We start from the raw sequence: 144,179 nt of genomic DNA, 5'->3' as shown, positions 1-144,179 counted from the left end.
TTTGTGTGTGTGTGTGTGTGTGTGTGTGTGTGTGTGTGTGTGTGTGTTTGTGTGTGTGTGTGTGTGGTGCCACAATTGTGTCATCTAGGACCCGCTCTCCACTGTGCAATTCAAAGTGAAACGCATCAGCCAACCCCGAGGTTGCCATCTTCAGTTGAAAAGTGGGTGACGTGTTGGCAGAGTGTTGCAGTGTTAGATAGGGATGTTAGTTCACACAACTGCATTAACCAGGATGATTGGTTTATTCAGATAACAGAGATAACAGCTTGTAGTATATAGAAGATGTTCTGCAGCAGCAGGAACTCACAGTATACATGTGAAGCAGTACATCGGTAACACAGTGTCTCAGTACACAAAGGATGTGGCTGTATACACACAGAGTGCGGCTGCGGGGTAGACAAGGTCACACACACAGGAGAGCAGAAGCTGCACATCACTGCAGTTGTCTCTCCCAGGAAGAACTCTCTCAGACTGTGCACTAAGCACCTCCTCCTGCACTGAGCTGACACTAGGAGGGAAAACACTAGAGCAGGGATGCTGCCTCTAGTGCTGGGAACGGAGATACACAGCAGTGTGATCCACTGTCTAACAGCATGGTAGCATCTAGTTTCCCTTCGTGGAAAGGACCTTTCCCATAAGCCCCTGGGTCCATGTCACAAACTATTTGTAATAGTAACCTGTGGCGAGTGAAGCGGAGCGAGACACAGAGCACGAAGCGTGGCGAGCGGACAATGGTGCATAGAAAAAGGAGATTTATGGTAAGAACTTACCTTTGTTAAATCTCTTTCTGCGAGGTACACTGGGTTCCACAGGGATAACATCAGGGTGTATAGCTGGATCTTGATCCGAGGCACCAACAGGCTAAAAGCTTTGACTGTGCCCAAGATGCACAGCGCCGCCACCTCTATAACCCCGCCTCCGTACACAGGAGCTCAGTTTTGTTAACCAGTCCAGTGCAGTAGCAGGTAAAAGAGACGACAACCGTTAGTAGCCACAGACACCACATTCTCACAACAGGAGAAGGTATCAGCGGCTAATGCCATACAAACCCAAAGAAGCTAAGTGTGTCAGGGTGGGCGCCCTGTAGAACCCAGTGTACCTCGCAGAAAGAGATTTAACATAGGTAAGTTCTTACCATAAATCTCCTTTTCTGCAGCGGGGTTCCACAGGGATAACATCGGGGATGTCCTAAAGCAGTTCCTCATGGGAGGGGACGCACTGTAGCGGGCACAAGAACCCGTGCATCCAAAGGAGGTATCCTGGGAGGCGTAAGTATCGAAGGCATAGACCTTATGAACGTGTTCACTGAGGACCATGTAGCCGCCTTGCACAATTGTTCAATGGGCGCACCACGGCGGCCTGCCGAAGAAGGTCCAACAGACCGAGTAGAATGGGCTTTGATGGTAGCAGGAGCTGGAAGGCCAGCCTGTACATAAGCATGTGCAATCACAATTCTAATCTATCTGGCTAAGGTCTGCTTGTTAGCAGGCCAGCCACGTTTGTGAAAACCAAACAGGACAAAGAGAGAATCAGATCTCCAAAAAGTAGCTGTCCTCTTCACATAAATATGGAGAGCCCGTACCACATCAAAAGACCGATCTTTGGAGGATAAACCTGGAGAGGTAAAGGCCGGAATCAGAATCTCTTGGTTAAGGTGGAAAGATGACACCACCTTGGGGAGATAACTAGGCCGAGGTCTAAGAACTGCACGGTCACGGCAAAAAATCAGAAAGGGTGACTGACAGAACAAGGCACCCAAGTCTGAAACCCGTCTAGCAGAGGCAATAGCCAGCAGAAACAAGACCTAAGAGTAAGCCATTTAAGGTCTACAGACTCAAGAGGCTCAAACGGAGACTCATGTAAGGCATCCAGAACAACCAACAAATCCCAAGTAGCCTCAGGCGGGACATAGGGAGGTTGAATTGGTAAAACACCCTGAGTGAAGGTATGAACATCAGGCAGAGTCACAATTTTTCTCTGAAACCAAATCGACAAGGCAAAAATATGAACCTTGAGGGAGGCCAGACAAAGGCCTAAGTCCAGGCCCTGTTGCAGAAAAGCCAAGAATTTGGAGGTACTGAACTTATATGCATCATAATTGTTAGTTGCACACCAAGCAAAATAAGAATTCCAGACCCTATGATATATCCGAGCAGAAGCCGGCTTATGGGCCTTCATCATAGTTTGAATGACCGCCTCAGAAAAACCTTTGGCCCTTAGTACGGAAGCTTCAAGAGCCACACCATCAAAGCCAGCCAGGCCAAATCCTGGTAGACACAAGGGCCCTGAACGAGGAGGTCCGAGCACTGCAGAAGAGGACGCTCTATCGATAGACCCTGCAGGTCTGAGAATCAATGCCAACTGGGCCACGCCGGAGCGATTAGAAGTATTCCTCCTTCTTGCTTGAACTTCCTTATCACCCTGGGCAGAAGTGACACCGGAGGGAACACGTACGGCAGCCGAAAGTTCCATGGAATTACCAGTGTGTCCACGAACGCTGCTTGAGGATCCCTTGTCCTTGCTCCGAAGACTGGAACCTTGTGGTTGTGTCGAGACGCCATTAGGTCTACATCTGGTAGACCCCACTGTTCCACGAGGAGTTGAAAGACCTCCGGATGAAGGCTCCACTCTCTGGCATGTACGTCCTGACGACTGAGGAAGTCCGCTTCCCAGTTTAGGACCCCTGGAATGCACAGTGCCGATATGGCTGGCAGATGGCTTTCTGCCCAACGCAGAATCTTTGACACTTCCATCAGTGCTTTGCGGCTTTGGGTGCCAACTTGATGATTTATGTACGCCACCGCGATGGCATTGTCTGACTGTACCTGAACAGGCCTGTTCTGTACCAAAGGCAGGGCTAGTGTCAACGCATTGAACACTGCCCACAATTCCAGAATGTTTATTGGGAGGAGAGATTCCTCCCTGGTCCACAGACCCTGAAGGGAGTGTGGCCCCAACACCATGCCCCAACCCCACAGACTAGCATCTGTCATCAGAAGGACCCAGTTGGAGATCCAGAATGGACAACCCCTGTTCAGTTGATGGTCCAGCAAGTCAGTGACAAATGAACCTCCGGAGTCAAGAATATAATTTGAGACCTGATCCGGTGAGGCACGTCGTCCCACTCGGAGAGAATTAACCTCTGCAGAGGGCGGGAATGAAATTGAGTGTACTCCACCATGTCGAAAGCCGACACCATGAGACCTAGTACTTGCATCGCAGAGTGAATTGACAAACGTGTGCGAGAGAGGAAGCATCTTATCTTGTCCTGAAGCTTCAAGATCTTCTCCGGAGACAAAAACAACTGCTGGTTGTGGGTGTCCAATAGTGCTCCCAGGTGCACCATGCTCTGAGCAGGAACCAGGGAAGACTTCTTCCAGTTGATGAGCCACCCGTGGGCTTGCAGGAATTGGACTGTCAGTTCCAGGTGATGAAGGGGAACCTCTGGGGAGTTCGCCAGGATCAACAAGTCGTCGAGATACGGTAGGATCCTGATACCCTGACGGCGGAGTAGGGCCGTCATGACCGCCATGACCTTTGAGAAAACTCAAGGAGCCGAGGTCAGACCAAAAGGCAAGGCCTGGAATGGAATATGTAGGTTGACAATAGCAAACCGCAGGTATTGCTGATGCGACACTGCAATAGGTATATGCAGGTAAGCATCCTGTATATCCAGGGATACCATGTAGTCCTTGGGCTCCAGGGCCAGAACAATAGAGCAAAGAGTTTCCATACGGAATTTGGAAACTTTCACAAATTTGTTCAGAGACTTGAGAATGGGCCAAGAAGATCCATTCGGTTTCGGGACTAGGAACAGTGTTGAATAGTACCTCCTGCCTTTCTGAGCCAGAGGCACCAGCACTACCACTCCCGTATCCAGGAGGGATTGTACCACCAAATGGAGAGTTTTTGCTTTTACCGGATCCGAAGGGATGTTTGCTGAGCAAAACTGGCGAGGGGAACGCTTCTTGAAAGAGATGGCGTATCTGTGAGTAACGACTTCCCTTATCCAGGCATCCGAAGTGGTCTGTAACCATACCTGAGCAAACCGTAGAAGTCGGCCTCCCACCCAGGAATCTCCCAGAGGGAGGCCCGCCCCGTCATGCAGCAGGCTTGTCTGTTTTGGCAGCAGGCTGACGGGCAGCCAAGGCACGTTTAGTTTTGGGCTTAGCAGATTTGGAAGTGCGAGCCTGTTTCGGGTACGCCTGACCCTTTGCTTTACCTGGAGGTCGAAAGGAACGAAAGGAAGTACTCTTAGCCTTGGGGCTGAAGGAGTAGTACTAGGCAGACATGCAGTCTTAGCAGACGCTAAGTCAGCGACAATCTTGTTGAGATCTTCCCTAAAAAGAATGTTTCCTTTAAAAGGGATTACCTCCAAGATCTTATTCGAGTCCAGATCTACCGACCAGGAACTCAACCAGAGGATCCGGCGAGCCAGAATAGACGTGGTAGATGCCTTGGCTGCTAGGATACCTAATCCAATGCCGCCTTTTGAATATAATGAGAGGCTGTAACAATGTACGAAAGACACTGTTTTGCATTATCAGGAAAATTTAACGGTAGCTCTGCTTTAACTTCCTGAACCCAGGCCTCTAAAGCTTTAGCAGCCCAAGAGGCCGCAATAGTGGGCCTATGCACAGCCCCAGCCAGAGTGTAAATGGACTTCAAACAATCCTCGACACGCTCATCCGTCGGTTCCTTCAGAGAGGTAACGGTAGTGACAGGCAGAGCAGATGATACCAACAGACGTGCGACCTGTGAGTCCACCGGTGGCGGCATTTCCCAATTTATGCTTAATTCTGCAGCGAGGGGAAAGCGAGCTAGCATCTTCTTAGACAGAGAGAATTTCATTCCTGGATATTCCCAGGATTCCTGACGTATGTCAACTAAATGGTCAGAATTGTTAGGTTCCTGGTGCTCAGAACAAGGGAGATGTTGCGTAGTGAGTCCTGAGCCCCAGAACGTGACGCTGAAATAAGGTGTGGTGTGGAAATGGGAAGGAAATAGCCCCTAGCACCCTACCTCCGTTGTCTTACCCGTGTTATCAATTCACGCCTGAACGACCATGGTTTCTTGGGCCCATGGCAGCCGCGTTTGAAGGGCGGATTAGGTCTGCCCAACTCCGATGCCCCCTCAGGTCTTAAAGAGAGACAAGGCGTGAACTGAGACAGGGTAATAACAAGGGGACCTCTAACTGAAACAACCACGCTAGGGGCTATAAACTACCTAAAAACTAAACGTATGTGCGGCACGCCGCCAAAGTAAAAGAACAACAAAGGAAATGCTGTCCACACGCCGACACAATACTTTTGTGTACCAACGGTCACAGCATAAGCAGAACCCTCTGCAAAACACCAGGAACTAAATATAACAAAAGAATACTGCGGCCTAAGCCAACGGATGCGGCAAAGCCGCTACTCACGGAACCGGTACAAATGCTGGAAAACAGGCAGGAACCCCCAATGTAGCCGACACAGACTCTCAGAACCGGAGGACTGGCAGAATCCCAATACGACAGACCGGTGGACACCAAGAAGCTAGATACTCGACCAGGCAAAGACTAAGCCACAGGACTTCTGGACAGGAATGCTTCACGGCAGGACACGGAATCAGACACAGGAACTGACACAGGAAGCAGCTAGAAAGACACTGCTAGACAGGAGCTCAGGAACTGGCAGGGACTTGCTCAGAACTCAAGAACTCTGGAACCCTAGAAATATCACCAGCGTCTGTGAATTGCACTGAGCCAGAATATAACAGAGAGTCTTAATTAATTATGTCGTGCAGCTGACCTGCTGCACAACTGAGAGGTGCAATCAACAGACAGGTGAGGCTGAACACATGGGAACAAGCTGCAATTACACAGACTCACCACCGGTAGCAAACAAGAGTATTCTAAAACCAGAGCAACGGGAAATCCTGGCCTGCAAGACAACAATAAACATAAAATAGGAATGAACCACTACCTGTGGTTCATAACAGTACCCTCTCTTTAAGGGTGAGCTCCGAACACCCCATGACACCCACGGGAAACAAACAGAAGTATAACATAAAATACATAACCAAAATGCAAAACAGGAATGAGCCACAGCCGTGGCTCATAACATTACCCCCCCTTCCTTGAGGAGGGGTCAAAGGACCTCAAAATTCAGACTTTCCCAAAACAAGGGATACAAAAAAAACCCTGACACACTGGTCTAACAGAAACAAACTGTGGCAACAGCTTGTAACGGTGCCCCCCCTTGACGGTGGCCACTGGACACAAGACAAGGGGGGGGGGGGATTTTTTTTTTTTACAAGGCAAGAGTCAATAATCATTTCTTTTTCTTCTTATTATTATTTTTACAAAGTTCTTGAGGTCTGACCAAGGTAATTCCCCAAACATTGTCTGAACTGATGGTACCACCCAGCAAGGCTGCGTTCAAATCAGAGATAGGTTTCTTAACCTTGGGAGCTGAACTTTCAGGCAAAGTACTACTATAAGAAGAAGACAGAAAAGCACATCCTGCAGTCAAAACAATGGGCTGAGACTCTTGTGCCGAGTTTACAGTATACGGTGAACTCTCAGCAGATAAGACGGGTGACCTAGAGGAACCTGAACCAATTTCTTTGGAACCATATCTTTTAATAACTGCATCACTGAATGCTGGGGGATCCTGAAGAATGGGATCTTCAGCTTTCATTAGGCTGGTCACCCACTCAAAAGGCTCTCCTCTACAGGAATATATCAGATAGAGCACAAGGTTCTCTGGAGTGATGCCCAGAAATGGTCTAGACAACAAAATGGTGTAATAGTGTTTGTAAAGCGCCAGAAATTGGACTAAGTCCCCATCAAAGATTATAGATGTTGAGATATCAACAGAGTCAGGATCTGCTTCCTTCCCATCTGACTGACTAAAGTGCTTAGCTAGGACCTGGTCACTATTGCCTTACTCGAGGCTGACACTTTCTGAACCCCACCTGGGGCAGTGACTTTCTGAACCCCACCTGGGGCAGTGACCCTCGGAACCCCACCTGGGGCAGTGGCCCTCGGAACCTCACCTGGGGCAGTGGCCCTCGGAACCCCACCTGGGGTAGTGACTTTCTGAACCCCACCCGGGGCAGTGACTTTCTGAACCCCACCCAGGGCAGTGACTTTCTGAACCCCACCCGGGGCAGTGGCCTCCGGGAACCCCGCTGGGGCAGTGGCCTCCGGGAACCCCGCTGGGGCCAGAACCTCGGATTCTTTTACTGGGACCGGGCCGTCGGCCTCCCTCACTGGGACCGAGCCGTCGGCCTCCCTCACTGGGACCGAGCCGTCGGCCTCCCTCACTGGGACCGAGCCGTCGGCCTCCCTCTCTGAGTCGATAATTATCGAAACTTCTCCCGGGACTATGACTTCCGGGACTTTTGCTGAAGCTATAACCTTCAGAACCTCCACTAACGCTATGCCTCTTGAGTCCTTTCCTGGGGAAGCGACTTCTAGACCCTTCTTTGGGGCTTTGTCTCTCGAGACCCCACTTGGGGATATTACTTCAAAGATCCCTTCTGGGGTTTTGCTTCTCGAGTTCCCTTCTAGGATTATGGTTTTAGACACCTTCTCTGGAGTTGTACTTTTCAAGTCTCTACCTGGGGTAACAGCTTCTGAGACCCCTTCTGGTATTGACACCTGAGCTAAAATATTCGATGTCCCTCTATAACCTAGAGCATCGGGTACCGCTCCAGGACTCTGGGCTCCGGGTACCGCTCCAGGACTCTGGGCTCCGGGTACCGCTCCAGGACTCTGGGCACCGGGTACCGCTCCAGATCTCCGAGCACCGGGTACCGCTCCAAAACTCTGGGCATCGGGTACCGCTCCAGAAAATAAGAATTTACTTACCGATAATTCTATTTCTCATAGTCCGTAGTGGATGCTGGGGACTCCGTAAGGACCATGGGGAATAGCGGCTCCGCAGGAGACTGGGCACATCTAAAGAAAGCTTTAGGACTATCTGGTGTGCACTGGCTCCTCCCCCTATGACCCTCCTCCAAGCCTCAGTTAGGATACTGTGCCCGGACGAGCGTACACAATAAGGAAGCATTTTGAATCCCGGGTAAGACTCATACCAGCCACACCAATCACACCGTACAACTTGTGATCAGAATCCAGTTAACAGCATGATAACAGAGGAGCCTCTAGAAAAGATGGCTCACTACAGCAATAACCCAATTTTTTGGTAACAATAACTATGTACCAGTATTGCAGACAATCCGCACTTGGGATGGGCGCCCAGCATCCACTACGGACTATGAGAAATAGAATTATCGGTAAGTAAATTCTTATTTTCTCTAACGTCCTAAGTGGATGCTGGGGACTCCGTAAGGACCATGGGGATTATACCAAAGCTCCCAAACGGGCGGGAGAGTGCGGATGACTCTGCAGCACCAAATGAGAGAACTCCAGGTCCTCCTCAGCCAGGATATCAATTTTGTAGAATTTTACAAACGTATTTGCTCCTGACCAAGTAGCTGCTCGGCAAAGTTGTAAAGCCAAGACCCCTCGGGCAGCCGCCCAAGATGAGCCCACCTTCCTTGTGGAGTGGGCATTTACAGATTTTTGGCTGTGGCAGGCCTGCCACAGAATGTGCAAGCTGAATTGTACTACAAATCCAACGAGCAATAGTCTGCTTAGAAGCAGGAGCACCCAGCTTGTTGGGTGCATACAGGATAAACAGCGAGTCAGATTTCCTGACTCCAGCCGTCCTGGAAACATATATTTTCAGGGCCCTGACAACGTCTAGCAACTTGGAGTCCTCCAAGTCCCTAGTAGCCGCAGGCACCACAAATAGGTTGGTTCAGGTGAACGCTGAAACCACCTTAGGGAGAAAACTGAGGACGAGTCCTCAATTCCGCCCTGTCCGAATGGAAAATCAGATAAGGGCTTTTTCAGAATAAAGCCGCCAATTCTGACACGCGCCTGGCCCAGGCCAGGGCCAACAGCATGACCACTTTCCATGTGAGATATTTTAACTCCACAGATTTAAGTGGTTCAAACCAATGTGACTTTTGGAACCCAAAACTACATTGAGATCCCAAAGTGCCACTGGAGGCACAAAAGGAGGCTGTATATGCAGTACCCCTTTTACAAACGTCTGAACTTCAGGGACTTAAGCTAGTTCTTTTTGGAAGAAAATTGACAGGGCCGAAATTTGAACCTTAATGGACCCCAATTTCAGGCCCATAGACACTCCTGTTTGCAGGAAATGTAGGAATCGACCCAGTTGAATTTCCTCCGTCGGGCCTTACTGGCCTCGCACCACGCAACATATTTTCGCCAATTGCGGTGATAATGTTTTTGCGGTTACATCCTTCCTGGCTTTGATCAGGATAGGGATGACTTCATCCGGAATGCCTTTTCTCCTTCAGGATCCGTCAAACGCAGCCGCGGTAAGTCTTGGAACAGACAGGGTCCTTGCTGGAGCAGGTCCCTTCTTAGAGGTAGAGGCCACGGATCCTCCGTGAGCGTCTCTTGAAGTTCCGGTTACCAAGTCCTTCTTGGCCAATCCGGAGCCACGAATATAGTGCTTACTCCTCTCCATCTTATCAATCTCAGTACCTTGGGTATGAGAGGCAGAGGAGGGAACACATACCCTGACTGGTACACCCACGGTGTTACCAGAGCGTCTACAGCTATTGCCTGAGGGTCCCTGGACCTGGCGCAATACCTGTCGAGTTTTTCCCAACGGTTTATAATCATGTGGAAGACTTCTGGATGAAGTCCCCACTCTCCCGGGTGGAGGTCGTGCTGAGGAAGTCTGCTTCCCAGTTGTCCACTCCCGGAATGAATACTGCCGACAGTGCTATCACATGATTTTCCGCCCAGCGAAGAATCCTTGCAGCTTCTGCCATTGCCCTCCTGCTTCTTGTGCCACCCTGTCTGTTTACGTGGGTGACTGCCGTGATGTTGTCCGACTGGATCAACACCGGCTGACCTTGAAGCAGAGGTCTTGCTAAGCTTAGAGCATTGTAAATGTCCCTTAGCTTCAGGATATTTATGTGAAGTGATGTCTCCAGGCTTGACCATAAGCCCTGGATATTCCTTCCCTGTGTGACTGCTCCCCAGCCTCGCAGGCTGGCATCCGTGGTCACCAGGACCCAGTCCTGAATGCCGAATCTGCGGCCCTCTAGAAAATGAGCACTCTGCAACCACCACAGGAGGGACACCCTTGTCCTTGGTGACAGGGTTATCCGCTGATGCATCTGAAGATGCGACCCGGACCATTTGTCCAGCAGGTCCCACTGGAAAGTTCTTGCGTGGAATCTGTCGAATGGGATTGCTTCGTAGGAAGCCACCATTTTACCCAGAACCCTTGTGCATTGATGCACTGAGACTTGGCTCGGTTTTAGGAGGTTCCTGACTAGCTCGGATAACTCCCTGGCTTTCTCCTCCGGGAGAAACACCTTTTTCTGGACTGTGTCCAGGATCATCCCTAGGAACAGAAGACAAGTCGTCGGAACCAGCTGCGATTTTGGAATATTGAGAATCCAATCGTGCTGCCGCAACACTACCTGAGATAGTGCTACACCGACCTCCAACTGTTCCCTGGATCTTACCCTTATCAGAGAATTGTCCAAGTAAGGGATAACTAAAATTCCCTTCCTTCGAAAGAATATCATCATTTCGGCCATTACCTTGGTAAAGACCCGGGGTGCCGTGGACCATCCATACGGCAGCGTCTGAACTGATAGTGACAGTTCTGTACCATAAACCTGAGGTACCCTTGGTGAGAAGGGTAAATTTTGACATGAAGGTAAGCATCCTTGATGTCCCGAGACATCATGTAGTCCCCTTCTTCCAGGTTCGCAATCACTGCTCTGAGTGACTCAATCTTGAATTTGAACCTCTGTATGTAAGTGTTCAAAGATTTTAGATTTAGAATCGGTCTCACCGAGCCGTCCGGCTTCGGTACCACAACAGTGTGGAATAATACCCCGTTCCCTGTTGCAGGAGGGGTATCTTGATTATCACCTGCTGGGAATACAGCTTGTGAATGGCTTCCAAAACTGTCTCCCTGTCAGAAGGAGACATCGGTAAAGCCGACTTTAGGAAACGGCGAGGGGGAGACGTCTCGAATTCTAATTTGTACCCCTGAGATATCACCTGAAGGATCCAGGGGTCTACTTGCGAGTGAGCCCACTGCGCGCTGAAATTGATTGAGACGGGCCCCCCACCGTGCCTGATTCTGCTTGTAAAGCCCCAGCGTATACTGAGGGCTTGGCAGAGGCGGGAGAGGGTTTCTGTTCCTGGGAACTGGCTGATTTCTGCAGCCTTTTTCCTCTCCCTCTGTCACGGGGCAGAAATGAGGAACCTTTTGCCCGCTTGTCCACGAAAAGACTGCGCCTGATAATACGGCGTCTTCTCAAGTTGAGAGGCGACCTGGGGTACAAACGTGGATTTCCCAGCTGTTGCCGTGGCCACCAGGTCTGAAAGACCGACCCCAAATAACTCCTCCCCTTAATAAGGCAATACTTCCAAATGCCGTTTGGAATACGCATCACCTGACCACTGACGTGTCCATAACCCTCTACTGGTAGAAATGGACAACGCACTTAGACTTGATGCCAGTCGGCAAATATTCCGCTGTGCATCACGCATATATAGAAATGCATCTTTTAAATGCTCTATAGGCAAAAATATACTGTCCCTATCTAGGGTATCAATATTTTCAGTCAGGGAATCCGACCACGCCAACCCAGCACTGCACATCCAGGCTGAGGCGATTGCTGGTCGCAGTATAACACCAGTATGTGTGTAAATACATTTTAGGATACCCTCCTGCTTTCTATCAGCAGGATCCTTAAGGGCGGCCATCTCAGGAGAGGGTAGAGCCCTTACAAGCGTGTGAGCGCTTTATCCACCCTAGGGGGTGTTTCCCAACGCACCCTAACCTCTGGCGGGAAAGGATATAATGCCAATAACATTTCAGAAATTATCAGTTGTTATCGGGGGAAAACCACGCATCATCACACATCTCATTTAATTTCTCAGATTCAGGAAAACTACAGGTAGTTTTTCCTCACCGAACATAATACCCCTTTTTGGTGGTACTCGTATTATCAGAAATGTGTAAAACATTTTTCATTGCCTCAACCATGTAACGTGTGGCCCTACTGGAAGTCACATTTGTCTCTTCACCGTCGACACTGGAGTCAGTATCCGTGTCGGCGTCTATATCTGCCATCTGAGGTAACGGGCGCTTTAGAGCCCCTGACGGCCTATGAGACGTCTGGACAGGCACAAGCTGAGTAGCCGGCTGTCTCATGTCAACCACTGTCTCTTATACAGAGCTGACACTGTCACGTAATTTCTTCCAACAGTTCATCCACTCAGGTGTCGACCCCCTAGGGCAGGCCTGGCCAACCTGTGGCTCTCCAGATGTAGTGAAACTACACATCCCAGCATGCCCTGCCACAGTTTTAGCATTCCCTAATAGCAAAACTGTGGCAAGGCATGATGGGACTTGTAGTTTTACAACAGCTGGAGAGCCACAGGTTGGCCAGGCCTGCCCTAGGGGGTGACATCACTATTACAGGCAATCTGCTCCGTCTCCACATCTGTAGTGTAGTGACTGCAGGGGAGAGCCAGGGAGCTTCCCTCCAACAGAGCTGTGAAGGAAAATGGCGCCAGTGTGCGGAGGAGATAGGCTCCGCCCCCTTATCGGCGGCCTTATCTCCTGTTTTTCTATGTATTCTGGCAGGGGTTAAATGCATCCATATAGCCCAGGAGCTATATGTGATGCATTTTTTTTGCCATCCAAGGTGTTTTTATTGCGTCTCAGGGCGCCCCCCCCAGCGCCCTGCACCCTCAGTGACCGGAGTGTGTGCTGAGAGCAATGGCGCACAGCTGCAGTGCTGTGCGCTACCTTGTTGAAGACAGGACGTCTTCTGCCGCCGATTTTCCGGACCTCTTCTGCCTTCTGGCTCTGTAAGGGGGCCGGCGGCGCGGCTCTGGGACCCATCCATGGCTGGGCCTGTGATCGTCCCTCTGGAGCTAATGTCCAGTAGCCAAGAAGCCCAATCCACTCTGCACGCAGGTGAGTTGGCTTCTTCTCCCCTTAGTCCCTCGATGCAGTGAGCCTGTTGCCAGCAGGTCTCACTGAAAATAAAAAACCTAAACTAAAACTTTCACTAAGAAGCTCAGGAGAGCCCATAGTGTGCACCCTTCTCGTTCGGGCACAGAGATCTAACTGAGGCTTGGAGGAGGGTCATAGGGGGAGGAGCCAGTGCACACCAGATAGTCCTAAAGCTTTCTTTAGATGTGCCCAGTCTCCTGCGGAGCCGCTATTCCCCATGGTCCTTACGGAGTCCCCAGCATCCACTTAGGACGTTAGAGAAATCTGGGCTCCGGGTACCGCTCCAGAACTCTGGGCATCGGGTACCGCTCCAGAACTCTGGGCATCGGGTACCGCTCCAGAACTCTGGGCATCGGGTACCGCTCCAGAACTCTGGGCATCGGGTACCGCTCCAGAACTCTGGGCATCGGGTACCGCTCCAGAACTCTGGGCATCGGGCACCGCTCCAGGACCCTGGGCATCGGGCACCGCTCCAGGACCCTGGGCATCGGGCACCACTCCAGGACCCTGGGCATCGGGCACCACTCCAGGACCCTGGGCATCGGGCACCACTCCAGGACCCTGGGCATCGGGCACCACTCCAGGGGCTTGCAACTCTGCTTCAACAGGAAAATCAAGAGAGGAGAGAAACATTCTCCTTTGGTTCCTGAATCTATAATGGGGCTCCCTAGCCCAAGGACCCCAATTATAAGACAGAGTGCTTTTTAGTGTGGGTTGTGTGACAAGTACCTTCGCCACAGTAGAGACAGGAGTAGGTCTTGTATCCTGACTAAACTTGGCCAGAGGGCAGGACTTGTTGCCACACTTTGGCTTGCGCAACTCACAGGTCTGCAAATAGTGGCCTGAACCCCCACAATATAGGCATAAATCTAAGTTTCTGCTACGCAGACGCTCCTCTTCTGAGAGCCTGGGCCGCAGAAAACTTTCAAACTTTTTCTCTCTAATTGAACCAGAGGATTCTCTTGTCACCATATTGTGAGCAAGAGTCTCTTTAGAGGTAGATGAACTCTCCATAACTTCTGGCAAGATAAGCAAAATCTTAGTCAGAAGGTTTTGCAGTTGCTTTAAGAATTGTTGCAAAACTTCCAGTCGCTCAGGTCTCAAAGCACTGAAAGCAGAGTTCAGGGCTGAGAGAGACGCCTGCAGGGTTTGCATAGTTGGCATAGGAGGATTTTAAATTAGACAAGACAAGACTAGATCTTTAAGCTCCGGACTGGATTCTGCACTCAGAATTCAGTCCTGTCTAGAATTCAAACACCGGACTGGATTCTGCACACTGAGTTCTAGACACTGGACTGGGCCAAAAAAAGAAAAAGTTTTATTTCTTTTTTGTGGTAGGGCTGGTGATAATGTTAGGTTCCTGGTGCTCAGAACAAGGGAGATGTTGCGTAGTGAGTCCTGAGCACCAGAACGTGACGCTGAAATAAGGTGTGGTGTGGAAATGGGAAGGAAATAGCCCCTAGCACCCTACCTCCGTTGTCTTACCCGTGTTATCAATTCACGCCTGAACGACCATGGTTTCTTGGGCCCATGGAAGCCGCGTTTGAAGGGCGGATTAGGTCTGCCCAACTCCGATGCCCCCTCAGGTCTTAAAGAGAGACAAGGCGTGAACTGAGACAGGGTAATAACAAGGGGACCTTTAACTGAAACAACCACGCTAGGGGCTATAAACTACCTAAAAACTAAACGTATGTGCGGCACGCCGCCAAAGGAAAAGAACAACAAAGGAAATGCTGTCCACACGCCGACACAATACTTTTGTGTACCAACGGTGACAGCATAAGCAGAACCCTCTGCAAAACACCAGGAACTAAATATAACAAAAGAACACTGCGGCCTAAGCCGACGGACGCGGCAAAGCCGCTACTCACGGAACCGGTACAAATGCTGGCAAACAGACAGGAACCCCCAATGTAGCCGACACAGACTCTCAGAACCGGAGGACTGGCAGAATCCCAATACGACAGACCGGTGGACACCAAGAAGCAAGATACTCGACCAGGCAAAGACTAAGCCACAGGACTTCTGGACAGGAATGCTTCACGGCAGGACACAGAATCAGACACAGGAACTGACACAGGAATCGACACAGGAACCGACACAGGAAGCAGCTAGAAAGACACTGCTAGACAGGAGCTCAGGAACTGGCAGGGACTTGCTCAGAACTCAAGAACTCTGGAACCCTGGAAATATCACCAGCGTCTGTGAATTGCACTGAGCTAGAATATAACAGAGAGTCTTAATTAATTATGTCGTGCAGCTGACCTGCTGCACAACTGAGAGGTGCAATCAACAGACAGGTGAGGCTGAACACATGGGAACAAGCTGCAATTACACAGACTCACCACCGGTAGCAAACAAGAGTATTCTAAAACCAGAGCAACGGGAAATCCTGGCCTGCAAGACAACAATAAACATAAAATAGGAATGAACCACTACCTGTGGTTCATAACAGTACCCTCTCTTTAAGGGTGAGCTCCGAACACCCCATGACACCCACGGGAAACATAAACAGAAGTGTAACATAAAATACATAACCAAAATGCAAAACAGGAATGAGCCACAGCCGTGGCTCATAACAAGAATGTGGTAAAACTAACTTAGTAACCTTCTGACGCTTGAACTTATCTGGTTTCTTAGAGGGAGCCGGAGGTTCTTCGTTGTCATCAATTTGAAGAATCAGCCTTATAATCTCTAAGAGGTCAGGAACATCCACTTGGGTCAGGGATTCCCCATCAGAAGCATCTGCATCAGTGTTTGAGGGATCAGTATATGCGCCATCTTCATCAGAAGAAGTGTCTGTAACATGTGTGGATTGTGAGGACATAATGGCCCGCTTAGATGACCCCTTGGTCTTAGGCGGGCGAGGGTTAGGTTTATGCTTGGCCAAATACTGATTTAATTGCTGTAACTGAGAGGACAGCGTATATGCCCATAGTGGATTAACAGCAGGGACAACATGTGGCTGTAAGGGCACAGGAGGTCCCATAGGGGGCGCAAGTCTAGTTACCAGCATAGTCAGTAAATTAGAAAATGTAGCCCACAGCGGTTCAGTAGTTGCCCCCGTTGTAGTAGACTGATTGAGGGGTACAAAGCCCCCAGCATCTGAACCCTCAGCTGCAATATTTTCCTCAGAGACATCCATGGCATGAACACTGCAGAACGCAGGGTCAGCCACAGAACCCTCACCCTGATGAGCTGACATTATAAGAAAGCTTTACCTTAGGGTGGGACAGTACAATATAAGCAGACAAAGTACCTAACAAAAATCCCCCCGGATAGTGTGACTACAGGCAGAGCACACACAGAGGATTTAAGAGGTATATGGTGACTGTAATACACAGAGAAAATACCAAAAGAGTATATCCTGTGATAACCACTATATTATATGAAAACCCTGACGCACAGAGCCCCCCTCAGGGTACAGAATATAGGGATAGAAGTAGATGTGAGATACACGGAATGGAAATCACACAGCAGCTAATGGCACACACACAGTCACATATACAATGCAGAAATGATCACAAATAACAATAAAACTACACTGGACTAGCAATACTGTAGTACCTGCACTACACGAATAAAGCTAATCAGGCATATAGATATAACAATGCACAGTAAAGACTGGATGTATATCACAGGGTACTTGTACTAAATATCCCTGACAAAGTGCACTTGTTCTTAACTAACACTGTCTAAAGACATGTAGAATACTTACGGTAAGTGTCCTGTAAATGCACAGCACTGATGATGCAGGCGGCTTTACAGGGGAGGCATCACCCAGCAGTCCCAGATCAGCGCAGCTGTGTGTAATGGCGCCCAAACGCTGACAGGGAGTGAGGGAGAGAGAGAGATGCAGCTCCAGGGCGGAAACATTAGCAGTAAATGGCACCCTGGAGCTGCCCTATAGAAACGGATTATTACTAAAATCCGACCTGTGCCCTTGTCCTGGTGGTCTAGTGGGGTCCCTGCACGGCCACAGTGTCCACGCCAGCGCACGCGGTCTGCCTCAAAGAGGCCGCGCTGGATCGCGGTTTGCAGCCGATTCCACCTGGGGAACCCTCTTACCTCCTCCTTGCAGCGGCCATGCGATCCCGGAGAGCAGTGGTGGTGTGTGTGTGCCCTAAGTAAGAACCGGAGCCCTCCGCTGTAGTTACGCGGCAACCAGGGTGCGGCTCTGAAGTCTTCTTTCTTCAATTGAAAGCTCTTTTTAGGGATGCCCAGCGTAGCTCTCCCTGTTGTCAGCCTGCACTGCAGGCACCAACTTAAAAAAACTGAGCTCCTGTGCACGGAGACGGGGTTATAGAGGAGGCGGCGCTGTGCATCTTGGGAACAGTCAAAGCTTTTAGCCTGTTGGTGCCTCGGATCAAGATCCAACTCTACACCACAATGTTATCCCTGTGGAACCCCAGTGTACCCCGCTGCAGAAAAAATAAATAACCTCAAATGAACGGAGAACGGAGAAAACATTTAGGTGCTGTAAGGGCGGAAGTTCTCTCCTGCCCTTTCGTTATGTCACTTCCCGGTCCTGATTACGAAGTGAACATAGACACAACCCTAACAGCATGTGGGGAATACGACAACTTTGTTGGAAGGCTGGGAGAGTCCCCCTCTCCTGGATGATCTGGGAGGGTAGGCAAATAAAAGTGCAGCGTGCGATCGGGTCGGAATGACCCCCTATATTCTCTACCACATGTACACAGACACACGCTAGAGACAATTTTTTGTCAGCAGCCAATTAACCTGTATATTTTTGGAGTGTAGGAGGAAACTGGAGCACCCGGAGGAAACCCACGCAAATATGGTGAGTATATACAAACTCCACACAGATAGGGCCATAGTGGGAATCAAACCCATGACCTCAGTGCTGTGAGGCAGTACCGCTAACCATTACACCATCAGCACTGCCCAGTTTGAGGTTACCAAAAGGTAAAAAAGGAAGACTAAATGGGCCAAGTGGTTATTATCTACAATCAAATTCTATTTTTCTATGTTTCTATGGGAATTAAACCTAAGACCTCAGTGCTGTGAGGCAATAACGCCAACCATTACACCATACACTCCACTTAATAGTCGTCACTACAAACAGGGAAATGAGCAAACACACTATTGCCTAAAGCAGACACTAGAGCAGAGATTTTCAACGTTTTACAACTCGCGGCACACTGAACAAGATTTATATATTGCCAAGGCACGCTGAAATATAATGGTGCTGCATGGTGCAGTTGCGTGTCCTAGGATGTCATGATGCAGCTTCTCCATAGGTAACGCCTGAGCCACATCTGAGAAAGCCAGAAGAGCCCAACACTGCCCGGGCCCAAAATTAGAACTGGCTCTGCAACCACTAAACCCACCAGTATTGATCGTTCCAGGGCCTCAGTAGCGGCAAAACACTGACGGGCCTGGCTGTGCGTCTATGGCGGCACACCTGGAGACTGCTCAGGGCACACTAGTGTGCCACGGCACAGTGGCTGAAAAACACTGCACTAGAGGGTACAATTTGCCAGAGGTGTCTAGTAATGGATATTTCATAGCTTGGCCATACTCTGCTTTTGTCTTTTCCATAGTTAAATAATCTCAGATTTTGAATGCGATCTAATTGCAAATAAGTATCATTTAAACATGGTGCCAGATCAAAAGAAAAATCGCAGCTGTAGGTATTTTAAAATGATGGCTTATTCCATTTTAAAACGGCGTTAAATCATGAACTCTGATCCTTAAATGACAAAATCTACTTATAAGATTAATGGAGCGCTTCCGTCTCCTAGGGAAATGGATTTCGAAGCGATTATTTCAGGAGACTTTTCATATTTTCTTTACCAGAGATTTAAATATAATAACCATTAACATTTTCATTGCAGAATAATTCACATTCATCAGCAGACTGCTCGTCTATGGCTCAGAATTTAACCCAGAAGCCATCCAGTTTTAAGGGTGTGGATCAATAGGTCTACAGTAAACAGATAGTCAATAAGTTGACACCATATGGTCGACATGCAAAACCTTGTGTCAGCCTTTTTGTGCCGACCATTTTAATGTCGATTTTTTAAACCTGTAGATCTTTTAGTAACATTTAAAAATACATAAGTAAGACAGCAACAGGTTTAGGTAAATCTGTAATTATGGGGGATCTATCTATCTATCTATCTCCTATATAATAGCCCAGATCTGTGACTCTGTGCCTGTTTGTCTAACGCTGGGCGTGGCTAGGAGCTCTCATTGGGTTAGTGGCAGGTCTATCACACCCAGTCCACAGCTGATTGGGTGAGAAACGCCCTCCCACACAGGTTACATCCAATGGGAGGCTCTGCCCTTTGGCTGCTGTGTGCTCCCAGACAGGGCCGGTTCTACACCTTGTGGCGCCCAGCGGCAAAACAGTTAGTGGGCGCAAAAAAAATAGGGGCGTGGCTTTATAAGGGAGGGGCGTGGCCACAGTTATGCTCCCAGTAGCTGTGCCCCCAGATTTGCCCCAAGTAGTTGTGCCCCCCAGTTGATTTGCCCCCAGTAGATATGCCCCCTGTAGCTGTGCCCCCAGTAGATATGCCCCCTGTAGCTATGCACCCTGTAGATATGCCCCCTGTAGATATGCACCCTGTAGATATGCACCCTGTAGCTGTGCCCCCAGTAGATATGCCCCCTGCAGCTATGCACCCTGCAGCTATGCCCCCTGTAGCTGTGCCCCCAGTAGATATGCCCCCTGCAGCTATGCACCCTGTAGATATGCCCCCTGTAGCTGTGCCCCCTGTAGATTTGCCCTAGTAGTTGTGTCCCCTATAGCTATGCCCCCAGTAGTTGTGCCCCGTTGCTGTGCCCCCAGTAGTTGTGCCCCCTGTTGCTTTGCCCTAGTAGTTGTGCCCCCTGTCGCTGTGCCCCTGTTGCTTTGCCCCCAGTAGTTGTGCCCCCTGTTGCTTTGCCCCCAGTAGTTGTGCCCCGTTTCTTTGCCCCCAGTAATTGTGCCCCCTCTTTCTTTGCCCCCTGTTGCTTTTCCCCCTGTCGCCGCTTACAAACACACACAAAAATAAAAATAAAATACTTACCACTGCCCCGCTCCTGCTTCCTGACCGCTCCTGCTGCTGCTCCGTCTGGCCGATGGCTCCTCTCTATGGGAGAGACGTCATGACGTCTCTCCCATAGCAGCGCCGCACAGACACTAGAGGTCAATACTGACCTCTAGTGTCTGTCCCTGGAGCCGGCTGCAGCGGACGCCCACACAGTCCACGGCGTCTGCTGCAGCCGTGGAGCGGAGTGCGGGTAGGCGGTGGTGCCTGCGGCCGCATCCCCAGGCTGCAGTTCCCCGGGCGAAGGCACTGCTTGCCCGCACCAATAACCGCTCCTGTTCCCAAAGCAGGATTAACAATGGGGCTGATGGAGCTGCAGCTCCAGGTCCACACCCCAAAATAGGCCCACTGCATCTGCAGCAACATACCCTCCAACAATTTACACATAAAAATCGCTACAAATTCGAAAAGGGGGCGTGGCCACGGGTAAAATGCGTGGCCATGCCCCTTTTCCTATACTTTCAATGAAAGTTTGGAGAGCCAAAAATCGGTACAGACCATAAAAAAAAGGTCCTGTACCTGCCAAAAAGGTACAGCTGGAGGGTATGCCACTGCATCTGCAGCAAGTCTCTGTGTAATACCCTGGAACTGCAAGGGCCTGCAAGCACAAATTAACTGTGGCACTACGGGTGCCAGCATGACTGTGTAATAAAAGTAAAAGGTTCGTTAGAGCTGCATACAACTGAGCCAGCAGCCTACAGCTTGCAGCACAGAAGGGGTTAACAGCCCAACTCACAGTAAGACAGATCAGTCTGCAAAAAGCAAAGGCATGAATCACCTATTTGCAGCACAGGGTGGGAAATCTCAGGGCGGGAAATCCCAGATGGAATGTCTCCCTGGGAGTAAAAGGTTATAAAAGGCTGTCATGCAGCAGCCAGCAGCATGGTCTTTGCAGCCTGGTGTCTGCAGCCCAGAAGCAGGAAGTGTTAGCAGGAGAAGCACGTGTTAGCTAGCAGAAGCGTGGTGGATTAGCCAGAAAGATGTAGCCTTAGTGAGGACTCCTCACATAAACATGTGGGGAGAGCAGCCAGACCCAGCCAAACGCAGCAAGGCACCTGACAGAGGTAGACACCGCAGTGTGAGAGCAGCAGTACTCAGAATCCAGTGAAAGGGTGATGCCAGGAGAAGTGTGTGCTACAGGTGTGAGTCTCGAGAGAGGATGTATCTGGGTGAGTGGTCGGAAGCCTCGCGGCATGATTAGAAGCCCCCCATGGACAAGAGTTCTCGCTATGACAGAGAGAGAGACGGTAACCTGGTATGTGTAGCACTACTGGTCACAGAATGCCCTGGTCCGTAATGCTGTTCGCCATATTCATGCCGCTGCGATTAAGTGATACGCTGGAGGAGGTGCCCTGATGTATAATTGAATGTAACCATTAAGCTTTGTGCTGGAGGAGTGTTAAGAAGTTATCCCTGCTATATCCCTGCTTTGATGTTAAATAAAACCGTTATTCTGTTTATGAGATGGCCTGGCGCCCAATTCTTTATGCGCTGCACCGACACTTGTAGTCCACTCCCACAATGCAACTGTAATTAAACACCTGATTATTCAGGGGACCCTCTGGTATCTGTGCCTGAACCCATGACTAGCCGGTGCAGAGTAAGTGTGATGCACTATATACAGTGACTGCAGTTTTTTCCATACCTAGTACCAGTGGGGTTTTACATCTGCGCTGTAGATATTGGAAAAAAATTCCTTTTATTGTAGCGGCCTGTGTCCTGCTGCCAGTCCGCCTGCCCCCTCCAGCATCAACAATCCCCACCCCCTAGCAGCGGCGCAGGTGGAACAAAAGCTGCTGCGGCCACCGGCATAGATGTGTATGAAAGCGGCGCAACGGAAGGCTTTCAGAGCCCTCCCTGCACCACATACTCTGAGCCCCAGAGCCTGCTCTGCGTGTGATGTCACAGAAGTGCCTCCCCACCACAGCCACGCCCGGATCTCCAGAGGACCTGACTCCGCAACACAGCACCTGGGCTGCCAGCCTGGAAGCCCCGAGATGGCTAATGTAACGCATAGAGTGGGTGATATCACGGAGGGCAATGTCTGGGCGCTGATTCAATGTAAAAGGTGACTGTGCAGTGCAGTGCAGTGCAGTGGGTGTGCAGTGACACTGACACTGCACAGCACTCCCACCTTTTACATTGATTCAGCGAGTCAGTCAGTTCTGCCAGCCAGTCACTATTGTTAGCGCTGGTGTCCCACCGTGCCGCATTACAGGGAAGTACACGCACTAAATAAACTACAGCTCCCAGCATCTCTTAGCGCCGAAGCATTCCGGCGCTAAGGGCTGCTGGGAGCTGTAGTTTATTGAGTGCATCTTCTTCCCTGTAATGCAGTGCGTTGGGACACCGGCGCTAACAATAGTGACTGGCTGCTGTGCGAGTCTCCGGGAGAGCCACTGCCAAAGGGAGGACAGCAGCTTAGCTGCTTCCAGGAGCAGAAGCAGGAGAAGCATTACCCGCCCCTCCTCCACTCACAGTACCTCCGGGCCCCATCTGCGGCACCCCCACACCTGCACTCCAGCACCCGCCGTGCTCCGGACCCCCTCCCCCACTCGCAGCACCCCCGCACCTACCCCTCCCCCACCCACTGCACCCGCCCCTCCCCAACCCGCGGCATCCCCACAACCGCTCCTCCCCCACCCGCGGTGGCTTCGGACCCCCACCCGCAGCACCCATTCCTTCTTAGTGGGTGCCTACGTCGCAAATGCAAGCTACTGTCCAAATGTCAAGTTCCTAGTCCTTATGGTTCAGGAGATTTTGTGATGAGTCACTGGTATTTGCCTTTTATATATACAGTATAGAGAAATAAATACATATAGAAATAATTAAATAAATAAATATATATATATATATATATATATATATATATATGATGCATATACAGATGGTTCTACGGTTATCTTGACTAGTTTTCTGCGCCTAGTCACAACATGACTTATTAGCATAAACCCTTCATCTATTGTTCTCAACTGCAATACAATACAGAGAACAATACAGCAGGGGATTAAGGGAGTCATTCCGAGTTGATCGCTAGATGAAAATGTTCACTGCGCAGCGATGATGCCAAAAAATGGCACTTCTGCGCATGCGGCGCAATGCGCACGCGCAACGTACTTTCACAACGGCCGATGTAGTTTCAAACAAGGTCTAGCGAAGCTTTTCAGTCGCACTGCTGGCCGCAGAGTGATTGACATGAAGTGGGCGTTTCTGGGTGTCAACTCACCGTTTTCAGGGAGTGTTCGAAAAAAACGCAGGCGTGCCAGGAAAAACGCAGGTGTGCCAGGAAAAACGCAGGCGTGACTGGGCGAACGCAGGGCGTGTTTGTGACGTCAAAACAGGACCTGAACAGTCTGAAATCATCGCAAGCGCTGAGTAGGTCTGAAGCTACTCTGAAACTGCACAAAATTATTTTGTAGCCGCTGTGCGATCCTTTCGTTCGCACTTCTGCTAAGCTAAAATACACTCCCACTGGGAGGCGGCATAGCGTTTGCACGGCTGCTAAAAACAGCTAGCGAGCGATCAACTCGGAATGGCCCCCTAAGTCATTACAGCAGGGGATTTAGGGGGTCATTCCGAGTTGTTCGCTCGTTGCCAATTTTCGCTATACTGCGATTAGTCGCTTACTGCGCATGCGCAAGGTTCGCAGAGCACATGCGCTTAGTTATTTTACACAAAACAAAAAACTGCAACAAACGAGCGCCTAATCATCAAAATAAAAAGTGAAAACCAATACGTGTTTCATAGAATTAAATAATCACAATTTTATGTTCCTGATAGTCTGCGCTTGCCGGAATACTATGTGTAGTATTGTGGTGATAGCATAGAAAAAGAACAAACGGCTGCGCTGAATATCAGGAACGAAACATAATGTACAGAGAGCCAACGTAAAAAATAACAATGTTTATTAATAAAACATATAAAAAGATTATTTATCAAATAACCGGTGAATAATATATATAAATATATATAAGAACAATCACTAGACGTGAACTAGTGGTATATTGTAATAACTCAGCTTATTGGGGTGAAAAGTTCCGTGATTCACTTGTTAAATAGTTGATAAATACCAGGTGTGTTGGTAGGATCCTAATGAATTAAAAGTCCCTCAGTTGAAATTGATATTCAATACCTTTCCAAAATGGGCTGGTAAGAGCCGAGCGTCCTCGGCTTCAATGTCCTGCAATGCCCATATACGCTGTGCAGCGGAAAGGAATGGACCGTCTCTCTCACAACCCGGTCGTGGCGGCGTGTGCGCTGAAGCCGCTGATGTCGGATGCTGTAGACGGAGGGTGCAGCGGGGACCAAGGAACACCTGGAAGATTTCACCTGAGCTGAGTGTGGATAGGGGCGGGTCCTGACGCGTTTCGTCACGTTCACGTGACTTTCTCAAAGGTAGATACCTGCCTCCTAGGTCATCCGGTATTTAAAGGCTGAGTTGATTAGTGTGGACAGGTGAATGTCATCAGCAATGTTAAAAGCAATAAAAATGCATAAAACGAAGGCTCTCATGTACTAACACATAACATTATATATAGTTGGCAGAAATGACTAGAGAAAGATACATTTATAATAGACTTATTGGTGTCAGAGAAAGGTGTAAATTTAATGTGGTTATACTTTATATTGTAGTAAATAGTAAGCCATTGCAGATCATGGTTTCAGTTCAGGTGTCATGACAGGTGTATTGATTCACCACAAATTAGATCACCTAATAGCTTCACCTATAATGAGTAGCAGACATTTATCACAAGGTTCACTGGACAAATGTTATTATCCGTGTATATACTAGTGGTGCCGTTTTAGGTTAAGAGAAGTTTAATCAAAGGGAAAAAAAGTATATCTATTTATATAAATCACCTCTGCATAAAAAATAGGACCAAGAGGGAAAACTTTTTAAATGTTAGTATAGACATGATTCGAACTCTAGGATTCAAAACTAATGCTGGTCTGTCCTCTAACCTGATGCACCACTGAGTCTGATGATTAAATAGAGGACAGACTGAGAGATAAACACAGTAATTAGCTTGTTTCAATATATTGTAACAAGGGTAAGAGTAGTCTAACAAATGGATATCTCATATAGAAGGACATATTCCTAATTCTATAGATGAATCTGATTAGTGATTAGAACATCCTTTGTATGCAACATCGTTATTAGATATAGTAAAAATATCTTCTTTGTTATGTTATGATAAAACTAAAAAATAAAAGATAAATATAAACAAAAGAAAAAGGAAAAAATATATAAACAAAAAATAGGAAAAAAAGAAGAACAGTCCTACATATGATGATGATAATGTATTGCAGATGGACTTCCTTCATCAACCTCTAGATATTTCAGGGAATCATCACCAGACAGATGATACCAAAGTGTGTATTCATAATACAGATGTTTTATTTCATGTAAATATGCACTATAGGGTTGGGAAAGGGGGGAGGGGGGGGGGGGGAGATAGTTTCTATACTTGGAATTATTGGACAATCTGCACAGATGTTACTCAGATGTAATATAAGGAGAGTCGGAATAGAAATGAATTTTCATGAAAGATCAAATTCTATACTTTCATTGAGCCCTTCCGGTGTAAGTGTTCTTAATTTATGTATCCAATAATTTTCCCTAAGACATAGTTTTCTATATATAACTCCCCCCCGTATTGTGGGTTTGATGATCTCTATACCCACTAGTTGGATGTCATCCGGATCTTTATGATGCTTTTCTAAAAAATGTCTGGAGACACTATGGAATATTAGGCCCTTTTGGATGTTACGTCTATGCTCAAGAAACCTCGTCCTGAGTTTACGAGTTGTTCTACCTACATACATTAAATTACATTTACAAACCAATATATAAATCACAAAGGAACTATTGCAATTGATATGAGAACATATCTCAAATTCAGATGAATCTGAGGCACCAAAGCTTTTTGTATTATTCTGAATATATGAACATGTCTGCTACTCATTATAGGTGAAGCTATTAGGTGATCTAATTTGTGGTGAATCAATACACCTGTCATGACACCTGAACTGAAACCATGATCTGCAATGGCTTACTATTTACTACAATATAAAGTATAACCACATTAAATTTACACCTTTCTCTGACACCAATAAGTCTATTATAAATGTATCTTTCTCTAGTCATTTCTGCCAACTATATATAATGTTATGTGTTAGTACATGAGAGCCTTCGTTTTATGCATTTTTATTGCTTTTAACATTGCTGATGACATTCACCTGTCCACACTAATCAACTCAGCCTTTAAATACCGGATGACCTAGGAGGCAGGTATCTACCTTTGAGAAAGTCACGTGAACGTGACGAAACGCGTCAGGACCCGCCCCTATCCACACTCAGCTCAGGTGAAATCTTCCAGGTGTTCCTTGGTCCCCGCTGCACCCTCCGTCTACAGCATCCGACATCAGTGGCTTCAGCGCACACGCCGCCACGACCGGGTTGTGAGAGAGACGGTCCATTCCTTTCCGCTGCACAGCGTATATGGGCATTGCAGGACATTGAAGCCGAGGACGCTCGGCTCTTACCAGCCCATTTTGGAAAGGTATTGAATATCAATTTCAACTGAGGGACTTTTAATTCATTAGGATCCTACCAACACACCTGGTATTTATCAACTATTTAACAAGTGAATCACGGAACTTTTCACCCCAATAAGCTGAGTTATTACAATATACCACTAGTTCACGTCTAGTGATTGTTCTTATATATATTTATATATATTATTCACTGGTTATTTGATAAATAATCTTTTTATATGTTTTATTAATAAACATTGTTATTTTTTACGTTGGCTCTCTGTACATTATGTTTCGTTCCTGATATTCAGCGCAGCCGTTTGTTCTTTTTTTATTTTACACAAAAGTTAGGTATTTTACTCACGGCATAACAAAGCTTTTTCATCGCTGTGCTGATCGTAGTGTGATTGACAGGAAGTGGGTGTTTCTGGGCGGAAACTGGCCGTTTTATGGGAGGGTGCGGAAAAACGCAGGCGTTCGAGTTGCAAAACGCAGGAGTGGCTGGAGAAACGGGGGAGTGGTTGGGCAAACGCTGGGTGTGTTTGTGACGTCAAACCAGGAACGAAAAAAGGACTGAGCTGGTCGCAATGGCTGAGTAAGTCTGGAGCTACTCAGAAACTGCTAAGAAATTTCTATTCGCAATTCTGCTAATCTTTCGTTCGCACTTCTGCTAAGCTAAGATACACTCCCAGATGGCGGCGGCTTAGCGTGTGCAATGCTACTAAAAGCAGCTAGCGAGCGAACAACTCGGAATCACCCCCTAAGTCCGACTGGCCAGTCTCAGTTAATCCTATTAAAGGTCAAGATAAATGTGGACCTATCTGTATATTGTGGCGATGCGGAGTAATTAGCTGCGGTGGAGGGGTGTATTGGTGCAGTGTCTAGGTGCTTAATCAGGGTCCACATACAACTTCTCCGGTGAATAAGGATGCAATGTTTAGGTTTAACTTTTCACTACACATTGCATTCTTATTTCAGGTTTTTTTTCATATTTTTAACAGAATACACTAATACTTACCTGTTCCCTGATGCGATGCAGTATTCGGTTGATCTACGATCCCGGCTTCTACAGTCTTCTCTCTTCATATCACGGCTGGGATTTTTCTGCGCATATGCAGTGTGTTTCCTGCTTCCTGGTGTCTTCTGTGCATGCGCCGGGGAAACGAGCACTGCAGCGCGGCGGCGGGACACAGGGTAAAACGGGGGAGCGGAGAGTGGGGAGTGAGCCGGGTGCAGGGTGGGGACAAAGGACAGTCAGAAGCGGTGGTAGGGTGCAGACCAGAATGGCAGTGTGGTGGAGGGAGAGAGCCAGCAGCAGGCTGCTAGAGTGGGGTGGGGGCGGTAAGAAGGAGGTGACCTGGCATATAGATATGTCGGGTCACATTACAGAAGCAGCGGACAGTCAGGAGACCCGGCATATGCACAATTGCATATGCCCTGGGCTCGTCCGATTGACCGACAGCAGAGAAGGGGTGGAGGCGGGGAGACAGCAATCTCCGCTGCCCTTCTCCGTTCTGCTGCCCGCCTACGCCATCCTGAAATGGCGATTACAAAGTCATGGGCGAAGTGGAAAGCATAGCTTTCCGTGCCTACATGAATTGCAGTAACCATTCAGTAGAACGGTGTTGCGATTCATCTGCCAGGACTGGTATGCAGTAAGAGGAAACAGCTGCTAGACGGCACTACCTCACTGCTTGGCCCCTCTCTATATGGGCAGCTAGTCTGCACTCTGCAACAAAGTCTCTGGTATAAAGACTCCCAGTCTGGCCTGCTTCTTGGTAGTCCACCTTGTCACATGCTGGTTTAGACTGGCTTCCTGACCCTCAATAGCCTACAAGCTCACTGAGCTCTGGCTGGACTCTCTGCAAAGTGCAGCCCCTTTTCTTCTCTGTGTGGGCAGATCACTGAAGCCACACACAATATCACCTGTTTCTCTTACGTCCTAGAGGATGCTGGGGTCCACATTAGTACCATGGGGGTATAGATGGGTCCATACCCCCATGGTACTAATGTAGACCCCAGCATCCTCTACAGACTACGAGAAAAGGATTTATCGGTAGGTAATTAAAATCCTATTTTCCCTGCACAATCCCTGCTAATACTGCCACAATATATACACATTGCAATGCCATTCCAGCTTTTGGGTCAAGGCCCCTATCCTTTTAAGGCTGTTAGTGTGCCTTGAGGACCACGGTTGGGAAACACTATTCTAAGGGAAGAGGGGGTGGGTCTTTTGATGACCGCAATAACTGAGGGGATACAGCTGTAAAGGTGAGAGTTCTTGTAGTTAATTAGTTTGGGTGCTCCTTGTAGCACATTACAGCTGCAAGTTATCAGTATTCACTGAGCAGGCTCTTGAGAAAGGTGTGTTATGCACACTGAAACGGCTGTCGGGCTGGGGCTCATTGTTATGCTGCATTGAATTTGGACTGCTTGAACTGCCTCTGATAAGTACAGCAAATACAACCTATGAATAACAATGTAGTAACTTGTGCTTAAAATACAGGCCCTCATTCCGAGTTGATCGCTCGCAAGGCGAATGTAGCAGAGTTACACACGCTAAGCCGCCGCCTACTGGGAGTGAATCTTAGCTTCTTAAATGTGCGACCGATGTATGCGCAATATTGCGATTACAAACGAGTTAGCAGTTTTTGAGTAGCTTCAGACTTACTCTGCCTGTGCGATCAGTTCAGTGCTTTTCGGTCCTGGCTGACGTCATAAACACACCCAGCGTTCGCCCAGGCACTCCCACCGTTTCCCCGGCCACTCCTGCGTTTTCTCCGGAAACGGTAGCGTTTCCAGCCACACGCCCCTAAAACGCCGTGCATCCGCCCAGTAACACCCATTTCCTGTCAATCACAATGCGAACGTCGGAGCGATGAAAAAGCCGTGAGTAAACTTACTTTCTTCATAGTAAAGTTACTTGGCGCAGTCGCAGTGCGAACATTGCGCATGCGCACTAAGAGAATTCTCACTGCGATGCGATGAAAATCTCCGAGCGAACAACTCGGAATGAGGGCCCCAGTTTCTAGAGTCCAACCCAAGGGTCACCCACCCTAAAAGCTAGAACTAAAAAGGAACAGGAAGGCCAAACAGCACTGTGCCTAGCTTGAAAGAAGTCTGTGTGAGGTTTCCTCCCACTGGAGAGGAAGGTCCAATCAGCTTCTCATAATTCCACTGTGTGCTATATGGAGAAAAGAAGGAAACAGAAGATAGTGTAATCTTAGTCAGATATGGGCCTCCTAAAAGTATCGCACTCACCTACTAGAGGTGGGATATGAACACTGAAAGATTTCTTTTAACCAAAAAGTTTGTCTTCAGTAGTTCTTAATGTTTTTGTTTTTTTTACATGTATATGCTTTCTTCATTGTGGGTTGGGGATGCACAGCATAATGCGAGATGGGGGAATGGGAGCACAGCACCACAACGCCAAGCCCTTTCTATAAGTTCACAACCTTTCAGATGCAAAGGGACCCATTGGGGGGACCAGACAAAATCTTGCCTAGGGTACCAAATTGTTCAGGACAAAACCTTAGAAGGAAAAGCACATGAGGGAAGAGTAGCCTACTCATGAGCATAGGTGTGCGCAGGGGGGGTGCCTGGTGCGCACAGGCACCCCCTAATATCTGGCACCCCGATCTCACATGCCTGATGCAGCGATCGCCGAGCAGGCTGATTACTGTCCCCTCTGCGCTGCACCCTGTCAGGACTGCATTACTGACCGGACGCCTGGATTAATCAAGGGTGCCACTGACACCGGCTTTCAAATTCCCAGCTCCACCTCCATGTACAAAAACAGTGTTATGTGACATGATTACGTCATGCTGCTCGCACGCCCACCCGTCACAGCCACCACACGCCCACCTCTCTCCTTCTATGCTATGCCAACGCCAGCCACTGATGAGGAGCAGCATGCAGCCAGCGTTCCTCTTAGGAAGACAAATTCAATACTGGCAGACGACCGGCAGCAGCATTGACACGTCACTCGTTTTTCCAGCAGCAGCAGTACTAGTCTGCGACTGTCAGTGAGTGACTGACTTGTAAGTAAGCTGCTGCAGCTTGCAGGGGAAAGAGAGGGGGAGCCAGACCAGGCTGAGGAGGAGCAGTGTAATTGCAGGGAGTGCCATCAGGGGTGTTTGTTTGGTGCACACCACAACATCTGACAATGTATCTGCTTTATTAGGATTGGTACAAAGGTGGAAATTTTATATGTGTTGACCATCAATAGATGGTGCTAGACACGCCCTAAAGGCGGTGCTAGACACTCCCCTCCGACGGTGCACCCCCTAATAAAATGTGCTGCGCACACCAGTGCTCATGAGAGCTTACAGTCTAAAGAGGAGGGGCAGACAGACAGGGGCTTGAAAAGAGGGAGGAGACAGTGAGCAAATTGGGTTCTGAAAGGGAAGGAGGCCAGAGAAGGGCTTGTAAGAGAGGGGAGACAGATTTTAGAGAGGAAGATGAGTAGCTTTGAAGACAGATTGGAGCGGAGAGAGGAAGGAGACAGGTGGCCAGATAAGGGTTACAATACACCAATCTGGAGGTGACCAGTGAGTAGTGAGGGTCTTAGTTGCCTCCAGTATGAGAAAGGGTCTGATCGTGAAGATATCTCTGAGAAAGAAATGGCAGGGCTGTGAAAGGTACTGAATGTATAATTTGAAGGAGGGAGGAACCAAGGATAACTCCAAGACAGCGCACATGCAGGCTAGAGGAGATAGTGGTGCAGTCAACAGTGGAGTAACTTGACATTCTGGTAATCTGTGCCAGAAAGGGTATCTCCCCCCCTCATGATTTAAATTGGGGCATTGGCGAGTACCAAAAAAAGGGTGTGATCTCATGAAGGAAGGGCATAGTATGATGTTGTAATTGCAACCTTGTGACCCCGCCTCCTGCTACACGATACAGCGGTTACCGACATTGTAGAATTGGGGTCAGGGCCATGATGATCAAGCTGCCTGCTTCGCCCACCTCGCTCAAAAAGTGACTGGCACCAGGTGGCCACAAGGTAGGTTTGGGAGACTTGCTCACTTTTCAGGGAGTCCAAGAGCATGGCCGCAACTAGGGGGGCCTAAGGGGGCATGCGCCCCGGGTGCAGAATCTGAGAGGGTGCAGAGATGGGTACTCTGCCTCCCCTCCTTCCTCTCAGCTCTAAGGGCTACCTTCTGCCGGGTCCAAGAACCCTAGCTGCAGGTTCCCGCTCTAGAATGCTAATGAATAAGGCAGGGGCAGTGACCATGGACTCTCCAGCTGCCCCCTTTCATTTCCCAAGTGCTGGTCCATGGCCACTCACACACTGCTGTGCCTGTGTAAGTGATGTCTGCCCCCAGGCCTGTTCTCCAGCACCTCCCCCTTCCCACACGCAGCTCCACCTAAGGGGCTACCTGCTGCTGGTCCCAAAACCTTTGCTGCAGGTCCCCGCTCCCCAGTACCACCAATGTGGACTCCTGGGAACCAAACCCCCCCCCCCCCAGCAACAAGAACAGGTATGAATGAGGCGGGGGTGGCCGTTAACACACTCCAGTGCCTGTGTAAATTATGTCTGCCCCCAGCCCTGTTCCTCAGGGCCTCCCCCTACCTGCACGGCAGTTCCACCAGAGGAGGACAGGGCGAGAGGAAGCAACAGCAGCTGATAATTAGTCTGGCCACTGAGGTGAGGTCTCTATACGTCAGTACAGCTGCTGCCTCCCAAAGTGTGGTCCTAGGTCCCAACTTGCATGCAGGGCTTTGTAGTACTACAGCAGTTGGCCAGTTGGAATCCAGGGTAGCAGCCTGAGTTTAAGGTGCATGGCCAGCGTCCTGAGGAGGTGTGGACAGCCACCACAGAGGGATTGAGGCAGCCATTAGAGGGGACATGCAAAGAACCTTTATAGTGTACTTACTGTTCTACCCGGGAGTTTCTGATTGTGACGGTTGTAAATATAAATGAGTGCTAAAAATTTGGTAACTCTATAGAGATGGAAATTTGAGACGTCTTAATGTAAGTAAATATTATTCCATGGCTCTTGCCATTACCCGAGGAGCACCCGTAGCAGATACGGTAAAAAGTGACAGGACCTTTTTTATAGTTTATTAAATTAAAATCCAAATTTTTATGTGATTGACCGTTTTGGCGTTATCGTTCACGCAATGCAAGCCACTCATCGGTAATGACGTCATTTATGTCAACCACCTTTTCATCCCCTTAGGGGACGTTTATTAAAATTCTAATTATGTTGTTTTCCTGTTTCCCACCTGAAGAATACCTATGTTACATATCATCTCCCTAACATATCGGGAAGTGAGAGAATGAGTGATGAGTCAGTCAGTGAGTGAGGGCTTTCCCATTTATGTACAGTATATAGATGGGACAAAGGTATGTCAGGACGGGATGTAGTTGCTTTTTACTGGTGGTGGGGATCCGGCAGTCAGGATACCGATGATCGAATCTGGACCGCTTACAATGCTGGCACCGGAATAACGACAAACAGGGGCTATTCCCACTCATGGGTGTCCACAACGTCCCTAGAGTGGAAATAAAACCTGTGGCGAGCATTCTGGCGGCGCCCCCCCCCCCCCCCCCCCCCTTCCCCGATAGGGCATCCAGGAGTATATAGCAGAGGGACAGCTGGAGATATGAGAAGAGAGGAGGAAAGGGCAGGGGAGGAGGGGTAAATCTGAGTGTCATCAGCATAGAGATGATATTGGAGGTGACCGGATGAGCTAAATGACCCTATGTTTTTTTGTGGGAACTACCCTAGGATGCCTTTGATGAATTTGGGGTGAGGGAAGCGTTGTCTGTATTGACTTATGTATTTTTAATGTCCAGTGATTATCCCATTTTATTCCAAACCTCATTCATTTCGATGAGGTTCCTACATCTGTCACACCCTGGATAATCCATTAAAATGAACGGGCTATTGGAATAGGTGGAAAACGTCCAGCGAATATAAGTCATAAGCATACCGCATGTAGGACCCTTTTCAGAGATGGACGTAGATCGCAGCATACGCGGCAAGATCTGCTTCCATCTCCTCACATGCTGGGGGCAGCCCAGCACAGGGCAAGGTCGGCCAACCTGTGTGATGCCACCTCACAATGTAATTGCGGATGCATCAAACTAAGGTTGACCCTTGGCAGCGCTGTCAGGAGATGTGCCACCATTTTTTTAATCAGATCGCCTGCGTGTGACATCTCACAGCCAGCCTGTAAATGCTCCTGCCACGCCCCCGTTCAGCTCGCCATGCCCCCGCAATACCACTTTGCCGCCCTGCGAATGCTCGTCACTGTCAATCCCAGAAGGATGTGTACGATCGGGCAGGCGTGATGCGGCCACTGCGTGTGCGCAGGTTTAACGATGTAAGCAAACTGCGCTGCGGACCGCATTAGCGGCCAAGTCTGCGTAAGGCCCGTAATCCACATATCAAAAGGATTTGTAAATGCATAATGTGTATCATACTTTTCACATGTCATTTGTAATGTGAGTGAATGAGCCTAAATAAGCAGCTTTTACATTATAAACTTATGTTTTACTTTTTTTCCATTAAAATTTGGACGAGTCTATGATGCTCACAATATTAGTGACACAGTTATACTCTGGAGAAGAAGAGTTTGGGTGAATTCCGCAGTGTGATACATCCTGAAAGTGTCTCTTTCATCAGCTGACTTCCACACTGCTGGCTGCAGGAGATTAGCATGGGCGAGACTCTCGCTTACTACTTTTCTCCGTTAGTTATCTCTTGTTAATATTTCAGCAGAACACTTTCTCCCGTAACAGATGAGCACTTCCAGAGAAGGCACCCAGACAGCTCCACATTTATTGGAAGCAAAACTTCAGTGTGGAAGTGAATATATTTCACAAGGTAAGTACTGTAATAAAGTCATGTAGGAATTTACTGCCTAGATATAGAGTGATGAATTGAATAGGATTTAGGTATAATGTATGGTTGGAAGTAGGTATGTAGTGACTGGTTGGAGGTAGATACTGCATATAGTGTATGGTTTGGAGGTAGGTATATAGTGTGTGGTAGATGTATAGTGAATAGTTTGGAGGTAGGTGTATATAGTGAATCTTGGAAGTAGGTATATAGTGAATAGTTTGGAGGTAGGTGTAGTGAATAGTGTTGAGGTAGGTACAGCATATAATGTATGGTTTGGAGGTAGGCGTATATAGTGAATGATTTGGAGGTAGGTATACAGTGTGTGGTTTGGAGGTAGATGTGTATAGTGAATAGTTTGGAGGTATGTGTATATAGTGAATAGTTGGAGGTATATATAGTGAATAATTTGAAGGTATATAGTGAATAGTTTGGAGGTAGGTATATAGTAAAAGGTTGGAGGTAGGTACATAGTAAAAGGTTGGAGGTAGGTACATAGTAAAAGGTTGGAGGTAGGTACATAGTGAGTGGTTGGAGGTAGGTATATAGTGAATGGGTAAAGGTAGGTATATAGTGAATGGTTGGAGGTACTGTAGGTATATAGTGAATGTTGGAGATAGGTATATAGTGAATGGTTGGAGGTAGGTATATAGTGAATGGTTGGAGGTAGGTGTATAGTGAATGGTTGGAGGTAGGTGTATAGTGAATGGGTAGAGGTAGGTGTATAGTGAATGATTTGGAGAAATTAATGGTTTTCTAGATTGTTAGGTGAACTGGTAAGGTGTAGGTAGATACCCATTGGCTCTCCAGCAACTGAAGAACTATAAGTCAGGGCCATTACTAGGTGTGTGCAGAAGGTGCATTGCCCACAGCGCACTTGCCCTGTGGGTGCATCTTCTACATACATCCCGAGTGGCCGCATATTCCTCCCTCTGACGGACGGCCTCCCGCTACCCTGTGCCCGGCGCCGCAGCCCCAAGCTCTGACCAACTGGAGCCTCTGACGCTGATCACTATGTATAGTCAGCGGCAGCGCAGGACAGTAAATCCCTGTGTGCTGCTGTGCTCCCGCGACTTGCCTCTTCTGTGTCTGTGAAGTCTACAGAGGAGTCAGTTCTGTACAGGAGCCGGCAACAGCGCAGGAAGAACGTAAACATCACGTAAGAGCTTACAAAGACACTACATTACACTATATTACACTACACTACAGGTAAAACTCAGAAAATTAGAATATCGTGCAAAAGTTAATTTATTTCAGTAATTCAAATTAAAAGGTGAAACTAATATATTATATAGACTCATTGCATGCAAAGTGAGATATTTCAAGCCTTTATTTGTTATAATTTTGATGATTGTGGCGTACAGTTTAAGAAAACCCCAAATCCAAAATCTCAGAAAATTAGAATATTACATAAAATCAATAAAACAAAGATTTTAAATACAGAAATGTCGGCCCTCTGAGAAGTATAATCATGCATATGTACTCAGTACTTGGTTTGGGCCCCTTTTGCATGAATTACTGCCTCAATGCGGCGTGACATGGATTCTATCAGCCTGTGGCACTGCTGAGGTGTTATGGAAGACCAGGATGCTTCAATAGCGGCCTTCAGCTCTTCTGCATTGTTCTGTGTCATGTCTCTCATCTTTCTCTTGGCAATGCCCCATAGATTCTCTATGGGGTTCTGGTCAGGCAAGTTTGCTGGCCAATCCAGCACAGTAATCCCACTGTCATTGAACCAGGTTTTGGTACTTTTGGCAGTGTGGGCAGGTGCCAAGTCGTGCTGGAAAATGAAGTCAGCATCTCCATAAAGCTTATCTGCTGAAGAAAGCATGAAGTGCTCTAAAATATCCTGGTAGATGGCTGCGATGACTCTGGACTTAATAAAGCACAGTGGACCAACACCAGCAGATGACATGGCTCCCCAAATCAAGACAGACTGTGGAAACTTCACACTGGACTTCAAGCATCTTGGATTGTGTGCCTCTTCATTCTTCCTCCATAGCCAGTGTGAAGTTTCCACAGTCTGTGTTGATTTGGGGAGCCATGTCATCTGCTGGTGTTGGTCCACTGTGCTTTATTAAGTCCAGAGTCATCGCAGCCATCTACCAGGATATTTTAGAGCACTTCATGCTTTCTTCAGCAGACAAGCTTTATGGAGATGCTGACTTAATTTTCCAGCAGGACTTGGCATCTGCCCACACTGCCAAAAGTACCAAAACCTGGTTCAATGACTGTGGGATTACTGTGCTGGATTGGCCAGCAAACTCGTCTGACCTGAACCCCATAGAGAATCTATGGGGCATTGCCAAGAGAAAGATGAGAGACATGAGACCGAACAATGCAGAAGAGCTGAAGGCCGCTATTGAAGCATCCTGGTTTTCCATAACACCTCAGCAGTGCCACAGGCTGATAGAATCTATGCCACGCCGCATTGAGGCAGTAATAAATGCAAAAGGGACCCAAACTGAGTAATATCTCCTATATAATAGCCCTATTCTGTGACCTTGTGATTCATTTGCTAACGCTGGGCGGAGTTACAGCACTGGGCGGAGTTAGTCAAATGAGTCACAGAGATCTGGCCAAATCTACAGGAGACTAGGAGCAGAAGCAGATAGCATGGGCATTGGGCATGGCACAGGCAGGGGTGCAGACCTCCCAGCTTTCTGCAGGAGCTTTATCCAGGCAGAAGGAGGGAAACACACTCGGCGAAAAGGGGGCGTGGCTTCACGGGAGGGCCCCGTTTTCGTCAGTGAGGGAGCATGCCCAGCGCTCTGTGAGCTGCTGGCATGCTCCCAGGGGCTGATTATGAGTCCGGGGGGCCCAGGGCACTTGTGACAGGGGAGCCCTATCTCATTGCTGTGCCTGCTGTGGGTTGGGGGCGTGGCCTAATCGCGGCCCGCACGGCCACGCCCCCTTATGCAAATTTCAATTTTTATTTTTTTTGATGGGATTTTGGCCCCTCAGCTAGGGCTAAATCCAGAGGAGGTGGTCACTCCCCCCTACACACCCGCACAGGGAGAAGAAAGCAGGGAGGCTGCTGCCTCCCTGCAACACCACAGACCTGCCAATATGCAGCAGCGTGTGCTGACTGTAGCACAAATGCTGCCGCTGTTGCTGGCAGGACAGGGGGGGGCTTCTGGGCTGGAACAGAGCTACTCCAGCCGGGGGGCCCCCTAAAACTGTGGGGCCAACGGTACGTATCCCCTGCCCCCCCCCCCACCTTGATCCGGCTCTGCTGCTGGAACCCCCCCATTAATCCGTACCCCCTGATGCCCCCTCTCCCTCTGTCTCCACTTTTCACCGCTGCTCTGCTAAGCAGAACAGCGAGTACAGGAGCTTTCCAACTGACCCCCCCGTTACCGCGGGACACTGCGACCCACGGGTGGGACAGCGGGACAGACCCCAAAAAATGGGACTGTCCCGCGAAAATCGGGACATTTGGGAGGTATGGGGGTGTGTGAGGGGTATGTCATACAGACAGACGGGCACCGGCTCACTGTGTGCTTGACCCCCCACATCGGCATACTCAGCATGGTCTCTTTGGTGCGGAGGAGCGTCACTTTCTGGCACACTCCACGCTTCTTAGCTGCAGTTTAGTGGGGCACCTGCCGCTGTGCAGGTTCCGTACTGCCTCTGTTATCTCCAGCCCCAGCAACCCCACCGCTAGCTGCAGCACTGCCACCCGCAGTGAGGTGCACCCAGCTCCTTCACACACTTTAGCTGGCGGGTAGCGCTGCAGAAATCCGAGCTGCTTGCAGGCTCTGACCCACTCTTCCCTCCAGCCGCAGCGTCTCCTGGGAGCTAACCAGTCACTCCAAGTCTTCCCTTACCACAGTGCCCGGAAGCCGTGAGGTCCGCGCCACGTGCATGCTATGACCCCCTCCTCCCTCCAGCCGCAGCATCTCCTGTGGGCTCATTTCCAGTCTCACCTTACCACAGTGCCCGGCAGCTGCGCGAGGTCTGCGGTGTGTATTATATGGAGTATTACCTGCATTCCTTTGTTAGTGGTTAAATATTGCACAATGAAAGGGCGTGCGATGGTGAAGGAGGCGCAGCCCCTTGCGACGGCGTGAACAGCACCTGCAGGGCACGATGTACAGAATGTAGCGGGTGCGGAGGGGACTGCGGATGGTGTCTGTAGATGCTGCGGGTGGAGGGGAGGCAGAAGTGGGGGTGGGGCCCGGATGGGGAAGGTTCGGGAGGTGCTGCGCGTGGGGGAGGGGCAGAGGAGTGGGGGATGCAGTAAGTATATATGCATGATCATACTTTTCAGAGGGTCGACATTTCGGTATTTAAAAAAAAATTATTTCGTGACTTTATGTAATATTCTAATTTTCTGAGATTTTGGATTTGGGGGTTTCTTCAGCTGTAAATCACAATCATCAAAATTATAACAAATAAAGGCTTGAAATATCTCCATGTAATGAGTCTATATAATATATTACTTTCACCTTTTAAGTTGAATTACTGAAATAAATTAACTTTTGCACGATATTCTAATTTTCTGAGTTTCACCTGCACACTATGGCCCTCATTCCGAGTTGATCGGTCGCAATGCGAATGTAGCAGAGTTACACACGCTAAGCCGCCGCCTACTGGGAGTGTATCTTAGCTTCTTAAAAGTGCGACCGAAGTAATCGCAATATTGCGATCACAAACCTCGTAGCAGTTTTGGAGTAGCTTCAGACTTACTCTGCCTGTGCGATCAGTTCAGTGCTTGTCGTTCCTGGTTGACGTCACAAACACACCCAGCGTTCGCCCAGGCACTCCCACCGTTTCTCCGGCCACTCCTGCGTTTTTTCCGGAAACGGTAGCGTTTTCAGCCACACGCCCCTGAAACGCCGTGTTTCCGCCCAGTAACACCCATTTCCTGTCAATCACATTACGATCGCCGGAGCGATGAAAAAGCCGTGAGTAAAATTACTTTCTACATAGCAAAGTTACTTGGCGCAGTCGCAGTGCGAACATTGCGCATGCGTACTAAGCGGATTTTCATTGCGATGCGATGAAAAATACCGAGCGAACGACTCGGAATGAGGGCCTATATTACACTACACTATACTACAACACACTACACTACACTATATTACACTACACTACACTACACTATATTACACTACACTACAGTAAACTCAGGGGCGTTTTAAGAGAGGAGGAGGCCCGTGTGCAGCCTTCTGCTTCAGGGGCCCCCTCCTCTCTGAATGATGCACAGGATTTAACACTTACCTCTCCGGAGTCCCCCGGCGGTGCCATCCTTCTCTGCAGCACTCCAGAAAAATGGCCGCTGTGCCATTCTTACGGAGTTTTCAGCAGGCGCAATAGAGTTTGTTCCCCCTAGTGTTTAAACTCTGTTGCACTGCTGAAAAGGGATGGCTTCGACGGGGGACTTCAGTGAGGTAAGTATTAAGCAAATGGGTGCAGTGTGTGCGGGGTGGGCCCCCCTGGACCTGGGGGCCCATGTGCCTCGCACACAATGCACCCATTATAGAAACGCCAATGAGTACACTACACTATACCCTAAGGGAAGGGGGGGGATGTAAGATGCTCTGCCTGCCGTAATGTGTAAAAAGGAGCTCTGCCTGCCGTAATGTGTAAAAGGGGACTCTGCCTGCCGTAATGTGTAAAAGGGGACTCTGCCTGCTGTACTGTGTAAAAGGGGACTCTACCTGCAGTAATGTGTAAAAGGGCACTCTGTCTGCCGTACTGTGTAAAAGGGGACTATGCCTGACGTAATGTGTAAAAGGGGACTCTGCCTTCCATTCTGTGTAAAAAGGGACTCTGCCTGCCATAATGTGCAAAAAGGGGCTCTGCCTGCCGTAATGTGTAAAAGGGAGAATCTACCTGCCATAATGTTTAAAAGGCGACTCTACCTGCCGTAATGTGTAAAAGGGGACTCTACCTACCATAATGTGTAAAATGGGGCTCTGCCTGCCGTAATGTGTGTAAGTGGCGCTACTGTGTGGCATAATTTGAATAATGGAAACTACTGTGCAGCATAATATGAATTGGTATTTTTTGTGGCCACGCTTCTTCCCCGTGAAGCCACACCCCTATATATTTGGCATGTGCCTACGGCATGCATCGGCCCTGTTTTAAATATGATGGGGGGGGGGTGCCAATGCTGTTTCTTGCACAAGCGCTAAAATGTCTAGTTACGGCACTGCTATAAATCTCAGTATTCCCTGTCTGGTAGATGTCCAGGCCTGTGGTAAGGAATACATATTTTCTGCTGCCAGTTTTCATTGGACTAAAAATATGATGTACTAGCTGGAGTACTCGGCGTTGCCCGGGATTTTAAGAATGTCTGTTTACAAAAATAAAGTTAAATATTAAACACACAGTATAAATAACATTGTAGATAGCCGAGTACCCGTGCTTCGCTACGGGATAAGGATGGTAAATTAGAATGATAGTTGTTTGTTAATTTACGTTGATTGGAGATCTAGTATATAGGCATATCTTGCTTCCCTGATGCACTTTGTGTAGTGGCCGGGACCCTTTTTGGTCCCCCAAGGGACCCTGCTCTTCCCACTATACAACTCTCAGTCTGTGGCTTCCTGCTGCCTCCATTCCCCTCCTCACTTCATGTCAGTGCCCCTGTGAAATTATCGATTTTTTCACAGTTTATTATATAGCGCAGCACATTATGTATAGCCTGATATACTCTGTGCTGCTGGGGGACCATGCTACTTCCACTATACAACTCTCAGTCTGTGGCTTCCTGCTGCCTCCATTCCCCTCCTCACATCATGTCACTGGCCCTGTCACATGCAGCCCTGTCCTCACTGACATATCATGCATGTCCTGATATAGTCTGTGCTACTGGCCCACCCCTAGGGGTGATAGTGGTGTGTTACCCTCACAGTGTTTGTTCCCAGAGTGTAAGTCATATGTGTAGCAAGTTTGGTGTAAATTGCTCCAGGCATTAAAGAGTTATGCTGTCTGCTGAAAAACTCTGTGCTGCTGCTTCACCCCTAGGGGTGCTAGGGGGTGTCTTACCACGGGTGGTCTTCAGTATGCCGGCGGTCGGGCTCCCGGCGACCAGCATACCGGTGCCGGGAGCCCGACAGCCGGCATACCGACACTTATTCTCCCTCGTGGGGGTCCACGACCCCCCTGGAGGGAGAACGCGCCACCGTGCCCGTAGCGTGGCGAGCGCAGCGAGCCCGCAAGGGGCTCATTTGCGCTCGCCGGCCTCCCGGCGCCGGTATGCTGGTCGCCGGGAGGCCGGCCACCGGCAGATCGTAGTGAACCCCTTACCACCACAGTGTTTGTTCCCAGCCTGTAAGTTATATGTGTACCAAGTTTGTTGTAAATAGGTCCAGGCATTCTGGAGTTATGCTGTCTTCTGAAATACTCTGTGCTGCTGTCCCTCCCCTAGGGGTGCTAGATGTGTTACCCCTACAGTGTTTGTTCCAAGAGTGTAAGTCATATGTGCAGCAAGTTTGGTGTAAATTGCTCCAGGCATTTCAGAGTTATGCTGTCTGCTGAAAAACTATGTGCTGCTGCCTCACCCCTAGGGGGGCTAGGGGTGTCTTGCCCCCACAGTGTTTTTTCCTAGCCTGTAAGTCATATGTGTACCAAGTTTGTTGTAAATAGGTCCAGGCATTCGGGAGTTATGCTGTCTCCTGAAATACTCTGTGCTGCTGTCCCACCCCTAGGGGTGCTCGGGGTGTCTGACCCCCATGATGTTTGTTCCCAGCTTGTAAGGCATATGTGTACCAAGCTTGTTGTAAATTGGTGCTGGCATTCGGTAGTTATGCTGTCTCCTGAAATAATATGTGCTGCTGTCCCACCCCTGGGGGTGCTAGGGATGTCTAACCCCCACAGTGTTTGTTCCCAGCTTGTAAGTCAGATGTGTACCAAGTTTGGTGTAAATTGCTCCAGGCCTTCCACAGTTATGCTGTCTGCTGACATACTCTGTGCTGCTGTCCCACCCCTGGGGGTGCTAGGGGTGTCTAACCCCCACAGTGTTTGTTTCCAGAGTGTAAGGCATATGTGTACCAAGTTTGTTGTAAATTGCTGCAGGCATTCCAGAGTTATGCTGTCTGCTGACATACTCTGTGCTGCTGTCCCACCCCTGGGGGTGCTAGGGGTGTCTAACCCCCACAGTGTTTGTTTCCAGAGTGTAAGGCATATGTGTACCAAGTTTGTTGTAAATTGCTGCAGGCATTCCAGAGTTATGATGTCTGCTGACATACTCTGTGCTGCTGTCCCACCCCTAGGGGTGCTAGGGGTGACTGACCCCCACAGTGTTTGTTCCCAGATTGTAAGGCATATGTGTACCAATTTCTGAGTACATTGCTCCAGCAATTCCGGAGTTATGCTGTCTCCTGATATACTCTGTGCTGCTGCCCCCCCCCCCTTCCAAGGGTGCTAGGGATTTCTAATTGTTTTAGTTGCATCCGCCATGTTTTAATACACTTGTATATCAAATTTCACGATCTTCGCTTGTAAACTGGGGATGTGTGTAGAAATACAGACAGAAGGACAAATTTTCACTTTTATATAGTAGATGTCACAGTTATCCCATCCCTGGGACTGACCCACGCACTGTGGTCATCACCCTGTAATGTGAATTCTAACAGCAGTGTATCACAAATGGCCCAGGGCACACGTATAGTTTCACTAAAGGCAGAGCCTCTTCTAAGAAACGTAGGTGCCGTTATATAACTACAGCTACGCGCTGATCAAAGACTTACAGCAGCTCCCACACTCCGGGTAAGCGCGCAGATACTAATTTTATGCATTTCTGAAATGATGTCACTGATTCCTTCCTGTTTATTAAAAAAAAGGACCCAACACAAAAAGCGCTGACCAAAGGTAATACGGGTTGAACCCTCCATATCCAAGGTTCCGAAATGCGGAATATCCCAAAATAAGACATTTTTTGAGAGTGACTGAGATACTAAAATCTTTGCTTACTTATAGCTCACTGTGAACAAACTTTGTTTCATTCACAAAATTATGAAACATATTGTATAAAATAACCTTCCGGCTACGTATATTATGGGGGTCATTCCGAGTTGATCGCTCGCTAGCAGTTTTTAGCAGCCGTGCAAACGCATTGTCGCCGCCCACCGGGGAGTGTATTTTCGCTTTGCAGAAGTGCGAACGCCTGTGCAGCAGAGCGCCTGCAAAAACATTTTGTGCAAAACAATAACAGCCCTGTAGTTACTCTTCGTGTGCGTTGATTCTAACGTTGGAGGGTTGGCTTTTGACGTCACACACCCGCCCAGCGTCCGCCCAGCCACGCCTGCGTTTTCCCCGGAACGTTTTTCCAAACACTCCCTGAAAACGGTCAGTTGACACCCAGAAACGACCCCTTCCTGTCAATCTTCTTGCGTTGTGCCGTTCGACTTAAAGCTTCGCTAGAACCTGTGTAAAACCACAAAGGTCTTTGTACCCATACGTCGCACGTGCGCATTGCGGTGCATACGCATGTGCAGAAATGCCGATTTTTAGCCTGATTGCTGCGCTGCGAACAACAGCAGCTAGCGATCAAGTCGGAATGACCCCCTATGTGTATATGAAACATAGATGTATTTTGTGATTAGACTTGAGTCCCATCCTCAGATCTCTCACTATGGTGCAAATATTCCAAACTATTGAAAAGTCCAATATCCTGTATACATGTAAATCCACAAGTATGTTATTCCGTACCAAGCGTTACATTTACTAAAGCTTCTAAAACATACAAATACTGGCGTAGCCATAACAACCAATCACAGTGTGGCATTTCTTTATTGCATTCTATAAAATGTTAGACAGAATCTTTTCGGTTGCTATGGGCAACACACCACTTGTCTGTTTTAGAAACTTTTGTAATTTGACCCCCAAATGCCTGTTGTGATGAATATCTATTCACGTTCGATCTAGTAGGTTTTAGATTTCACCATGAATCAATAGAGGGGGCTTATCAAGAACTACTGTACATGCCTTAGAGGTACTATTAACATGCCTTAGGGGTACTACTCATGTCTTAGGGTTACTATTAACATGTCAGGTATTCTACTCACATGTCTTAGGGGTACAACTCACATGTGTTAGAGGTGGAGTATGTATAGAGGTGGAGTATGTTCGGGATACTGATGTGCCTGGGATTTGAACCAGTTGCCTATGACATTGCAGTCGGACACTCTGTTCATTGAGCTACAGTATCTGCCCTTGCATAGAAAGCTAGAGAATTCCAAGCTGGAGAGTTCTAACTATTTGAAGCTTACCTTGTACTGTAGGGGTGATCAGCATTGCAGCTGCAAATTATACATTTGCGAACTGCCATACTTCACAAAGGGTCAGTGCGCGCCGGAAAAAGGGGTTTGGTCTTGCAAGGAAGGGGCGTGGTCACACAATAGTACCTCCATATTCAAATTATGAAACACAGTAGCACAATCTTATTCATATTACACCGCACGTAGTAGTGCTGCTCATTCACATAATGCCCCCAATAGTACTGCTGCATATACACATAAGGCCAACAGTAGTGCCACGTATACATACTGTATGTTGCCCACAGTAGTAGTGCCACTTATACAAATAATGCTCCCAGTAGTAGTGCCGCTAATACACATAATACCTACAGCTGTAGCACCCCTTATACATAATGCTCACAGTATGCCGTTTATACCAGTGACGTGCGGTGAGGTGAGGCAGAGCCTTTCATGTCATGCTAACATTTGCACCAGAGTTTTGACTATATAAAGTATATGAAAAATACACAGATATGTTAGAAATATCTTCTTTGCATTATTCTTATCATTTTTATAGTCAAAACTCTAAAGTAAAAAGTTTATGGCAGGTGAAGCAGTGCCTCACCTGCCTATCTTTTCCGCACATCTCTGATCAAAACGCAACAAATTTCCAGGAATTTATACTACTGCACCTGTGTATAATGCCCACATGTACCCTTTGGTTCATATATTGCGTGTAAATCTGGCTCCTGAGCCATTTAGCTCACCGCACATCCCTGATTTATACACATAATGCCCCCAGTAGTAGTGCCCCTTATACACATAATGCCCCCAGTAGTAGTGCTGCTTATACATAATGCCCATGGTAATAGTGCCGCTTATACACAGAATGCCCATAGTAGTAGTGCCGCTTATACACAGAATGCCCATAGTAGTAGTGCCGCTTATACACAAAATGCCCATAGTAGTAGTGCCGCTTATACATACTGTATATTGCCCACAGTAGTAGTGCCACTTATACACATAATGCTCCCAGTAGTAGTGCCGCTAATACACATAATACCTACAGCTGTAGCACCCCTTATACATAATGCTCACAGTATGCCGTTTATACCAGTGACGTGCGGTGAGGTGAGGCAGAGCCTTTCATGTCATGCTAACATTTGCACCAGAGTTTTGACTATATAAAGTATATGAAAAATACACAGATATGTTAGAAATATCTTCTTTGCATTATTCTTATCATTTTTATAGTCAAAACTCTGAAGTAAAAAGTTTATGGCAGGTGAAGCAGTGCCTCACCTGCCTATCTTTTCCGCACATCTCTGATCAAAACGCAGCAAATTTCCAGGAATTTATACTACTGCACCTGTGTATAATGCCCACATGTACCCTTTGGTTCATATATTGCGTGTAAATCTGGCTCCTGAGCCATTTAGCTCACCGCACATCCCTGATTTATACACATAATGCCCCCAGTAGTAGTGCCCCTTATACACATAATGCCCCCAGTAGTAGTGCTGCTTATACATAATGCCCATGGTAATAGTGCTGCTTATACACAGAATGCCCATAGTAGTAGTGCCGCTTATACACAGAATGCCCATAGTAGTAGTGCCGCTTATACACAAAATGCCCATAGTAGTAGTGCCGCTTATACATACTGTATATTGCCCACAGTAGTAGTGCCACTTATACAAATAATGCTCCCAGTAGTAGTGCCGCTAATACACATAATACCTACAGCTATAGCACCCCTTATACATAATGCTCACAGTATGCCGTTTAAACTAGTGACGTGCGGAGGGGTGAGGCAGAGCCTTTCATGTCATGCTAACATTTGCACCAGAGTTTTGACTGTATAAAGTATATGAAAAATACAAAGAATATGTTAGAAATATCTTCTTTGCATTATTGTAATCATTTTTATAGACAAAGCTCTGAAGTAAAAAGTCTATGGCAGGTGAAGCAGTGCCTCTTTTCCGCACATCTCTGATTAAAACTCACCAAATTTCCAGGAGTTTATACTACTGCACCTGTGTATAATGCCCACATGTACCCTTTGGTTCATATATTGCGTGTAAATCTGGCTCCTGAGCTATTTAGCTCACCGCACATCCCTGGTTTATACACATAATGCCCCCAGTAGTAGTGCCCCTTATACACATAATGCCCCCAGTAGTAGTGCTGCTTATACATAATGCCCATGATAATAGTGCCGCTTATACACAGAATGCCCATAGTAGTAGTGCCGCTTATACACAGAATGCCCATAGTAGTAGTGCCGCTTATACACAGAATGCCCATAGTAGTAGTGCCGCTTATACACAGAATGCCCATAGTAGTAGTGCCGCTTATAAATACTGTATATTGCCCACAGTAGTAGTGCCACTTAAACAAATAATGCTCCCAGTAGTAGTGCCGCTAATACACATAATACCTACAGCTGTAGCACCCCTTATACATAATGCTCACAGTATGCCGTTTAAACCAGTGACGTGCGGAGGGGTGAGGCAGAGCCTTTCATGTCATGCTAACATTTGCACCAGAGTTTTGACTGTATAAAGTATATGAAAAATACAAAGAATATGTTAGAAATATCTTCTTTGCATTATTGTAATCATTTTTATAGACAAAGCTCTGAAGTAAAAAGTATATGGCAGGTGAAGCAGTGCCTATTTTCCGCACATCTCTGATTAAAACTCACCAAATTTCCAGGAGTTTATACTACTGCACCTGTGTATAATGCCCACATGTACCCTTTGGTTCATATATTGCGTGTAAATCTGGCTCCTGAGCCATTTAGCTCACCGCACATCCCTGGTTTATACACATAATGCCCCCAGTAGTAGTGCCCCTTATACACATAATGCCCCCAGTAGTAGTGCTGCTTATACATAATGCCCATAGTAGTAGTGCCACTTATACACAGAATGCCCATAGCAGTAGTGCTGCTTATACAAATAATTTCCACAGAAGTAGTGCCGCTTATACACATATAGCCCACAGTAGTACCACCGCTTATACACATAATGCCCACAGTAGTAGTGCAGCTTATACATAATGCCCACAGTAGTGCCGCTTATATATTATGCCCCAAATATCATAACTAATGGGCATCATCATGCTGGGTGTGCCAGGGCATGCTGATTAAGGCCCAGATTTATCAAGCCTTGGAGAGTGATAAATTGCACGGTGATAAAGTACCAGTCAATCAGCTCCTAACTGTCATGTTGCAGGCTGTGTTTGAAAAATTACAGCTAGGAGCTGATTGGCTGGTAATTGATCATTGCAATTTATTAATCTCCAAGTCTTGATAAATCTGGGTTTAAGGGTCCAACAACTGTATAGATGTATCAATGCCAAATTGCAAAACTATCAAAATATATCTTAATAAGGTTCCACTGTAATCAGATCCGATTTCTGCAGTATGCAGCAGCTGCTTCTCCACAGTCTCTGCAAACTCACATTCACGCAAACTTAATATTCTTTGCACCAGTTTGTGAGACGTTTACAAACAGAGCTCCAAATAACAATAAATTGTTATCCAGCTCATATGCAGTACTATGGGGGTCATTCCGAGTTGTTCGCTCGCAAGCTGCTTTTAGCAGCTTTGCACACGCTAAGCCGCCGCCTACTGGGAGTGAATCTTAGCTTATCAAACTTGCGAACGAAAGATTCGCAAAATTGCGAAAAGACTTCTCTGTGCAGTTTCTGAGTAACTCGAGACTTACTCGGCATCTGCGATCAGTTCAGTGCTTGTCGCTCCTGGTTTGACGTCACAAACACACCCAGCGTTCACCCAGACACTCCCCCGTTTCTCCAGCCACTCCCACGTTTTTCCCAGAAACGGTAGCGTTTTTTCACACACACCCATAGAACGGCCAGTTTCCGCCCAGAAACACCCACTTCCTGTCAATCACATTACGATCACCAGAACGAGGAAAAAACCTTGTAATGCCGTGAGTAAAATTCCTAACTGCATAGCAAATTTACTTGGCGCAGTCGCACTGCGGACATTGTGCATGCGCACTAAGCGGAAAATCGCTGCGATGCGAAGAAATTTACAGAGCGAACAACTCGGAATGACCCCCTATATTTTTACATATTACTGAGTACTAATATACTGAGAGAAACAAAGTATCTGCTTATAAAGTACATGATCCATCCATCTCTTTTCACAATGAAAACAAACTTTGTCGTTGTCCGTTCTTCTGCTATAATAAGAGCCCATTCTGTTAATCACATGGTGCACATTTCTGGTAATTGTGCTGTAACCTGTGATGAAATATTCAGCGTTACACAACTGCTAGTGTCCTTGGGTAAGAAAGGAAATGCTGATTCATCCTTTATCAGCACTTCACAGTGAGTCAGCACCCCTGGGCCCCTCCAGCACTGGCTGCTGGCAGCTCACAATCCCGGACAAGCGTGTTTCATGTTCCCCTGTTTAAACTTACTGAAATGGACCCATATTGTTCAAACAATAACATTGATGTAGTTATATGGAACTGTGGGGCAGATGTATTAAGCCTAAAGAAGTGATAAAGAGGTGATAAGTGGAAGGTGATAACGCACCAGCCAATCATTAAGGGTTTGAAAAATAACAGGAGCTGATTGGCTGGTGCGTTATCACCTTCCACTTAACACTTCTTTATCACTTCTTCAGGCTTAATACATCTGCTGTATGTCTGTATAATTACACAATATAAGGGGAGATATACCACAATTTTGAGAGAGATAAAGAGGAGAGAGATAAAGTACCAACCAATCAGCTCCCAACTGTTATTTTTCAAACACAGCCTATAATATGGCAGTTAGGAGGCAATTGGTTGGTACTTTATCTCTCTCCACTGTATCTCTCCTCCATATATTTGTATTACAAAATGCTTATTGTGGAAATGAGCTTGGCCTTTCTGAGCGGTCTTTAGGACCCATCAGCGGCATGGCTACTTATTGTGGCATGTGACAGTAAGGTGCCAGATAATAAAATTACTAGTTTAAGCAAAGCTAGATCATCCACGGGCATCCCAGGGCACAGCGTGAAATAAAGGGCCAGATTACCATAACCCATTTGCTTACCTCCCAACATTTCTTAATCCGTGAGCGAGGCAACTGCGCAGAAAAGCCGCGCCCATTTCCGAAAAGGGGACATGTACTATGTGAAAGGGGTGTGGCTTCACTGGAGCCCCACCCCCGTTTTCCAGCACTGAGGGGGCATGCCCAGCACTCTGTGAGCTGCTGGCATGCACTCTCTTCCTCTGTCTCCCGTGAATAGATGCTGTGCGCAAGCGCAAAGCGTCTATTCACTGCCGCTCTGCTGAACCAAGCAGTGAGTGACAGGAGCCTCCCAACTGCCCCCCTCCCCCCCATCCCACCGCGGGTGGGACAGCAGCATACCTCCCAACTGTCCCGCTTTCAGCGGGACAGTCCCGCTATTCGGACCCTGTCCCGCTGTCCCACCCGCGGGCAGCAGTGTCCCGCGGGCGGGGGGGGGCAGTTGGGAGAGCCTTTGATCACCCGCTGCTCTGCAGAGCAGCCGGTGATCCCTGAATACATGCTGTGCGCACGCGCACGGCATGCATTCAGTGCTAGGAGGGCAGCGGGGGCTTCCCAGCTGCTCGGGGAGCACTGACCACGCCCCCAAAAGGCAGGAAAATGCCCCGTTTGTCAAGACCACGCCCACTTGGACGAGGCCACACCCCCTTTTCGGATCGGCGCGCGGCTACGCCGCGCGAGAGTCCCGACTTACTCAAGCCGAAAGTTGGGAGGTATGCAGCAGGACAGTCCCAAAAAATGGGACTGTCCCGTGAAAATCAGGACAGTTGGGAGGTATGCATTTGTATACTGTTTTTTTTGTTTTGTTTTTTGGTAGGAAGGATGTAGTAAGGGGGAGCCCATGTATAAATTGTTCTATACATGAAGGGCATTTATAAAAGGGCTTTTACAAACATAGGGGCATATTTATTAAATAATATTTGCGAGATATTCCCCCATAACGCTGGTTTATGGGGATGCATGCAAATATTAAGTAACGAGAAGAAAGCACAGCAGATATCTCAGATACCAGCCGCTGACCCATATTTCCGACCACAAAAGCAGCCCTCATAGGTATCTATGGGGACTGCTGAATTGTCTGAATAACGAAGCATTCTGGAGCTTGGCCCCGCCCACTAATCTATGCTGATACGCTACTTTTTAATGAAAATTCCCTACCCGACAGCCCACACTGATGCACGCGCAGGCCAAAGTCTGCGCAGTACACGTGCAAACTGCAATCCGGGAAGCAGTATCATAGCATCCGCTACCACTCTCCCATCTCTGTGTCAGGACAGACTCTTACCGGAGCCTGTGTCCCAGCAACAGATTTATACTAAAGTCACTTGAAAAGTTCAATATTCACTTTGTGATTTTAGGCCCTCATTTCGAGTTGATCGCATGTAGCAACTTTTTGCTGCTCATGCGATCAACTTGACGCCGCCTATGGGGGAGTGTATTTCTGCATAGCGGGGCCGCGATAGCTTGTGCAGCCCTGCTATGCTAAAAAAGTTTCCTGCAAAATAAGACAAGGGTCAGACTTACCTACCCTGTGCGGCGAATCCAGCGACGAAGGTCCCGAGATTGACGCCCTCCAAACGCCTGGACACGCCTGCGTTCGGATCTCCACGCCCGGAAAATGGTGAGTACGCCTCCCCGCTGTCGATCTTCTTGCGATCGTGTTAGCGATCACTTTCTTCTTTATTCTGGCTGCTGCCCAATGACACGCGTGCGCAGTGCGGCTGCCGCGCATGCACAGTTCCAACCCGTGCGCACCGCAGCGAAGAACCGCTGCGTGCGAACGGGTCGGAATGACCCCCTTAGTGGGTATCACATCCACACTGCATTTAAAATGTGGGATATGATAAATGAACCCCATAGTCACTCGCACTGTATGGTGCTCAGTAGAGTGCCATAACGACAGGACGTGAATTAAGCATTGATGGCAGAGGATCCGAGCAGGATACTAAAAAATAGCGTTACTTGCGACAAAAAAAACACCTTTTTTTCTAAATATTTGTCATTTTTTTCACATTATTTGCACACCTTTCTATAAAGCAGTAATTATATTCCTCCCTTTGCATTGCATTGTAATGCCTGAGCTCTTTGTACACAAACTGCGCTATTAATGAATGGGCGGCCTGCAGGACTGCAAAGAGGTTTCTTGCGGGCCATTCAATCACGACCACAAGCCATTGTCAGTTCTGTGAGCCACTGCAGACACTGTGCGCCATGTAGTGTAAGTGGGGGCGAGTTTACACCTCCCCAGCAGGCACAGGTACTTTGTTGCCATCCCAAGCTTGGTGCCCCTGTCGGAATGTGATTTGCAAATTTGAACAAATGTGGCTTAATGTTTTCTTTGTACTTTGTAAAATGACACAAATTGAGAAATAGATAGATAGATATGCAATGTGCATGTAACAAGATACATATTTTATGTCGGCAGTTATAATATAGACTGCATGTCGACATGTACTGTATGTCAGAGTATGTTAGCATGTTCAATGTCAACTTGTAATATGTCGACCCTAACCAGGTCCATAACATCAAGGTATATGTCAACATTTTCCATATGTTGACATCTTAGATGTCGACTTTTTAACCATGTCGATATCACTGCATTCAACATTCCGGTGTCGAGATAATGAATGTTGATTTTGTGAATGCAAAGCCATGTAACTAGGGAGGGAAGACAAGACAGGGCTGCTCAGTGCTGAATTATGGCCCTCATTCCGAGTTGTTCGCTCGGTATTTTTCATCGCATCGCAGTGAAAATCCGCTTAGTACGCATGCGCAATGTTCGCACTGCGACTGCGCCAAGTAACTTTACTATGAAGAAAGTATTTTTACTCACGGCTTTTTCTTCGCTCCGGCGATCGTAATGTGATTGACAGGAAATGGGTGTTACTGGGCGGAAACACGGCGTTTCAGGGGCGTGTGGCTGAAAACGCTACCGTTTCCGGAAAAAACGCAGGAGTGGCCGGAGAAACGGTGGGAGTGCCTGGGCGAACGCTGGGTGTGTTTGTGACGTCAACCAGGAACGACAAGCACTGAACTGATCGCACAGGCAGAGTAAGTCTGGAGCTACTCAGAAACTGCTAAGTAGTTAGTAATCGCAATATTGCGAATACATCGGTCGCAATTTTAAGAAGCTAAGATTCAATCCCAGTAGGCGGCGGCTTAGCGTGTGTAACTCTGCTAAATTCGCCTTGCGACCGATCAACTCGGAATGAGGGCCTATATTCCCTGATTTCCCTCATTTACTGGGAGATACAATTTTCCTCTAATCTATATTTCCAGCATTTTGTAACTACAAGTCCTAACTTGCTGACTGTGGCTTGCTGGAACTTATAGTTCCACAGCAGCTTGCTTGTTGCAGCAGCTTTATAGCAGTGCACTATATTGCTGTCACCTGCAGTTGGTTACAAATACTCTATATAACATAAGCACCAATGCTTTATAGAAAATAGAAATGCACTGTTTATGTGACAGACACTTCTTGTGAAATGTGCACTGCGCGCGCAGTCAGTATAACACTGCTGGAGCTGCGTTCGAAACTGAGGAGATTTGTGCCAACCGAGCCCCTGTAGCCGGTGACATCACCCTATGACGTAATTACAGGAGGCCCCCAGACAAGCCAGGAAGCTGGCAGAGTACAAGGAAGAAGAGTCTGGGCTGATATGTATCTGTCTCCCCGGCTGGGGTGAGTCTGCGAGGGGTTTATCCGGGGACTGTCCTGTGCTAGAGAAGCTGCAGTAAGGGCAGTATGGGTCACTCACTTCCGGGTCTGCTGCCAGTAACCCTTGTGTGCCTGGCAGTTGTATTTTCAGCTGTCTTCTTGAAGGGAGTTATTATTGTACATGCAGCACCAGGAGCCTGCCTGCTGGAGGGGTATTATTGTACATGCAGAGCCAGGAGCCTGCTGCTGGAGGGTTATTATTGTACATGCAGAGCCAGGAGCCTGCCTGCTGGAGGGGTATTATTGTACATGCAGAGCCAGGAGCCTGCTGCTGGAGGGTTATTATTGTACATGCAGAGCCAGGAGCCTGCTGCTGGAGGGTTATTATTGTACATGCAGCACCAGGAGCCTGCTGCTGGAGGGTTATTATTGTACATGCAGAGCCAGGAGCCTGCTGCTGGAGGGTTATTATTGTACATGCAGCAGCAGGAGTCTGCTGCTGGAGGGTTATTATTGTACATGCAGCAGCAGGAGTCTGCTGCTGGAGGGTTATTATTGTACATGCAACACCAGGAGTCTGCTGCTGGAGGGTTATTATTGTACATGCAACACCAGGAGTCTGCTGCTGGAGGGTTATTATTGTACATGCAACACCAGGAGTCTGCTGCTGGAGGGTTATTATTGTACATGCAGCAGCAGGAGTCTGCTGCTGGAGGGTTATTATTGTACATGCAGCACCAGGAGTCTGCTGCTGGAGGGTTATTATTGTACATGCAACACCAGGAGTCTGCTGCTGGAGGGTTATTATTGTACATGCAACACCAGGAGTCTGCTGCTGGAGGGTTATTATTGTACATGCAACACCAGGAGTCTGCTGCTGGAGGGTTATTATTGTACATGCAACACCAGGAGTCTGCTGCTGGAGGGTTATTATTGTACATGCAACACCAGGAGTCTGCTGCTGGAGGGTTATTATTGTACATGCAGCAGCAGGAGTCTGCTGCTGGAGGGTTATTATTGTACATGCAGCAGCAGGAGTCTGCTGCTGGAGGGTTATTATTGTACATGCAGCAGCAGGAGTCTGCTGCTGGAGGGTTATTATTGTACATGCAGCAGCAGGAGTCTGCTGCTGGATGGTTATTATTGTACATGCAGCACCAGGAGTCTGCTGCTGGAGGGTTATTATTGTACATGCAGAGCCAGGAGCCTGCTGCTGCAGGGTTATTATTGTACATGCAGAGCCAGGAGTCTGCTGCTGGAGGGTTATTATTGTACATGCAACACCAGGAGTCTGCTGCTGGAGGGTTATTATTGTTAATGCAACACCAGGAGTCTGCTGCTGGAGGGTTATTATTGTACATGCAGCACCAGGAGCCTGCTGCTGGAGGGTTATTATTGTACATGCAGCACCAGGAGCCTGCTGCTGGAGGGTTATTATTGTACATGCAGCAGCAGGAGTCTGCTGCTGGAGGGTATTATTGTACATGCAGTGCCAGGAGCCTGCTGCTGGGGGGGTATTATTGTACATGCAGTGCCAGGAGCCTGCTGCTGGGGGGGTATTATTGTACATGCAGTGCCAGGAGCCTGCTGCTGGGGGGGTATTATTGTACATGCAGTGCCAGGAGCCTGCTGCTGGGGGGTATTATTGTACATGCAGTGCCAGGAGCCTGCTGCTGGGGGGTATTATTGTACATGCAGTGCCAGGAGCCTGCTGTTGGAGGGGTATTATTGTACATGCAGTGCCAGGAGCCTGCTGTTGGAGGGGTATTATTGTACATGCAGTGCCAGGAGCCTGCTGCTGGGGGGGGGTATTATTGTACATGCAGTGCCAGGAGCCTGCTGCTGGGGGGGTATTATTGTACATGCAGTGCCAGGAGCCTGCTGCTGGGGGGGTATTATTGTACATGCAGTGCCAGGAGCCTGCTGCTGGAGGGGTATTATTGTACATGCAGTGCCAGGAGCCTGCTGCTGGAGGGGTATTATTGTACATGCAGTGCCAGGAGCCTGCTGCTGGGGGGGGTATTATTGTACATGCAGTGCCAGGAGAAGGAGCGGGGGGTTGTTATTATGGGATATGCAGCGCCAGGAGCCTGCTGCTGGGGGGTTATTATTGCATATACAGTGCCAGGAGCCTGCTGCTGGGGGGGTATTATTGTACATGCAGTGCCAGGAGAAGGAGGGGAGGGGGGGGTTGTTATTATGGTATATGCAGCGCCAGGAGCCTGCTGCTGGGGGGTTAGTATTGCATATACAGTGCCAGGAGCCGGCAAGTGGTAGATTTATGTGTAGTCTGTTGGTAGGTTACTCTGCTGCACATGTTTCTTGTGTGTCAGTGTGTGATAAATATGCACTTCCTTGGTGTCTGGGTGGGATCACCAGTACAGTATGTGGTATGTTTAGTATTCTTGGTTTAAGTGCCATAAACGTCTCTCCTGGTATATTATTCATGGAACTTGCATACATATATGTGCTGAGTGTTCTATAAATGTGTTTATATAATGCTAGCTTGTATTTCTCTAACGTCCTAAGTGGATGCTGGGGACTCCGTCAGGACCATGGGGAATAGCGGCTCCGCAGGAGACAGGGCACAAAAATAAAGCTTTAGGATTAGGTGGTGTGTACTGGCTCCTCCCCCTATGACCCTCCTCCAAGCCTCAGTTAGGTTTTTGTGCCCGTCCGAGCAGGGTGCAATCTAGGTGGCTCTCCTAAAGAGCTGCTTAGAAAAAGTTTTTAGGTTTTTTATTTTCAGTGAGTCCTGCTGGCAACAGGCTCACTGCATCGAGGGACTTAGGGGAGAGAATTTCAACTCACTTGCGTGCAGGATGGATTGGATTCTTAGGCTACTGGACACCATTAGCTCCAGAGGGAGTCGGAACACAGGTCTCACCCTGGGGTTCGTCCCGGAGCCGCGCCGCCGACCCCCCTTACAGATGCTGAAGATTGAAGGTCCGGAAACAGGCGGCAGAAGGCTCTTCAGTCTTCATGAAGGTAGCGCACAGCACTGCAGCTGTGCGCCATTGTTGTCACACACTTCACACCAAGCGGTCACGGAGGGTGCAGGGCGCTGCTGGGGGCGCCCTGGGCAGCAATATTTAATACCTTTATGGCAAAAGAATACATCACATATAGCCATTGAGGCTATATGTATGTATTTAACCCATGCCAGATATCTAAAACTCCGGGAGAAAAGCCCGCCGAAATAGGGGGCGGGGCTTATTCTCCTCAGCACACAGCGCCATTTTCCTGCTCAGCTCCGCTGTGAGGAAGGCTCCCAGGACTCTCCCCTGCACTGCACTACAGAAACAGGGTAAAACAGAGAGGGGGGGCATTTTTTGGCGATATTTTGATATATTTAAGCTGCTATAAGGAACAACACTTATATAAGGTTGTTCCCATATATATTATAGCGCTTGGGTGTGTGCTGGCAAACTCTCCCTCTGTCTCCCCAAAGGGCTAGTGGGGTCCTGTCTTCGATAAGAGCATTCCCTGTGTGTCTGCTGTGTGTCGGTACGTGTGTGTCGACATGTATGAGGACGATGTTGGTGTGGAGGCAGAGCAATTGCCGATAATGGTGATGTCACCCCCCAGGGAGTCGACACCGGAATGGATGGCTTTGTTTATGGAATTACGTGATAATGTCAGCACATTACAAAAATCAGTTGACGACATGAGACGGCCGGCAAACCAGTTAGTACCTGCCCAGGCGTCTCAGACACCGTCAGGGGCTGTAAAGCGCCCTTTACCTCAGTCGGTCGACACAGACCCAGACACAGACACTGAATCTAGTGTCGACGGTGATGAAACAAACGTATTTTCAAGTAGGGCCACACATTATATGATCACGGCAATGAAGGAGGCTTTGCATATCTCTGATACTGCAAGTACCACAAAAAGGGGTATTATGTGGGGGGTGAAAAAACTACCTGTAGTTTTTCCTGAATCAGAGGAATTAAATGATGTATGTGATGAAGCGTGGGTTAACCCAGATAGAAAACTGCTAATTTCAAAAAAGTTATTAGCATTATACCCTTTCCCGCCAGAGGTTAGGGCGCGCTGGGAAACACCCCCTAGGGTGGATAAGGCGCTCACACGCTTATCAAAACAAGTGGCGTTACCGTCTCCTGATACGGCCGCCCTCAGGGATCCAGCTGATAGGAGACTGGAAACTACCCTAAAAAGTATATACACACATACTGGTGTTATACTGCGACCAGCCATCGCCTCAGCCTGGATGTGCAGTGCTGGGGTCGTCTGGTTGGATTCCCTGACTGAAAATATTGATACCCTGGATAGGGACAGTATTTTATTGACTATAGAGCAATTAAAGGATGCTTTCCTTTATATGCGAGATGCTCAGAGAGATATTTGCACTCTGGCATCGAGAGTAAATGCGATGTCCATATCTGCCAGAAGGAGTTTATGGACGCGACAGTGGTCAGGTGATGCGGATTCCAAACGACATATGGAAGTATTGCCGTATAAAGGGGAGGAATTATTTGGCGTCGGTCTATCGGATCTGGTGGCCACGGCAACTGCCGGAAAATCCACCTTTTTACCTCAGACCCCCTCCCAACAGAAAAAGACACCGTCTTTTCAGCCGCAGTCCTTTCGGTCCTATAAGAACAAGCGGACAAAAGGACAGTCATATCTGCCTCGGGGCAGAGGAAGGGGTAAGAGAGGGCAGCAAGCAGCCCCTGCCCTGGAACAGAAGCCCTCTCAGGGTTCTGCAAAGCCCTCAGCATGACGCTGGGGCCTTACAAGCGGACTCAGGAGCGGTGGGGGGTCGACTCAAGAATTTCAGCGCACAGTGGGCTTGCTCACAGGTGGACCCCTGGATCCTGCAGGTAGTATCTCAGGGTTACAGGTTGGAATTCGAGAAGTCTCCCCCTCGCAGGTTCCTAAAGTCTGCTTTGCCAACGTCTCCCTCAGACAGGGCGACGGTATTGGAAGCCATTCACAAGCTGTTTTCTCAGCAGGTGATAGTCAAGGTACCCCTCCTACAACAGGGAAAGGGGTATTACTCCACGCTATATTGTGGTACCGAAGCCGGACGGCTCGGTAAGACCTATTCTAAATCTGAAATCTTTGAACCTGTACATACAAAAATTCAAGTTCAAGATGGAGTCACTCAGAGCAGTGATAGCGAATCTGGAAGAAGGGGACTTTATGGTGTCCCTGGACATAAAGGATGCTTACCTGCATGTCCCAATTTGCCCTTCACATCAAGGGTACCTCAGGTTCGTGGTGCAAAACTGTCATGATCAGTTTCAGACGCTGCCGTTTGGATTGTCCACGGCACCTCGGGTCTTTACCAAGGTAATGGCCGAAATGATGATTCTTCTGCGAAGAAGAGGCGTATTAATTATCCCTTTCCAAAATCTCAGTTGACCCCGACGACACGTCTGCTGTTCCTGGGAATGATTCTGGACACGGTTCAGAAAAAGGTGTTTCTTCCGGAGGAGAAAGCCAGGGAGTTATCCGAACTTGTCAGGAACCTCCTAAAACCAGGGAAAGTGTCTGTGCATCAATGCACAAGAGTCCTGGGAAAGATGGTGGCTTCTTACGAAGCGATTCCATTCGGCAGATTCCACGCACGAACTTTTCAGTGGGATCTGCTGGACAAATGGTCCGGATCACATCTGCAGATGCATCAGCGGATAACCTTATCGCCACGGACAAGGGTGTCTCTTCTGTGGTGGTTGCAGAGTGCTCATCTGTTAGAGGGCCGCAGATTCGGCATACAGGACTGGGTCCTGGTGACCACGGATGCCAGTCTGAGAGGCTGGGGAGCGGTCACATAGGGAAGAAACTTCCAGGGAGTATGGTCAAGCCTGGAGATGTCTCTTCACATAAATATACTGGAGCTAAGAGCGATTTACAATGCTCTAAGTCTGGCAAAACCCCTGCTTCAGGGTCAGCCGGTGTTGATCCAGTCGGACAACATCACGGCAGTCGCCCACGTAAACAGACAGGGCGGCACAAGAAGCAGGACAGCAATGGCAGAAGCTGCAAGGATTCTTCGCTGGGCGGAAGATCATGTGATAGCACTGTCAGCAGTATTCATTCCGGGAGTGGACAACTGGGAAGCAGACTTCCTCAGCAGACACGATCTACACCCGGGAGAGTGGGGACTTCATCCAGAAGTCTTCCACATGATTGTGAACCGTTGGAAAAAACCAATGGTGGATATGATGGCGTCCCGCCTCAACAAAAAACTGGACAGGTATTGCGCCAGGTCAAGAGACCCTCAGGCAATAGCTGTGGACGCTCTGGTAACACCGTGGGTGTTCCAGTCAGTGTATGTGTTCCCTCCTCTGCCTCTCATACCAAAAGTACTGAGAATTATACGGCAAAAGGGAGTAAGAACGATACTAGTGGCTCCGGATTGGCCAAGAAGAACTTGGTACCCGGAACTTCAAGAGATGCTCACGGAGGATCCGTGGCCTCTAAGACGGGACCTGCTTCAGCAGGGACCGTGTCTATTCCAAGACTTACCGCGGCTGCGTTTGACGGCATGGCGGTTGAACGCCGAATTCTAAGGGAAAAAGGCATTCCGGAAGAGGTCATTCCTACACTGGTTAAAGCCAGGAAGGAGGTGACTGCACAACATTATCACCGCATTTGGAGAAAATATGTTGCGTGGTGTGAGGCCAGGAAGGCCCCCACGGAGGAATTTCAACTGGGTCGATTCCTACATTTCCTGCAAACAGGATTGTCTATGGGCCTCAAATTGGGGTCCATTAAGGTTCAAATTTCGGCCCTGTCGATTTTCTTCCAGAAAGAATTGGCTTCAGTTCCTGAAGTCCAGACTTTTGTAAAAGGAGTACTACATATACAGCCCCCGGTTGTGCCCCCAGTGGCACCGTGGGATCTTAATGTAGTCTTGGATTTTCTCAAATCCCATTGGTTTGAGCAGCTCAAATCGGTGGAGTTGAAGTATCTTACATGGAAAGTAACCATGCTACTGGCCCTGGCTTCAGCCAGGAGAGTATCAGAATTGGCGGCTTTATCATATAAGAGCCCATATCTGATTTTCCATACGGACAGGGCAGAACTGCGGACGCGTCCTCATTTTCTGCCTAAGGTGGTGTCAGCGTTTCACCTGAACCAGCCTATTGTGGTGCCTGCGGCTACTAACGATTTGGAGGATTCCAAGTTGTTGGACGTGGTCCGGGCATTGAAAATATATATTTCAAGAACGGCGGGAGTCAGAAAGTCTGACTCACTGTTTATATTGTATGCACCCAACAAGATGGGTGCTCCTGCTTCTAAGCAGACGATTGCTCGTTGGATTTGTAGCACAATTCAACTTGCACATTCTGTGGCAGGCTTGCCACAACCTAAATCTGTCAAGGCCCATTCCACAAGGAAAGTGGGCTCATCCTGGGCGGCTGCCCGAGGGGTCTCGGCATTACAACTCTGCCGAGTTGCTACTTGGTCAGGGGCAAACACGTTTGCAAAATTCTACAAATTTGATACCCTGGCTGAGGAGGACCTTGAGTTCTCTCATTCGGTGCTGCAGAGTCATCCGCACTCTCCCGCCCGTTTGGGAGCTTTGGTATAATCCCCATGGTCCTGACGGAGTCCCCAGCATCCACTTAGGACGTTAGAGAAAATAAGAATTTACTTACCGATAATTCTATTTCTCGTAGTCCGTAGTGGATGCTGGGCGCCCATCCCAAGTGCGGATTGTCTGCAATACTTGTACATAGTTATTGTTACAAACAAATTCGGGTTGTTATTGTTGTAAGCCGTCTGTTCAGAGGCTCCTACGTTTGTCATACTGTTAACTGGGTTCAGATCACAAGTTATACGGTGTGATTGGTGTGGCTGGTATGAGTCTTACCCGGGATTCAATATCCTTCCTTATTGTGTACGCTCGTCCGGGCACAGTATCCTAACTGAGGCTTGGAGGAGGGTCATAGGGGGAGGAGCCAGTACACACCACCTAATCCTAAAGCTTTATTTTTGTGCCCTGTCTCCTGCGGAGCCGCTATTCCCCATGGTCCTGACGGAGTCCCCAGCATCCACTACGGACTACGAGAAATAGAATTATCGGTAAGTAAATTCTTATTTATAAAGCTTAATTTTTTTTTCCAGTTTATTGTATTTCTTTTTTTAATGTATTTTACAAGGTTACGCCCTTTCTGTACAGTAGGAATGCACTTACAAAAAAGTACAATGATCACTTTTATACATGTTCTAGTGCTGGAACATGACTCTAAATTGCTGTGGATTGCATGATCCGCCTCCCAATCGCTGTATGTAAATATTTTATTATGCTTGTAACGTGTTAGACTGCTTGCGGGGCACAGTCACAGGAGAATTGGGCCCTTACACATTCGCCGACAGCCGATATGGCGGCGCGCGCGCCCGGTGGGGGTGGGGGGGTTGGGTTGTGTGACAGGGAGAGTGACGTTTCTTCACTCCCCACGTCACCCGGCCCCATAGCCCTACATGCTAAAATGGACGAGATTTTCCATATTGGACTGCAGGTGTGAACGACCCGGCACCAACGATGAACGAGTGCTGGGCAGGGTGTTTCAGGTTGACACTACGAATGTTTCCTTCAGCTGTGAGTTTGTTTAGGTTTTTCTGGAATTTAAAAATGTTCCGGAATACTTTGTTTTGCTCACACCCCTGATTCGGCGGTTGATGTTATGTGTGACAGAGGTACTTTACATGTATGGGGTATTATTGTACTGTGTTGTGATTTTATCTTTACTTTGGTTACGAGAGATGCATTACTTTGGTATACCAGTTTTTCACACGCTGTTATGGTCAGTTATTACAGCAGCCTCACCCCTCATCGCAGCCTCATTTTAAATACTGATATGTTTCATTGGTGGTAGTACAGGTGCGTATTCAGTTTGGTGTCCCATAGGTGTTGGGTATCCGTGGTCGATTCATGCATGTGAAAGCCTGTTAAATTGCGCATAGTCTTTACAATGAGGGGAAAGTAAAACTAATACAGAATGTCTCCTCACACACCCATCCTTTTGCGCCGTATGACACAAGATGCCTAGAATCTCCGCCACAAGTAGCGATTCCCACTTTTCTGAATTTTGCGTCTTAGTTTTCTAATACTGTATTATGTACAGGGTGATTCAAAAGTCGCAGTACACCCTTTTGTGTCAAAAACTGGGCAGGAAACCTCCAGTAAGGGATGGGTGAGGTGGGCTATCTTGTACCGAACATGGGCGCCATCTTGAAATCGGCCATCTTGAATCTAAGTCAGTTTTTCTATTTTCTGCACAGTTTTTGAAACAAAAGGGTGTACTGCGACTTTTGAATCGGGTGTGGTATGGAAGGTCGACCACACTTAGGTTGACAGGGTCTAGGTCGACCGCTATTGGTTGACAGGGATTCTAGGTCGACATGAGTTTGTTTTTACTTTTTTTTGGTGTCGTTTTCTCCGTACAGTGACCGGGAACCCCAATTAGTGCACCGTGTCCCCTCGCATGCCTTGCCATGCTTCGGGCAAGGTGCCTCACTCCGCTACCGCTGCGCCTGGCACAGGTTACTATTCCCAGTCGTAGTCCATGTGAATCGTTATGTATGAAAAAGTTTAAAAAAATAAAAAAATTGTCACAAACTCATGTCGACCTTTTGACCTGTCGACCTAAGTGTGGTTGACGGATACCTTTGAATCACCCTATACTGTACTGTAGATAAGTATTTTTTGTTGCAGATGAATTGGTGTAAAGTAGTGGATTAAGGGTCTGAATCAGATAGGTATGTCAATCCAATGTTTTACCTACATCTCTGATGTCTGTTGGTCTGCGTTTGCGCAGGACCTGTTATGCGTGATCAATTGCAGTTCCCTCTTTGGATGGGGGATGGCGACGGGCCAAGCTGAGGGTATGTGTCTTCAGACACAGACCACCAGGGCCCAGAAGAGGTGTTCCGATGGCCAGTCTAAGCTTCAGCTTATTCAGATGGCCGAGGTCTGCAAACAGTGGTTGTCGCGATGGTGATCTGATGCCGTGTCTTCAGGCACAGAACTAGGATGGCAGATGCTGGCAGGAGGCATCTTTTTCCAACAGCTGCCTCCTGCTGTATTAGCGTGTTAGTTGTACTGTATTGCACAGCCGCTACCCTGCAGTTGTGCAGTACCATACATCTCTGAATCAGGCTCCTAAGACGCATGTTTTAATAAAAGGTTGCATGGCGCAGCAAAGTCTGCGACGTGCCAAATGGGGCTATTTGATGTTTTTTAAGGGCCGGGGTATGTGGGGTTTGAGTATGAATGCCGGCAGTCACATAAAAAAGAGAGAATCCTGACAACAGATGGGGGTTAGCATTTTACCCCTCTCCCCTCCACTACCCTAACCCTCCAGGGGTGTTGTCTATGCCTAACCCATCTAGTGCCTAACCCTAACCCTCCCCCGGGCCTTAACTCTAGCCCCCAATCCAATACTCACCTTCGTGATGTCGGCTGTCAGTGTGCCGGCATCGGTCACACGACTACCGGTATCCTGACTGCCGGGATACCAAACACACCCCGTGCGTGGACATATCTGTAAATAAATAATCTCATAGAGGACCTATCCCATTTTTTGGTTTCTGTTTATGTTGACTAATTAAAAGCAGGAAACTCTGAGCGCCACAGTTGTAGTTGAGCCATCTGAGGCAGTCTGTCAGTCATCTGGATCTGACATATTTTAATTGTGACTCAAGGGCTTGACTCAGCACAGTGCTGGGTATGCACATGTAATGCTTTCCCAGTCATCTGAGTGCACGCTAATTCACATCTGCGGTGTGGTTGAGTTTGTGTAATTAGCAAATACTGCAACCTGAGGTAACTTTTCTGACCCGTCCAGCTCAGAAGCCAGAAAGTCAGAAGGATCGTTCTAATGGGCCCTACACACTCAGCAATGTATACAGTTTGGACGATGATTGATCTGAATGATGATTGATCTCGTCCAAATTGACTTGCATTGATGAACGACCGTGCGGCTGCGCTTTGTTCACCGTCGGTACCTCCACACTAAACGATATGAACGATATATCGTTCATTTCTGAAGTTATCGTTCATATCGCCCTGCAACATCGCTGAGCGTGAAGGGCCCTTAAAGACGCTTTGGGCAAATCATTCTTGCATTGCTGTACAGATACTGGGAGCCAGGTAGCCAAAACTCCCTAAACATCATTTGACAGCTGGTGGCTAGCTTTTTGAAACTTTCTATTGAGACCAGTGGCTGAAAATGGCTAGATAGCCCCTGGACTCTATGGGTTCGAGTCAATTCACCGACCGTTGAATAGCGCCGGGAATTAGCTCCCGTCGCTATTCAATTCAGCTTAAGTTAAGTCGGCGAATGCCCATTCTCCCGGACTTAACAGGTTGATTTGTCGGGAGAACGGGCATTCTCTGACTTAACTCCCCGCCGCGATGCTGTTTCCCGACAGAATCCGCCTCACACCGGCCGCGAGGCAGCACTTTTGTCGGATTTCCTCTCTCATCCCCCAGGGATGAGAGAAGAATTCCCGACAATTGAGTGTCACTTGGCGCCGTATTGAATAGTGCCAGGAGATAATTCCCGGCGCTATTCAACTGACGGTGAATTGAATCGACCCCTACGTTGATGATGTCTCCTCATGGCACAGTGCTTGCTGATTCAGCAACAAAGGCGATTGCAGTGAGAGAATTGGCAAAATAGTCCGATAGGTTTTTTGTCATATGGCCAGTTTGGTGGCAGCGATTTACGATCTTGATTGCTGGATGTTTGCTCAAGTTACCTATTGTAACTGAGAGAGTTAGGAAATTCATTCAAATTGTAGTTTTCTGTCTTGTTTAAAAGGTCATTCTTCAATATTTATTTTGTGTCACAAATAATAGTAAACGGCCTCATTCATTGTTGTAAAATGGCAAAAGAGAACATGCTGATTGGATCTCTTTAAGAGGTCTGTAACCCACACAATTGACCTCTGTAGATGGGAATCAGCCGCCTAAGCCTTATGCCAAGTTGGACACACATTGGATGGGATGTATGACCTTATATGGAGGTGTTGTACACATTGCGCGTAGGTCTGCACTGGTTGCGTGTGCGCCCTATTTATGTCCCGCGTGCATCACATACGCTTACACCCATTCTTTTAACGATTTGTTTTGCTTGTGAACTGCACGTTGTCCGTGGGCTACAAAAAAACAGAAAAACACTTTGTAATACAGCAGGGGAAGCTCTCCAGCTAAAATTGCTAAAAGCACGGGCGCAAAAACGTAATCTATGCCCACATAGCGGCATCAATGGGGCATTCACAATCAGCCAATCAAAACCGTTTAGCTTGTTCTGATGACCATCATCCTCATTGGCATGTATTTGCTGCAGTCACAATTGATGTGGTTTGTATGGGTGTATAGATGTGTCAATGACTTATGCCAACACACCCTTCCTATACACTGCTCACATTAGATGCCCGGTCCCCCACCCCCACCTCGTCCTGCCTCTCCAGCCACAAGCAGGCGCAAGTGTCAGGCACAAAAGTAAATTTTTAATAATCCCCACCCTTCCCTGTTACTGTCAGTTGGCTCAAGCCACAATTTTTTTTTTCAGACTCTTTCGTATGGAGGTGTTCATAAGCTAAGAAAATAAGATTTTAAACCTACCGGTTAATCTTTTTCTCCTAGTCCGTAGAGGATGCTGGGGACTTCGTAAGGACCATGGGGTATAGACGGGCTCCGCAGGAGACATGGGCACTCTAAGACTTTAGATGGGTGTGAACTGGCTCCTCCCTCTATGCCCCTCCTCCAGACCTCAGTTAAAGAACTGTGCCCAGAGGAGACGGACAGTACGAGGAAAGGATTTTTGTTAATCTAAGGGCGAGATACATACCAGCCCACACCATACACACCGTACAACATGGAATATACAAACCAGTTAACAGCATGAACAAACAGTATCCGTAGAAACTGATCACAACTGTAACATAACCCTTATGTAATCAACAACTAAATACAAGCCTTGCAGAAATTGTCTGCACTGGGACGGGCGCCCAGCATCCTCTACGGACTAGGAGAAGAAGATTTACCGGTAGGTTTAAAATCTTATTTTCTCTTACGTCCTAGAGGATGCTGGGGACTCCGTAAGGACCATGGGGATTATACCAAAGCTCCAGACCGGGCGGGAGAGTGTGGATGACTCTGCAGCACCGATTGAGCAAACATGAGGTCCTCCTCAGCCAGGGTATCAGACTTGTAGAATTTTGCAAAAGTGTTTAAACCCGACCAAGTAGCTGCTCGGCACAGCTGTAATGCCGAGACGCCTCGGGCAGCTGCCCAAGAAGAGCCCACCTTCCTAGTGGAATGGGCCTTTACCGAATTTGGTAACTGCAATCCCGCCTTAGAATGAGCCTGCTGAATCGTGTTACAGATCCAGCGAGCAATCGTCTGCTTAGAAGCAAGAGCACCAACCTTCTTGGCCGCATGCAACAAACAGTGCCTCTGTTTTCCTAACCCGAGCCGTCCTGGCTACATAAATTTTTAAGGCCCTGACTACATCAAGGGACTTGGAATCCTCCAAGCCACCCGTAGCCATAAGCACCACAATAGGTTGGTTCATATGGAACGACGAAACCACCTTAGGTAGAAATTGAGGACGAGTTCTCAACTCCGCTTGATCCACATGGAAAATCAAATAGGGGCTCTTGTGAGACAAAGCCGCCAATTCGGACACCCGCCTCGCAGATGCCAAGGCCAATAACATGACCACTTTCCAAGTGAGAAATTTTAACTCCACCTTTTGAAGAGGTTCAATCCAGTGTGATTTAAGGAACCGTAACACCACGTTAAGGTCCCAAAGTGCCATTGGGGGCACAAAAGGAGGTTGTATGTGCAGCACTCCCTTTACAAAAGTCTGGACTTCTGGGAGAGAAGCCAATTCCTTCTGAAAGAATATAGATAAGGCCGAAATCTGCTCCTTAATGGAGCCTAACTTAAGGCCCATATCCACTCCTGTCTGTAGAATGTGGAGAAAACGCCCCAGCTGAAAATCCTCCGTAGGAGCATGCTTGGCCTCACACCAAGAAATATATTTCCTCCAGATACGGTGATAATGCTTCGCCGTTACCTCCTTCCTAGCTTTGATTAGAGTAGGGATGACTTCCCCCAGAATACCTTTTCTAGCTAGGATTGGTGTTCAACCGCCATACAGTCAAACGTAACCGCGGTAAGTCTTGGAACACACAGGGCCCCTGTTGCAACAGGTCCTCCCTGGGAGGAAGAGGCCACGGATCTTCCGCGATCATTTCCTGAAGATCTGAATACCAGGCCCTTCGAGGCCAATCTGGAACAATGAGTATTGTCTGCACTCTTGTTCGTCTTCTGATTCTCAATATTTTTGAGATGAGTGGAAGTGGAGGGAACACATAGACCGACTGAAACACCCACGGTGTCACTGGTGCGTCCACCGCCACTGCCTGAGGGTCCCTTGACCTGGAACAATACATCCGAAGCTTATTGTTGAGGCGTGACGCCATCATGTCTATTTGAGGAAGTCCCCAACGACTTGTTATCTCTGCAAAGACCTCTTGATGAAGTCCCCACTCTCCAGGATGGAGATAGTGTCTGCTGAGGAAGTCTGCTTCCCAGTTGTCCACTCCCGGAATGAAGACAGCTGACAGAGCGCTTACATGATTTTCCACCCAGCGAAGAATCCTGGTGGCTTCTGCCATTGCTGCTCTGCTCCTTGTCCCGCCCTGGCGGTTTACATGCGCCACGGCTGTGACATTGTCTGATTGGATCAGAACGGGTAGGTTGCGAAGAAAACTCTCCGCCTGTTGCAGACCGTTGTATATGGCCCTTAATTCCAGCACATTGATGTGTAGACAAGCCTCCTGGCTTGACCATATTCCCTGAAAATTTCTTCCTTGTGTGACAGCTCCCCATCCTCGGAGGCTCGTGTCCGTGGTCACAAGAACCCAATCTTGAATGCCGAACCTGCGACCCTCTAGAAGGTGAGCACTCTGGTGCCACCACAGGAGAGAGACCCTGGCCTTGGGGGACAGGCTTATCCTCTGATGTATCTGTAGATGGGACCCTGACCATTTGTCCAGAAGGTCCCACTGCAAAGTTCTTGCATGGAACCTGCCGAACGGAATGGCCTCGTAGGCCGCCACTATCTTTCCCAGTACTCGAGTGCATTGATGAACTGACACTCTTTTTGGTTTCAGCAGGTCCTTGACCATGCTCTGGAGTTCCTGGACTTTTTCCATTGGGAGAAAATCCCTCTTTTTTTCCGTGTCCAGAACCATGCCCAAAATGACAGCCGAGTCGTCGGAACCAACTGCGACTTCGGTAGATTTAGAATCCAGCCGTGTTGTTGTAGTACTCTCAGGGAGAGAGACACGCTCTTTAGTAACTGATCTCTCGATCTTGCCTTTATCAGGAGATCGTCCAAGTATGGGATAATTGTGACCCCCTGCTTGAGCGCAGGAGCACCATCATTTCCGCCATCACCTTGGTGAAAATTCTCGGGGCCGTGGAAAGCCCAAACGGCAACGTCTGAAACTGGTAATGACAGTCCTGTACAGCGAATCTCAGGTACGCCTGATGAGGAGGATATATGGGGACATGAAGGTAAGCATCCTTTATGTCTAGCGACATTATAAAATCCCCCCCTTCGAGGCTGGAGATCACTGCCCGGAGAGATTCCATCTTGAATTTGAAACCTTTCAAATATAGGTTTAGGGATTTTAGATTCAGGATTGGTCTGACCGAGCCATCCGGCATCGGGACCACAAATAGGGTTGAATAAAACCCTTTTCCCTGTTGTCCTAGGGGAACCTTGATAATCACCTGCTGTTGACACAGCTTATGTATGGCAGCTGAAACTGTTTCCCTCTCTGGGGGAGAAGCTGGCAAGGCCGATTTGAAAAATCGGTGTGGAGGCACATCTTCGAACTCCAGCTTGTAGCCTTGGGATACAATTTCGATCACCCAAGGATCCAAATCCGACTGAACCCAGACCTGGCTGAAGAGACGAAGACGTGCCCCCACCGGTGCGGACTCCCCAAACGGAGCCCCAGCGTCATGTGGTGGATTTTGTAGAGGCCGGGGAGGATTTTTGTTCCTGGGAACTAGCTGTAGCTGGTGTTCTTTTCCCTCTACCTCTGGCGAGGAAGGAAGAGCCCCGACCCTTTCTGAACTTATGCGACCGAAAGGACTGAAAAAAAGAAGACTTACCCGCGGTAGCTGTGGAAACCAGGTCCGCCAGGCCCTCCCCAAATAAAACTTCACCCTTGTAAGGAAAAAGCCTCCATAAGTCTCTTTGAATCAGCATCACCCGTCCATTGACGGGTCCACAGGGACCTTCTAGCAGAAACTGGCATTGGCTCTTGAACCCAACAGCCCAATATCTCGCGCAGCCTCTCTCATATATAACGCTGCGTCCTTAATGTGACCCAAGGTCAACAAAATACTATCCTTATCTAAGGTGTCAATGTCCGATGACAAGTTATCTACCCACGCTGCAATTGCGCTACCAACCCATGCCGACGCTACTGCAGGCCTGAGTAGGGCTCCCGTATACGCGTAAATTGATTTTAAGGTAGTTTCCTGCCTGCGATCCGCAGGATCCTTTAGGGACGCCGTGTCCGGGGACGGTAGCGCCACCTTTTTGGATAAGCGCGTTAAGGCCTTGTCCACCGTGGGCGAGGATTCCCACCATAACCTGTCCTTTGAGAGGAAAGGATACGCCATAATAATTCTCTTGGGAACCTGCAGTCTCTTGTCTGGAGTTTCCCAAGCCTTTAAGATGAGGGAAACGTTACCTCAGGTTTCTTCCCCTTAAATATGCAGACCCTCGTGTCAGGGACAGAAGGGTCCTCTGTGATATGTTAAACATCTTTTATTGCAATAATCATATATTGAATTCTCTTGGCCACTCTTGGGTGTAACCTCGCATCATCATAGTCGACACTGGAGTCAGAATCCGTGTCGGTATCAGTGTCCGCTACCTGGGAAAAGGGACGTTTATAGGACCCTGAAGGGTCTTGTGACAAAGTCAAAGCCATGGATTGACTCCCTGCTTTGTCCTTGGACTCTGATTTGTCCAATCTCTTATGTAATAAAGTCACATTAGCATTGAACACATTCCACATGTCCAACCAATCAGGTGTCGGCTGTGCCGACGGAGACCCCACCACCATCTGCTCTGCATCCTCCCTAGATGAGCCTTCCGCTTCAGACATGTCGACACACACGTTCTGACACCCCCCCACACACTGGGATATATGAATATGGGGACAGACCCCCAATAAGGCCCTTTGGAGAGACAGAGAGAGAGTATGCCAGCACACACCCAGCGCCACTAGACACTGAAAACACAGTCCCAGCCTATACAGCGCTTTTTTATATATATGATTTGCGCCAAATAAATGTGCCCCCCCCCCCCTCGTTTTTTGTCCCCTGTTACTTGGTTCAGCAGGGGAGAGTCCGGGAGCAGCGTCTCTGCAGCGTGCTGTGGAGAATAATGGCGCTGGTTAGTGCTGGAGGATCAAGCCCCGCCCCCTCGACGGCAGGCTTCAGTCCCGCTCATTTTTTTATACTGGCGGGGGTTTTATAATATACTGCCTACGCAGTATCTAACAATGGTGCCAGTGTTATTTGAGATAATTCTTGCTGCCCAGGGCGCCCCCCCTGCGCCCTGCACCCTTGCTGTGCCTGTGTGTGTGTGGGAGCAATGGTGCGCAGCGCGACCTCTGCGCGGTACCTCTCTGAAGAACTGAAGTATTCTGCCGCCTTTGTTGTCTTCTTACTTCATATACTTACCCGGCTTCTATCTTCCGGCTCTGTGAGGAGGACGGCGGCGCGGCTCCGGGACGTACAGCGAGGACGACACCTGTGTTCCGACCCTCTGGAGCTAATGGTGTCCAGTAGCCTAAGAAGCAGAGCCTATCAGTAAAGTAGGTCTGCGTCTCTCCCCTCAGTCCCACAATGCAGGGAGCCTGTTGCCAGCAGAGCTCCCTGAAAATAAAAAACCTAACAAAAGTCTTTTTCAGAGAAACTCAGTAGCGCTCCCCTGCAGTGCATCCAGTCTCCTCTGGGCACAGGATCTAACTGAGGTCTGGAGGAGGGGCATAGAGGGAGGAGCCAGTTCACACCCATCTAAAGTCTTAGAGTGCCCATGTCTCCTGCGGAGCCCGTCTATACCCCATGGTCCTTACGGAGTCCCCAGCATCCTCTAGGACGTAAGAGAAAAAAGTATGGAATGCAGTTGTTTAAGCTGCTGTGATATCATTGTCTGCAATCTGTTAGCCCATACAGTGTGTTTCTGGAGAGCAAGTCTGCACACTTGTCACTCACTGGGTCGTAGCAGGGTAATTCACCGCCCTGTGTCGGCCTCGGGACTGGGAAGTAGCTGACGCTCCCGGCGGCTCTGCTTTGGCTTTCTGGGTTGCATGGTGCCGTTGCGCCCTCCAATTTTATAAACAAACACTGTAGTAAAATAAAACTGGGTATTAACAACATATCAAAGAAGTAAGGATGTGCTGCTAGTCATCTGTAACATGGTGCATTACTGCAGAAGGTTATTAAAGAGCAGGAGAGACCTATGTAGATCATTCTAACAGTCCAGTTGTTTTATGTGTTTTATTCAGAACACTTACTATGTACTAATATGGCTTTACTTGCTCTGTAACACTACACGTTTTGTCTACCCTGTCCTGTTTACCCTACGGACGGATGTATAGAGAACACCCTACATCTGAGGAGACCAAGGAGGTAATTCAGACCTGATCACTAGGCTGCGTTTTCTTACAGCAGGCGATCAGGTCAGAACTACGCAGGTGCGTCGCATGGGTACAAAGCGGATCGCCGCTCAGTGATGGGTTTGTGCAAAGGATCCATTCGCACGGGCGTTCACAAGAAGATTGACAGGGAGAAGGTGTTTGTGGGTGAAAACTGACTGTTTTCTGGGAGTGGTTGGAAAAACGCAGGCGTGTCCAAGCGTTTGCAGGGCGGGTGTCTGACGTCAATTCCGGTCCTGAAGAGGCTGATGTGATCGCAGCGGCTGAGTAAGTCCTGGGCTACTCAGAAACTACACAAAATTAGTTTGTATAGCCCTGCCACACATGCGTTCTCACACTTGCAAAACGAAAATACACTCCCCCTGTAGGCGGCGACTATCTGATCGCAGCAGTGCAAAAATCGCTTGCTAGAGATCAGGTCTGAATTAGGCCCCATGTCGCATAAGCTTTAAGTTCTCATTACACACTGTAAGCCGTAAACATATTGCGGGGCAAACCAGTCTATAGCAATTGGACATAAGTGTTAGGATGAAGAGGGCTGAGTGCCCACTACCCTTATTCACACCCTGGGCATGCTGATGCTTTAATCATGAGCAGTTTGAAAATTAATATTGTCCTATCCTCTTTGTTTTTCCAGTTGTAAAAGCATATTTATCCCTAGGACTCCTTAGAAAAACCTGTCTAAAATTTGGATAGGTCGCGAAAAGCGCTGATTTTCAAAAGTGTTTCCACTAGATTTAAAAAGGGATCTTCAATTTGGCCCGAAGAGACATCGGGAGTAAAAACCCCTGATGATTCTTCGTGTGCTGCGGTCGGGCTATTTAATTAGCTCGGCCGGTAACGAGTGCAGTTACACCCGTAAACACACAGGTTCAGGGAAACCTGTGTGTTTTCGGGTGAAATAGCCCCAATTTCGGATGAAAACGGGGCTGTTATCGGGCATTTTGCTTCGCTTGCCGGAGGCAGGTGAAGCAAAATCCCCGATAAGCCGCGGCACGCGCCGGCTTATCGGGCCTAATTAGATAGCCCCGGCGGTGATACTTTACACCCGCAATCGTTGAGGGCAAATTGTAAATCCCCTAAAGTGTTTTTTTGTATATACCTGTAGCAACACTTTGGGGGCTATATAATATGTTTCGAACTAAAGGAATCGGAGTACTTTCAACAAGTTTAAATTCAGCAGCAAATTCACTGAAAACATTCCGGTTCCTAGATTTGTAAAATGTTTTGGATTTGGCCTTTAAAATTGCCCCTTTAATCCTGCTGTGGAAGTTAGTGATTTTAGAAAACCCTGAATCTACGGGTTAAATCGTCCTATTTCGCCACTGCCTGGAACTCGCAGGCTGTTCCTTATTGGCCCCAAGGTGTAAAATTGTTTAATGCTTTGGTGTCTGTGTTTGGAAAACACGTAATGCTTTTATTATTCTGCTGCTCTATAACAAGTATTTAATTCCCCTTCATTAATACCCCTCTTCCACAATAATCCTGAGTCCGATCTGGGATTTGGAACACGTTTCCAATCGGGGATAGACCAGGGACAGATGTTTCCACTGCTCGTTATTCTCGGGTCAGCGCTGTTTACACTGCACACAGGTGCAGTCTGTCTTCTGCTGGTGCTTGGAAATGACACCCGTCTCTCCCGTGGGTGTGGTTCATCAAATCGACAGTATCTAGGTCGACCACTATAGGTTGACAGTCACTAGTTCGACATGGATGGAAGGTCGACAGGGTTTCTAGGTCGACAGGTCTAAAGGTCGACATGAGGATTTATTTTTTTTTTTTGGGTGTCGTTTTCTTCGTAGAGTGACCGGGATCCCAAATTAGTGCACCGCTTCGCTCGCCATGCTTCGGGCATGGTGCCTTCGATCCGCTACCGCTTCGCTCGGCACAGATTACCGTTCCAATCGTAGTCCACGTGGATCGTTAAGTATGAAAAAAATCAAAAAAAGAAAAAATGTGAAACAGTAATGTCGACCTTTAGACCTGTCGACCTAGAAACCCTGTCGACCTTCCATCCATGTCGACCTAGTGACTGTCGACCTATAGTGGTTGACCTAAACATTGTCGACCTAGATACTGTCGATCTTCAGACCGGATCCCCTCTCCCGTACCTCCCCAACATGTTACATGTGCAGATCGGGACCCTAATGGGACAAATGCCACGTCCCCTTGACCGCATGTCTCTGGCAGCTGCTGAGCCCCCTCTGTACACTGGATGGATAGCAGAGCAGCAGCATGCCTGCCGCTGCGCACCGTGGTTGGAAGGTATGGGCTCTCGTATTTAGGGATGACCCAACGTACCTGTTTACAGTGCAGCACTACAACCCTGGTCACTATCTGGAGTTGGATTTCCGGGTAAATGGACCCAGGGTTTTTTGTTTGGACCCTTTCCACTGAGCTGCCACCCGGGTTATAACGGCAAAAACCCGGGTTTTAGCGGCAGTGGAAAAGGAGTATAACTCTGTTACCCACTGACATTAAAAAGGTCTACCAGCTTTTTTTTAATGTTAGTAGGTGTAGTATGTACTGTATACAGGTGTAGGGATAGAGCCTAATGATTCCACTGACTTGCACAGTCCTGTTTTGCTCCTGCAAGAGAGCACAAAGCATTGTGGGTTAGTGCCAGTGGGTAACCACCTTACACGTGCACCTGCAGAGCTTCGTATCGCCCTAATATAAAATGGGAAAAGCCCTAAAAAGTGTCCTGATAACTCCCATGTACGTTACCGGTTATTTATGAGGGTTTAGCCTGCAGCAGTCCGCACCTCAGGGTGAAAATCCGCAGTGGGATGTTAGTATTTACACATTCCGGCTGCCACATTTCTTCCAGTGTATAGCCGTCGCTGTAAGCTCCTATGGCCGGTCACCTGCCGGCATTCAAAGAATGTCAGTGACGTTGCTTATTAAAGGTCAGTGTTCTGCATTTGGTGGTAAATAGTGCTGGCGCGCAGGGTAGGGAGGCCAGTGGAAGAGGTCTCCTAAACGCAATCAGAAGTGCCAGGTGTTCTAACCTGAGGTTTTCAAAATAGAGGCCAAAAGTGCTATTTGTGTTTGTTCTCATTAGATTATTATTATTATTATTACTACCAGTTATTTATATAGCGCACACATAGGGGTATATGCAATTGCGGTCGAATTCCCCAAATTGTCGAATTTCGGGTCATTTTCGACCCAAAAAAAAAATCGCCTATGCAATTCAGTGCTTTCCGACCAAAAAACGGACTTTCAAAATTCGACTTTTTGAAATTCGAATTTTTGCAAATTCGACTTTTCTGCAATGATACAAGTGCTGCAATTCGACCAAAGCATATTCAATTCAAGTTTGGAAATTCGACAGCAGTGCTTTTAGACAGCAAATTCGTCATTTTCAATCCGCCACACTTTGGAGGGTGAAAACAAATAAAAAAAATTTAAACATGTTTTTTTTTGTGTTTTTTTTTGGGGGAATAGCAGATCTATTTATATTAGAAGGGATTACCGTATATACTCGAGTATAAGCCGACTTTTTCAGCACATTTTTCTGTGCTGAAAAAGCCCCCCTCGGCTTATACTCGAGTCAATGGCTGCAGCAGACGCCGTGGGCTGTGTGGGCGTCCGCTGCAGCCGGCTCCAGGACAGACACTAGAGGTCATTATTGACCTCTAGTGTCTGTGCGCGTTGCTATGGGAGAGACGTCATGACGTCTCTCCCATAGAGATGATCGGGTGCCGGGGAGCGGGCGGCCGCACAGAGCGGCGGCCGGACGGAGCGTGCGGCCGGACGGAGCGAGCGGACGGACGGACGGAGCGGAGCAGCGCAGCAGCAGAAGAAGCGGTCGGGAAGCAGGAGCGGGGCAGTGGTAAGTATTGTTTTTGTGTGTGTTTGTGTGTTTGTAAGCGGCGACGGGGGCACTGCAACAGGGGGCAAAGAAAGAAGGGGGCACTGCAACAGGGGGCAAAGAAAGAAGGGGGCACTGCAACAGGGGGCAAAGAAAGAAGGGGGCACTGCAACAGGGGGCAAAGAAAGAAGGGGGCACTGCAACAGGGGGCAAAGAAAGAAGGGGGCACTGCAACAGGGGGCAAAGAAAGAAGGGGGCACTGCAACAGGGGGCAAAGAAAGAAGGAGGCACAACTACTGGGGGCAATGAAAGGGGGCACAACTACTGGGGGCAATGAAAGGGGGCACAACTACTGGGGGCAAAGAAAGAGGGGCACAACTACTGGGGGCAAAGAAGGGGCATAACTACTGGGGGCAAAGCAACGGCAGCATGTTTTTATCTGGCACTGTGGGGGGATATCTGTTACTGGGGGTATATGTGGCACTGGGGGCACAACCCTAGCAACAAGCATTACCCCCTGGCAACAAGCATAACACCTACCGCATGAAACCCCTGGCAACGAGCATGACACCCTGAGCATGAACACCCCTGGCACCGTACATTTCCCACCCTAGGCTTATACTCGAGTCAGTCATTTTTCCCATTTGTTTGTGGTAAAATTAGGTATCTCGGCTTATATTCGGGTCGACTTATACTCGAGTATATACGGTAGGTACTTTTTTTTTTTTTTTTGGAGGCACAAATATTATTTATAGATTTTTTAAAATATTATTTTATTTTTTTATTTTTTTTATGCTGGAACGGTGAAATCATAAAAAAAAAATGGCGTGGGGTCCCCCCTCCGAAGCATAACCAGCCTCGGGCTCTTCGAGCTGGTCCTGGTTCTAAAAATGCGGGGGAAAAATTGACAGGGATCCCCCGTATTTTTAAAACCAGCACCGGGCTCTGCGCCTGGTGCTGGTGCCAAAAATACGGGGGACAAAAAGAGTAGGGGTCCCCCGTATTTTTAACACCAGCATCGGGCTCCACTAGCTGGACAGATAATGCCACAGCCGGGGGTCACTTTTATATAGTGCCCTGCGGCCGTGGCATCAAATATCCAACTAGTCACCCCTGGCCGGGGTACCCTGGGGGAGTGGGGACCCCTTCAATCAAGGGGTCCCCCCCCCAGCCACCCAAGGGCCAGGGGTGAAGCCCGAGGCTGTCCCCCCCCATCCAATGGGCTGCGGATGGGGGGGCTGATAGCCTTTTGTGATAATAAAAAGATATTGTTTTTTCCAGTAGTACTACAAGTCCCAGCAAGCCTCCCCCACAAGCTGGTACCTGGAGAACCACAAGTACCAGCATGCGGGAGAAAAACGGGCCCGCTGGTACCTGTAGTACTACTGGGAAAAAAATACCCAAATAAAAACAGGACACACACACCGTCGACAGTAAAACTTTATTTCATACGTCGACACACACATACTTACCTATGTTCACACGCCGACATCGGTCCTCTTCTCCATGTAGAATCCACGGATACCTGAAAAGAAAAGATCAATATACTCACCTCAGCCATGGTCCAGAGATAAATCCACGTACTTGGCAAAAAAACAAACCGAACACCCGCTCCATGCCGGACTGAAAGGGGTCCCATGCTGACACATGGGACACCTTTCCACGAATGAGACCTGTCAGTGACAGCTGTCACAGAAAGGTCTCTAAGCCAATCAGGAAGCGCAACTTCGTTGCGCTCACCTGATTGGCTGTGCGCTGTCTGTACTGTGACAGCACATCGCAAAGCCGCTCCATTACTTTCAATGGTGTGAACTTAGCGGCTAGCGGTAAGGTCACCCGCCGGTCAGCTTTGCGATGTGCTGTCACAGTACAGACAGCGCACAGCCAATCAGGTGAGCGCCACGGAAGTAGCGCTTCCTGATTGGCTGAAGGGACTTCAGTGACAGGAGTCAAGTGATGTCCCGGCATTCGGGAGAAAGGGGTCTGATGTGAAAGCATTGGACCCCTTTCTAGTCCGGTATGGAGCGGGTATTTGCGTTTTCTTTTTTTTTTACAAGTACGTGGATTTATCTCTCTGGACGTGGATTTATCTCTGGACGCTGGAAGGTGAGTATCATTTTTTCACAGGTACCCTCGGATCGTCGGAGACCGTGGCAGTCGGCGTGTCAACATAGGTAAGTATGTGTGTGTCGGTAGTGTGTAATAAAGTTTTACTGTCACGGTGTGTGTGTCCTGTTTTATTTCGGGTATTTTTTTCCCAGTAGTACTACAGGTACCAGCGGGCCCGTTTTTCTCCCGCATGCTGGTACTTGTGGTTCTCCAAGTACCAGCTTGCGGGGGAGGCTTGCTGGGACTTGTAGTACTACTGGAAAAAACAATATCTTTTTATTATCACAAAAGGCTATCAGCCCCCCCATCCGCAGCCCATTGGATGGGGGGGGACAGCCTCGGGCTTCACCCCTGGCCCTTGGGTGGCTGGGGGGGGGAGACCCCTTGATTGAAGGGGTCCCCACTCCCCCAGGGTACCCCGGCCAGGGGTGACTAGTTGGATATTTAATGCCACGGCCGCAGGGCACGGCATAAAAGTGACCCCCGGCTGTGGCATTATCTGTCCAGCTAGTGGAGCCCGATGCTGGTGTTAAAAATACGGGGGACCCCTACTCTTTTTGTCCCCCGTATTTTTGGCACCAGCACCAGGCGCAGAGCCCGGTGCTGGTTTTAAAAATACGGGGGTTCCCTGGCCAATTTTTCCCCGGATTTTTAGAACCAGGACCAGCTCGATGAGCCCGAGGCTGGTTATGCTTTGGAGGGGGGACCCCACGCCATTTTTTTCCCCGGGTTTTTCCCGTTTTTTAAAATCGCGGCAAAATCCGCCAAATCGGCCGATTTTCGCCCGCGACTCTGGCGAATCCGTTTTTCATTGAATATGGTGAATTCCGGAAGCCACCTTCCGGAATTCACCTGGCGAATTTAGTCGAATTAAAAAACGGCGAAAAATTGCCGCGATTCGCCGTGAATTGCATATACCCCATATTCCGCAGCGCTTTACAGAGAATAATTGTCCATTCACATCAGTCCCTGCCCCAGTGGAGCTTACAATCTATGGAGCAGATTTATTAAGCTTGGTGAAGTGATTAAGTGGAAGGTGATAAAGGACCAGCCAATCAGATTTTAATTTCCATGTCACAGGCTGGGTTTGAAAAATGACAGTTAGGAGCTGACTGGCTGGTACTTTATCACCTTCCACTTTATCACTTCACCGAGCTTAATAAATCTGCCCCTATATTCCCTATCACATGTACACACAGACACATTCATGCTAAGGTTAATTTTGTTGGGAGCCAATTAACCTACCTGTATATCTTTGAATTGTGGGAGGAATCCGGAGTACCCAGAGGAAACTCACGCAAGTACGGGGAGAATATACAAACTCCACACAGTTAGGACCATGGTGGGAATTGAACCCATGACCTCAGTGCTGTGAGGCAATAATGCTAACCATTATACCATCCGTACTGCCCATAAGATTAATGCACTTAATCTGCAACTTTTGAGATACATACGTTGGCACGGACCTTGTAATGTTTTATGCTTCAAGCTAAATAAAGCGCTTATTGCAGTTATTGCGTTGGTTATATTGCCGCACTTAGCACAATTCTGAGTAACCGGATACACTTGGACAGGTTTGCATCTGTGGCCCTCTAACCTACATGGGAGCCACGCAGCTCCCATGTAATAGATAAATAGACGGCATTTAATCAGAAAGCAATGCAGCTCTGTAGTAACCTTTTAGCAGGCATTGTACTAACATATAACAAAACAGCGGGCCATGCGATGAGGTATGACTTCTGGGGGGGGTGGTGGTATGGAGGGTCGATAGTGTCTAGGTCGACCACTATTAGTCAACATGGTCTGAAGATCGACATGGTCTGAAGGTCGACATGAGTTGTTTGTTTTTTTGTTGTGTTGTTTTCTCCGTACAGTGGCCAGGAACCCCAATTAGTGCACAGTTTATCCTCACTGCGCTCGACACACATTCCCATTCCCAATTGTAGTCCACGTGGATCTTAAAGTATGAAAAAGTCCAAAAAGTGAAGAAAAAAAATGTGAAAAACTCATGTCGACCTAGTTACTGACGACCGATAGTGGTCGACCTAGACACTGCCGACCTAGTGACCAGATACCGACGTCTGGCTGCCCAGCTTTTCAAGTGTAATGTAACGGTATGCCTGGTTAGTGCAGCCTGCCACAGGGTACCACTGTTACGTGCAGCTATTACACACACTATTGCAGGCATAACCCTAATCCTAACCAGTCCCTCCCGCAGCCTAACCCTAACTCCACCCCCACCGTGACCAGCCTAACCCTAACTCCACCCCCACTGTGACCAGCCTAACCCTAACTCCACCCCCACCGTGACCAGCCTAACCATAACCCCGCCCCCACTGTGACCAGCCTAACCCTAACTCCGCCCCCACCGTGACCAGCCTAACCCCCGTACTTACCAGTGATATCCTGACTGTTGGGATTGTAATTGCCCGCAACCTGTGCAGTTGTTGCTCTAGGTATTATACATTATTTAATCTTACTGGTCTCCTGTAAATCATTCATGGTTGCATTGATTATTTATTATTAGCACTCTTCAACCAGCTTTATGTATAAAATAGATGCCGCCTGAGGTTGTAGGTCATTGTGGTAAATTGATAGGTTGGTGCCTGCAGCTTACAGACCGGTAATTCCTCCCGGCGTTTGTGCCTCAGTTGCTGCGATGGGTTATTGACAATGGTGGTCATTCCGAGTTGATAGTTCGCTAGCTGCTTTTAGCAGCATTGCACAAGCTAGGCCGCCGCCCTCTGGGAGTGTATCTTAGCTTAGCAGAATAGCAAACGAAAGGTTAGCAGAATTGCTACTAAATAATTCTTTGCAGTTTCTGAGTAGCTCCGGACCTACTCACAGATTGCGATCAGCTTGGTCCGTTTAGTTCCTGGTTTGACGTCAAAACACGGCCTGCGTTCGGCCAGGCACGCCCCCGTTTCTCCAGACACTCCCGCGTTTTTCCCTGACACGTCTGCGTTTTTTAGCAAACGCCGTGAAAATGCTGAGTTGCCTCCCAGAAACACCCACTTCCTGTCAATCACTCACCGATCAGCAGTGCGACTGAAAAGCGTCGCTTGAGCAACAGCAAAATTACTACGTTTTTAGTAAAATAACTAAGCGCGTGCGCGCTGCGTACCATGCGCATTTATCAGCAAATCGCAGCATATCGAAAATCGTCAACGAGCGAACAACTCGGAATGACCCCCAATGTGCGGAAATAAAGCCATTGTTTAATATAAATGTAAATAAAAAGAAAATGAAAGGCTGTGTATTGCTTGTTACAAAGCTGAAAAATACACAGTGCACGACATAACCGCAGTGTATATATTTGACTGAATATGTCTGCCGCGCGTGCGGCAGGCTACCATGTGAGGAGGTAGGGACTGTTTTGTATGAATGATATTACAAACAGCCAAACAATGGAGACATCTAGTATTGTAGTAAGGAGATCACATGCAATTGTAAAGCTTTACCTTCTTGGATACGGGGGTATATACCATATGTAGAAGGGATTCCTTTTAAAAGTGTATGTAAGTATATCTGTCCGTGTAACGTTACGTGATGTGACTATAGGGGAGCTGGTTCTCGCTCAGGGACTGTGCAGTGATGCATTCTGCATTATACAGCACTCCAGCACTCAGAGAGTTAAAGCCAAAAGCAAATAAACCGGTAGCCCCAGCTAGAACTTTCCATGTATCCATTACGTAGACTGTAGGTAAAACGCACTTAGCGGATGAAAAATGAGGTGGTTCTGTGTGTATAACCTCGGATGAACTGGTACAGGTTTTCCATTATCCGATAACCCTGGATATGTTTTGGCTACGGCGGCTACAGCTTCACTGGTGCCTGCTGACATCATGCCATGCCAGGTATAGCCCTCTTCCCACAGTGCAGGTCATGACCACTGGAGGAGAGCCAGGTTATCAGTATTCACTTACGCTAGCAAGAAGGCTCTCACCCGGCAGTGCCTGACAGCTGCCATGAGAGTACGCTGGGTGTTGTAGTTCAGTTGCACCACTCCATTCATAGCCACAGAAGATCAGTATGTGGCGTCTTACAATATGTGTCTCTAATGTATTGCAGGGGTCACAGGCCAAGGCAGCTAAAGATCATATATCTCCGCTTTGGGAGCAGTAAGGTTATTATTTGGTATTGAGGAAAAGTTGCAGACATTCCGTACTCTGATTAAACCATTAGATAAGGCAGAAGGTATAGGTGTTTTGGGAGGGGTTTAAACCTAAAACTAATGATCACGTAAAATAAAAGAACCAAAACCTGTAAGCCTGTGATCGCTCAACAGATCAAAACAACATTTCCCCACCTCCAGCTTCCCTGGTCAGCATCTGTCATTCTTGACGTTCTCCTCCTGAAAGCTTGACCATTGGTAACACATCTTCTATTATGGGATATGGATTATATTTCAGAGCAACACTGACTCTTTAGTACTGACTAGGGGCCTAATTCAGAGTTGATCGCAGCAGCAAATTTGTTAGCAGTTGGACAAAACCATGGCCCTCATTCCGAGTTGATCGCTCGCAAGGCGATTTTAGCAGAGTTACACATGCTAAGCCGCCGCCTACTGGGAGTGAATCTTAGCTTCTTAAAATTGCGACCGATGTATTCGCAATATTGCGATTACAAACTACTTAGCAGTTTCAGAGTAGCTTCAGACTTACTCGGCATCTGCGATCAGTTCAGTGCTTGTCGTTCCTGGTTTGACGTCACAAACACACCCAGCGTTCGCTCAGACACTCCCCCGTTTCTCCGGCCACTCCTGCGTTTTTTCCGGAAACGGTAGCGTTTTTATCCACACGCCCATAAAACGCCGTGTTTCCGCCCAGTAACACCCATTTCCTGTCAATCACACTACGATCGCCGGAGCGAAGAAAAAGCCGTGAGTAAAAATACTATCTTCATTGTTAAATTACTTGGCGCAGTCGCAGTGCGAATATTGCGCATGCGTACTAAGCGGAATTTCACTGCGATGCGATGAAAATTACCGAGCGAACGACTCGGAATGAGGGCCCATGTGCACTGCAGGGGTGGCAGATATAACATTTGCAGAGAGAGTTAGATTTGGGTGGGTTGTTTTGTTTTTGTGCAGGGTAAATACTGTCAGCTTTATTTTTACACTGCAATTTAGATTTCAGTTTGAACACACCCCACCAAAATCTAACTCTCTCTGCACGTTATATCTGCCCCCTCTGCAGTGCACATGGCTTTGCCCAACTGCTAACAAATTTGCTGGTGCGATCAACTCTGAATTACCCCCTATATTTATAAAGCATCCTCCGATTCTACAGATCAATATAGTGATATCAGATTGTCAGCTCTCAGGACCAGGTTGTCGGGCTCCGGAGCCCTACCTCCTGCGGGTGCTCCTGGGGGTTGCCGTCCCGCTGGTTGGCGCAGCAGCAGGGAGCTGCTGGCGGCGGGTCCTCCTGGATGGATGTGCGGCTGCCGAGGGCCGGGGGACTGGTGAGCCGGGCGCTGCGGCGGGTATCGCTGCGGTAAGGTCCTTTAGTTGTGATACAGTATAGTGTGTCAGAGACAGAAGCTGCCTAAAGCTGTGTGCTAACAGCTGAGTATGGTTCCTGTGCTGGAGGCAGCCATGTTGGAGACCAGAGCATTACCAATTAAGTTCCTATTCTGTGTCCAGCCAATCCTGCGTGTTCTCCCCTATACAAAAGGGGGCTGGCTCAGAGGGAGAGTGCCAGTGCTTCAAGTTACCTCCTTGTGAAAGGTTCTCCAGCTCTATGCTCCCAGGTTACTTCTGGTGCGCTGGCCCTGGTTGCTCTCATCTATCTGTTACCTAAACGCTGCTGCAGTCCTGCTGTCTTAAGTCCGTCACCACTCGTGGAAACGCTCACGGGGTCCCAGGTCGTAGAGGAGCTCCAGGTGCTATCGGCGGTTCTCGCAGAAATCTTAATTTCTTCAAAGTCCAAGTTCTTCAGCCTCGTCTTTCAATCACAAATCACAAGTCTTAATTGCTTCAAAGTCCAAGTTCTTCAGCCTCGTTTTTCAATCACAAATCACAGTCTTCATTTCTTCAAAGACCAAGTTCTTCAGCCTCGTCTTTTAATCACAGTCTTCAGTTCTTCTTTACCGGAATTCTTCACCTTCACTCTTCAAGTCATTTAACCATAGACTCTAATTCTTCCAGTTGTCGGAACCCCATCTTACGCCGAGCGTGACACAGGTCTTTCTACACTTGTGTTTTATGCTCCAACCCCGTATACCTCCGCATCCTTTGTAGCCTGCCTCTTGCATGTCCAGAATGAGAATGTTTTTATATATCTTACCTGTTATGTCTGATATGTATTTTACATTTGCCTTTGCTTGTTTTTTTATTTTGCCTGTTTATCAGCTACATCTTTGTCCTATGTTGAATGTCCACACTGAATGATGCTTCCGAATTTTGTGACAACTTATTCAAGTTTTAAGGCTGCCCTACTTGGGCACAGGTGACTTAATACCTCAGCCGATTTTGATAAAAAAAAAAAAAAAAAGAACGGATATCAGTAAAACCTAGACTGTTAGGTGGCCATGATTACTGAATTTGGAAAGCATTGTTGTTCGCCCCAGTCACAGAATGGAGTTTAGGTCACACTGGACCTAGCCAATTAGGGGTTCCCACTTACCGACAGTAACCGCCTGTTACTGACCCCACCCACTGCGCAGTGGGCAGGTACAATGCCACCACCAGACTCCTCTTTGCTGTGGCATCTGGAACCACCGTTCTGCTCTGTATGTGTCGACACGCTGTCTTACCACACCTGTGTGGTGACGAATCCCCACTAGTTGCTTGCCCAAGCACAGCATGATAACAGGTGGAAGGCAGAGCTTGGAGACTCTGGGTATATCCCGGACAGCTGAAGAACGGAGCTAGGTTTGGCCTAGCCCTGCAGGTCACAAAATGATGCGGTCGACTTGAGGCAGAAGATGTTTACTTGCCCAAACAGTCTTAAAAAAGACTCTTCCCTATTTCTCTAACGTAAGGACCATGGGGAATAGATGGGCTCCGCAGGAGATAGGGCACTTTAAGAAAGCTTTGGACTCTGGGTGTTCACTGGCTCCTCCCTCTATGCCCCTCCTCCAGACCTCAGTTTTACACTGTGCCCAGAGCAAGATGGGTGCACTGTAGAGAGCTCTCCAGAGTTCTCTGCTTAGAAGCATTTTTGTTTGGATTTTTTTCTTTCTACCTTTTACTACTTTTTCACAGGGAGTACTGCTGGCAACAGGCTCCCTGCATCGAGGGACTGAGGAGAGAGGAGCAGACCTTCTTGTCAAAGATAGGCTCTGCTTCCTCGGCTACTGGACACCATTAGCTCCAGAGGGGGTGAACGCAGGTTCTTACTGAGCGTCCACCCCCGGAGCCGCGCCGCCGTTCTCCCTTACGGAGCTAGAAGTACAGAAGACAGAAGTCGTCAGGCGGCAGAAGCCTTCAGCTTCACTGAGGTAACGCACAGCACTGCAGCTGTGCGTCATTGCTCCCATACACCTCACATACTCCGGTCACTGTAAGGGCGCAGGGGGGGGGGGCGCCCTGGGCAGCAATATAAACCTCTGCATGGCAAAAAGACTATATACATGTACAGGTGGGCTCTGTACATGTATATAAAAGAGCCCCCGCCATATTTTACTAAGTTTGAGCGGGACAGAAGCCCGCCGCCGAGGGGGCGGGGCTTCTCCCTCAGCACTCACCAGCGCCATTTTCTCTTCACAGCACTGCTGAGAGGAAGCTCCCCGGACTCTCCCCTGCTTACACACGGTGAAAGGGTGCTTAAAAGAGAGGGGGGGGGGGGGCACATAATTGGCGGTTTACATATTATACAGCGTTGCTGGGGAAAAACGTGTTGGTCTCCAGGGTTATTGCGCTGGGGTGTGTGCTGGCATACTCTCTCTCTGTCTCTCCAAAGGGCCTTGACAGGGATACTGTCTTCAGGAAATGGGTTCCCTGTGTGTGTGTGTGTGTGAAGTGTGTCGGTACACGTGTGTCGACATGTTTGACGAGGAAGGCTCGCTTAATGTGGAGGGGGAGTGCTTGAATGTCAGGTCACCGTCGGCAACGCCGACACCGGAATGGGTGGATATGCTGAATGTCTTGAATGCAAATTTCAATCTATTGCATAAAAGATTAGACAAGGCAGAAGCTAGGGATCAGTCAGGTAGCCAGTCCATGCCTGTCCCTGGGGCGCCAGGTCCTTCGGGGTCTCAGAAGCGCACCGTATCCCAGATCGATGACACAGATACCGACACAGATACTGACTCTAGTGTCGACTATGAAGATGCAAAATTACAGCCGAAGGTGGCTAAGGGTATACGGTACATGATTATTGCCATTAAAGAGGTTTTGCATATTACTGAGGTCCCTGACACGAGGGTACACATGTATAAAGGGAAAAAGCCTGAAGTCACTTTTCCATCCTCATTTGAATTAAGTGACTTGTGCGAAAAGGCTTGGGAATCTCCGGATAGGAGACCACAAGTTCCCAGAAGGATTCTCATGGCGTATCCTTTTCCACAAACTGATAGGATACGCTGGGAATCTTCGCCAAAAGTTGACAAGGCGCTGACACGTTTGTCCAAAAAGGTGGCACTGCCTTCTCAGGATACGGCTTCCCTCAAGGAACCTGCTGATCGCAGGCAGGAAATTACCTTAAAGCACATTTACAATCATTCCGGTACTATTGCTCGACCGGCTATGGCGTCGGCCTGGGTTTGTAGTGCGGTTGTGGCATGGGCAGATTCCTTATCTACGGAAATTGACACCTTAGGTAGGGACGCCATTCAAATGACCATAGAGCATATCAGAGATGCTGCCTTGTATATGAGGGATGCTCAGAGAGACATTTGTTTATTAAGCTCCAGAATAAATGCTATGTCTATTTCTGCTAGGCGGCTCTTGTGGACCCGACAGTGGACGGGAGATGCCGATTCAAAGCGGCATATGGAGTCCTTGCCTTACAAAGGGGTGGAGTTGTTTGGAGACGGCCTCTCGGATCTTGTCTCTACGGCTACGGCTGGTAAGTCAAATTTCTTACCTTATGTCCCCCCGCAGCATACAAAAAAGGCACCTCATTATCAAATGCAGTCCTTTTGTTCCAATAAAAACAAGAAGGTACGTGGATCATCCTTTGTTGCCAGTGGGAAAGGCAGGGGAAAAAAGCTGCACACAGCTAGTTCCCAAGAGCAGAAGTCCTCCCCTGCGTCTGCAAAGTCCACCGCATGACGCTGGGGCTTTCCAAGGGGAGGCAGATCTGGTGGGGGCTCGTCTTCGTTTTTTCAGCCACGTCTGGGTTCACCCTTAGGTGGATCCCTGGCCATTAGAGATTGTTTCTCAGGGATACAGGCTGGAATTCGAAGACTTGCCTCCTCGCCGATTTTTCAACTCTGCTCTGCCGGCTTCCCCGTCAGAGAGGGAGCTAGTGTTGGCAGCAATCCAAAAATTGTATATTCAACAGGTGATTGTCACAGTTCCTCATCTCCAGCAAGGAGAGGGATATTACTCAACCCTGTTTGTGGTTCCGAAACCGGACGGTTCGATCAGACCCATTTTAAACCTGAAATCTCTGAACCTGTACTTGAAGAGGTTCAAGTTCAAAATGGAATCACTCAGGGCGGTCATCGCCAACCTGGAGGGGGGGGGATTGGATGGTGTCCCTGGACATAAAGGATGCTTACCTTCATGTTCCGATATTCCCCCCGCATCAGGCGTTCCTGAGATTTGCAGTGCAGGACTGTCACTACCAATTTCAGACGTTGCCGTTTGGGCTTTCCATGGCCCCGAGAATTTTCACCAAGGTAATGGCGGAAATGATGGTGCTCCGGCGCAGGCAGGGGGTCACAATTATCCCATACTTGGACGATCTCATAAAGGCGAGATCTCGGGAGAGGTTGCTGGACAGCGTGTCTCTGTCCATGAAGACGTTGCAGATACACGGCTGGATTCTCAATATACCGAAGTCCCAGCTAGTTCCTACAACGCGTCTGACCTTTTTGGGGCTGATTCTAGACACAGACCAGAAAAAGGTTTTTTCTTCCGATCGAAAAGGTTCAGGAACTCATAGCCGTAGTCAGGGACCTATTAAAACCAAAAAAGGTTTCAGTGCATCATTGCACGCGGGTCCTGGGGAAGATGGTGGCTTCCTACGAGGCCATCCCTTTCGGCAGGTTCCATGCGAGGACTTTTCAATGGGACCTCTTGGACAAGTGGTCCGGGTCCCATTTACAAATGCATCAAAGGATTACCCTGTCTCCCAGGACCAGGGTATCTCTCCTGTGGTGGCTGAACAGTGCTCACCTACTAGAAGGTCGCAGGTTCGGCATTCAGGACTGGGTCCTGGTGACCACGGACGCAAGCCTCCGAGGCTGGGGAGCAGTGACACTGGGATGAAATTTCCAAGGTCTCTGGTCAAGCCTAGAGTCTTGTCTCCACATCAACGTCCTGGAGTTGAGGGCCATATACAACGCCCTGCGTCAAGCGGAGGAATTGCTTCGGAGGAAACCGGTTCTGATTCAGTCAGACAATGTCACGGCAGTGGCTCATATAAACCGCCAAGGCGGAACAAGGAGCAGAATGGCCATGGCAGAAGCGACCAGGATTCTACGCTGGGCGGAAGGCCATGTAAGCGCGCTGTCAGCGGTATTCATCCCGGGGGTGGACAACTGGGAGGCGGACTTCCTCAGCAGGCACGACCTGCATCCGGGAGAGTGGGGACTTCATCAAGAAGTCTTCGCACAGATCACGGATCGTTGGGGACTGCCTCAAATCGACATGATGGCATCCCGTCTCAACAAAAAGCTAAAGCGGTATTGCGCCAAGTCAAGGGACCCTCAGGCGGTAGCGGTAGATGCTCTGGTGACACCTTGGGTGTTCAGATCGGTCTATGTGTTTCCTCCTCTTCCTCTCATACCCAAGGTGTTGAGAATAATACGAAGAAGCAGGGTCTGAACAATACTCATTGTTCCGGATTGGCCACGGAGGACTTGGTATCCGGAGCTGCAAGAGTTGCTCGCAGGGGATCCGTGGCCTCTTCCTCTAAGGCAGGACCTGCTGCGGCAGGGGCCCTATCTGTTCCAAGACTTACCGCGGCTGCGTTTGACGGCATGGCGGTTGAACGCCGGATCCTAGCGGAAAAAAGGGATTCCGGAGGAAGTCATTCCTACCCTGATCAAGGCTAGGAAAGATGTGACGTTAAAACATTATCACCGTATATGGCGGAAATATGTTTCTTGGTGTGAGGCCAGAGCTGCTCCTACGGAGGAGTTCCATTTGGGCCGTCTACTTCACTTCCTTCAAACAGGAGTGACTTTGGGCCTAAAATTAGGGTCCATAAAGGTCCAGATTTCGGCCTTATCCATTTTCTTTCAAAGAGAATTGGCCTCTATTCCTGAAGTACAGACCTTTGTGAAGGGAGTGCTGCATATTCAGCCTCCCTTTGTGCCTCCGGTGGCGCCTTGGGATCTTAACGTGGTGTTACGTTTCCTCGAGTCACCTTGGTTTGAACCACTCAAAACTGTGGAGTTGAAATACCTCACGTGGAAAGTGGTCATGTTGTTGGCGTTCGCTTCGGCAAGACGTGTTTCCGAATTGGCGGCTTTATCACATAAAAGCCCATACTTGGTTTTTCACGTGGATAGGGCGGAGTTGAAGACTCGCCCTCACTTTCTGCCAAAAGTGGTCTCATCTTTTCATGTGAACCAACCTATTGTCGTGCCTGTGGCTACACGGGACTTGGAGGATTCCGAGTCCCTGGATGTAGTCAGGGCTTTGAAGATTTATGTGACCAGAACGGCTAGAATCAGGAAGACTAAAGCTTTGTTCGTTCTGTATGCGGCCAACAAGGTTGGCGCTCCTGCTTCAAAGCAGACTATTGCTCGCTGGATCTGTAACACGATTCAGCAGGCGCATTCTACGGCAGGATTGCCGTTACCGAAATCGGTTAAGGCCCACTCTACTAGGAAAGTGGGTTCTTCTTGGGCGGCTGCCCGAGGGGTCTCGGCATTACAGTTGTGCCGAGCAGCTACTTGGTCGGGGACAAACACCTTTGCAAAGTTCTATAAGTTTGATACCCTGGCCGAGGAGGACCTCCTGTTTGCTCAATCGGTGCTGCAGAGTCATCCGCACTCTCCCGCCCGTTTGGGAGCTTTGGTATAATCCCCATAGTCCTTACGGAGTCCCAGCATCCTCAAGGACGTTAGAGAAAATAAGATTTTACTTACCGGTAAATCTATTTCTCGTAGTCCGTAGAGGATGCTGGGCGCCCGTCCCATGTGCGGACTTCTTCTGCAAGACTTGTATATAGTTATTGCTTACATAAGGGTTATGTTATAGTTTTTCGGTGGAACTGTGGCTATGTTGTTTTTCATACTGTTAACTGGGTAAGTTTATCACATGTTATACGGTGTGATTGGTGTGGCTGGTATGGATCTCGCCCTTAGATTTACAAAAATCCTTCCTCGTACTGTCCATCACCTCTGGGCACAGTTTCCCTAACTGAGGTCTGGAGGAGGGGCATAGAGGGAGGAGCCAGTGCACACCCAGAGTCCAAAGCTTTCTTAAAGTGCCCTATCTCCTGCAGAGCCCGTCTATTCCCCCCCCCCCCCCCCCCCCCCCCCCCCCCGAGTCTTTTAAATCCGATCAGGATCTCACAAAATATAGATAAATAGATATACATTTTAGAAGTAGATAACGACTACAGGAATCAATTTTCTCCTTCCTGTCACGCACACAGAGTTTAGTGTCATTTAAACTGCTTCCTTTGCCACCTGGCAGTTAACACTTCGCCTTTGATACATTTATCACATAGCTTCAAAATACGGTTTGTATTTGATTTCTCAAACAAATGCTCCTCATCCTTTTCCTGCATATGCCATTCAGGATTCGTATATCAATCAAACCAGCTACATCAATAAATACAGTTTCCAAACCCATACCAATCCATACCACTTTACATATGGAATAAGGAAACCCCCTCTGATTAACGCCTTTGTCTAAGGAACTCCTACTCCTAGCCATTACCTGCCGTGCACTGTCCAACATCAAAAGGTTTGTCATTCACCAGAGCTGCTTGGAGATGGCAATTAGCATCCTATCTTCTAGACACAGAAGATAGGGGATCCTTATTCAGTCATATATAGTAAGTGCATTTTTCCCTGTACAATACATGTGACCACATCTTAAATATAAATACATTTAAACATGCAGTCCTATAACTGTGCACAGACCACTACATATGACATGTTAAAACACATCATTAAACCTATTTTAAACAGTCCGCGCCCGGCACCGTAAGTACATTTCAAATATCGCGCCTAGCGCCAGTCCATACTTAACTGCCGCTGCGGCCATTACACCTGTGGCTGACTGGGTCTCCGGCCACAATTGTCCATAAAGTAACGATAAAAATTATAAAATTATACAGTGTATTTAGGGTGAATACCAACAGTACGTTTTTTCAAACTATTAACCTTATTTATCAATGAGTGATAAATTTCACTGTGAGTGATAAATTGCACCAGCCAACCAGCTCCTAACTGTCATTTTTCAAACACATCCTGGGACATGGAAGTTAGGAGCTGATTGGCTAGTTCAATTTATCACTCACAGTGAAATGTATCACTCATTGATAAATAAGGGCATAGGGGGTATATGCAATTGCGGTCGAATTCCCGAAATTGTCGAATTTCGGGTCATTTTCGACCAAAAAAAAAAATCGCCTATGCAATTCAGTGCTTTCCGACCAAAAAACGGACTTTCAAAATTCGACTTTTTGAAATTCGACCTTTTGCAAATTCGACTTTTCTGCAATGATACAAGTGCTGCAATTCGACCAAAGCATATTCAATTCAAGTTTGGAAATTCGACAGCAGTGCTTTTAGACAGCAAATTCGTCATTTTCAATCCGCCACACTTTGGAGGGTGAAAACAAATAAAAAAATTTTAAACATGGTTTTTTTTGTGTTTTTTTGGGGGGGAATAGCAGATCTATTTATATTAGAAGGGATTAGGTACTTTTTTTTTTTTGGAGGCACAAATATTATTTATATATTTTTTTTAAAATATTATTTTTTTTTATTATTTTTTTTTATGCTGGAACGGTGAAATCATAAAAAAAAATGGCGTGGGGTCCCCCCTCCAAAGCATAACCAGCCTCGGGCTCTTCGAGCTGGTCCTGGTTCTAAAAATGCAGGGAAAAAATTGACAGGGGATCCCCCGTATTTTTAAAACCAGCACCGGGCTCTGCGCCTGGTGCTGGTGCCAAAAATACGGGGGACAAAAAGAGTAGGGGTCCCCCGTATTTTTAACACCAGCATCGGGCTCCACTAGCTGGACAGATAATGCCACAGCCGGGGGTCACTTTTATGCCGTGCCCTGCGGCCGTGGCATTAAATATCCAACTAGTCACCCCTGGCCGGGGTACCCTGGGGGAGTGGGGACCCCTTCAATCAAGGGGTCCCCCCCCCCAGCCACCCAAGGGCCAGGGGTGAAGCCCGAGGCTGTCCCCCCCCATCCAATGGGCTGCGGATGGGGGGGCTGATAGCCTTTTGTGATAATAAAAAGATATTGTTTTTTCCAGTAGTACTACAAGTCCCAGCAAGCCTCCCCCGCAAGCTGGTACTTGGAGAACCACAAGTACCAGCATGCGGGAGAAAAACGGGTCCGCTGGTACCTGTAGTACTACTGGGAAAAAAATACCCAAATAAAAACAGGACACACACACCGTCGACAGTAAAACTTTATTTCATACGTCGACACACACATACTTACCTATGTTCACACGCCGACATCGGTCCTCTTCTCCATGTAGAATCCACGGATACCTGAAAAGAAAAGATCAATATACTCACCTCAGCCATGGTCCAGAGATAAATCCACGTACTTGTCAAAAAAACAAACCGAACACCCGCTCCATGCCGGACTGAAAGGGGTCCCATGCTGACACATGGGACACCTTTCCACGAATGAGACCTGTCAGTGACAGCTGTCACAGAAAGGTCTCTAAGCCAATCAGGAAGCGCAACTTCGTTGCGCTCACCTGATTGGCTGTTCGCTGTCTGTACTGTGACAGCACATCGCAAAGCCGCTCCATTACTTTCAATGGTGGGAACTTAGCGGCTAGCGGTAAGGTCACCCGACGGTCAGCGGCTGACCGGCGGGTGACCCCACCGCTACCCGCAAAGTTCCCACCATTGAAAGTAATGGAGCGGCTTTGCGATGTGCTGTCACAGTACAGACAGCGCACAGCCAATCAGGTGAGCGCCACGGAAGTAGCGCTTCCTGATTGGCTGAAGGGACGTCAGTGACAGGAGTCACGTGATGTCCCGGCATTCGGGAGAAAGGGGTCTGATGTGAAAACATTGGACCCCTTTCTAGTCCGGTATGGAGCGGGTTTTTGCGTTTTTTTTTTTTTTTAAACAAGTACGTGGATTTTACTCTCTGGACGTGGATTTATCTCTGGACGCTGGAAGGTGAGTATAATTTTTTCACAGGTACCCTCGGATCGTCGGAGACCGTGGCAGTCGGCGTGTCAACATAGGTAAGTATGTGTGTGTCGGTAGTGTGTAATAAAGTTTTACTGTCACGGTGTGTGTGTCCTGTTTTTATTTGGGTATTTTTTTCCCAGTAGTACTACAGGTACCAGCGGACCCGTTTTTCTCCCGCATGCTGGTACTTGTGGTTCTCCAAGTACCAGCTTGCGGGGGAGGCTTGCTGGGACTTGTAGTACTACTGGAAAAAACAATATCTTTTTATTATCACAAAAGGCTATCAGCCCCCCCATCCGCAGCCCATTGGATGGGGGGGGACAGCCTCGGGCTTCACCCCTGGCCCTTGGGTGGCTGGGGGGGGGGGGGACCCCTTGATTGAAGGGGTCCCCACTCCCCCAGGGTACCCCGGCCAGGGGTGACTAGTTGGATATTTAATGCCACGGCCGCAGGGCACGGCATAAAAGTGACCCCCGGCTGTGGCATTATCTGTCCAGCTAGTGGAGCCCGATGCTGGTGTTAAAAATACGGGGGACCCCTACTCTTTTTGTCCCCCGTATTTTTGGCACCAGCACCAGGCGCAGAGCCCGGTGCTGGTTTTAAAAATACGGGGGATCCCTGGCCAATTTTTCCCCTGCATTTTTAGAACCAGGACCAGCTCGATGAGCCCGAGGCTGGTTATGCTTTGGAGGGGGGACCCCATGCCATTTTTTTTCCGGGTTTTTCACGTTTTTTTACCGTTTTTTAAAATCGCGGCAAAATCCGCCAAATCGGCCGATTTTCGCCCGCGACTCTGGCGAATCCGTTTTTCATTGAATATGGTGAATTCCGGAAGCCACCTTCCGGGATTCACCTGTCGAATTGAGTCGAATTAAAAAACGGCGAAAATTGCCGCGAATTCGACCGCAATTGCATATACCCCATAAAGTTGTAACATATGGGGCAGATTTAATTAGCTGCAGGTTTTTAGATTTCTGGTTAAGTGCCCAGATCCAGCCCCGCTACTTGGTATGTGTGGAGTGTGCCACTGCACATAGCCCTGCGGGGTAGGAGGTGCTGTTGATGGCACTTGTCAATGATCTATTTTAATTACTTGTAGCTTCCGCCATTTTGAAGCCCATCATCTCCTGACCACCCCTGTTTCCTTCCCCCACCGCTTCCGTCACTAACACCTATGAGCTCTTTGTTATTCAGTCACACTGTCCTTTACTACATTTCAAGATGCTGACATACCTGGGACTCTAATCTTGCCTGTGGCATTGCAGTCAGACAACTCTATTCTTTGAGCTATCTGCCCTTGCATAGAAAGCTAGAAAATTCTAAGCTGGAGAATTCTAATTACTTGAAACTTACCCCAGGTGGCCCAACAGCTGTTTTCCTCAATCCCCTGAATAAAACCGTTTTGTTTGAAACAGCGGTTGTGCCACGGCTACCAGATTGTGCTTCATATGGATTTTTCTTGAATAAAAAAACTCTTTTCACATTCATCTAAACTGTGAGTGCTGGTAATTTCTTTTTCTAAATCGCTGAAAAAGTGAGTGCAGTTATTATTATCTTTTACCCTGCACCACCACCTTGCCATTGATTTACGATAGCTTTGAGTGCTGTCGTTTTCCATATATATATATATATATATATATATATATATATATATATATATATATATATATATATATATATAATACAAAAATATCCTTATCTTGCGCTCGCAGAACCAGCAGCACTACAGGCGAGACCTCCGTTGCCGGATCTCAGACAAACATAAGATAGAAAACACAAATCCTGAGCGCGCTCTGTTTGATGTATAGATATAGCGGAAGTCCTTCCAAGTAGGTGTATCTTATACTATGGATAATTGGATTTCTTGGGTTCCTGCAGTGGATAACCCCTCACCAGAAAGTCACCCAAACAAATTGGCCTTGGCCTTATCCACTGCAGGAACCCAAGAAATCCAATTATCCATAGTATAAGATACACCTACTTGGAAGGACTTCCGCTACATCTATACATCAAACAGAGCGCGCTCAGGATTTGTGTTTTCTATATATATATATATATATATATATATATATATATATATATATATGAAATGGAAAAAGGTTCTCGTGGGAGCCAATACGCCTTTAGTATGACAATGTTTAAAAGTTTTTATTCATACACAAACGAACAATATTTATAACTTAAACATTCGTCATTGGTACAAATTACTAAAAATTCAATAAAACAATATAACAATCTTATACATAAACATATTTCAGTTGATGTGAGGAATTTACAGTCAGGTGATCACAATCAGAACTTAAGAGATATGTCTCCAACCAGATGTTTGTGGTGAAGGCTTTATGAACCCGATATCGCGAAACCCAACGCGTTTCGTCCGTTAGGACTTCATCAGGGGTTTACAATCGGTTCTTTATAATAGAATGGATTACCACTGGTAAAAACTGGTTAGAATTCTCAATGTTAAATCCAATCACACGTTTGTTTCAATTGATATGGTATCTAAATAGGATTCATCATAACAGAAAACGACAATTAGGTTGAAGTTAGATGATGTTATATTCCCAAATTTCATCAGGGATAGTGGAACCCTACAGTCCACCTCAGCTTCAATACAGGAACAAGCACAACCTCACAGTTGAGATCCTGTGAGGTTGTGCTTGTTCCTGTAAAAAGGAGTAGTGCTGTTCAGGATTGGAAATTTCTTAAAGTTCTTTTTTGGTGATACTTATTGAAGCTGAGGTGGACTGTAGGGTTCCACTATCCCTGATGAAATTTGGGAATATAACATCATCTAACTTCAACCTAATTGTCATTTTCTGTTATGATGAATTCTATTTAGATACCATATCAATTGAAACAAACGTGTGATTGGATGTAACATTGAGAATTCTAACCAGTTTTTACCAGTGGTAATCCATTCTATTATAAGAACGGATTGTAAACCCCTGATGAAGTCCTAACGGACGAAACGCGTTGGGTTTCGCGATATCGGGTTCATAAAGCCTTCACCACAAACATCTGGTTGGAGACATATCTCTTTTAAGTTCTGATTGTGATCACCTGACTGTAAATTCCTCACATCAACTGAAATATGTTTATGTATAAGATTGTTATATTGTTTTATTGAATTTTTAGTAATTTGTACCAATGATGAATGTTTAAGTTAGAAATATTGTTCGTTTGCGTATGAATAAAAACTTTTAAACATTGTCATACTAAAGGCGTATTGATTGGCTCCCACGAGAACCTTTTTCCATTTCACATCTACTCTTTATACCTCATCTGACAGAGAGTATTTCTTAGTGGTTTGAGACTAGTGGTATAGCGCAAAAAAAAGGTTACTTTTTGTTTTATATATATATATATATATATATATATATATATAAAGATATATACAGTGTGTGTGTGTGTACATATATATATATTTGTTGGAACGGGTACCATAACATGGGCTTTCTCTGAGATCAATAGCATCATGCCCTTTCCCCATGAGGGCATGCTCCTTATGTCCCGATGGGTGAGGGGGTGCCAAAAAATCTAGTTACGGCTCTGCCCGCAGCTGTTAAATTTTCTCTTACGTCCTAGAGGATGCTGGGGACTCCAAAAGGACCATGGGGTATAGACGGGATCCGCAGGAGCTTGGGCACACTGAAAAGACTTTAACTGGGTGTGAACTGGCTCCTCCCTCTATGCCCCTCCTCCAGACCTCAGTTAGACTTTGTGCCCAGGACTGACTGGACACTCATTAGGGGAGCTCTCCTGAGTTTCTCTGGAAAATACTTTTGTTAGGTTTTTTATTTTCAGGGAGTCCTGCTGGCTACAGGCTCCCTGCAGTGAGGGACTGAGGGGAGAGAAGTCAGACCTACTTCTACTTAGTTTAAGGGCTCTGCTTCTTTGGCTACTGGACACCATTAGCTCCAGATGGTTCGATCACTTGGTGCGCCTAGCTGCTTGTTCCCGGAGCCGCGCCGTCACCTCCCTCACAGAAGCCAGAAGATAGAAGCCGGGTGAGTATGCAGAAGGCAGAAGACTTCAGTAACGAGGTACAGCGCAGCGGTAGCGCTGCGCTCCATGCTCCCACACACTTCTCCATCGGCACTCACAGGGTGCAGGGCGCTGGGGGGGGGGCGCCCTGGGCAGCAGTTACTGAGGTCTGGGAAGCCGGCAGAAGCCTTTTCGGACCCCCGCCGGCATTTTCATTTTTCAAATTTGGCGGGCTGAAGCGCGCCGGGAAGGGGCGGAGCTTAGCTGCGCGGCTCACAGGCGCCATTTCTCCTCAACACACGGCTACAGGAGACGCTGGCCCGGGACCTCCAAAGCTCCACTAAAAGTAACGGGGAGCTGATCGGGGGGGGGGGGGGGGGTGTGTCACAGTTTGGTGGTGCATATTATTGTCTTTTCAGCAGCGCTTTCACATATATGCTTTGGTGGGATATATGGGCGCTGGGGTGTGAGCTGGCATATACTCCCTCTGTGTTTCTCCTTCCGGGCTTCCTTGTGGGCCTGTCGCCTAACTGAGACATTGTGTGTGTCGGTGGGTCGATAATCCGTGTCGACATGTCTGAGGCTGAATTTTATTCACTGGAGGAGGTTCTTGGGGGGGCAGATGTGGGTCTGGAATTGGCTCTGTCGGCACAGCCGACACCTGATTTACTTACATTCTTGAATACAATTAATACAAATGTGGCTTCTTTGTCAAAGAGGTTAGATAAATCTGAGTCACAGACACAGGTGTGGAAAAAATCCATGGAGGATGCTTTGACTCGGGTGCAAAAAGCGGATTCTGATTCCGAGGTCGATTTCACTGAGGCTGCTTTACATCCAAGATTAGTTAAGAGTATTCAGTACATGATTGTGGCTATAAAGGATGTTTTACACATTTCTGATAAACCTGCGGTACAGGAAACAAGGATTTGCTTGTTCAAAGATAAAAAAAAACCTGAGGTGCAATTTCCCCCCTCCCATGAAATGAATACTCTTTGTGAAAAGGCTTGGGAGTCGCCGGACAAGAGGTGGCAGATTCCCAAGAGGATTTACATGGCGTATCCTTTCCCCTCTGTTGACAGGGAAAAATGGGAGGCGTCTCCAAATGTTGACAAAGCTCTATCTCGTTTGTCTAAGAAGGTTGCGCTTCCGTCTCCTGACATGGCATCTCAAGGATCCGGTGGATCGCAAGCTGGAGACGTCTCTGAAGTCCATTTTCGCTAATACGGGTGCATTGCTCAGACCTGCTGTGGCGTTGGTATGGGTGAGTAGTGCTATTGCTAAATGTGCTGAGAATTTAGCTGCTGATATGGATACCCTTGATAAAGATACTGTTCTTTTGACTCTTGGTTATATCAAGGACGCTGCAGATTACCTGAAGGATGCGGCGAGGGATGTTGGTCTCTTGGGATCAAGAGCCAATGCCATGTCGATTTCGGCCAGGAGGGCGCTGTAGATCCATCAATGGAATGCTGATGCCGATTCCAAGAGAGCTATGGAAGCTTTACCCTTCAAAGGTAATGTCTTGTTTGGGGACGGCTTGGCTGACCTGGTTTCTACCGCGACCGTGGGTAAGTTGTCTTTTCTTCCCTATGTTCCCACACAACAGAAAAAGGCACCACATCAGCAGATGCAGTCCTTTCGTCCAAATAAATACAGGTGGGGAAAAGGTTCGTCCTTTCTCGCTTCAAAGTGTAGAGGAAGGGGAAGGAAGTCGCCTGCAGTGTCAGGCGCCCAGGACCAGAAGTCCTCCCCCGCCTCTACCAAGTCCACCGCAGGACGCTGGGGCTTCCCTGGGGGAGTCCGGACCGGCGGGGGGCCGTCTGCAGATCTTCAGTCAGGTCTGGATTCAATCAGGCCTGGATCTTTGGGTCCTAGAGATTGTATCTCAGGGATACAAGCTGGAGTTTCAGGAGACACCCCCTCACCGGTTTTTCATGTCGGCCTTGCCAGTGTCTCTTCCGGACAGGGAGGTGGTGCTGGCAGCAATACAAAAGTTGTGTCAACAGAGGGTCATTGTTCCCGGTTCCCCGTCCCAACGGGGGGAGGGGTTCTACTCGAGCCTTTTTGTGGTACTGAAACCGGAAGGTTCGGTCAGACAGATTCTGAACCTAAAGTCCCTCAATCCATACTTGAAGGTTTTCAAGTTCAAGATGGAATCTCTTCGAGCTGTGATTGCCAGCCTAGAAGGGGGGGACTTTATGGCGTCAGTCGACATAAAGGATGCCTACTTACACGTTCCGATCTATCCTCTGCACCAATCCTTCCTAAGGTTTGCGGTACAGGATTCTCATTACCAATTTCAGACGTTGCCGTTTGGGCTTTCCACGGCCCCGAGGATTTTCACCAAAGTCATGGCAGAAATGATGGTTCTCCTTCGCAAGCAAGGGGTTACCATTATCCCGTACTTGGACGATCTCCTGATAAAGGCGAGGTCCAGGGAACGGTTACTAAGAAATGTGGATTTGTCTCTGTCCGTTCTGCGACAACACGGTTGGCTGCTAAATTTGTCAAAGTCGCCGTTGATTCCGACCACTCGGTTGCCCTTTCTGGGCATGATTCTGGACACGGGCTTACAGAAGGTGATTCTTCCGGAAGAAAAAGCTCTGGAACTTCAGACGATGGTCAGGGAACTTCTGAGGCCAAAGTGTGTGTCGGTTCATCAATGTACTCGGGTTCTGGAGAAGATGGTTGCGGCGTACGAAGCCATTCCGTTTGGCAGGTTTCATGCTCGGGCTTTTCAGTGGGATCTGCTGAGCAAGTGGTCCGGGTCTCACCTGCACATGCACCGGCAGATACGTCTATCTCCCAGGGCCAGGATTTCTCTCCTGTGGTGGCTACAAAGTTCTCACCTCCTAGGAGGCCGCCGATTCGGTATCCTGGATTGGGTCCTGTTGACAACAGATGCAAGTCTCCGAGGCTGGGGCGCAGTCACCCAGGGAAGAATTTTCCAGGGGAAATGGTCGCTCCAGGAATCTTGTCTCCACATAAATGTTCTCGAGTTAAGAGCCATTTACAACGGCCTGCTTCAAGCAAGAAACCTTCTTCAGGGTCGGCCTGTCCTGATACAATCAGACAACATAACTGCGGTGGCGCATATAAACCGTCAAGGCGGAACAAGGAGCAGGGCGGCTATGGCGGAGGCCACAAGAATCCTTCGCTGGGTGGAACAGCACGTGAGCGCCCTGTCAGCGGTCTTCCTTCTGGGAGTGGACAACTGGGAAGCAGACTTCCTCAGCAGACACGATCTCCATCCAGGAGAGTGGGCTCTTCATCAGGAGGTGTTTGCAGAACTGACGAAGCATTGGGGAACTCCGATGATCGACATGATGGTGTCTCGCATCAACCAGAAGCTTCCGAGGTATTGTTCCAGGTCAAGGGACCCCCAGGCCAGTGCAGTGGACGCCCTGGTGACCCGTGGGTTTTTTCATGGTGTATGTGTTCCCTCCGCTTCCTCTCATTCCAAAGGTGCTGGGAATCATTCGACGGGCAAGAGTGCGAGCACTTCTTGTAGTTCCAGATTGGCCAAGAAGGGCCTGGTATCCAGATCTTCAGGAATTACTTGTGGAAGATCCTTGGCCACTTCCTCTAAGGGAGGACCTGTTATTGCAGGGACCATGCGTGTTTCTAGACTTACCGTGGCTGCGTTTGATGGCATGGAAGTTGAGCGCCAAATCTTAGCTCGGAAAGGTATTCCCAGGGAGGTCATTCCCACTCTCCTTAAGGCGAGGAAGGAAGTTACGGCTAAACATTATCATCGTATTTGGAGAAAGTATGTTTCGTGGTGTGAGACTAAAGCTGCTCCTGCAGAAGAATTTCACTTGGGTCAGTTTCTCCATTTTTTTTGCAGGCAGGCGTCGATGCCGGCCTGAAATTTGGTTCCATCAAGGTGCAGATTTCGGCTTTATCTATCTTCTTTCAGAAGGAATTGGCGGTTCTCCCTGAGGTTCAAACTTTTGTGAAGGGAGTGATGCATATCCATCCTCCGTTTGTGCCCCCGGTGGCACCATGGGACCTTGACGTGGTCTTACAGTTTCTTATGTCTTCCTGGTTTGAACCTTTGCGTATGGTTGAGTTAAATTTTCTCACTTGGAAGGTGGTCAGGCTGTTAGCTCTAGCGTCTGCCAGGCGGGTGTCGGAGTTGGCGGCCTTGTCACACAAGAGTCCGTACTTGATCTTCCATTCGGATAGGGCGGAATTGAGGACTCGTCAACAATTTCTACCGAAGGTGGTTTCTTAATTTCACATTAACCAACCTATTGTGGTGCCTGTGGCTACAGATGCTGTGGCAGTTCCAAAGTCTCTCGATGTTGTGAGAGCTTTGAAGATCTACGTCGCCAGAACGGCGGTGGCCAGGAAAACAGAGGCGCTGTTTGTACTGTATGCTTCCAACAAGATTGGGCATCCTGCTTCGAAGCAGACTATTGCACGCTGGATTTGTAGTACGATTCAGCAAGCTCATTCTTCGGCTGGGTTACCGGTGCCGAAATCAGTAAAGGCCCATTCTACCAGGAAAGTGGGCCCATCTTGGGCGGCTGCCTGAGGGGTCTCGGCACTTCAGCTTTGCCGAGCAGCTACGTGGTCGGGTTCAAACACCTTTGCTAAGTTTTACAAGTTTGATACCCTGGCTGAGGAGGACCTCATGTTTGCTCAGTCGGTGCTGCAGAGTCGTCCGCACTCTCCCGCCCGTGTTGGAGCTTTAGTATAGACCCCATGGTCCTTTTGGAGTCCCCAGCATCCTCTAGGACGTAAGAGAAAATAGGATTTTAGTACCTACCGGTAAATCCTTTTCTCCTAGTCCGTAGAGGATGCTGGGCGCCCATCCCAGTGCGGACTGTTACTGGCAATGTTTTCATGTTGGTTAACTTGGTTTATACACGGGTTGTGTATTTTTTGTTATCAGCTTGTTGCTGTTGTTATTTCATGCTGTTATCTGGTTTACTGTTACTCCGGTTGTACGGTATGTTTGTGGTGTGGGCTGGTATATTTGTAGCCCTTAGTTTAAACAAAAATCCTTTCCTTGAAATGTCCGTCTCTCCTGGGCACAGTTCCTATAACTGAGGTCTGAAGGAGGGGCATAGAGGGAGGAGCCAGTTCACACCCAGTTAAAGTCTTTTCAGTGTGCCCGAGCTCCTGCGTCTATACCCCATGGTCCTTTTGGAGTCCCCAGCATCCTCTACGGACTAGGAGAAAAGGATTTATCGGTAGGTACTAAAATCCTATTATTCCCCGCTGTAAGCCATAGCAGCAGGGTTAATTATTATTACAGGTTGAGTATCCCATATCCAAATATTCCGAAATACGGAATATTCTGAAATACGGACTTTTTTGAGTGAGATAGTGAAACCTTTGTTTTTTGATGGCTCAATTTACACAACCTTTGTTTAATACACAAAGTTATTAAAAATATTGTATTAAATGACCTTCAGGCTGTGTGTATAAGGTGTATATGAAACATAAATGAATTGTGTGAATGTAGACACACTTTGTTTAATGCACAAAGTTATAAAAAATATTGTATTAAATGACCTTCAGGCTGTGTGTATAAGGTGTATATGTAACATAAATGCATTCTGTGCTTAGATTTAGGTCCCATCGCCATGATATCTCATTATGGTATGCAATTATTCCAAAATACGTAAAAATCCGATATCCAAAATACCTCTGGTCCCAAGCGTTTTGGATAAGGGAGACTCAACCTGGATTACCAGTTATTTATGTAGCGCACACATATTCCGCAGCGCTTTACAGAGAATATTTGGCCATACACATCAGTCCCTGCCCCAGTGGAGTTTACAATCTATATTCCCTACCACATGTGTGTACACACACACACACACACACACACACACACACACACTCACACTCACGCTAGGGTTAATTTTGTTGGGATCCAATTAACCTACCAGTATATTTTTGGATTGTGGGAGGAAACCGGAGTACCCAGAGGAAACCCACGCAAGTACGGGGAGAATATACAAACTCCACACAGTTAGGGCCCATGACCTCAGTGCTGTGAGGCAGTAATGCTCACCGTTACACCATCTGACGACCCCCGGAAGTACTAGTTAGCGGAGATTTCAGTTCACACCTCAGGAGGGTGCATGCAGAAATCCACGTTAAGTGTACCCTTTAGATTAGTCGCAAAGCTGGCATAGCTTACAGGAGCAAAAACCCCACGCTAAAGGGGAGTACACACGGGGAGATGTGTGCTGAGCAAGGGGGGGGACAGGGACGCGATGTAATTAGACTGAATGCATGCAGACACAATGTAGAACCAGCGATAGCAACGCGTGGGGCCGTGCATCGCTATCGCTATGGGACATACAAATGGAGAGATCCGTGCTTAATTTATAAGCAGTCTAGTTAGATTGCTTAGAAATTAAGCATAGATCTCTCCGTGTGTACCCCCCTTAAGTCCCGCGGATCATAGAATCTGGCCGTAAATATTAAAACTGATCCTGATTGTTTTGTGAGTATAAAAGAAAAATAGTAAGAAGAAAACAGCATAGGGAATTTGGCCATTATACTCATTTCTATAGCGCAGACTTATTGCTCAGCGCTGCACAGAATATGTTATCGTTCGACACCAGTCTGCAGGACTATATTTTCCTCCAGAGCATTACAGAGGAGAAACACTCGGGACGTTATCTGGCTGTGAACAGCTACTACAAGGACAAAGTACACATGCCTGCAATGAACTTTGCCCCTAGACATGGGAGTGAGACATGTGATCCCACAAATGGGCTTCCGGGACTGTAAAGGTGCATACACACGGACAGGTTTTACTATGAGAGATTTTGACTGAGCGTTTTCCCTTGAGCTGGCAGTAGGAGATTTTGACGATTTTGGCTATGGGTGATTTTGGCTAACTCATTTAAGCAAGGGGATACTTATTCTTTTCCAGCGACATAGCCAAAATTGACTTGCCTGCACAGTCTATTTTTAGCAGCGATAGCGACCTGGCGGGCGGGGACGCGCATCGCTATCGCTGGCTGTTTGCACTAACTTTCTGAGCGATTTTGACTATATAGTAAAAATCGCTCAGCTATATTATCGCTCCGTGTGTATGGGTCGTTGGGTCCACTCAACTTAGGTCGACGGTCATTAAGTGTACCACTGAAGGTCGACGTGAGCATTAGGTCGACATGTACTAGGTCGACAGGTAAAAAGGTCAACATGAGTTTTTGGTTTTATTTTGGTGACGTTTTCTTCGTAAAGTGACTGGGGACCCCAATTAGTGCACCGTGTCCCCTCGCTTCACTCGCCCTGGTTCGGGCAAGGTGCCTCGCTCCCCTGCCGCTGCATTCTGCACGGGTTACCGTTCCCAATTGTAGCCCACGTGGATTGTAAAGTATGATAAAGTCAAAAAAGTGTAAAAAAAAATGTGAAAAACTCATGTCAATCTTTTTGACCGGTCAACCTAACGACTGTATCCCCTCCGTGTGTATGGACCTTAAAACACAACTTGTTTTGCCAGCTAACTGGTTCCACGGCTTAACCAATGCAAGACTGCGGCTTTTATATGTCAAAGATTTATTGATGTCATTTTAAACAGATTATATAACAAAACAATACACAAGTAGTAGGCATGCACTTATTCTCTCCATCGTTTCTTTAGCATAATTAGTGCAGCTACACAGTTACCTGATACGGCAATCATATTGTTACCCTAGCATTGCAGTGTTACTTGTGGCACACGACCGTTACACTTAATGCCATCTTATGAGTACACCTGTTAGAGGTACACAAATCTTAATACGTCAATCATAAAGTGACCTAATTTCTGTACATTCTCGCTGAATCATGTGTATTGGATTAAATGCAAATATATGCATGGAAACCCTATGTTTTGTGAATAGCATAGTAAGACCTATAAGACAAGATGCAGCCAGGGCACACTATCATAGACTGTTACCTTTAAACAGTTAAAGGCCTCATGTGTGTTGGCAAATACAGTATTCGGGTCACTAGAGTGCTGGCGCTGAGATTCTTCATAGTCTGGAACACAAGTGTCATTGCATCAGTGTTTGAAGGCAGGGCAGCCATCAGGGGGGGTACTGGTGTCCCGGGCCCTTACAAAGAGGGGGTCCCACCCCTGGCTTCTACCGCCAATACCTGTAGAGCGACGCCAGTCTGTAAATCAACAGCAGGCTGATGCGCAGGGACTGTTTCTTAAAACAAGCCTTGTCTGTGCATCAGCTCTCTGTGAACTGTTCCTGTAGGTCCACAGCGCTCCACTTATATGTAATGTCACAATGTATGACATCACATAGTGGTGGAGCAGTGCGGCAGAATCTTTGTTCTGGGAGGGAGGGGCCCTGTCTATTTTGTCAGTCCCGGGCCCCAAAATTGCTGATGGCTGCCCTGTTTGGAGGACCGCAAAATTGTACATTTTGGCATAGCTGGGGTTTGCGGGGTCTCAGCCGTTCCTTTAGGAACCCTATGATGTCTGCGACTCAATTTATGAATATTGGTATAATTTTGTTTTTTTACCAGTAGTTGCTAGTGCAGCTCTAAATAGTATTACATGGCCCATATGATCACTGAATTGATTTACAGCATTCAGCCCGCATGACTCAGCTGCATAATCAGATGTTTGGCTAAAGCCGACTAAATACTTTCCTTTTGGCACCAATCTTCTGCGTTGCTGTGATATAAATCACTCCTTCATTAACCTACATTGATCATTCCCAAATATAGTAGGACTGCTTCCTGATTTAGCAAGGTGGATATATGGTCTTTGTGTCATACATACAGAGGTTTATATGTCGCCCCAATCCTCCTGCATCAGTGTGACCAGGGCCTGGCATCACTGCTCTGTGCTACTGGTGACCCTGCTTTTTCCGTTAGCTTTTGCTATGCTGCGTCCTGCTGCCTCTATACCCTTCTCGTATTGTAACACCACCCCTGCCTCAGTAGCGCCACTTTCACATAGGTAGACCTGTCACTGTCGCTGCCTCCCACAAGACAGAGCTTTATGCGTCTAAACCTGGTCCGTTTGTGCGTGACATGCTCAATAAGTAATGGGTACCAAGTTAATTGCACCCACTGGCACATACAATTAAATATTGCCCCGTCACTACAGACGGGAAATTAGATGTAAAAAAGCAATTAAATTCCCCCCTTGGAATGAAGATAATGAAATGTAGAGGAAAAAACTTTTGTTTCAAGTTTTTCTTGCTTTCTTAAATAGGTTTGCTAGATATATGTAGTTATACTGTAATACCCAATAGGTCCTAAATTATTTTTTACTACAGTAAGTGTGTTTTTTTTTTTTTTCCCATGGGCCTAGGGACTGATTGACTTCAAATCCATAGCTGGCCTTTTTTTTTCATAGGCACTTCCTGCCCCCCTACTTTACCACAGATGTAAGCCCTGGTTAGACGATGCATGTTTATTGCACTCGCGTTTCCCATGCAGCATTACTGGCCCTTGATACATCATATACAATAAAAATAAATCTTTAAATTCATAGTCGGCGAGTCAGTTCTCCACCGAGCACCAATGCAACAGTTAAGTGAAGGCACATCACAAACGGTAATATTGCTAATATTTTGTTGCACCCTATAGAGCTGCATTGGAAAAGCAGTGCTGTTTAGCTACAGTAATATACAAATACAGTATGTGTGCAGAGGCACACCAACAGTAAACATCAGTAAACACATAAATCAGATTAAAAGATTTAAAAGGTGGGCATAAAGTAAAAGACCTAACTATTAATTATAACATCACTGGTCAATAGTCTATAGTAACATGTACAGTATTCTGGACTTTGTGCTGCAGTGCTGAGCTAATAATGATGAGACACATTTCGCTCTTTTGAGACGCATTTTGCTTAATGTAAAACAGTGATTTCCCCTTATGGTTCTTGCAAGCTATGGAGGAGGAAATCTGAAACTTTTACACCAATGAAAGTTTTGGTTCTAAAGTGCTAGGACGTCGGACTGAGGTTACGTATTCATTTCTGCATATTGTGCCTCTTCAGGTTCCTTTTAATTTAGTGGATGCTTTTAGTTTATGGAGGGGTCTCCCAGAAGTGCATAGTAGATTGAGTTGGGCTCACGGAGAGGGTTCTCTTTAATACCTGCAGAAGTATATAACTTGCCGTATTAAAATATATGTTTACAAAAATCTTAGTTCCTAGTAATCCTCATACATATTGCAGGTATATATAGTTTCATAGGAAAAATGTCAATTCCCCCTCACTGGTATTTAGTAGCACTGGTTGTTTGCAGAGCCTAGCTTCTCAGTCTATCAGTTATACAGAAAATAGTTTCGTTTTCGCCCTTGTCTAAATGTTTACTTGGCTGATGTGGAAGTAGTCAGTCCTGTTTGTCTGTTGTCCGAGATAACCAATCAGATTCTAGCTATCACTAATCTAGTAAATTCTATAAAATGGTAGCTAGAATCTGCGCAACACCTCAACTGCTTCTTCTATAGAAGGTTTGTAACATCTGCCCCTAAGGCCTTTTCTCTTAGTCCGTAGAGGATGCTGGGGACACCATAAAAACCATGGGGTATAGACGGGATCCGCAGGAGACATGGGCACTTTAAGACTTTGAATGGGTGTGAACTGGCTTCTCCCTCTATGCCCCTCCTCCAGACTCCAGTTATAGGAACTGTGCCCAGGGAGACGGACATTTCAAGGAAAGGAATTATTGTTAAACTAAGGTGAGATACATACCAGCTCACACCTCAACACACCGTACAACAGGGCATTCAACAGAACTCCAGTCAACGGCATGAACAACATCAGCATCAGGCTGACTATAACATAACACAACCCGTGTGTAAACATAACTAATAGCTGCAGATACAGTACGCACTGGGACGGGCGCCCAGCATCCTCTACGGACTAAAAGAAAAGGATTTACCGGTAGGTATTAAAATCCTATTTTCTCATACGTCCTAGAGGATGCTGGGGACACCATAAGAACCATGGGGTTTATACCAAAGCTCCAGAACGGGCGGGAGAGTGCGGATGACTCTGCAGCACCGATTGACCAAACATGAGGTCCTCATCAGCCAGGGTAGTAAAATTTCGCAAAAGTGTTTGAACCCGACCAAGTAGCTGCTCGGCAGAGTTGTAATGCTGAGACTCCGCGGGCAGCCGCCCAGGATGAGCCCACTTTTCTGGTAGAGTGGGCCTTCACTGATTTCGGTAACGGCAATCCAGCTGTAGAATGAGCCTGCTGAATCGTATTACAGATCTAGCGTGCAATAGTCTGCTTGGAAGCAGGCGTTCCAATCTTGTTGGCAGCATACAGGATAAACAGAGCTTCCGTTTTCCTAAGTTGAGCCGTTCTGGCGACATAAATCTTCAAGGCCCTGACAACATCGAGACATTTAGACTCCGCGAAGGCGTCAGTAGCCACTGGTACCACAATAGGCTGGTTCATGTGGAACGATGAAACCACCTTCGGCAGAAATTGTTGACGAGTCCTCAACTCCGCTCTATCTTCATGGAAGATTAAATAAGGACTCTTGTGAGACAAAGCCACTAACTCAGACACCCGCCTTGCGGATGCTAAGGCCAATAGCATGACCACTTTCCAAGTGAGAAATTTCAACTCAACCTTCTGTAAAGGTTCAAACCAATGTGACTGAAGGAACTGCAACACCACGTTAAGATCCCATGCTGCCACTGGGGGCAAAAATGGAGGTTAATTGTGCAAAACTCCTTTCACGAAAGTCTGAACTTCTGGAAAGGAGGCCAAGTGTTTTTGAAAGAAAACCGATAAGGCCGAAATTTGTACTTTAATCGAGCCTAACTCTAGGCCCGCATCCACACCTGCTTGCAGGAAATGGAGAAAACGCCCTAACTGAAATTCTTCCGTAGGAGCCTTCATGGATTCACACCAAGACACATATTTTCTCCAAATACGGTGATAATGTTTAGACGTTACTCCTTTTCTAGCCTGAAGAAGTGTGGGAATAACTTCACTGGGAATACCCTTTCGGGCTAGTATCCGGCGTTCAACCTGCAAGCCGTCAAACGTAGCCGCGGTAAGTCGTGGTACACGCACAGCCATAGCTGTAACAGATCCTCTCGTAGAGGAAGAGGCCAGGTATCTCTTATGAGTAATTCGTGAAGATCTGGATACCAAGCCCTCCTTGGCCAGTCCGGAGCAATGAGGATCACCTGAACCTTTGTTCTTCTTAGCACCTTTGGAATGAGTGGAAGCGGAGGGAACACGTACACCGACTGAAACACCCCTGGTGTTACCAGCGCGTCCACCGCTGTTACTTGAGGGTCCCTCGACCTGGAACAATATCTCTGAAGTTTCTTGTTGAGGCGAGACGCCATCATGTCTGTTTGAGGAATTCCCCAAAGACTTGTCACTCCTGTGAAGACCTCTTGATGAAGACCCCACTCTCCTGGATGGAGATCGTGTCTGCTGAGGAAGTCTGCTTCCCAGTTGTCCACTCCTGGAATGAAGATTGCTGACATAGCGCTTGTATAGCTTTCCGCCCAGCGGAGAACTTTTGTGGCCTCTGTCATTGCCGCCCTGCTCTTTGTTCCGCCCTGGCGGTTTATATGCGCTACTGCTGTTATATTGTCCGATTGTATTAGGACGGGCAGGTTACGAAGAAGATGTTCCGCTTGAAGAAGGCCGTTGTAAATGCCCCTTAACTCCAGAACGTTTATGTGTAGACAGACTTCCTGGCTTGACCATTTTCCCTGGAAGGTTTCCCCCTGTGTGACTGCTCCCCAGCCTCGGAGACTCGCATCCGTGGTTACTAGGATCCAGTCCTGGATCCCGTACCTGCGTCCCTCTAGGAGGTGAGAGCTGTGCAGCCACCACAGGAGTGAGATTCTGGTCTTGGAGGATAGGATTATTTTCCGGTGTATGTGCAGATGGGATCCGGACCACTTGTCCACTAGGTCCCACTGAAACACTCTGGCATGGAATCTGTCAAACTGAATGGCCTCGTAGGCTGCCACCATCTTCCCCAGCAACCGAGTGCATTGGTGAATTGAAACTCTCGCTGGTTTCAGAATTTGTTTGACCAAACTCTGAATTTCCAGAGCCTTCTCTTCTGGAAGAAAAACTCTCTGTAATTCCGTGTCCAGAATCATTCCCAAAAACAACAGCCGCTTCGTCGGATTCAACTGTGACTTCGGCAGGTTTAGGAGCCAACCATGTTGTTGCAGAACTGTCAGGGAGAGCGCAATGTCCTGCTCCAGCTTGTCTTTGGATCTCGCCTTTATCAGGAGATCGTCCAGGTAAGGGATAATTGTGACTCCTTACTTGCAAAGGAGAACCATCATTTCCGCCATTACCTTGGTGAAAATCCTCAGAGCCGTGGACAGACCGAACGGCAACGTCTGAAATTGGTAATGACAATCCAGAGTAGCAAACCTCAGGTAAGCCTGATGCGGAGGATATATGGGGATGTGTAAGTAGGCATCCTTTATGTCGACCGACAGCATGAAATCCCCTTCCTCAAGACTGGAGATCACTGCTCGGAGAGATTCCATCTTGAATTTGAATTATCTTAGGTAAAGATTGAGGGACTTTAGGTTCAGAATTGGTCTGACCGAGCCGTCCGGCTTCGGGACCACAAACAGGCTTGAATAAAAGCCTTCTCCCTGTTGTGCCGGGGGAACCCTGACAATGACTTGATTCAGACACAACTTTTGTATTGCATCGCATACTACCTCCCTGTTCAGAAGAGACGCTGGTAAGGCTGATCTGAAAAAACGTCGAGGAGGAACGTCTTGAAACTCCAGTTTGTACCCCTGGGACACTATTTCTAAAATCCATGGGTCTAGGGCTGAACAAGCCCAGAATTGACTGAAGAGCTTGATACGTGCCCCCACCGGTGCAGACTCCCGCAGAGGAGCCCCAGCGTCATGCGGTGGATTTGGCAGAAGCCGGGGAGGACTTCTGCTCCTGGGAACCTGCCACGGCCGGAGATCTTTTACCTTTTCCTCTTCCTCTATTAGCAAGGAAGGAATAACCTCTGCCTTTTTTGTATTTATTCGGCCGAAAGGACTGCATCTGCAAGTGGTGAGCCTTCTTTTGCTGTGGAGGAACATAAGGCAAAAATTACGACTTACCCACCATAGCCATAGATACCAAATCAGCGAGGCCTTCACCAAACAATACACTACCTTTATACGGTAGAGACTCCATAGCTTTCTTAGAGTCAGCATCAGCATTCCATTGATGAATCCACAATGCTCTTCTAGCTGAGAGCGCCATGGCATTGGCCCTTGATCCCAAAAGGCCAATATCTGTCGCCGCTTCCTTTAGGTAGGCTGCAGCGTCCCTGATATAACCCAGCATTAAAAGGATGTTATCCCTATCTAGGGTATCTATATCAGATGACAAGTTATCTGCCCACTTTTCGATAGCACTACTCACCCACGCAGATGCAATAGCTGGTCTGAGTAGTGTACCTGTGGTGACGTAAATGGATTTTAACGTATTTTCCTGTCTACGATCCACAGGATCCTTGAGGGCTGCCGTGTCAGGAGACGGTAAAGCCACCTTTTTTTTAATAAAGTTTTTATTAGGCAAATTGAACATTGTTAACAACATAGGAAAACACCAGAAACATAAATTCAATAAGTGTCGTCAGGGAGACCGTATAGAGCAAAAAATCCAAAATATACATAACTTCCAGGAAGGAAGAGATGTTGTTAGTCAATACTATCAGGACTCGATACATAGAATATTGTAATAACAAAATTCACAATTGACAAAGAGAAAAGACATCTAAAGTGTGAGAACCCGTGATGAGTTGTAGTAGAAGAACTAGTCAAGGTAAATTAGGGTCATGGGTGGACAGGTGAAGAAAAGGAAGTAATGACAGAAGGAGGGGAGAGTAACCTCTGACGAGCCAGGAGCCTATTTAATAGAAAAGTGGTGAAAAGAAAAGAGAGGAAAGAGAAGAAGAGGAAGAAGATAATAAGAGAAAGAAGAAAAGGAAAAAAAAAAAAGAAGAAGAAAGAGGAGGGGGAGGGAAATCATGTGAGTCTTTATCGAATTTGAGAACTAGCTAAGACCCGGGAGGGGGGAGTTTTGGTGTCTATACCAGGGGAGCCAAGTGGAGTGGAATTTTTGAACTGTATTGTGTTGAAGACTAGTTTGTGCAATGAACCAAATCCTATTTATCAGTGCTTGGCGGTTGGGTGCATCAGGGACTTTCCAGTTACGTGCTATTTGGTACTTGGCCGCACAAGAAATATGGAGGATCAGTTTATTTGAGTCTCTAGGTGTATGATCTAGAGGAGCACAGAGAAGTAAGTTAACAGGTGAGAGGGGCAGTGTCAAGTCCAGGATTTGGGCAAGAAGGGTGTGGACCGTGGCCCAGTACCGGGCAATTACCGGGCAAGACCACCATGTGTGATAGAATGTGCCTACCAGACCGCAGTTTCTCCAGCAAAGGTTTGAGGTGCCTGGAAATATTCTGTGTAGGCGTTCTGGAACCAAGTACCATCTTGTATAGATTTTAAATGAGTTTTTGCGAATGGCCACGCTAAAAGAGCATCCCGAGATTGTGGCTCGGATAATTTCCCAGTCCTCGCTCTCGAGATGCAGTCCCAGGTCTACTTCCCAGGCCTGTTCATGTGGCTCGAGGGGGGGGGGATTCAGGGGTTAAAATGGATTTGTAAAGGAGTGAGATGACGCCCCTGTCAGTGGGGTTAAACATACAAAGCCTTTCAAAAGAGGAGGGAATTCGAAGCGGCAATGGTAAGTGTAAAGAGGAATTGTAGTGACATATTTGTAAATATTGGTAATGTAAGGAGTTGGGCAAACCATACGTAGCTTGTAGATCAGAGAATGATCTGATGGCATGGGTTCCTGTAAAATGAGAAATCCTAGTGATACCTACTGAGATCCAGGGGTGGGCCATTGCTGGAGATAGGCCTGTAGGAAATGCCGAGTTGTTCCAAATAGGAGTTAGGGGGGAGGGGTAGATGGACAGTTTCAGTTTTTTTGTTCAGGTGTTCCCAATTCCTAAGAGTTAGCTCTACAGTGGGTGAAGGGTAGCGAAATTGAGGGTAACGATTACGAGGAATCCAAGGTAGATAGGAGACCGAGGGGACACCTGCTAGGTCGCTCTCCAAATCAACCCACCGTTTAGTGTGCTTTGGGGCATGCCAAGCAACCAACTGACTCAACTTAGTAGCAGTGAAATAACGCTGGAGGATGGGAAGGCCAAGGCCTCCGTTCTGAGAGTGTTTGGCTAGGATTTCCCGACGTAGTTGGGGTTTTTTGCGGTTCCAAATAAATTTACATAGCGAGGATTTGAGGGTGTGAAGGGTTTGCGTGGGGATCTGAATTGGGAGTGTCTGGAATAAATACAGGAGTTTGGGGAGTACATTCATTTTTATTGCATTAATGCACCCAACCCACGAGAGAAAGTACGACTCCCATTGATTGATATCCTTGAGAATCGAGTTTATGAGCAGGGGGTAGTTGGCCCGGTACAAAGAACTGTAGGATTTAGTTAGGAAGACTCCTAAGTATTTAAGTGTGTGTTTGCGCCATGAGAATTCAAAGTTTGCCTGCAATTGGTCCTTGATTCATCTGGGGATGTGTAAGGAGAGGGCCTCGGATTTTGTCTGTTTGATTTTATATCCTGAGAGGTTGCCGTAAAAAGATAATTCTCGGAAAAGATTAGGAAGAGAGATAGTCGGGTTCGTCAATGTGAGAAGTATGTCGTCAGCGAATAGGGAAACAGTATATTGAGTGTGGTTAATGGTAATCCCAGAAATATTTGGGTTGGACCTGATGCGACTTGCGAGGGGTTCGATTATCAGTGCAAAGATGAGAGGGGACAGCGGTCACCCTTGTCTGGTTCCATTGGAGATCTGGAAAGGATCCGACAGTAAGCCGTTTGAAAGTACTGAAGCTGAGCGGTTTTGGTAGAGGGCCTGTATGGCCTGAAGAAATTTACCTCGGAAGCCAAAGTGCTGTAAAGTTTGCAGCATGAAAGGCCAGGAGACCCTGTCGAAGGCCTTCTCCACATCCAGAGCAAGCACCAGAGATGGGATCTTATGGGAGTTAATATAATGAATGATGTCGATCGTGCGTCTTGTGTTGTCAAGCGCTTGCCTGGACGGGACAAAGCCCACCTGGTCTGGGTGTATAAGGGAAGGGAGAATGGGATTAAGCCTATTGGCCAGTATTTTGGCAAAAATTTTGAGATCGGTATTCAGGAACGACATAGGTCGGTAGTTTGTGACGAGGTGGGGGTCTTTGTTTGGCTTGGGAATTACAGTAATAGTGGCCCTGGTGGTTTGGGAGTAAAAAGAGGACCCTTCCAGTATTAAATTAAATACTGTTGCGAGGTGGGGGAGTAGTGAGGGTTGAAAAGTTTTTTGTAATATGACATTGGAAAGCCGTCCGGGCCCGGAGCTTTGGACGGTTTCTGAAATTTGATAGCAAAAGCTGTTTCCTCTTCAGTAACAGGTTTGTCCAAGCCCGAAGAGGTCTCTGGGTCTAAGTGGGGTAAGTCACATGACGCTAGGTAATCAGGAGTAGGTGGGTAGTTCGGGTCAGAGGCGAGAGGTTGGTCTGAGAGATTGTAAAGCCGCTCATAGTAGGCTTTAAAGAGTGAATTAATAGTGGAAGGGTTATATTGGAGCGAGCCGTTATCATCTTTGATAGCCAGTATAGCGGTTTGCGCTTTCCGAGCTGATAGTACACAATTGCGGCCTTCTTTGCATCTTTTGCTGCAGTTGTGTCTGAGACCAGGGGTGGATTGCGAACTAAAAGTGGCCCTGTGACATTCTGTAGAAGTGGGCTGACATGAGCAGTACAAGAGGTATAACATAGTGTGTAGGCATGGCATCATCACTGGATGGCAGAGTTGGAATAACAGAATGAATGGGGACAATGCAGTGTAATAGTGCGGTGGGCTGGGTGTCATGTGAGGGCTGGGGCCACATCACAAAACAGGCCCCACAGACACGTCAACCTACCAGGAATCTTCCCGGTGAGCCCTATGGCCAATCCGCCTCTGGGCCTGAAGCCATGCTGACTCCTGCAGCGCACAGACAGTGTTGAAGTCACAGGATTCCGTTATTGGGAGGAAGCCAAGTGTCTGCATGGGGAACCTGTATCCATCACTGCTGCATAATTAGATCCTGTTGTGTCCTCTTCACCGTCTTCCCAGTTTAAAACCAAAAGTAGGAAGTATTACAATAAGGGAATGGATTACCTATAAAGTGTACCGCCATAAGTGCCTGTCATTCGTGGCTATGCGGTAGATACTCACTATGGGGCTTGGACAGAACTGTCGGAGCATTTGGCTGCTGAACTGCTCTTCTAGCCCCGTTAAGTGTCACAGGAGGGGGCTGGAAGCTGGTAATATCACTTGGCTGTGTTCTCCCTTTTATATTTTATCTTTCCCTTTTACTATTTGGATGCATTGTTGTGTTATGTGCTGTGATGCTTCTGGAAGTTTTTATTTTTCCTCAGTCTTTTAGTAACTCAAGATATCTCCCATGTAGTGGTACCCTATGTTCTTTATTCGCTAATACGGGGTCTTCCTCTTTCCTGCCTGGGGTGTTGCTCTCAGCACTGACATAAAGACCAGAGTGTGCTAGAAGCACCAGAGCAGAGAGCGACACCCCAGGCAGGAAAGAGGAACTGCATTGGTTGTGACAGGTGCAGGGTTCTAAAATGAATGCTACATTTCTGTATTTGCCTCAGGTAGAGGCTGTGACGTGGCCTCTGACAATACAGGTTATATAAGTGATCCCGTATCCAGAGCCTTGTGTTGTAACTGCGCTTTTCTTCTGTTACAGTGGTGGAAATCCAGAGAAGCATGCTAGCTGAGCCTCCGGTGCAATATGTCTAGCAGCGAGAAGAAGGAGGCTGACTTCGCCTACGAGTCCTCCGTGCACAGTGCGAACCTCCTGCTCCGCCTGAACAGCCAGCGGGAGCAGGGCCTGCTATGTGATGTGACCGTTGTAGTGGAAGATCAGAGGTTCCGGGCTCACTGCTCCGTGCTGGCTGCTTCCAGTGACTATTTCCTCTCGCGTGCCGTGCAGTTGTGTGGTGGGGAGCTTGTCATCACCGTGCCCGAGGAGGTAAGCATGGCTGAGCCCTCCTGTGCGAATGACGCACTATCCTGTATTTGTCCCAAGCCAAACAAGAGGATCCACAGGGTCACTGAAGTCCGCACTGTGTGAAACCATTGTGTTATCTGAAACAGTGGTGCTCACTCACTATTGTATCACCTAGATATCAGTCTGTTTAAGGTTTAAAACCATTATTTTTTTCAGCGGTTTCTGAAAATTCATTACCCCCCGGCCCCGCCTGCCCTTCACCCACCAGATATTCCATTAATAGGCCTGGCGGATAATGTGCGTTTCTTTTATTTAGTCTTTATGGCTTTTGCCTGTTCCATATCATTAAAGCCCAATATTGTATCTAAACAAATTTTAATTTGACTGATTGCTCCAATTATGAAATTGGTTATAATTTTAATTACGACGCTGATTATTTAATAATCTCACTCACAGATTAACACAACCGAATCAGAATTGTAACTTTACGTTGCCTATTTTATTACTATAAAAGAAATGGGTAAAGTATATGTGCATTTGTTGGTAATGCCTGATATTTCTCTGACACGTGAGGTTTAATGTTTTACTTGTTGCTTTTTATTTGTTTTTTAAACATGCAGGTCACCGTGAAGGGTTTCGTGCCTCTGCTTCAGTTTGCATATACCTCTAAGCTCCTGGTCAACAAAGATAACTTGGCGGAAATCAGGAAGTGCGCAAAGCTACTGGAAGTCCATGACGTTGAAGAAACCTGCTTCGAGTTCCTTAAGTTAAAATTTCAGGACAGTAAAACTGAGCTTTCCGAATGCCCCAGAAAAAAATGCTGCAAGTCCTTCTGCCCAAAGGCCAACATTCAGCGCCAGCAGGACAAAACGGAGAGGTTGGTGGCACACGAAGTGGAAGAACTTTGGAGAGGGGAGTTTTCCCAGAACCTTAAATGCCAAACCGAGATTGAAAACATTTCACCCTCCCCTGAAAGCCCTAAGCAGCCATGTGAATCGTTTTGCTTTGGCAGAGACAATGCCTTCAGCTTGTCCTCTCTGTGCCCCAAGTACAGGAAGTTCCAGAAGGCCTGTAAAAGCGGCCGGGTTCGATCTGTGAGCACATGTTCCAGCAATCAAGAAGCGCAGAGTCCATCACCAGCACCACCGAGTGAAGTGTTGGAGTTTAGCAGTCAGCCAAAGCCTCAGGAGGAGGACCTACAACTACCCAGGTCCGAGATGGACATTAATGTGTTGCCTCCACCACCGGCCTCTGATGTCGCTTATCAAAACCTCATTAATAATGGTGACAAAGTAGTTCCACCTTCGGTGTACCCTCCGTGTTATCCTTTGGGACCACGAGACTTCAACTCTGTGCCTGTCCCATATACTTATCAGCCATACAGGGTTTTAAATTACATCGACAGCAGCAACTCCAGCACCGCAGTTCTGTCCGAGAGGGACAACAATGAACAAGACATCAGTCAGGCCTCTGAATTCCCCAGCACGGAACTGGTTCCAGAACCTGAACTTTGTCCTGCTGAGGAACCCCCACTGGCCAGGGAACGTAGTAATGAAGAGAGGGAGGTGGCAGAACATCTCGCAAAGGGTTTCTGGCCTGATATTTACTCCGCTGACTTCCCGTGTCAACAAGAATTAGAAATGATGGCTTCAAAGGAGCCAGGAGAAACGAACAGCGTAGAGAAAAGGACTGAATGTCCATGGTTGGGCATTTCCATCTCTAACGAGACCCCTGAACGGACTTTTACAACACTCAACCCAGTGACATGCCCGTTTATCGGCACCCTCTCTAGCGATGTGCGTGCTAAAAGCCCAGAAGTAGGTAGCGAGGATGGGACCCAGGGAAAGCCGCAGGAACAGTGCCCGTATGCCTGTTCCATCAACTTGGAGGAAGAATCTGAAACTGACAGTGAGGAAGATAGTGGTGGATCCTGTTCTGCCAAAGAGCTAGAATGCGAGGTTAGCTCATACATAGATCCTTATCCAGTTCTAGTTCCAAATGTAGCTATAGCATGTAATATTCTTGCCCTGCGCCCAGATGTGAACCCCAAAGTGTTAGGGACTTGCTCGATAGAGGTGACCTGGACGCGGTGGGCAAGCCCATATCATTGGCCAATTATATGCTAACAACCTCTTATTTATATATTGTAATTTATTGTAATTTACAGTAATGATTGCATAGTGCATCTACACCCATTCCTTCTCCTGTAGTACCATAACATCTCAGCAGATAGCACCTCTCATTACAACCACTAGGGTGTGCAGTCTAGACCCATTTCCTATGTAATATCCTTGGCAGCGCTTGCTGGAAACTCATCACAAGCTCACGCTCCACTCACTACATTCCCCAAGCCTCCAAGCAAAGCTATCCATAGGAGTTTTTATCACTTTTGTATGTAGGCGGGATGTATCAAGCTTCACCTATGTTTTGCGATACATCCTGTTCCCTATTGCATGCATACCTGCGTTTATTAACAGCAGTGTGCATGAGTACTTACCTCTCCGGGCAGCTCTTGTGATATAGAGTTGTCCCGGGGAAGTTTTGACTTTCAGGTTTTTACCCCAGAAGACCTATTGCCTGGCAGTTAGGCATGCGCATACTCAAGCCACAGGTGGTGGTGGTGGTGGTGGGGGACTCTCTCTGGCGACTCGTTGCATAAAAGAGCCCATAAACTTAGAGCACAAGCTCCGGAAAGTTGAGCTTTCTGGAGGTTTACGCATTTGGCACAGCGCAGCCCCATACAATTCTATGGGGACTCCTGTACCGGCGATATCTGCTGAGGACTATTTTAATACATATGGGGAACTGCATGTTTTTTCGCTTGACACATTTGGCCTTGTGGCTTTTCTAATCCACTGAAGCCCAGTATACACTGACTTACAGTCATCTGTAATCTGGCCCACATAGGCAACCACACGGACTATGAATAGTCATCAGGCTCTGTATACTTTACTGAGTATTAGGAAACCCGTGCCATACAACTATGTCGTATAAAAATTTAAGGGGAAGGCGGCACATGTTGCTGACATATAGATCACGATTCTTTCTTGGGAGGGTGCGGCCAGACTTTCTCTTGTAGCATCGCGTTCCTTGTAAAAAAAAAAATTAAATACTTGGGTTTGTGTTACAGAGGAAACTGCCATTCAACACACAGAAAATAATTTCACTTTCACGATACGACTTCCAGTCATTGGTAAAAATGCACAACCTCAGCCCCGAGCAGCTGGACTGTATCCACGACATACGGAGACGGAGCAAGAATAGGGTTGCAGCCCAGCGGTGCCGGAAGAGGAAACTGGACTGCATCCAAAACCTGGAAACAGAGATCCGAAAGCTGGTAGGTTCAGACTTGCAGTATCCTCTTCATGTATATCCCCAGAAATCTCTGCAGTGTTGGACAGACCATTAAAATATTCTGGGAAATGCAAATAGCTCTTAAATAGTACCAAGGATGTATGAGATTGATGAACGTGGAGCCCATGTGAGTCGTGGGCCTAGAGTAGATTGACCTGCTTGTGAGAGATCAGAGCCTAGAGGAATTAGGCAGCGCTGAGACCACACGGACCATTGGGGCTTGGAGTAGGCATGGAACTGTAGCTGGTAGAACATTCAAAGGGAATAGTATCAGGTGAGGGAAAGATAGGAGGTAATCTCACCCCTGGAACCCACTCAAGAGGTGGGTTCTCAAACAGTTGAAAAATTGAAGGTTGATACACAGAATGGAAGTTGCTCAAATCAATTATTTGGCCCATCACAGGTGCATGTAAGGGAGGGGTTAATCTAGACCACAGGTTCTCAAACTCGGTCCTCAGGACCCCACACGGTCCATGTTTTGTAGGTCACCTGTAGATTTTTAAAATGTGACAGTTGGTGATACACAGTGGAGCTGCTGGGTGACATGGAAAACGTGAACCGTGTTGGGGTCCTGTAGATCGGGTTTGAGAACCATTGATCTAGACAAAATAAAAAAAATTCCCTCAGCATTCTGCAATGGCCAGCAAAAGAGACTTCTATCCTACATGATGATAGTAATGCAGACAGCTTGGTTACATACATTTGCAAACATATGGTAAACCACCAGCCACGGCAATGCATCTCTGCTCTAGTGGTCCTACACTACATGATAATAGCACCACTTAGTTATATATTTTGAAATTGAGAGATTAGATTGAACGTTGAAAAAGAGTCTGGTCAGGTGGGGTAGAAAGTTCCATAAGAGGGGAGAAGTCTTGGAGACAAGAATGAGAGGGAGTAATTAGAGAGGAGTAGAGGAGAAATCGATGGTAATAGTGAAGATTGGGAAACTGGTTTAGAGGTTGTTGCCTCTTCAATGATTTTCATGCACAAAGGCCAACTAAAGCCAACCATGTAGTAGCAATTAATATTGTGTATAAATATCAGTAGCTGCTTACTCTTCTCTCGTTTCCTACATCACTGTTGTCTGCTCTAGTTGCTAATATGGCGTCTCACACTGGCATTTAAACTGAAAAGCGGGAAACATTTTCACATGTTGTAACAGCCGCCACTTATTCCCATTTTTGCCCCTAATATAGTTATCCTGTTCCCAAGAGTCTTAATTCTGGGAATAACAGTCTCTGTGAGTCTTTAGTGGCAAACGCTATGGCCGTAATGCTGCACAAAGGACACACTGGAGCCAGGCGCAAACTGTTTGTCATCATAAGGGCGTTCAGTTTTGCCGCCTCACACACTATGCATTCTGTGCCTGCTCAGCCGATGGCTCCTATGATGCCAATGTTCTTGACAGTAGAAGAACATAGGTGGAGGAGTTTGGGGTCTATTTACTAAGCCTTGGATGGAGATAAAGTACCAGCCAATCAGCTCCTAACTGTCATTTTTCAAACACAGCCTGTAACATGGCAGGAGCTGGTTGGTTGGTACAGTACTTTTATCTCTGTCCACTTTATCTCCATCCAAGGCTTAGTAAATAGAACCCCTCTCAGGCTGGATAGTGATTCGAGAAATGCTTAGACCTCTTGGATTCTTAAAGAAAGGTGGCACCAACACCTTAACCCACTCTGTCCCAATTTCCATCCTCAAAGCACACTAATGGTCCAGGCTTTAAGGATAGCCATATTTGAGCACAGGTTACTTAATTAGTATATCTGTTATTTTGGTTTTACCATTAGTGCTCAAGAATGGATATCCTTAAAACCTGAACTGTTAATGTGCTTCGAGGGACGAGGTTGGGAAACACTGACTTAGCCTCTCATAACCCTATATTTTGTGCAGTTGGGGACAGGAAGGTGTCCTTTCAGTAGAAACTCTGGCATAATATACGATCCCAGTCCTGTGAAGCATACAGATGAGGGGTGTAGTATGTCAGGAGACCGCCGGTCAGCATACCGACGCCGGGATCCCGGCGGGGAGCGGCGAGTGCAGCAAGCCCCTTGCAGGCTCGGTGGCGACCTGCGGTCGCCATGGGTTCTATTTCCACTCTATGGGTGTCGTGGACACCCACGAGTGGACACAGTCCCTGTTGGTCGGCATGCCGACCATCAGGATAGTGAGGGGGCGGGATGTCGGTGGAGGTCATGTGACTGTCGGTCACATGAATACCACCCGATGAGAGTATATAGTAAGTTACCATAGTAGCGATGTCTCAGCAGTAGGTCAGAGGTCATGGCAGAGACATTGCATCACATACAAGGTTACAAACATGACCAAATAAAAGTAGTTACTCAGAGGGACACTGGGCGAAACTGGCGTTCGCTTATGAGGAAACCTTGTACACTGCTCAAAAAAATAGAGGGAACACTAAAATAACACATCCTAGATCTGAATGAATGAAATATTCTTATTAAATACTTTGTTCTTTACATAGTTGAATGTGCTGACAACAAAATCACACAAAAATTATCAATGGAAATCAAATTTATTAACCCATGGAGGTCTGGATTTGGAGTCACACTCAAAATTAAAGTGGAAAAACACACTACAGGCTGATCCAACTTTGATGTAATGTCCTTAAAACAAGTCAAAATGAGGCTCAGTAGTGTGTGGCCTCCACGTGCCTGTATGACCTCCCTACAATGCCTGGGCATGCTCCTGATGAGGTGGCGGATGGTCTCCTGAGGGATCTCCTCCCAGACCTGGACTAAAGCATCCGTCAACTCCTGGACAGTCGTTCTGCTGCCTGCAACATCCTCCAGCATGACCGGTTTGGCAGTGGGTCAGTAATGGTGTGGGGTGGCATTTCTTTGGGGGGCCGCACAGCCCTCCAGGTGCTCGCCAGAGGTAGCCTGACTGCCATTAGGTACCGAGATGAGATCCTCAGACCCCTTGTGAGACCATATGCTGGTGCGGTTGGCCCTGGGTTCCTCCAAATGCAAGACAATGCTAGACCTCATGTGGCTGGAGTGTGTCAGCAGTTCCTGCAAGACGAAGGCATTGATGCTATGGACTGGCCCGCCCGTTCCCCAGAACTGAATCCAATTGAGCACATCTGGGACATCATGTCTCGCTCCATCCACCAACGCCACGTTGCACCACAGACTGTCCAGGAGTTGACGGATGCTTTAGTCCAGGTCTGGGAGGAGATCCCTCAGGAGACCATCCGCCACCTCATCAGGAGCATGCCCAGGCATTGTAGGGAGGTCATACAGGCACGTGGAGGCCACACACACTACTGAGCCTCATTTTGACTTGTTTTAAGGACATTACATCAAAGTTGGATCAGCCTGTAGTGTGTTTATCCACTTTAATTTTGAGTGTGACTCCAAATCCGGACCTCCGTGGGTTAATAAATTTGATTTCCATTGATCATTTTTGTGTGATTTTGTTGTCAGCACATTCAACTATGTAAAGAACAAAGTATTTAATAAGAATATTTCATTCATTCAGATCTAGGATGTTATTTTAGTGTTCCCTTTATTTTTTTGAGCAGTGTATTTGCTATAGCTAAGAGAAATGGGTGACTTTTATTATTAATAAAGTGGTTGTGAAAGCAGAACCACTGTTTCTGTTATTCAGCTTCCTCATCCCACCGTATGACCGAGCTCCGTGAGCAATACGTTCTGCAGTTACTGTCTATACCGTGGTTGCGGTGGGAGTTGTACGTTTGGAAACTGCATTGCAACAACAACAACAACACACAGCACAGTGCACAAAGCTGAAAGCCACAGGCAACACAATAAGTTAAAACTGGGCTATAAAAGGATTTGGGAGTTCTACAAATTGACAACTTGCACATGTTGAGTGTGAGGTGCTGTGTAAATGCAGCAACCCAGCAAGTTTTGTTATCATTATCTATTTACACACACCTTACATATTAAGCAGCGCTGTACATTTGGAAGGGAGGGGGTTCGTGACATGGCATAAATTCCATACATTGGCAGGAAACAGAAGTTAAAGATTGCCCTCTGACCATATGAGCTTACAATCTAAGAGGTGTGGTGAACACATGATACAGAAGGTAGCAGAATAACAACAATCTTTTGAAATAACCAAAATACAGTAAGATGGCACAGGGGCATAACTGTAGTGGGTGCAGGAGGTGTGGTTGCTATGGGGCCCAGAGGCCTATGGGGGCCCACCTCTGTGGCCCTCTCCCCCTGAACCCAGCTCTCATTGGCATCATTGCTGAATGCTACTGGGAAAGAAACTCCCTGCAGTCTACTGCCCGGCCAGCCCCTGTCTATGTGAGCCGGGCCGAGAGCTGGGATCCAGGAGCCTGAGCTGCTCAGCCAGCCCCTGTCTATGTGAGCCGGTAGCCTGAGCTGCTCGGCCAGCCCCTGACTATGTGAGCCGGTAGCCTGAGCTGCTCGGCCAGCCCCTGTCTATGTGAGCCAGGCAGAGAGCTGAGAGCCTGGAGCATAAGCTGCTGGGCCAGCCCCTGTCTATGTGAGCCAGGCAGAGAGCCTGGAGCATGAGCTGCTGGGCCAGCCCCTGTCTATGTGAGCCAGGCAGAGAGCCTGGAGCATGAGCTGCTGGGCCAGCCCCTGTCTATGTGAGCCAGGCAGCTGAGCAGAGAGCCTGAGCTGCTCGGCCAGCCCCTGTCTATGTGAGCCAGACAGAGAGCTGAGAGCCTGAGCTGCTGGGCCAGCCCCTGTCTATGTGAGCCAGGCAGAGAGCTGAGAGCCTGAGCTGCTCGGCCAGCCCCTGTCTATGTGAGCTGAGCAGAGAGCCGGGATCCTGAGCTGCTCGGCCAGCCCCTGTCTATGTGAGCCGGTAGCCTGAGCTGCTGGGCCAGCCCCTGTCTATGTGAGCCAGGCAGAGAGCTGAGAGCCTGAGCTGCTCGGCCAGCCCCTGTCTATGTGAGCCGGGCAGAGAGCCGGGATCCTGAGCTGCTCGGCCAGCCCCTGTCTATGTGAGCCGGTAGCCTGAGCTGCTCGGCCAGCCCCTGTCTATGTGAGCCGGGCAGAGAGCCGGGATCCTGAGCTGCTCGGCCAGCCCCTGTCTATGTGAGCCGGTAGCCTGAGCTGCTCGACCAGCCCCTGTCTATGTGAGCCGGGCAGAGAGCCTGGAGCATGAGCTGCTGGGCCAGCCCCTGTCTATGTGAGCCAGGCAGAGAGCTGAGAGCCTGAGCTGCTGGGCCAGCCCCTGTCTATGTGAGCCGGGCAGAGAGCCGGGATCCTGAGCTGCTCGGCCAGCCCCTGTCTATGTGAGCCGGTAGCCTGAGCTGCTCGACCAGCCCCTGTCTATGTGAGCCGGGCAGAGAGCCGGGATCCTGAGCTGCTGGGCCAGCCCCTGTCTATGTGAGCCGGTAGCCTGAGCTGCTCGACCAGCCCCTGTCTATGTGAGCCGGGCAGAGAGCCTGGAGCATGAGCTGCTGGGCCAGCCCCTGTCTATGTGAGCCAGGCAGAGAGCTGAGAGCCTGAGCTGCTGGGCCAGCCCCTGTCTATGTGAGCCGGGCAGAGAGCCGGGATCCTGAGCTGCTCGGCCAGCCCCTGTCTATGTGAGCCGGTAGCCTGAGCTGCTCGGCCAGCCCCTGTCTATGTGAACCGGTAGCCTGAGCTGCTCTGCCAGCCCCTGTCTATGTGAGCCAGGCAGAGAGCTGAGAGCCTGAGCTGCTCGGCCAGCCCCTGTCTATGTGAGCTGAGCAGAGAGCCGGGATCCTGAGCTGCTCGGCCAGCCCCTGTCTATGTGAGCCGGTAGCCTGAGCTGCTCGGCCAGCCCCTGTCTATGTGAGCCGGTAGCCTGAGCTGCTCGACCAGCCCCTGTCTATGTGAGCCGGGCAGAGAGCCTGGAGCATGAGCTGCTGGGCCAGCCCCTGTCTATGTGAGCCAGGCAGAGAGCTGAGAGCCTGAGCTGCTGGGCCGGCCCCTGTCTATGTGAGCCAGGCAGAGAGCCGGGATCCTGAGCTGCTCGGCCAGCCCCTGTCTATGTGAGCCGGTAGCCTGAGCTGCTCGGCCAGCCCCTGTGTATGTGAGCCGGGCAGAGAGCCAGGATCCTGAGCTGCTGGGCCAGCCCCTGTGTATGTGAGCCGGGCAGAGAGCCGGGATCCTGAGCTGCTCGGCCAGCCCCTGTCTATGTGAGCCGGGCAGAGAGCCGGGATCCTGAGCTGCTCGGCCAGCCCCTGTCTATGTGAGCCGGGCAGAGAGCCGGGATCCTGAGCTGCTCGGCCAGCCCCTGTCTATGTGAGCCGGGCAGAGAGCCGGGATCCTGAGCTGCTCGGCCAGCCCCTGTCTATGTGAGCCGGTAGCCTGAGCTGCTCGACCAGCCCCTGTCTATGTGAGGCGGGCAGAGAGCCTGGAGCATGAGCTGCTGGGCCAGCCCCTGTCTATGTGAGCCAGGCAGAGAGCTGAGAGCCTGAGCTGCTGGGCCAGCCCCTGTCTATGTGAGCCAGGCAGAGAGCCGGTAGCCTGAGCTGCTCGGCCAGCCCCTGTCTATGTGAGCCGGGCAGAGAGCCGGGATCCTGAGCTGCTCGACCAGCCCCTGTCTATGTGAGCCGGGCAGAGAGCCGGGATCCTGAGCTGCTCGGCCAGCCCCTGTCTATGTGAGCCGGGCAGCCCCTGTCTATGTGAGCCGGGCAGAGAGCCGGGATCCTGAGCTGCTCGGCCAGCCCCTGTCTATGTGAGCCGGGCAGAGAGCTGGGGCCCTTTGCTGCTCTGCCAGCCCCGGTCTATGTGTGCCGAGCAGAGAGCCGGGAGCCTGAGCTTCTCAGCCAGTCCCGCTCTCTCTGCATGGCCGGACCGGCCCAACGGCCCTTCTGGCATTTGCCAGAAATGCATGCCGGTTAAGTAGTCCTTCCCTTTCGCTGGGTTTGAAGCTGCCAGAATCTTTAGGAAAGTGTGTAACAACCAGAATGCAGCGGGTTAATGTTTATCAGCAGAGAGGAACAGCGCTGGCATTGGGCGCTTGTGTAACTCAGCAGATGTCAGACTCTGACTAAGGCCGTTTCTTCATGTTTACAAGCGATAACACTCTGGGATGACACTGCATGACTTGGCAGCGTGCTGTAGGTGAGGACGTGTTACAGGCACCGCGGCTAATCACTGCTGACAGAGTGTCCTGCACAACGCTAATTACTTGTTTACTTTTATCAAGTTCTTACCGTCTCCTTTCTGGAGCTAGAAATTCTGTAATCTAATTCCTTCATAAATAAAGATGTGTTATCTGCTAATAATGTCTTTGTGAACTGTGACCAAGCATAAAAATAACAAAAATATGAGAACACACATATTCCCTACAATAACCGTAATAGTTCTATGTATTCAGTAAAATGTATAAGTTGTTTTAGTCTGTCCTCAGTTATTATGGTTCGTGTGTTTTGTCATCATAGTTCCCCGAAGTAAGGTCAAATTAAATGTATCAAGACACCATCCAGGAGAAAGGCGACAGATAAAGTATCGGCAATGTTTTTGTAATATGCCTTTTTGCCATATGAATAACTACATACCCTACACTCCGGGTATATGACAAAAAAGAAAACAAGTTATATGGGCCCATTTATCAACAAGTGATAAAACTCGTTGAGTATGATAAATGGTGCTCCAGCCAATCCGCTTCCAACTGTCATTTTTCAAACACATGACAGGAACTGAACACATGACAGTTGGGAGCCGATTGGCTGGTTCACCATTCATCATACGCAACAAGTTTTATCATCCACAGCGAGTTTTATCACTCATTAATAATAGGGCCACATAGTTTAGTGGGAAGTGAATAAAAAATTACTGATTGACAGTGGGATGTAACCAGAGCAATAACAGGTTCAGCACGGGTGAGTTAACCCGCTGCAGCAAAAGAGGTTACGTAATGTGAAATGTTTTGAAAACAAGGACAGTACTAATTTGTGGGGTACATTTAAATGGTTGTGTCTTTTCCCCAGGACGTGGGTGTATAATCTGTCTAGTTTCTGTTCCCCGTGCGCTATGTATGTGTGTGTGTGTGTGTGTATATATATATATATAGATATATATATAGATAGATAGATAGATAGATAATTTGCAGAAAAGTAATAAGGATTTTAGCTTGTACAGTAATGTTTTACCTGTTTTTTATTCTTTCATGGTTTTTGTTTTGAAATTCTTCTGGCACCTATTGTAGGTATTATTTTACTGTCCTTTATTAATCCAGTCCTTTTATGTTTATTTTTCCTTTCTCCGCAGCAAACGGAAAAGCAGCATTTGCTGAAGGAAAGGGACCAGATTTTATCCACACTGGGAGAAACCAAACAGAACCTGTCTGGGCTCTGCCAGCAGGTGTGTCGGGAAGCTTCTCTAAGCCGTGAGCAGATCCACATCCTGGCAAAGTATTCCAGCTCCGAGTGCCCGCTGTCCTGCCTTGTTCCGGAAAACGGCAAAATGCTCCTTCAGTGTGAAGCCATATTGCAGGAATTTGCGGGAGGACGTAACGCTGGCGAGGCCGCCCATTGCCTGGCGGAAGAGGGCCACACTGGCTTGCATAATGTGCGTCCAGTTCCAGCTTTACCCTCTGAAACTGCGTTACCTGGGAAAGCTAGTACTCAAGTGGGCATCGCGGATTTCTGCCAACAAATGACTGCTAAATGCACTACTGATGAACAAAAATAGGATTGTTCCTACATGGAAGGATTCGTTTAAAGGAAGCAATATTTTTTTTTTTTATTATCTTGGGTATAAAAAGCGCAATTTTTTTTTTTCTCTTCAAGATTTAAAAAAAATGAAGTAAACTAAAAAAAAAAGTAATATGTCAGAAGCATATTCTTCCAACCGTACTCAAATCATAGTATATCGCAACTTGCTGGGAAATCTGTTGTCTGTTGTAAAAAAATAATAATTATGCCCTCCCGCATAGCCCGTTTGTTTTAGACCTATACATTCTGTTGAGGTTTGTTTATGTTTTTACTTTTTTTCATTTGTTTGCAGGATAGTTGGAGTAATGGGAAAATCTGGAACACAGCAGCTAGTTTTGACTGGCAACTTACAAGATATGCAGTCCTTGGGGTGTATTCAATTGTTTGAAAAGTCAGTTGGGTGTCTGTTTTTTCCTGTCTAATAGGAAAAAAACAGACACCCAACCGACTTTTCAAAAATTGAATTCCACCCATAATGTGTGGAGATTTTCAGACCTCAGGTTATATTTGCGAAATGGCGGCCTTGACCTCAAAATTTTAAAGCGGCACAAGTATCAAGGACATATCTTGCCGTGTTTCGCACTTAATATTAGCGCCCATTTAAATTTTGAAGTCAAACTGCAAGTCGCCACATGGTAGCTATAACTCCATGGCTTGAGGATGTAACTGTGGTACAGTACAGGGTGATCGAACTGGAAATGCCATATGCCCGTTGTGGCTGGATAATCCATGTTGTTCTAGCTAGACAGCCTCATGGGGCAGTTGCTACTGCTGGTTTTATCATTTTATTTTCCTATCCGTGTTGCTAAGTGGGTTGGAAAGCTTACATGTATTCTAAAGAGGATAATAGCCCCAACCCTATAAACTGGTGGTTCCTACCTGCCCCCCCATAGTACCCTCTAATTCTCCAGAATAATAGAGACTCCAGTAATGCCACCGAGGAAACTTTTGTAATTTGTCCATCTCTGTCGGGCACTAAGCTGACTTCCAAGTTGCAGGATCTTTAAATGGCCAGTATCCTGTATTAATTTCTTACAGTACATCCTTGCTCTAACACTCATGAAATGCAAACTGCCTACTCTGTGTCTAGCCGGTCAGTTTGCCTACACACCAGTGATTTTGCTCCTGCTACCATCGTCCTCTCTTAAATGAAACTACCCTGTCTGACTTACTGCAGCCGTGGTGCAGACCAAGGGTTGGGTTTTAAATATATGTCTTTAAAATCTCATTTGGTAAATCATATAGGTGATATTGCCCTTTGCAGCCAATCAGATACTGTCTATCATTTCTCTATTGCCTTTTAGAAAATGATAGACAGCACCTGATTGGTCATTATGGGTAACATCAACAATACTCCGTTTTAGAAGCTTTAGTAAATTCACCCCTTAGGGGTATATTCACTTGAAGTCGAAAGCTGCTGTCTGTCGGAAAGACGGCAGTTTTTGACTTTTTTAGGTCGGAAGGGGTTCCGACCTATTCAGTATACCCCAAAATTATCCGACAAGTCGGGGAATTCGACTTGTCGGAAAGCATGTGGATCGGCAGAATAGCTGGCGATCCACGTGCTTCTGTCAGAAACGGGGGCAAAATCCGACAGGTTTTGGCCCCGTTTCCGATCATCTCAATCCGACTTGAAAAAAAAATGACGGAAATGAGGGATTGGAGAGGAGGTGACCGGGGGGGGGGGGGGGGCGGGGTAGAGCAGCGGCTACAGCGCACCATATGCATGAGGATGTGGCACAGCTGCCGCTCACGGCAGCGTCCATCTGGTTCCAGCAAGCGAGGTCCCGCTTGATGGAGCCGGGTGGACACTGCGGTGAGGTCTGGCGGCGGTGCCCCATCCTCCGGCTAAGCTGCTGTAGCTGCTGCTCTCCCCCGTCTCCCCTCTGCTCTCTCTCAGCACCCTCATCTCAATCCGACTTTTTTATAAATCTGATTGAATAGGTTCTGTCGGATCCATTCCGACAAATTAATGTCTGAATGGATCCGGTATGAATTGAATATACCCCTTAGTGTGCCTTTATACTATGACTGGCAGGTCAGATCTCTGCACTAGTCATTTAAATTCGTCCTTAATGATGGCTTCCTATATATGTATAGTGTGTTCTTCCAGTTCCATTCTATACATGCTACAATGCACATTTGCTTTAATTAGACAAATTATACATAGTTCTTCTTATTTTATTGTGTAAATAAATTCAGCATGAATTTAACATTTAATACAAATAATTATTTTAAAGAAAACCTCTGCTAATTACGTGCATCTAAAATTAGTTTTGTTTGCATATTCAACGTGGGCATGCTTTAATTGTTTTTAGACCTTATTCACACACTAACCGGAAAATATTGTATGTGTTATGTAGAAATTAGAAACAAAAGCTCTATATTGGTATGCTATAAATATTGAACGCATTATCATTTTTATTTTATTTTTAAGCAGAATCGCTCAAAAAAAAAAAAAAATTATTAACTTATAATTATAGGTAAATCGGCATGTTCATGTATTATAATTAAGAGATAATTACGTACAGTTTAGGGAAGATTTAATACCTCCTACCTCAAAGATGAACACAATTGTGGTTGTATATACTGATCTGTAAATTCTGTCCCCCCTTCCCCAACGCTGTAAATGATTGCCTTTGCATGGGGATTAGGCTAAAAGGAATGATAGAAAGATTTCTGCGCAGCATTAAAGTGTTTATATATATATATATATATATATATTCTGTAAAGCTGGAAAATATATTCAAATGCACAGTTCCCTCTTCTTCTATCCTGTCCGCTCTGCTAAATACTCACCAGGCAGCTTCACTCATCCAACCTACCCCCAAACTAGCAGCAGAGCGATTAGTGTAACGGCCACGAATTAGCGTGGCAGCCACCAATTACCATGCCAGCTGGCCTCCTGGTCAGACACTCTACCAGGTGAATATCATCCTGTTAGACTTTTATATCAGGGATGGGTCCTCAAAAGTGATGCGTCCCCTCTGACATCACAGACACGCATATTGGTGTTACATTTTTCCATGGACACTTTTATAATCACTTATTCTGGTTATAGGGCTTGTGAAAGCTACGTCAGACGTTTGTGAATGGGGCGTACAGACGTTACCATGAGAGTTGTCATTCTGATGCCTCTTGTTACCTTGATAAAATGATTACGGTAACATGAGAGTATTTCTCTGTCACCTGCTACTTGCATTTCTGCAGATAATCCATTTTGCTTATGTGATTCTCCTTGCAGGGACTATAGTTAGTGTACAGTATAGGTGATCAGACTTCTAGCTTACGTTGTTGGGTTCCTGGAACAGTGGCACACTGACACTTAGGGGTTGATTCAACTAGGGACGATGTGCCAAACATTGCTTTCTGGAACGGAACATCGTGGGAACCCTACATAGCCGAATTGGCTTTGCAGCCATATACAGTAGCTGCGCATGAAAATCATCCATATTGTGGCTGCTGTAATGTACAAATAGATGCACGGCCGTACATTGCGTCAATGTACAATAGTACATGGGCCTTAATTGAATTGACCCCTTGGAGTCTTGACTTGGAGAGCGGACCTTCATTTTTTTTTAATGAACCCCATAGACTTCTTACACCCCACTGATTCAGTTTGTAGCTGTCTGAATTCAGGTTACTGCAATCTAACACATTATGGGCCAGATTTATCAAGCATTCGAGAGTGATATATTTCACAGTGATAAAGTAGCAGCCAATCAGCTCCTAACTGCCATGTTACAGGCTGTTTGAAAAATGACAGTTAGGAGCTGATTGGCTGATACTATTTATCACTCTCCAAGGCTTGATAAATCTGGGCCTATGTGACTATATATCTGTACAGAGAGAAACATGGGATGTCTTTTGTACTATTCCGAAACTTTAAACCTCGTTATTCTCCTATTTTGCTTTTAAGGTTCCTTTATGTGTTTAAATTTTGAGTCTTGTTTAATGAGAATTTGCAACAGCATTTGGGGGAGTAGATGCCAAATTCAGATCCAGTCATTTTCCATGTTCAAGATATAATGAAGTGTATTGAAAAAAATAATAATGCATGCCCATACACTACCTCATTTCCAGATGATTTCAGGGTGCATCATAATTTTTTTTTTTTTTTAATTAAAGCCTTATATGATTTTTATTGACTTGCCCTGTAGAGTTCACTAAGGTAGGTGCTAGCTCAGCATCCGATATTATGCAATGTTTATTATGTACTCCGTGATAGAATAGATTACATTTTGGGGAGGGAGTTTTTATTGTTGTTCGTCTACGGTATGTACATGTGATATTTTGATGAGCTTGTTTACAGATTTGTTCTAGAGTATTAAACATTAGAGCCAAACCAACGCATAGGAAACCTTCATGCAGCCGGCTGTAAGGTGCGTGTAGTGTCGGTGTGTGCCGACACTAACACCAGTGGGAAGACAGTCGCTCATGAGTCCGGCCACTGCCGAATACACAAACACTTAATGATAATATTGTATTGAACGTTTTCTTCTTTTTTTTTATCAATATTTTATTTTCAGAGTTTCTTTTCATTACCTTTTATTGGTCATATTGGCTCGCAAATAGAATTACCTCTGGTTAGTTCATCTCCGCAGTTTTTCCTTATCGCTGATCATTGACTCCATTCTGTTTCTTTGGGCACAAAATGACTATGGGCTAAACAGTCTTGTAAAACAAGTATTTTATCTTTTTTTTTTTTTTTTTAAATGTACTTAATATTATAGACCTGCAATACATTATGGCACATGTTCAGGGATACAGGTATACAATAATGCTTAGGAGGTGAAATATGTAATCTTAATTTGTTACCTTTCTAATTTTACTAACCGGATTGTTCTGACAATGACTTAGGGCTATAGTTACAGACGTATCGCAGGGTGTGTTCAGTGGAAACCTAATTACAGGTTGTTGTGTGCAAGGGATGTGACATTGTGGCTTTCTGTGGTCCACTTCCCAGGCTGCTATACAAAGACAGTGTTGCTGAAACAATGTCACTCATTATTTATCTTCCTACTGTACATGGTATTGGTATAGCTCATTGTAAATTACTGTATACGTGTTTTCAGAGACCTCCCCCATGATCCTTTATTTCTAGCCATTTGTAATGAGATTTATTGCATACAGCGCAGCTCATCTCGGAAGCAAAGCAGGGCTGCCCCTCCCGTCACCTCCAAGGCGGCAATTTTTTTTCCTGGTTACATATGCGCTGATTGTGAGTCGGACGGATCTCCGTGCATGGACGCAAATGGGGAGTTTTTGCACGAGCAGATGCAAGTTTCCGCATTTTTGCATATTCGGAATTGTACGGAACTTGTCCGGTTCTGTCTTTCTGTGAAGCTTGGCGACAATACAAGTGCACAGAACCGCCCTGGGAGCCTTGTTGGCACATATCAAAAACACTGTATGCACTAGGAAGGGAAGTCTGCTTTTGGCGGGTCTCCGGCACCTAGAACATGGCTGGTGTAAAATCTAGGCGGCACAGACGCACGGACCCCCGCATTAGCCCTACAGATTATTGCGTTAGCATAGTGAGGGGTGCACACGTAGAGATTTCTCCCAGAGATGTGTACTGAGCGATCCAGCACTGACCGCTCAACACACATCTCTTCCCTACTCAGCGCGATGTGTGCTAAGCGAGAGGGGGGGGGGGGGGGACGCTCACTTCACCCAACGGTGAAGTGAGTGATCTGACTAGATCTGGCGTGCATGCTGCCGAATCTAGAGCCGGCGATAACGATGCTGTCGCCAGCACCCCTACACACGGAGCGACGTGTGCTTAATTTCTAAGCAATCTAGTCAGATTAAGCACACGTCGTGTGTATCCACCTTTAGGCAGTAAATCGGCTTCCGCAGCAGCCCCCAAATAATGCCCCTTTGTGCCTCAGCATCGCTCCCATAGTGTGCTGCATGGTAATAATCTAGCTCCTGTCCATGTGTGTGCGCACCCTCGCATCATCTCACCCCGATGACCATGGAAATAGTTGTGCAAAGCGCTCTCAGGTGACTGATGTGGAGAAAATTGTGGGGAAGTGCTGATGTTTCCTCTGTATTTTCATCGATCGGGAGACCGCACAGTTCAGATCTCTCATTGTAAGGAATACCGCGTGCTTTGTCTATTCAAAGACCCCATATAAAAATCCTGCATCAGTGGCAATTCTGTGAGCCAGATAGTCACAAAGGGGGTCATTCAGACCCGATTGCTGCTGTGCTTCTTCGCACAGCAACGATCGGGTCTGAACTGCGCATGCGCCGCAGTGCACCTGCGCATGCCAGACAACCGACGGCTGTCTTTAGCTAGCGATCGCATCTGCCTGATAGGCAGAGGCGGTCGCTGGGCTGGAGGCACGGTTTAGGGGGCGCAGTCCGGCCAACGCAGTCGTGGCCAAACCGTGCGGGGGGGGGGGGGGCAGCTGCGGCGGCTGCGTGACGTCGCATGCAGCCGCTGTGACCCGGCAGCAACGAGTAGCTCCCGGACAGCCCGATCAACTCTGAATCACCCCCAATGTTGGATCCTATTTGGGGGACTTAATAGATCTCAAAATACCAGCTGGCTCCAAGGTTTGCTTCATTTTTGTCTATCACCTAAATCCATTCTAAAAAGAGGCAGATGTCCAATGTTAGGAATTGCTTATCGCTGTTATACCACTGTATGACGTGTGACCAAGGGACTTGTCCGGGTCTAGCAATCCGGCATATTCCCGGGTCTCGGCTCTAACTCTGGTTGGGAGCAGGGTTGTGGCTCAGTCCCGGGTCGTTTGCATTCACATATACAGAAATCTCGGGTTGATGTGCGTTCACATGCAAAACCCCGGGATTTCCATGTACTGTATGTGTGCAAGGGGTATAATGCACGTAGGTTTCCACTTATCTCCTATTTACATAAAGATGATGCTCTAGTTTATTTACACTAGCAAATATAGATTTAAAAAAATATAGGACAATTTGTGCAGATTTGGTCTTCAGAATTGTATACAGCACGAACCTAATAGTGACTCTGTTATTGGCCAATTTACATTGTACACAGGTACTTAATGTTGCATGTAACTTTGGACCTGATTCTGAGTTGGAAATAAAGTGAGAAAGAGCAATTAACTGCGCACCTCCATGCAGGGGGTGCAGATACATACGTGTGTTTGCATGCAGGTTAAATACTGGCTGCCTTTGTGTGTAGCCCACACATGCCGGACAACTTTGTACACTGCAGTTTAGATCTGCGTTTGGACGCGCCCTCTCAATGCTAGATCTCTCTGCACATGTTACATCTGACCTCCCCGGCAGTGCTGCATGGCTCTACCAAGGTGAATAGTTACTGGCCCTTTCTTGCTTTATTTCCAACTCAGATCAGTCCCCTCGTTAGAGCAAATCCTGAATTATTACAGGGGATTCCACTGAATAAATCCTGATCCTTGTAACTGTTATTTATCCTAACAAATACTAAATCTTGTGACGCTACATAGTACATATCTAAGCTATTTTTAATCGCCGTTTTTGTGTGTTGTTCAATAAATAATTGTGTCTTTTGATAATCAAATGTACATTGTGAGGCAAAGCAATGCTGTGTCATTTTATTACTCTGTGAGGACAATGAGTCTCAGTATTGTTACCTGATAATGCCAAATTTGCAGTCGTCTTTTTACTCTACTTTTGGATGCACAAATCAAAGCAATAAAGATTGTATCCAAGCATCAGTCCTGGCCTTCTGTAACTTCTTTCTCTCGGTGTAGGCTACGGGCTAATTGGAAGCTCTAAAGAACAAAGGATATCCTATTCCTATTTTTTTTAAGTCAATTAAAACCAAATTATTGAAAAAAAATATTTTTAGTTTACAATAAATTAAATAACAATAAATCCAATCTTATAGTAGTAATTTAAGCGCCAATTGGATTGTTTTTTAAAGGCACCATTGGTCTTATCGAAGTAAAATCATTACAGTAGTCTGTTCTCTGAATCGAGAGATAGTGTAATAGGCCCTACACACTGGCCGATTTTCTGAAAGATATGAACGATCTCGTTCATAAATGAACGAGAACTCGTTCATATCTTTCAGTGTGGAGACTCCATCGATGAACGATGCGCGTCCCCGCGCTCGTTCATCGCTGGTCTCCCGTCGGCTGTGCATGCAGGCCAATATGGACGATCTCGTCCATATTTGCCTGCACTTCAATGCAGCCGCGTGACGGGGGGAGTGAAGAAACTTCACTCCCCCCGTCACTGCCCCCCCGCTGCCGGGTCGCTCGTCGGCCGTATCGGCCGTCGGGCACCTCGGCGGCGCATCGTGATATGTGTAGGGCCCATTATACTATAATAATGGATGTGCAGAGATAGCAGCAGTGGTTGAGTAATAGGGTCTTAGGGGGTCATTCCGAGTTGTTCGCTCGTTATTTTTTTTCGCTACGGAGCGATTAGTCTTAAACTGCGCATGCGCAATGTACGCAGCGCGCCTGCGCCAAGTAAATTAGCACAAAAGTTTGGTATTTTACTCACGGCGTAACAAAGTTTTTTCATCGTTCTGCTGATCGTAGTGTGATTGACAGGAAGTGGGTGTTTCTGGGCGCAAACTGGACGTTTTCTGGGAGTGTGCGGAAAAACGCAGGCGTTTCAGGGAAAAACGCGGGAGTGTCTGGAGAAACGGGGGAGTGGCTGGCCGAACGCTGGGCGTGTGTGTGACGTCAAACCAGGAACGACACTGACTGAACTGATCGCAATCTGTGAGTAGGTCTGGAGCTACTCAGAAACTGCTAAGAAATTTCTATTCGTAATTCTGCTAATCTTTCGTTCGCAATTCTGCTATTCTAAGATACACTCCCAGAGGGCGGCGGCTTAGCGTGTGCAATGCTGCTAAAAGCAGCTAGCGAGCGAACAACTCGAAATCACCCCCTTAGTGTTCACTCTAGGATTTTTTTAGGGCAGGGTGCTGAGCATTGAAGAGGGCACATTTTTATTTTGAAGGGCACATTTTTGATGTGACGCTTTGCGCACAAAGCAAAGCGCATATGTTTATAGTTTTTGTACATATATTTTCCCTTAGTAAATCATATACCCATGCATACATATAAGACACCTAACATCTGTACTGAGAAACATACTGTATATGTCCAGTCTTCTATGTGTTATAAAACAGAAAAGTTAAACAATGGGTTAAAATATATAGGAAACAAATAAGTCTGTTCTACTAGGGAAATAATGTAAGCAGTACATGCTCACTGCTTACCCTGTTCTTTCCCTCTTTATCAGAGTGCTGTGTTATTTACAGTGCCTCCTCTGCCATCCAGTTGGCTAAGGATAGAAATTGTGTTCCAATTTCAGAGGTGGGCAAGGAGTAGATGACAACATTGTAACATGCACTCTGACTGTTACATTCTGTATACAAGGGGGCGATTTATGGTCCTGCAGGGTGCACTGAAAAAGCGCAGGGTGCTTTTTCACATTTCAAAAATGGCCAGGGTGCAGCACCCTGCTGAAACAGCCTAGAAGGAACACTAGGGTCTGGTGCCTTGGGTAGTGTGTATAGCATGGCACTGCCACACAGCTGCCACGTAATGTACAGTATGTTTCACATGTTAACACTTGCTGGTCTCCTGGGGTTCTCCTCCAATGGGAGGGGTGGGGGTTGTGGGATGGAAATGGGACAGGTTCTATACACCACCTGGAAAGCTGAACTATTGATGATCCCTCTAGGACAGTGTTTCCTAACTCTGTGTCCTAGGACCTCTAACTGTATGTTATCCAGAACTCTTAGCATGTGCACAAGGGTATTAATTACTGGCTGATACATTTTAAAAGATCCACAGGTGATGCTAAATATTAGCACCAGAGTTTGGAAACACTGCTCTAGCACTCCTTCACCCAATACCATGCCAGATGATGAATACATTCAATTTAAAAAAAAACTTTCTACAAATGTTTTGCTTACCCAAAGAAACAGGTGAGCTAATTTTCTCTTATGTCCTAGAGGATGCTGGGGACTCCGTAAGGACCATGGGGTATAGACGGGCTCCGCAGGAGACATGGGCACTCTGAGACTTTAGATGGGTGTGAACTGGCTCCTCCCTCTATGCCCCCCCTCCAGACCTCAGTTAGATCCTGTGCCCAGAGGAGACTGGATGCACTACAGGGGAGCTCTACTAAGTTTCTCTGAAAAGACTTTTGTTAGATTTTTTATTTTCAGGGAGCACTGCTGGCAACAGGCTCCCTGCTTCGTGGGACTGAGGGGAGAGAAGCAGACCCACTTTCCTGGACTGATGGGCTCTGCTTCTTAGGCTACTGGACACCATTAGCTCCAAAGGGTCGGAACACAGGTGTCGTCCTTGCTGTTCGTTCCAGAGACGCGCCGCCGTCCTCCTCACAGAGCCGGAAGATAGAAGCCGGGTAAGTATAGGAAGCAAGAAGACTTCAAAGGCGGCAGAAGACTTCGGTTCTTCATGAGGTACCGCGCAGCGGTCGCGCTGCGCGCCATTGCTCCCACATCACACACAGGCGCAGCAAGGGTGCAGGGCGCATGGGGGGAGCCCTGGGCAGCGATTTTTACCTCACATAAGCCTGGCACATAAATAGATACTGCGGAGGCAGTATATGAAAAATCCCCTGCCAGTATAAAGAAAAATAGCGGGATCGAAGCCCGCCGTCTAGGGGGCGGAGCTTGATCCTCCAGCACTAACCAGCGCCATTTTCTCCACAGCAAGCTGCAGAGAAGCTGCTCCCGGACTCTCCCCTGCTGAACAAGTAACGGGGCAAAAACGAGGGGGGGGGCACATTTATTTGGTGCTAATTTGTGTATAAAAGCGCTATACAGGCTGGGACTTTGTTTCAGTATCTAGTGGCGCTGGGTGTGTGCTGGCATACTCTCTCTCTGTCTCTCCAAAGGGCCTTATTGTGGGTCTGTCCCCATATTCATATATCCCAGTGTGTGTGTGGGGGTGTCAGTACGTGTGTGTCGACATGTCTGAAGCGGAAGGCTTATCTAAGGAGGATGCAGAGCAGATGGTGGGGGTGTCTCCGTCGGCACAGCCGACACCTGATTGGTTGGACATGTGGAATGTGTTAAATGCAAATGTGACTTTATTACATAAGAGATTGGACAAAGCAGAGTCTAAGGACAAAGCAGGGAGTCAATCCATGGCTTTGACTGTGTCACAAGACCCTTCAGGGTCCTATAAACGTCCCTTTTCCCAGGTAGCAGACACTGATACCGACACGGATTCTGACTCCAGTGTCGACTATGCTGATGTAAGGTTGCACCCAAGAGTGGCCAAGAGTATTCAATATATGATTATTGCAATAAAAGATGTTTTGCATATCACAGAGGACCCCTCTGTCCCTAACACGAGGGTCTGCATGTTTAAGGAAAAGAAACCTGAGGTAACGTTTCCCCCATCTCATGAGATGAACGCTTTATTTGAAAAGGCTTGGGAAACTCCAGACAAGAGACTGCAGGTTCCCAAGAGAATTATCATGGCGTATCCTTTCCCCTCAAAGGACAGGTTACGGTGGGAATCCTCACCCACGGTGGACAAGGCCTTGACGAGCTTATCCAAAAAGGTGGCACTACCATCCCCAGACACGGCGGCCCTAAAGGATCCTGCGGATCGCAGGCAGGAGACTACCTTAAAAGCAATTTATGCGACTATAGGAGCCCTGCTCAGACCTGCAGTAGCGTCGGCATGGGTGGGTAGCGCAATTGCAGCGTGGGCAGATACCTTGTCATCTGACATTGACACCCTTGATAAAGATAGTATTTTGTTGACCTTGGTCACATCAAGGACACAGCGTTATATATGAGAGAGGCTGCGAGAGATATTGGGCTGTTGGGTTCAAGAGCCGATGACATGGCAGTTTCTGCTAGAAGGTCCCTATGGACCCGTCAATGGACAGGTGATGCTGATTCAAAGAGACATATGGAGGCTTTGCCTTACAAAGGTGAAGTTTTATTTGGGGAGCTGGTTTCCACAGCTACCGCGGGTAAGTCTTTTTTGCCTTACGTTCCCCCACAGCAAAAGAAAACACCTCAATACCAGATGCAGTCCTTTCGGTCGCATAAGTTCAGAAAGGGTCGTGGATCTTCCTTCCTCGCCAGAGGTAGAGGGAAAAGAACACCAGCTACGGCTAGTTTCCAGGAACAAAAATCCTCCCCGGCCTCTACAAAATCCACCGCATGACGCTGGGGCTCCGCTATGGGAGTCCGCACCGGTGGGCGCACGTCTTCGACTCTTCAGCCAGGTCTGGGTTCAGTCGGATTTGGATCCTTGGGTGGTAGAAATTGTATCCCAAGGCTACAAACTGGAGTTTAAAGATGTGCCTCCACACCGATTTTTCAAATCGGCCTTGCCAGCTTCTCCCCCAGAGAGGGAAATAGTTTCAGCTGCCATACAAAAGCTGTGTCAACAGCAGGTGATTATCAAGGTTCCCCTAGTGCAACAGGGGAAAGGGTTTTATTCAACCCTATTTGTGGTTCCGAAGCCGGATGGCTCGGTCAGACCAATTCTGAATCTAAAATCTCTAAACCTATATTTGAAAAGGTTCAAATTCAAGATGGAATCTCTCCAGGCAGTGATCTCCAGCCTGGAAGGTGGGGATTTTATGGTGTCATTAGACATAAAGGATGCATACCTTCATGTCCCCATATATACACCGCATCAGGCGTACCTGAGATTCGCTGTACAGGATTGTCATTACCAGTTTCAGACGTTGCCGTTTGGGCTTTCCACGGCCCCGAGAATTTTCACCAAGGTAATGGCGGACATGATGGTGCTCCTGCGCAAGCAGGGGGTCACAATTATCCCATACTTGGACGATCTCCTGATAAAGGCAAGATCGAGAGATCAGTTACTAAAAAGCGTGTCTCTCTCCCTGAGACAACTACAACAACACGGCTGGATTCTAAATCTACCAAAGTCACAGTTGGTTCCAACAACTCGGCTGTCATTTTTGGGCATGGTTCTGGACACGGAAAAAAAGAGTGTTTTTCTCCCAATGGAAAAAGCCCAGGAACTCCAGAACATGGTCAAGGACCTGCTGAAACCAAAAAGAGTGTCAGTTCATCAATGCACTTGAGTATTGGGAAAGATGGTGGCGGCCTACGAGGCCATTCCGTTCGGTAGGTTCCATGCGAGAACTTTTCAATGGGACCTTCTGGACAAGTGGTCAGGGTCCCATCTACAAATACATCGGAGGATAAGCCTGTCCCCCAGGGCCAGGGTCTCTCTCCTATGGTGGCTCCTGAGTGCTCACCTTCTAGAGGGTCGCAGGTTCGGCATTCAAGATTGGGTTCTTGTGACCACGGACGCGAGCCTCCGAGGATGGGGGGCAGTCACACAAGGAAAACATTTTCAGGGAATATGGTCAAGCCAGGAGGCTTGTCTACACATCAATGTGCTGGAATTAAGGGCCATTTACAACAGTCGGAGAAGCTTCTTCGCAACCTACCCGTTCTGATCCAGTCAGACAACGTCACAGCCGTGGCGCATGTAAACCGCCAGGGCGGGACAAGGAGCAGAGCAGCAATGGCAGAAGCCACCAGGATTCTTTGCTGGGCGGAAAATCATGTAAGCGCTCTGTCAGCGGTCTTCATTCCGGGAGTAGACAACTGGGTAGCAGACTTCCTCAGCAGACACGATCTCCATCCAGGAGAGTGGGGACTTCATCAAAAGGTCTTTGCAGAGGTAACAAGTCGTTGAGGACTTCCTTAAATAGACATGATGGCTTCACGCCTCAACAGAAAGCTTCGGAAGTATTGTTCCAGGTCAAGGGACCCTCAGGCAGTGGCGGTGGACGCCCTGGTGACACCGTGGGTGTTTCAGTCGGTCTATGTGTTCCCTCCACTTCCACTTATCTCAAAAATATTGAGAATCATAAGACGAACAAGAGTGCAGAAAATACTCATTGTTCCAGATTGAACACCGAATCCTAGCTAGGAAAGGTATTCCGGGGGAAGTCATCCCTACTCTAATCAAAGCTAGGAAGGAGGTAACGGCGAAGCATTATCACCGTATCTGGAGGAAATATGTGTCTTGGTGTGAAGCCAAGAATGCTCCTACGGAAGATTTGCAGCTGGGTCGTTTTCTCCATTTTCTACAGACAGGAGTGGATATGGGCCTAAAGTTAGGCTCCATTAAGGTGCAGATTTCGGCCTTATCTATATTCTTTCAGAAGGAATTGGCTTCTCTCCCAGAAGTCCAGACTTTTGTAAAGGGAGTGCTGCACATACAACCTCCTTTTGTGCCCCCAGTGGCACCGTGGGACCTTAACGTGGTGTTACAGTTCCTTAAATCGCGCTGGTTTGAACCTCTTCAAACAGCTGAATTAAAATTTCTCACTTGGAGAGTGGTCATGTTATTGGCCTTGGCATCTGCGAGGCGGGTGTCCGAATTGGCGGCTTTGTCTCACAAGGGCCCCTATCTGATTTTCCATGTGGATCGGGCAGAGTTGAGGACTCGTCCTCAATTTCTGCCTAAAGTGGTTTCGTCGTTTCATATGAACCAACCTATTGTGGTGCCTGTGGCTACGGGTGACTTGGAGGATTCCAAGTCCCTTGATGTAGTCAGGGCCTTAAAAATTTATGTAGCCAGGACGGCTCGGGTTAGGAAAACAGAGGCACTGTTTGTCCTGTATGCAGCCAACAAGGTTGGCGCTCCTGCTTCTAAGCAGACTATTGCTCGTTGAATCTGTAACACGATTCAGCAGGCTCATTTTACGGCTGGATTGCCGTTACCAAATTCGGTAAAGGCCCATTCCACTAGGAAGGTGGGCTCTTCTTGGGCGGCTGCCCGAGGCGTCTCGGCATTACAGCTTTGCCGAGCAGCTACTTGGTCGGGTTCAAACACTTTTGCAAAATTCTACAAGTTTTATACCCTGGCTGATGAGGACCTCATGTTTGCTCAATCGGTGCTGCAGAGTCATCCGCACTCTCCCGCCCGGTCTGGAGCTTTGGTATAAACCCCATGGTCCTTACGGAGTCCCCAGCATCCTCTAGGACGTAAGAAAAAATAAGATTTTAAACCTACCGGTAAATCTATTTCTCCTAGTCCGTAGAGGATGCTGGGCGCCCGTCCCTGTGCGGATAAATTCTGCAAGGCTTGTATATAGTTGTTGCTTACATAAGGGATATGTTACATTTGAGATCAGTCGCTGGCTGATGCTGTTTTGTTCATACTGTTAACTGGTTTAGTATATACCATGTTGTACGGTGTGTATGGTGTGGGTTGGTATGTATCTTGCCCTTAGATTAACAAAAATCCTTTCCTCGTACTGTCCGTCTCCTCTGGGCACAGTTCTATAACTGAGGTCTGGAGGAGGGGCATAGAGGGAGGAGCCAGTTCACACCCATCTAAAGTCTTAGAGTGCCCATGTCTCCTGCGGAGCCCGTCAATACCCCATGGTCCTTACGGAGTCCCCAGCATCCTCTACGGACTAGGAGAAAAAGATTTACCGGTAGGTTTAAAATCTTATTATTTCACTTGTGATTCTGTGAGGAGACCTGAAAAACATTAACTTTTTGGGGACCTGAGGACAGAGTTTGAGAACCTACAGTATGGTCTAAATCAATT

The 144,179-nt window shown here is 47.7% G+C and overlaps 1 protein-coding gene and 1 long non-coding RNA gene across 3 annotated transcripts; both read left to right on the top strand.

The window, feature by feature from the left end:
• Window positions 1-34,407: 34,407 nt before the first annotated feature.
• BACH1 (BTB domain and CNC homolog 1) lies at window positions 34,408-130,302 on the top strand. 2 transcript variants are annotated; one of them, XM_063956432.1, is made up of 5 exons: window positions 34,408-34,524; window positions 116,349-116,633; window positions 117,233-118,570; window positions 119,743-119,949; window positions 128,183-130,302. In XM_063956432.1, exons 2-5 carry the CDS (start codon window positions 116,394-116,396, stop codon window positions 128,603-128,605), a joined length of 2,208 nt encoding a protein of 735 aa, XP_063812502.1. In that variant the 5' UTR covers window positions 34,408-34,524; window positions 116,349-116,393; the 3' UTR covers window positions 128,606-130,302. The 2 variants fall into 2 exon arrangements, with proteins under 2 accessions (XP_063812502.1, XP_063812501.1); XM_063956431.1 differs by lacking the exon at window positions 34,408-34,524 and adding an exon at window positions 53,327-53,466.
• Window positions 130,303-130,329: 27 nt separating this feature from the next.
• On the top strand, window positions 130,330-136,325 carry LOC135050192 (uncharacterized). The gene is made up of 2 exons (XR_010241569.1): window positions 130,330-132,331; window positions 132,402-136,325. It is a non-coding gene; the product is annotated as an uncharacterized LOC135050192 (long non-coding RNA).
• Window positions 136,326-144,179: the final 7,854 nt, after the last annotated feature.

The sequence above is a fragment of the Pseudophryne corroboree genome, chromosome 2 (assembly GCF_028390025.1).
Source record: "Pseudophryne corroboree isolate aPseCor3 chromosome 2, aPseCor3.hap2, whole genome shotgun sequence".
Classification (NCBI taxonomy): Eukaryota; Metazoa; Chordata; class Amphibia; order Anura; family Myobatrachidae; genus Pseudophryne; species Pseudophryne corroboree.
Note: the sequence above shows the minus strand (reverse complement) of the source record. Positions and strands in the feature narration are given on the sequence as shown.

What these genes read in the sequence shown, in the direction of transcription:
- BACH1 (XM_063956432.1), top strand. Translation starts at nt 116,394, where the DNA reads ATGTCTAGCAGCGAGAAGAAGGAGGCTGACTTCGCCTACGAGTCCTCC. An exon ending in TCATCACCGTGCCCGAGGAG is followed by an intron (nt 116,634 to 117,232) that starts GTAAGCATGGCT and finishes TTAAACATGCAG; the next exon opens with GTCACCGTGAAGGGTTTCGT. An exon ending in CCAAAGAGCTAGAATGCGAG is followed by an intron (nt 118,571 to 119,742) that starts GTTAGCTCATAC and finishes TTTGTGTTACAG; the next exon opens with AGGAAACTGCCATTCAACAC.